Genomic DNA, 144,179 nt, shown 5'->3' with positions numbered 1-144,179 from the left:
ATTACATGGAGAGGCTATCTACATGACATGTGTAGGGTTTATTTGGGGCAAAAAGGTACAAAACCTAAGGGAGAGAAGAAAGAAGAGGGCCTCCATTTAGAGAAAAAAAAGTGGCTGAACGAAAGGAAGCTTGGGCTGCCATTTTTACACAGAAGAAAAGAAGATTAAAAGAAGAAGAAGAAGAAGGAGGAAAGAGGAGAAGCACAACAAGATTCAACATCCATCCTTTTGGAAAAATCCTCTATTATTGTTTGCCATTTCTTTCTTCTCTCTTTTAATTTCTTTCACTTAACATTCAAACTCCATGTCTAAGTTTTATCTTGTAATGGTGGTTCTTAAGTTAGCTATGAGCTAAACTTTTTAATGGTTTGAATTGTTGAAGAACCCTATGTTTAGTTGAGAAATTTTCTTATGCAAATATTTAGTAAAAATTCTCATGTTCATTCAAGTGTGTGTATTGCTAATTTCTTGATATTGTTTGGCCACCAATAGCTTGATTATTGAGTTATATTTAATTCTGGAAAGGTTAAATGTAATGGACTTAGCTTGAATGACACAAGTTCTTAATCTTTTTTAGGTTAGATTTGAAATAACATAGGAATATGTTATATCCTTGTGTAACAAATGAGAACTATGCTTGAAATGGTATTCTTGAGCTTGCTTGACATAGGAATATGTTTGAACAGGTCCAAGGATTGATTGCATAAAATTTGGAAGAGTTTTGTGCACTTTAATGGAGTTCTTGTTAACTTGGGATTTTTGCTAAAGATTTGCTAACTTTTTGCTGCAGCAAAAACGCACAGTTTTTGCTAAACATAGGGGGATTCAATAGTTCAAGCCTTTCACATTTCAAAAGCTTACAACTAAATTTTATTTTCATCTTGCATCTACTTTTGAGTTAATTTACTTATTTTCTTACTCCTTTAGTTGATTCATTAATCATTTAATTTTAGTTTTTAGGCTTGTTGCTTGGTAATTAATTTTTGCAATAGAAATTTTATTTTCACAGTCCTTGTGGAGACGATACTCATTACTTATCACTGTATTACTTGTTTGTGACTACGTGCACTTGCGTATCTAATTCTAACACAACATTATCATATAGATAGTTTAATTTTTTTTAATATATATTTATATATATGTGTGTAATTTTTTAATAGATCATTTGTTACAAGTTATTTTCTCCTTTTAATATTTATTTATTTTTTAAAAAAAAATTGTGGTTTAATCTAATTTTTCATATTATTCTAATAATAATAATAATAATAATTAATACGTGTTGATTAAAAAAAATTGTACTTATTATAAAGTGCAATATTCTATTTTTCTTTAAAAAATATATGTAATTGCTTTAATTAATCAATTAAGTCTAAATTTTAATGTTAATGTTAATATTTAAATTGTGAACTTATTCATAGAGGAAAGAAGTTCAAAAAGCATGCATTAATTAATCATGCGTATAACTGTAAATAATAAGAAACATATTAATGTATTAATATTGTAGATAAAAAAAGTTCAAAAGGACATTGATACCACAAGCTTCTTTTCTAAAATTTTATCCAATTTTTAGTGATTTATGTTATCTATATATTTATATATCATCTTATTAACATTTATAATATAAAAATAACATTAATTTTGAAGGTGAGGAGTCACTCAAAAGGTTGTGTATTTGTATAGTCACCAAATAGTTTAAAAAAATTTCTTATTTATTTGGTTGTCTGTTGCCTCTTACTTATTAAATTACATTTACCGCTAATCTTAATTTAAATAGTAGCATCAATACAATTTTGTGAAGAATATATATAAAAAAATATTTCCATATACTCTTTTAAGTTTTATATTAATTCCTAATTCTATTATAATATTTTTCATTAACATTTCATTATTTGTAGCTTTTCAAAAGTAATAAATCTCATCCGTAAAAAAAATTCAATTTGTGTGTATAAACCAACTTCTAAAATTATAATACATTTAATATTTCATAAGAAATTCTCTAATAATTAATTTATGTACTTTATATAGAATTGTACTTTATCATAAGATTTTTTTTTTTAATCTCATATCATATATATCAAATTTTCTCGAATAACAAAAAACAACAACAATAAAAAATTATGTATAGGTTTATCTTTTAAAAAAAATTAACAATCGCGCAAAGCGCGGCTTTGTTACCTAGTTTTAGTATAAATTAAAGTTTTGTTAGACTTTTTATTTAGACTTACATTAGATTTTATTGGTTTTATTAAAATTTAGGTTGATTGAATAATTCTTTGCTGTATTAGCCCATAATATTGGTGATCACTAGTTAATGGGCTTAGCATATCTGTGTGTAAAGTCTAGGTGAAACAGAAGTGTGAGCTTTTTTAGTTGACTGAAGCCTTTGATGAGCAGACCCAATCCAACTAGGATTATGTAACTAAGTCCCCTTCCTAACAGTGCCGGCCCAACCAATTTGGGGGCCTTGGGCGAAAAATTAAAATTGGTCCTTTTATTAAAAATAAAATCATTAATCAATACTTCATAAATTTAACTTAAAAAAACCAATACCTCATAAATTCGTTTACATTTATTTAGTAAATTTAAATATTCTAAATAAAAGTACAATAAAAATATTATTCAAATTTGTTGATCGATCTATCCCAAAAGTATGTCTTCCTTCTTCAAGTTTGTCATATCGAACAATCTCCAATCTATAAAACTTAATAATAACATTAGTTTATCAAAATTATTAGAAAAAAATAACACAGATTGATTCATCTAAAAATTTATCTTTCTTGCTTTTTGGGATGCAAATTTGTTAATCAAATCGTTGTATTCAAGTTTATCTAGCAAATTATTTTCAATTGACAACATAGCTAATCCACTCAATCTCTCTTGCAACATAGTCGTTCTTAAATAAGACTTGATTAATTTTAATTTTGAAAAACTTCTCTCTGCCGATGCAACTGTAACTGGAATTGTTAGTAATATTCTATAGGCAATGAATGCATTTGGAAATGAATCAATTTTTTTATGTAATCAAGTATCTCGATTGAACTACCACTTTTATTTGGAAAAATTTCTCTCAACACTTTTAATTCTGAAAATAAATCACAACCATCAATATCAGAAATTCCATTGTATTTTAAAATATGTTTAAGATTTAAAGATTGATATTTTAAATCATTTTCATCAAGTGATTTTAGGTTTTTCAAATTGAATAAAAATCCAAAAATATTTGCATACTCTTGAAACTGTTCAAATCTATTTTTAAGTGAACAAATAATTTGGTCAACCATGAAAATAAAATAATCAATCCGAAATGATTCTTCGGCAAACTTTACTATCTCACCATCACCAATATTTTCATCACATTGTTTTTTTCTACGAACCACACGCTTTTCACAAAATTTAGGCTCAATTCCCATCTCATTTGAAATTTCTTTAGTTGTAATCATAGCTGAAACAAATCCTTCTTTCCTATAATTTTCAAAATAAGAAACTAGACCATTTAGCTGATTTATAGCATTGTCAATTTCTATATTTTGACTTTGTAAATTTTTACTAATTGAATTGACAGCAAATAAAATATCAAACTAAATAGTCATGCCCAATAAAAATTCAAAATTCTCTAATTCAAAAGTTGCTAGACACTTAGCTTCACTCTTTACTTTAGGATCGTCACTTGATTCTGCTAGTTCAAGCAAAGCATCTCTTATTTTTGGAGCTTAAAATCTAATTGCCATAACACTTTCAATACGACTTTCCCAACGGGTTTGAGACAATGATTTCACAGTTAACGTAGATATATTATTTTTCAATATGGTCCATCTCTTAGGTGAAGAAGAGAATAATGAATATATACGTTGTAAAACACCAAAAAATGTTACAGCTTTAACACAAGAATTAGCAACATCACAAATCACTAAATTAAGACTATGACAACCACAAGGTGTATATAATGCTCTAGGATTTATCTCTAATAATCTTTTTTGTACACCTTGGTGTTTTCCTTTCATGTTGGACCCATTATCATATCCTTGCCCTCTTATGTCATTAATGTCAAGTTTCAAACTTTCAATTTCTCTTATAAGTTCGGTAAATAGACCTTTTCCTGAAGTATCATCTACTTTCAAAAATCCCAAAAAATATTCTTCCACTCTTATGGGACTAACTGAAGTATCTACAAATCTTAGTATAAGAGACATTTGTTCTTGATGACTTAAATCAGGAGTACAATCAAGTATAACTGAAAAATATTTTGCTTCTTTGATTTTTTTCAAAATTGTATTTTTCACTTCACTTGCTAACAATTGTATCAACTCATTTTGAATTCTATGTCCCAAATAATGATTACGAATATCACTATTTTGAATACGTCGAACATGTTCTTGCATTATTGGATCAAATTCAGCAATCATTTCAATTAAACTCAAAAAATTTCCATTGTTCTCTTGGTAAATTTTTTCATTACTTCCCCGAAAGGCCAAATTATTTTTTGCTAGATTTTTGACAATAGCAATTATTCTTACTAAAACATTCCTCCAATGTTCTTTCTCCTTGTTAAGTCTTTCTTGAGCATCTTTATCAATTGTTCTATTTTTTGATAATCTCAATTCTAAATCAAACCAAATACTCATGTTAACTATATGCTCATTATTTATTTCATGACTCTTCAACATAGCACTTAGATGCCTCCAATCCTTAGTTCCACTGTTGACTAATTGAAACGTATGATTCGCACTAGATTTTGTACCAAAAATTTTGCAACAAAAACAATAAACCTTATTAAATTTTTTTGAATACACTAACCATTTTCTATCATATTTTTCTCCATTTGACAACTTTCGTATATAATAAGAAGTAGAAAAATGTCTACCATTTTCATCTTTCGGGAATTCGATGTCACTTACTTTTATTGGACCATTTTCTACTAATAATTCTATTAATTTATTATCAAGATTTTCCCAATTTCCTGGATCATAAATATAATCTAAATCATTTTTAAGATTTCTAATTTCCATCTTTCTCCAATATTTTCTTGACATTCTCCATCATCCATCACATCATCACACATTTCATTATTAACCTCCAAATTTTCTCTATTTAATTATTCATTAATTTTTTCATTTGAATTACTTTCATCTTTTTTATTAGTCACAACAAATTTTTCTAAAGCTCCTTTATGAGAGTTAATTAAACTTTCTATTCTTCTTTTCTTTTTAAGTTTTTCATTACCTGATGGATATTTTCTACTAGACATACTTATTTTAGGTAGGAAAAATAAACTTAAAAAAATCCACAATAATTGCAATGGAAAAAATAAAATAAAAACCTAAACTATTGCATATAAATATATATAGAAATTAACAACAATTAATCAAAATAATAATTAAAAAAAAATATATATATATATATATGTGTGCCTGTTATATATACTAGGTGATTGTTACGTGCCAAGCCACGTAGTGTTAGTTTTATTTAATATTTTAGTTTTTTATTTGAATTAATAATTAAAATAGTATAATTATTTGAACGATTTGTTTTATAAAAATAAAATATGTGTCAGTATATTTAGTAAGTAAAATATAGTTGTGTTATAATAATGTATGTTATTAATAGTAAAATGTACATTAATCTTCTAATTGAAAAAAGTTCTATTATCTCATTTCATATCTAATAATAGCTACACAACTATATATTTATAGACTTTCACATTCTTTGCAAATTACTAATAAGCACCAATAATATTTTCATATTCTAATATTTTTCAACCTTCTCCTCTTGGTGGTAAAATTAAAAATAAAACTAAAAATAAGCACAAACATATAAGGTAAATACTAATTACAGCCCATTTTATCTTTTTTTTTATTATTTTTTTAAGCCCAAGCCCAAAAATCTCTAAGCCAACACAATCAATCTTCTTTTATATTATCTTTTCTAAATATTTTATCTATATTTTTCTTTTTTAAAAAATAAATAAAAAAATTATTAATATTCTCCCAAGATAGGCTTGTTAGAGAGATATGTGGCTAAGATGATTTTTTTAATTTAAAAAGAGATTATTAATATTTAAAAGATTGTTTATTTAAAAGATTGTTTAATTTTTTGGTTTAATTATTGGGTTTATTTTTTAACGGGAGATCAAACCTAATCGTTAAATTTAACAGAATATTCTTTTATTTTTAAGTATATTCTGTTAAACCAAGAAATGCCGTTAGATAGGCACTTTTAATATATAAAGATATTTCTTCTTGGCCTCTTCTAAGTTCTATGCAAATTGCAAACCAATTGATAATTTAAAGGAGAAAGAGTAATGAAATATGAGAGCAAATATATCATGAGCAAAAATAATAAAATATATAAAAAGTGTGTAAAATTAAAACAATCTCTACAACTATATATAATAGTTTCATATTTTCAATTCATAAAAAAAAAAAATAATAAATGATGTGTAGTGTAAGTAACGGTTGAAAATTTAAAAGTCCAACAAATTAAAATTTTCAAAAAAAAAAAAAAATCCCATAAAATTAGGCTAAAACTAACCATAAATAATTGTGTTAGTTTAGTTTTTAATTTAGCAAGCATTGGATAAGTGTGTGTAGTGTACTGTATAGTGTACTGTATTGACTTTTTTTTTTTTTTTTTCGTCCGTACGTTAGTGGTATGTGGTAACTTTTATTATATTTATTATATTTATATTATATATAGTATATATAAAGGGATATAAAAAAATGGGCTTTTTTAATTTTGGGGCCTTGTGCAGTGGCCCAAGCTGCCCAATGTTTGGGCCGGCTCTGCTTCCGAATTCTATAAATACATTTGTCTCATCACAATTGTATACTTTTGATAATCAAATTAATAAATTGCTTCTGATTTAGAGATCTAAAAAGAAAGACTTAGATAATAGTATTGCATTATCAAATTGGGGTAATTGCTATAGATGAATCAGGTATTGTTGCTCCAGAATTCGCCCAAAATACGTGGACCAGTCGAGAGGGGACACGTGGATCAGATAGCATGGGTCACCAGGAAGCGCTGTTAGCATGGGTCCCGGAGGAGACACCCGGAGTACAAGGTACTCCAGGAAGCTAGTATAGCATGAAGGCCCTCCGGGATATGTCAGGTCTCTCCCGAGCAATCAAGTCGCATTTAATGCTGCATGGGAGGAAGCGTGTTGGGACTGTAACACGCAATAAAGTCTGACGGCACAACCCCCAAACAGCAGCGCTACAGTAATGATCATTTAAGTCTAGCGACGGCTACTCTGCGAAGAGTCACGTCAATCACAAGACAAAAAGGACATTCTCCATAAAAACCCTACAGCACCTAGGGATTTGACCATGCATCACCCATGGTATATTCATCGGAAAATGCCCAACTTTATGGATACTTACAGACACATGTGTAAGAACAATTCTAGGGATTACCCCACCAAAACACTATAAATACCCCCTCAAAGCTCATTTAATGGGGTCGAGAATCTTGGTTTGCAAAAGAGCAAGAAGAGAAAATACTCACCAAGAACATTCTCTGTATTTATGAGAAAAGCATTCTCTCAAGTGTAGAATCTGTATTAAATACATCCATTAATAACAGTGGCTCGTGGACTAAGGCTCATTAACGCCCCAACCACGTAAAAGATCTCCATCTCACTTTCTCACAGCTCTTTATTATAATCATATTTTAATAGTTGCCGAAAACCTCGGTCAACATTTTGGTGCTTTCATTGAGAGCTGAGGAAAGCTGCTTCACAACAAACATTTAACTTCACGACAATGGTGGAGACAAGAGCTACACGTCATCCTCGCCCTCTAGAAGACGCTCAAGACCCCAATGAGGAAGATGTAGCCTCAAGGGCAGCAGAGGAGTCCGAGGAAGAAGAAGAAACAGTTCCCGATGAAAACTACGAGGAACACCTCGACGAGTATGCCTATGACGGAGGAAGCTACTCGGAGCTGGTACTCCTTAGACAAAAAGCTATCGATCATGAAGCTGAGATCGAAGCTCAGAAAGCGCAAAATCAAAAAATGCAGGAAGTGATGCTAGCCATGCAGAAAGCCATGGAGGCAGCTGGTATTCACGTGCATCCCAAGGCGATGGCCGCTGGGCTCGACGGGGAGCCAGCAACGTCTTCGCCTAATTCCCAGCAGCAAAGGCCTAGGGAACCTAGCCCTATAAGGCACCCTGCTGAGGAAAACCAAACAAAAAACCCTACCTCTGCCCCTGGTCAAAAGAAAAAGGTGCAGGATCCGCGAAGGGTCCGCTCGGATTTCCCTAAAGGGAAAGGTCCGCAGAGGGGCAAGCCCCAAAGAGGGAGTCTTGGCCCTCAGGATCGAGGGGACCGGAAAAGCGTTTCCGTGCACCAGGAACCAGGGGGTAGAGGAAGAAGAGGACAGAGATGTCCACCCATTGATCTGAGAAACCAAATCAATGGGAATCAAGGTGACCTCCGGGATCACCTTGACCAAAAAAGATACAGGCCCGTAGTCTCCTCGGGTACTGTAAACGAAGGGATCATGGTAGAACTTGCCATACTTCGAAAAGATATTGCTCGAGTCTCCCGGAGGCAAAAGGGAGACGACTCCGACTCGGACAGTGAGGATCGGGAGCCTTGCGCCAAACATATCCTGGAGGCGGAGCTCCCTAAAAACTTCAAGATGCCCGAAATGGCAGCATATACTGGGAACTCCGACCCCAGTGATCACTTGTCACGATTCAACCGAGTCATGACAGTCATGCGGGTCAGCAATGACGCCAAATGCTTATGCTTCCCCCTCACTCTGAGCGGATCGGCAGAGGAATGGTTCAAGAAATTGGAACCAGGATCGGTGGGCTGTTGGAACAAACTCCAAACCAACTTCCGGAGACAATTTGTCGCTGCCAGGAAGGTCAACTTGGAGGTCAGTGCCTTGACCAATATTAAGCAACTGCCCACCGAGACCTTGAAGAATTACATCAAGAGGTTCCGAGCGGAAGCCTCGAAGACCAAGAAGGTCGACGACGGACAACAGCTTGCGCTTCTCCAAGCAGGAATCCGCACTGGGACTCCCTTCTGGAACGAATTACAGCAAGAAGGCGCTGCTAGCCTTCAGGACTTCCAGAAGCGAGTCCAAAAATATATTAACCTCGAAGAAGCCCAGATCGTGGCTTACGGAGGTTATTATCCCACCGGGATAGCGGGATACATGCCAGGAGTGTCGCCCTCAGGTACTGTCCCGACCGCGACTCCTCCGGTAAGTGGCATACAGTTCTCTGCTACTCCCGGATACAGCTAGGGCCAGGCTTTGGCCCCGGCATCTTCCCATTACGGCAACCCGTCCGGGGTGAATGGACGGGCTCCTTCACAAGCTGCCCCGACTGCTAGCTTAATGTGCCCTACCTGTGGGTCGAGGAGCAAAAGGTCCTCCAAGGGCAGCACCCGAACGGGAGAGAAGCGCCAAAAGAAGGGGTACACACCCCAATACACCCAGTACACAGAGCTCACGGACTCTCAGGAACGTGTATATTTTGCCACAAGGCAGAATACGCACTACCGGAGACCGCAGCCATTGTACAAAGACAGCTCCCAGAGAGATCCGAGTAAAAGGTGCGAGTACCACAACGACATTGGTCATAGCACCAACGAGTGTAAAAATCTCAAAGACGAGATTGAGAATTTGATCCGTTTGGGCCACCTCTATGAGTGGATCAAAAATAGGTTGCCCCACCTTAATCCAGGGCAGGTGGCAGGGGGTATGCCTCCGGGAACACCAGGGGGTACAGCAGGAGTATTGCCTCCAGCTGCTCCCGCAGGTGACACCCAGCATATACCCGGACTACCGCCCCGGCCTAATGGACGGGTAGCCATGATCTCCGGAGGTCCCCATATCGGAGGAAACACTCGCAAGGAGCGAAAAAGATATGCCGAGGCCGCAAGACACAGTGAGGTGTGGGAGGTCACTCAACTCCCGGCTCAAAGGCCTCGGCTAATGGACCAACCCATAACGTTCACGGAAGAAGACGCCAAGACGGTGCGTTTTCCTCACCACGACCCACTGGTCATAGAGACCCCCATCGCAAATAAGGTGGTGGCTAGGGTCCTGATTGACAATGGGAGTTCCGTGAACCTGCTCTTCAAAGAAGCCTTCACTGCGATAGGGTTGACCGACCGGGACCTCTCGCCTAGTGGATCGCAGCTCACAGGGTTTAACGGGACGACGCTAATCCCGATGGGAAAAGTCAGACTCCCGGTTACCCTGTGCCCCGATACCCCCCAAAGCACCTTCAAGTATTGCACCTTCGTGGTGGTAGACTGTCCAACAGCCTACAACGCAATCTTAGGCCGACCGGCCCTCGTCGACTTTGGTGCAATTACTTCAATCCGACATCTATGCCTAAAATTCCCTACCCAGGAAGCCGGAGTCGGAACGGTGAGGGGAAATCAAGGAGAGGCCAGGCAATGTTACAATGTTGCCACCCACTTGCCAGTACTCATGGTCCGGGGACCCCCTAAGATAGAGAAGGCTGAAGAGGACGAGTTGGATCCTCGCATAGGGTCCGAAAGGGTCGTGGAACCAATGGAGGACGTCGAAGAAATACCAGTGTGCGACGACGACTCCACCAAAGTACTCCGGATAGGGAGGAGCCTGGATCCGGAGGAAAAAGATAAAATAATAAAAACACTGAAGGGCGCCATCGACATTTTCGCATGGCGCCAAGAAGACATGACCGGCATCAGCCCCCATGTCATCACCCATGTACTCAATGTCAACCCGGACATACCCCCTGTACAGCAAAAGAGACGCCCGCTCGACTCGGTAAAAGCCGAGGCCTTAGAGAAAGAGGTGGACAAACTTTTGTCCAATGGCATGATCCGCGACGTATACTATCCGGAGTGGCTGGCCAATCCGGTCCGGGTGCCCAAGCCGAACGAGACTTGGCGGGTTTGTATAGATTTCACAGATCTAAACAAAGCCTGCCCAAAGGACTGCTTTCCGCTGCCCAGGATCGACCAGATGGTAGACGCCACGTCCGGATTTAAGCTGTTATCTTTCATGGATGCCTATGCTGGGTACAACCAAATAAAAATGCATACAGCAGACCAGGAGTGCACTAGCTTCAGGACCGATAAAGGGGTATACTGTTACCTAGTCATGCCTTTCGGACTGAAGAACGTCGGAGCAACCTATCAAAGAATGGTTAACCGGATGTTTAAAAGCCTCCTGGGACGAAACATGGAGGTATATGTAGACGACATGCTCGTCAAATCCAAAGCATGCAACAGCCATGCAAGCGACTTAGAGGAATGTTTCGAAGTCGTCCGGAGATACGGCATGAAGCTCAATCCGAAGAAATGCACCTTCGGGGACAAGTCGGGAAAATTCCTGGGCTTCATAGTCAGCCAAAGGGGGATCGAGGCGAACCCGGAGAAAATCCAAGCTCTCCTGGATATGCCATCCCCCAAGAAACATAAGGACGTGCAGAGTTTGACCGGAAAGGTAGCCGCACTGAGTCGCTTTATCTCACGATCCACGGACAAGTGCATACCCTTCTTCAACATACTGAAGAAATGCCAAAAGTTCGAATGGACAAATGAATGCGAAGAGGCATTCAAAAGGTTAAAAGACCACATGGCCAAACCTCCTATCCTATCAAAACCCGTCCTTGGGGAAGACTTGTTCCTTTACTTGGCCGTCTCCGAACATGCGGTCAGTGCTGCACTGGTCCGGGAGGAAGAAAAAATTCAGCACCCCGTGTACTATGTGAGTAAGCGCATGGTCGGGGCCGAGACAAGGTACCCGGTTATTGAAAAATTAGTATTCTGCCTCCTGATGGCATCGAGGAAGTTGAGACCATACTTCCAAGCCCATCCGATCAGAATCTTGACCAATCATCCACTCCGGCAAGTTCTCCAGAAGCTTGAAGCGTCCGGAAGGCTCCTCAAGTGGGCGATGGAGCTGAGTCAATTCGACTTACATTACGTGCCCCGGATCTCCATAAAAGGCCAAGCCTTGGCGGACTTCATCACCGAATGTAATGAAGCCGAGGCAACAGCCAATACACCGGAACCACCAATCCCCACTTGGAGAGTATTTGTGGACGGAGCTTCTAATGAGAACGGTTCAGGAGCCGGAGTGGCTATGATATCACCTACCGGGTTGCGGCTCCAGGCAGCACTCTGATTCAACTTCGCAGCTTCGAATAATGAAGCCGAATATGAGGCCCTGATAGCAGGGCTAAAATTGGCTAAAGCTGTAGGAGCCAAAAGGGTGGAGGTCTACAGTGATTCTCAGCTGGTCGTAAACCAAGTTTCCGGAGAATACCAAACTCGCGGCGAAAGGATGGCCGCGTACGTAACAATAGTCCGAGAACTACTCCACGAATTCACGGACTATAAAATAGAAAGAATCCCTCGAGAAAAGAACGCTCACGCGGACTGTCTGGCTAAGTTAGCCTCGGACAGCGAAATCGAAGAGCTGGGGGTAGTACCAGTGGAACGCTTGGCAGAGCCAAGCATCAAAATAAAAGAGACCACACAAACGGTTGGGCAAGAACCCAGCTGGATGGTCCCCATCATAAAGTACATAACCACAGGTGAGTTGCCCCAAGAGAGGGCACTGTCTCGAAAGATTCAGTATCAGGCTCATCGTTATGTAATGATGGATCAAATTCTCTACCGGAGAGGACTCAGCATGCCTTATTTAAGGTGTGTATCGGACCCTGAAGCTAGACAAATCATGCTGGAGGTCCATGAGGGTTTCTGTGGAGATCATACGGGAGGACCCAGCCTCTCAAAGAAAATATTGAGGCAAGGGTACTTCTGGCCAACAATGAAAAAAGATTGTATAGACTATGTCCAAAAGTGTGACTCGTGCCAAAGGTACGCGAACATACCGAGAGCCCCTCCAAATGAGATCACTTTGATGACTAGCCCCTGGCCCTTCGCGGTCTGGGGAATAGATCTCATCGGGTCTTTGCCTACGGGAAAAGGAGGAGTAAAGTATGCAATAGTAGCGGTGGACTACTTCACCAAGTGGACAGAGGCTGAGCCTATGAAGACAATAACTGCTAAGAAGGCATTGGACTTTGTTATTAAAAACATAGTGTGTCGATACGGCTTGCCTCATAAAATAGTCTCAGACAATGGAAAGCAATTTGATTGCGAGGAATTTACTGACTTCTGCAACCAACACGGAGTGGTAAAAAGCTTCTCGCGGTAGCCGGCCTCAAACAAACGGCCGGGCGGAAGCGATCAATAAAATCCTAAAGGTCACCTTGAAAAAGAAGCCGCTGGCCGTAAAAATAATGGCCCGAAGAATTGCCAAGGGTATTGTGGGCCTACGGACGACCCCCGGAACCACAACCGGTCACTCGCCATTCTCAATGGCGTACGGTTGTGAAGCAATGGTCCCGGTGGAAACATTATTCCCATCCCACGGGAGGACGACTTATGATCCGCCACCAATCGTGCCCCGCTCCAAGAGGCTGCGGATCAAGTCGAAGAACTCCGGGATGAGTCTCAAATACGGATGGTCGCTTATCAAAAGAAGGTGACCAAGTATTTTAACTCCAAGGTTAAAAACAGAAAATTCGCTATTGGGGATATGGTCCTAAGAAGGGTTTTCCCAGCCACCCAAGAACCCGGAGTGGGGGTACTTGGACCAAATTGGGAAGGACCATATGAAATCGAGGACGAAATCGGTTCTGGCACTTACAAACTGAAAAGAATGGACGGAACTACTGTCCCAAGAGCCTGGAATGCCGATCACCTCAGAAAATATTACCAGTAGCGAATTAAACTTAGATTTTGTTTAAAGGGTTTGTACCGTCCAAATGTATGCCTCCTCTATATTAAATAAAACTGAGTGCCTTAAAAACAAAGTTTCTATGCCACTCAGGGGGGTACTAGGGTATACCGCACGGACAAACAAAAACAAACTAAGTAAAATATCCTGACCCAAAGGGCAGGTCAATCTAAGTAAAATATCCTGACCCAAAGGGCAGGTCAATCTAAGTAAAATATCCTGACCCAAAGGGCAGGTCAATCTAAGTAAAATATCCTGACCCAAAGGGCAGGTCAAAGAAAGTAAAATATCCTGACCCAAAGGGCAGGTCAATCTAAGTAAAATACCCTGACCCAAAGGGCAGGTCAAAAAATATGCACAAAAATAAAAAGCATAAGTATAAAAACCCTGAGCCAAAGGACAGGTTAAAATATCTAAATGTGACAAATAAAGATCGCATATATAAAAATATCCTAGCCCGAAGGGTAGGTCATATACATATGAATGGCCCGGGGACAGGCCTTAAAATATAACTGTCTCCCCTTCAAATAAAAGTTGCCGCCTATATGTAAATTGTTCTAAGGCAGCAGCAAATATGTACAAACAAAAAAAAAAAGTTATAAGAAGAACGGGTAGAATCTGGGTCAATAATACGGCAGCTCAGTCAGCCCGCGGAGGAAGACGAGGTCCGATCCGTGCCTCAAGCGCAGCATCAAGCTTCTTCTTCTTTTCCCGAAATCTGGCAATCATTTCCTCGGGTTTGGGATAAAAAGTAAGCTTGATACTCTGATCATTGGTGGCCCAAGCCATGTAGACACCATCATCAAAACGCTTCGGGCACCGGGCGCAGGAAACAGGAGAAAGGAGCTCGGCCCTCTTGGCCTTCTTGGTGGACTGTTCTTTGAAATCCCTAAGCTCCTTCAACTCCGCAGCTAGAGCGGCCTTGGATTCGATGTCCGACTGGTGAGTCTCCTCTAGAGACCTCACCTTGGCGACCATTTCATCCAAAGCCTCCCTGGCCTCCCGGAGATCTCTCCTGGCCTTCTCGGCAGCCTCGGTTTGAGCCCTTAGTTCCTCCTGATGATGGGCCTCCATCCTGTCTCTCCGCTGAGCCTCGTCCCGGATCATGGCCTCCGCCTGAGCCTCCCTCCGTTTGGCCTCCTCTTCCTTGGCCTTGGCCGCTGCCTCCTGGCGCTCGGCAGCCTCCTGGTAGATCTGCCTCTCCGCTGTAAGGTCTTGGAGGACCTTCCTGACGTCGTTCATGTCCCCAAAGTCGGACAGAGCGAAGCCATGGTTTATGATGTTCCTGGAGAGGCGGCCAGCCTCAGCAGCAAGCTGAACCATAACGAAGTATAAGGAAAAATTTCTCAAAGGAAGAAAACAAAATACAAACAACAGAAAGGAAACGCAAAAAATTGCAAAGTACTTACCACTGTGAGTGAATGGCTGAGGTCCTGGACCTGGAAGATGGAGTTCAGGGAAGCGCAAGTGGCAAACCGCTTGGGCGCACAACGGGTGAGCTGAGAAGCGAACTCGCCGGTCATCTCCGCGGCAAAGGGAGCCAAAGTAGGCCCTAGGAGGGGACGGAACCAGTCCGTTAAGGGGTCCAGATTGAGGTTCCACGGATCATGGTAGTCCGGGTGGTTGATGCTCGCCTCAACCTCCGCCCGCAGAATCCTCCTAAGGGCCTCCACTTCAGCATACCCCCGGGAGTACTCGTCCATAGCATAGTTGTGTTTGGCTATGCGAAGCTCCTGCCTCACCTCATCCCCCGGGATTGGGGTAAGATCGATGTGGGGGGGAGCAGGATTTTCCTCCATCGGGGAGACCCCGCCGTCTAAGCCATGAGCAGGAGTGTCGGCCCTCCGAGGCCTCTTCGGCTCGTCCTGGGCAATCATCTTGCCCTTACGCTTGCGAATCAGAGCCACTTCAGGCTCCTCCTCGTCCTCCTCTGCTACCTCCGGAGGGGCTTGAGGCTCTCCTGTACCCTCAACGGCTTCCTCCGAGAAGCCCCACCCTTTCCCTTGGCCTTCTCCCGGAAGCACCTCCTCGTCATCCACTAAGTCAATGGTTTCGGGGGGAGCGCCGGAAGGAACCTTCAAGGAAGGGGCCGGGGGAGAGGGGGTGAAAGCCGGAGGAGCCACGGGAGTATGAACCCCGGCAAGCTGTTCCAGGATGGCATCCATGGAGGTACCTGTTCCAAAAAATAAGCAAGTGTTAGAAGTTCGTGAGGAACCGCTTATAAAAGATACAGCAAATAAGCTACTCCTACCCGAACTTCCTAATTCGGCCCTAGCAAAGTCCTGAACTTTAATGCTGGCAGCATCATCTCCAAGATAACTGTCCGAGGACCGAAACCAGCTGGACGCTATGTAAGCTGATGGACCTAAGGGAATAGGTTCCGGAGGGCCGGAGCCCATCCGGGACCGACCTAGGTAATCTCCTAAGTTTGTAAAATAAAATTCCTTCAAATGATCCCCCCACCGGGTCGACGGCATCTTAAATCTACGGAGACGCTCGTCGAACCCTATGGGCCTATGGCTGGTATATTCATCAACGGAAGGAACATAGCGAATTATCAAGGGAGACTTACCGCCGGCACCGGAAGTGCTAGCACCGGGAGCACCCGAGTTTGGTTCGGGGGCTGAAGGCTGAGGCCGGGAAGTCTGATTCTCAGAAGAACCTTCAAGACGAAGGGGTCTCCCAGCGGAATGATCCCCAATCTCTTCTTGAAGAATCTTGTCAAAAAATTTTGCCTCGGACTTCCCGCCAATGGCTTGGCTCCTTCGCACCACCGGACTCCCCACACGAAGCCCTCTCCCAGAGGCAGCCTGGGCCTTAGAGTACGCCTTTTCCTGGGCCTTCCGGTAGAGATAATCTTGGTACTTCTTCTCTGCCGTAGCAATGAGCTCATCCCGGAAGGCCTTCTCCGCAACCGGCGCCCTCACATTGGGGCAGATGACCCGTGAGAGGTTGGAGTCATCCACGGATTGATGAGAAAGGATAAGTTTGGCCTTCCTACAGTTCTCCGTGGTGACTAGGCCCCCGACGTCAAGATCGGCGTGGTCGTAGGAGGCGAAGGCTTGGGCCCTTCGAAGAAAAGCCTGAGTGGGAAGCGTCCGCTGGTAAGGTGGGATCCGCACCCACTCCGTGAGAAGCTCCGGGTGGTCCACGGCCCTGAACCCGGACGAGAAGAAAAAGCGGTGGCGGTACTCCTTAACATGAGTCTGCCTATTATATGGAACCACCCCCTCGTTAGCAGGGTGGATCCGAACCCATAAAAACCATCCTTAAGTTTGTCCCCTTTCTTGGGGACGGATACAAGTTCATAAAAATATAAAATTTCCGCCGGGCTGGGAGACCCCCAGCCACGGGCGGTGTAAAAAATAAATAAGCCTGAGAGCAGGCGGTAAGCTTGAGGAATAAGTTGGTATGGCGCAAGGCCGACAAATACAAGAAAATTCACAAAGTAATCTTGGAGCGGGAGCATGGCACCGGCCATCAAATGGGTCTGACTCCAAGCCCCGAAGCCGTCATAGTTGTGATTAGGCGTCTCCGAGTCACGAGGAGGCCGGTGGAAGGTCCCTGAGGTAGAGGGTTTGATCCCAGCCACATTAATGATGTTCTCCAGCTGGTGAGGACAAGTCAGGGTTGACCGAAGCTCGGCCGCTTCCCAGCCAGTCGCACGGGACTTGTACCCCTCCTGGGCAACGGGTCCCAGAGAAACCTCCTCCAGCGTGGCCATACTTTTCCCTTTCTTCTTTGAAGATTTTGAGCCAGAAGCAGACATTTTGTGTTCTGAGAAAAACCAAAGGGACAAAGAAAAGCCCAAGAAGCTTAGGTCCCATACCAAACCCTAAATCAAGAAAAGGGAGTGGGGTCCCCTAACCGCCGGAAAGAGGCCCCTCCGACACGTGTCACCTGGTAAACTCTGGAGAGAATCCCTCAACAAGTGTCGGGTGCAGTGAAATCGCAGAAAGTGGTTTCGTACAAAAAAAAAAAAAAGGAAAAAGCCATTCTATGCCCTAAGCAACTGTTAAACGAAGAACACATGGCCCTCTCCAAACAGAACTGTATAACTACTACAGGGGCATGATAAATGGCGATTCTACAACTTATGCAGTAAGCATGAAACAGAACTCGAAGAACTTAAACACTCACACACCCAGAAGCCTCTAAGTACGAACCCAGAAAATGAACGAAGTAAATATAAGCATGTTATTATCTAAGGATGCTAGAAACTTACAGTCGATCGTTGAACTAGAGGTGTTGAAGATGGTTGAGTGAGAGTTGAGAAGCACTGGCAAAATCAAACACTGGAAAATTGAATGAAGTGTCTGGGTATTAAGACAGTTCGTGCTACTTCGAGAAATTTTCTCTCTAGGAAATTCGAGCAGAAATGGCAAGGAATGGAAAGTAACCAAAATGAAGGAAAGGTGGTGGCTTTTATAGGCAAAAGTGCATGAGGAACAGGCGTCATCACCTACCAATCGCACGGTGGGGGAGACGCACGATTCGAATTCCCAAAGATCAACGGACCAGATCAATCTACCATTAAGGCGGTGGAAACGTTTGAGTATCCGTCTGACACCATCAATGCGCCGCATCAATCATGGGGCGTGAAACGAATCGACCTCTGCAAAAGCGAATCATTGCATTTAATGCCATTATCATACGCACCTCCACGCGCCCCCAAGGTCGTATCAGAAGATCGAGGAGGCGGCTGGAGACATTCCTGCAAAAAGCGAATCGCGGCATTAAATGACATCATTTAATTTGCCCCCACGCGCTCGAGGCTCGAGCTAGGGAAACGAGGAGCCAACCGGAGACACTTGAACAAGCCTTGGTTTATTTTTACTAAGTAAACAAGGCTTGGGGGGTAAATGTTGCTCCAGAATTCGCCCAAAATACATGGACCAGTCGAGAGGGGACACGTGGATCAGATAGCATGGGTCACCAGGAAGCGCTGTTAGCATGGGTCCCGGAGGAGACACCCGGAGTACAAGGTACTCCAGGAAGCTAGTATAGCATGAAGGCCCTCCGGGATATGTCAGGTCTCTCCCGAGCAATCAAGTCGCATTTAATGCTGCATGGGAGGAAGCGTGTTGGGACTGTAACACGCAATAAAGTCTGACCAAGACAACCCCCAAACAAGAAATACTACAAGAATGATCATTTAAGTCTAGCGACGGCTACTCTGCGAAGAGTCACGTCAATCACAAGACAAAAAGGACATTCTCCATAAAAACCCTACAGCACCTAGGGATTTGACCATGCATCACCCATGGTATATTCATCGGAAATGCCCAACTTTATGGATACTTACAGACACATGTGTAAGAACAATTCTAGGGATTACCCCACCAAAACACTATAAATACCCCCTCAAAGCTCATTTAATGGGGTCGAGAATCTTGGTTTGCAAAAGAGCAAGAAGAGAAAATACTCACCAAGAACATTCTCTGTATTTATGAGAAAAGCATTCTCTCAAGTGTAGAATCTGTATTAAATACATCCATTAATAACAGTGGCTCGTGGACTAAGGCTTATTAACGCCCCAACCACGTAAAAGATCTTCATCTCACTTTCTCACAGCTCTTTATTATAATCATATTTTAATAGTTGCCGAAAACCTCGGTCAACAGGTATTATTATATATTATTGTGCTTAATGTTATATACAAAGTCACCTTAGGTTTATTATTAATTTTAAGATAGTATTATATGAAAATGTGATATATAATCCAATTTAATATAATAGAATTCAATACAACTTTATATAAAATCAATAATAATATTGACAAATAAAATATACACTATATATATATATATATTTTTTTTTTTTTTTGTTGAAAAGGTAAAATGGACACTATTGGTATCTCTGAAACATATTAGATGTAAAATTAATATAATGTATTTGGTATCTCAAAAAAAAAAAAACAATGTGTGGTGGTTTCATTTTCGAAAGGCGGGTGGGTCCGGGTGTCAGTCAGTATATCTCCCGTGAAAGCGGCACTCGAATTCACGTTCTCTCCTTACTTCTTCTTCTTCGAGGCTCTATGCTACAAAACAAAACAACACCAGTTTCTCATTTCACAAATAACAAATATCTGAGACTCCGAACCAAACCAAATCTCACCTCATCACTCCGACAAAAACGCATAACCTTTCCTTTATTGTTGTCACTTTTCCTACTGCAAATATCACCCACCATACACAACTTGAGTGATACTCCTTCCTTCCATTTTGGCTCTTCGAACCCAACAAACGCACGCCGCTTTCATATAATATATATTTTTAGTTTTATTTTTCTCCAAATTTATTCCTTTCTCCTTATGGCTTACTTCTGACTGGAGCAACATTGATTTTTTCATTTCAGAATCTCAGCTGTTTTTTCCTCGTTTCAGGTTATCTCTGGAAGGTATATGTATCTGGGTTTTCTTTATTTTCTTCTTTAACAGTGAAGTTGTCGATTTATTTTGTTAAATCCTCTCTGGTTTGTAATAATTTCTTTTCCCTGAAAATGGATTCAGGAGGAAAAATCAACACTTTTTGATATTGTTCTCTTGTTTACATCTTTTTCGCTTTTCCCGAAAGTATTGTATGTATTGTACCTGGTTTCTCTTTATCAAAGGATTTTTTCTTTTATTAATTGGAGTTCCCTTATTATTTTGTATCGAGTTTCGGAATGCATTTTTTTTTGACAGTTTACGTTTACCTTTAGGTAGAAATTGAGAAATTTCATCTGGGTCTGATCCGAATTGGGAGGTAATGGCTAGCCTGGGATTGTTTTCTGGGACCAAGTGTGTGAATGTGAGATTCAGGTTACCATATTATACACAATGGGGTCAAAGCCTGGTGGTTTGTGGTTCTGAACCAGTGCTTGGTGCGTGGAATGTGAAGAAGGGTCTGTTACTGAGTCCTGTTCATGAAGGCGATGAGCTTCTTTGGTGTGGGACTATTGCGATTCCTAAAGACTTTGAAAGTGAATACAATTATTATGTGGTGGATGATAATAGAAATGTGCTGAGGTCCGAGATGGGAAAGAAGCGTAAATTATTACTGCCTGAGGGAATTCAAGATGGTATCTTAGTGGAGTTGCATGATCTTTGGCTGGTACTATGCTATTTCCTCTCTTCCTTTGGATTATTTTTCATTGGATATTCCTTTTTCTTTTATTTGCTTGAGATCATAGCATATGAGAGCCGATACTGGGTTTCTCTCCTTCGCCTCTTTACTTAGTGGTATTAGTAGTTAAACTGTGGCAATCTTTTGAATTATTTAAGATTTCTGAATCTTGAAATGCTGCTCCACTTCTTAGATGTTTAATTACTTTAATAGCCAATGAAGTGGCTCAAAATGAAACCAAAAATAAATAAAATAAGAAGAAATCAGAAAAAGTTAGCTTATGAATCTTTCAGAAATCCACTTTTGGAGTTAACAAGTATTCTTTTTCTTATTCTACCTTTCTTTATTTCTTTACTTTTTTTTACTTTTTGTTTCGTTTGTATTTTTCCAGCACCATAGCATTCTCCTTTTGTTTTAGTTCAGTGTGTGGATGCTATTCAATTCTGCACTTTTCATGTGGTTGTAAAATTATATAGATGTAATCGTATTTGGTCATTTAATAAATTTAGAAGTAGTTTTTATATGTAATATTTTTCATTTAAGAGTAATTATGTCACATATATATATATGTGTATATATAAAAATTATTAATAGACAAGAAAGGAACAAGGAATTACAATAGTCTTTCAAAAAAAAAAAAAAACAAGGAATTACAATAGAATAGAGAGTAGTATGTGGTTATACGCATAGCCTAGTGACACTATATATCTCTTTACAAGAAAAAAAAAAAAAAAGAAAAGAGGCAAAGCGTTGGTAGATGGCATAATTAGATTTAAAGTAGCACCCATAAAATACCAGAAATAGTTGTGAAACTGTTAGGAAAAATGAGAAGAAAATTGACCAAATTAACTTTTTATTGTCAACGAGAAAAATTAGGGTTTTTCATTCTTAAATTTATAGCTATCGGGGATTGTCTTTTTTCTGCCTGCCGACCTTCCTTGGGCTTAGGTGCGGTTTGGTCGGGATTGTGTTTTGCTACTACAATTCGATTTTTGCTACTGCCATTAGTCTTGTCCCTGACATGGTTTTGAGTGTTTTAGTCTTGTTTCCGTGATTGGTTTTTTTTTTTTTGGTATTTAATGGGCTAGATGTGTGCTAAATTGCTGTTTGCCTTCTGTTTTTGAATGTTTTGAGATCAATTCTGATCTTTGTTGTTTCAAACTTGAATTATGAAATGTGTGAACCTTTAGATTTCTATCCCCACTCGAAAAAAAAGAAGAAGATTTGAAAATGTAGAAATAATTAGTATTTATTGTGTTAGTTAGTGGTTAATAGTTGAGTATATTTTTCTACATGGTGTTAGAGCTTTAGAAACTCAAAGATTGGGAAAAATCTCAATTTTTTCAGCTTTTCTCTTAAAAAGAATTAGGGTTTGATACTCTTGATGTTCTATCTTAGAAAATCACTTTGAAGTATGTTATTGATTTACTCAAGGAGACTGGTATGCTTGGATGTAAACTAGCAACAACACCTGTGGAACCTAAAGGGAAGTACAAGAAGAAAGACATAGACAAGCCAGTAGACAAAGGGATGTATCAATGACTAGTGGAAAGTTGATCTATTTATCTCACACAAGACCTGCCATTGCTTTGCTGTTAGTTTGGTTAGTCAGTATATGCACAGCCTTTTAGAACACTTGGAGGTAGTGTACAAGATATTACGATTCTAAAGAAGACACTAGGAAAAGGTTTGTTGTTTAGAAAAAATGATGAAAGAGGCATAGAAGCTTTCACAAATGCAAACTGGGTAGGTTCAATTGAAGACAGAAGATCAACATCTGGATATTGTACCGAGGTATGGGGAAACCTTGTTACTTGGAGAAGCAAGAAGCAACCTATTGTTGCTAGAAGCAGTGGTGAAGCTAAGCTTGCTCGGGAATATGTGAATTAATCTGGATCAAACGAGTTCTTGAAGAGCTACAACTTGAGACGACAAGTCCTTTGAAACTATACAGTGACAATAAATCAACTATTAATATAGCACACAATCCAATTCATCATGATAGAACCAAACACGTGGAGGTGGACCGTCATTTCATAAAAGAAAAATTGTAAAAAAGGAACTATATGTAATTTATGTGCCAAGAAAGCAACAAGCTGCTGATTTGTTGACAAAAGGATTATAAAAAAAAAAAAGGCTTTGATGAACAAGTATGCAAGCTGGGCATGTGGGACTTGTATGCACTAGCTTGAGGGAGAGTGTAGAAATAATATTTATTGTGTAAGTTAGTGGTTAATAGTTGATTTGTAATTAATGTCTATACCTAGAATATTTCTTTGTACTCACCCCATTTAAAGGCCTTTCCAATAGTGATAAAAAATAACATTCAAGAGTATATTTTTCTATAGAAAATACAAACTATAGAGTGTGATCTTTGAAGGAATGAAAACAGAGGTTTCTTTTTTTTTTTTTTTTTTAAGTTAAGCTGTTGTATGTCAATACAAAGACAATTCTTGATCTTGGATTGTAAGATAAAGTTGACCCTGTTAAAATGTTTAACTTCATTGGCTTTATTTATCTATTCTACTAAACTTTGTCCAGTCTTATTCAATTCAAACTACAATTGTTGCTTTGTTATGGCTCTATATAGTTATAACTTATAGTTGAGGACCAAGGGTCACTGCAGCCTTATGTTGCTCATAGTTTAATTGAGTAGGATCAGATTATCAATTACAGTTGACTTCTCATAAAAGTTGAGTTTGGTATCACTGTGATGTTGTCTTATTAAGATTATTATATGTGATGTGAATAGTTGATTTAATTATATTCCCATTTCATTATGTCTGAGAAATAAAGAAAGTTGGTTTGTCTGATTGACATCTTCATATAACTTTTATATCTCATGACTCATGAAATCCAGATTGGTGCTGATGCACTTTCTTTCACAAGTGCCTTCAAAGATGTCATATTCCGCACTAGGTCCACACTTAAGGTAGAAAGGCATCTAGGATTAATCAAGAATAGATTAGACAATGAAGGTACTTTTACTCAAGTTGATCTTTCTTAATTATTATCATTGATATAATTTGCTGTTTGGAAATTGTATAATTACTAATCTGTTACTCAATTCGTTAATGAACAGATTCTGTCATTGTTCATTTCAAAATATGCTGTCCAAATATAGAACAAGACACATCTGTAAGATTCATTTTTCTAGTGCAGCGCAACACTTTCTACTGATTGTTGTTTTTTTTTTCTTTTTTCTGCCCAGACTACATCCTACTGATTGATGTTTCATCTTATCAGATTTATGTTATTGGTAGCTCCTTCAAGCTGGGGCAATGGAAGATTGACAGTGGTCTTAAACTGAGCTATTCAGGGCAATCAATCTGGCATGTGGACTGTGTGTTGCCGAAATCTCATTTTCCATTAAAATATCCTTGTGGAGCTTTAATGTTTATTTAGCTAATTGTGCTTTGTCTATTTTAGGCTTTCTCTTTGTTTTCCTTAACAACTATTCCACATATAAGTACTGTAAATACAGAGATGCAGGAAACTTTTCTTTGGAAACTGGTGCTACTCGAGACCTCTCTCTTGAATCTTCAAATGCTAAACTAAGATATGTAGTCCGTTCAGATGGCATGATGAGAGTAAGCTACTGGCCATCCAATGAGAATGATAAATAATCTAATGAGTGTTGCATTGCATAAGAACTTGAGCATGTTCCTAAAAGTGTTACACTGTACTTGAACTTCCAGTGATGGCCAAAATATTTTGCTTGCTTTATAGGAAACGCCTTGGCGGGGTGCTGGTGTTGCAATCCCCATGTTTTCTATTAGATCGGAAACTGATCTTGGAGTTGGAGAGTTTCTTGACCTGAAGTTGCTAGTTGATTGGGCTGTCGAGTCGGGGTTCCATCTCATTCAACTTTTACCAATTAATGACACATCAGTTCATGGAATGTGGTGGGATTCATATCCCTACAGGTATATAAAAAACTTTTATATAGACATTCATTTAAATAAAGACAATGGTGGTATCCCATCTTATTTCGGAATCCCAATTCGCTACAAGATTCTGCTAAGTGATATGTTATTTTTTCTGTTCTATTTTCTTCATGGGCATGCTTTTCATAAATTCAGATGCTTTGTGATCAGGCAGTAATATTATCTTTATTGTTGTTGCTATACTTTACAATTCAGGTTTCATTACTTTTTAATAGAATCTTGTCTCATTTAAAGTTTTAATCCTAACTTATTTTGTCCTGCAGCTCACTGTCAGTGTGTGCGTTGCATCCTTTGTACTTGAGAGTCCATGCACTTTCCGAGAATATACCTCAGGATATTAAGGTAAGAATTGGAACAATTATTTGCTTATTTAAAAAGAAGCTCAAGTTAAATTTATGCTGTCCCAAAAAGTATGCATTGTCCATGCTGAAGAACACTTCATTATTTGGATATGCAAAATTGCAATATGGTGCCCACATTAAGTAGTTTTTCACTGTTGCAAATTTCAGTTATCTGTTTGATTGCATTGAAGGAGGATTTGGTGTTAGTACTATCTATGAGTTGATGTTACTGTAGAGTATAGGCACACTGATGGTAAAATCTACGTAAAATAAAAGCCTTACACTATTCATTTCTTAAGAATACATTATCTACTTCTAAGATTTGGAATTTGAGGTATTGATTTTAAATTTGTTTTAAAAAGAGGCAAGTTAGGTTAACTCGTAGCCATTAACTTGATCTTTTTCAGTTTTTACATATACATAATTATATATAAAGAAACAGAACATGTATTCATGAGGAAATTATTTGGTTTTTTTTAATTCTTAACTGATTAATTTTCCATTTCTTCCATCTATCTTTCTTACAGGTAGAGATTGAAAAGGCAAAAGAACAACTAGATGGCAAGGTAGGCCTTAGGCATTCTATGATTAATATATCCTTGTTATTGGTTGGAAATTCCTCCTATCTCAGTAGTTCTTGATTAAAAGATGAATCTGTTTGCTTTATTGAACAAAGAAATTCCAAGCTTTTGCGAGGTCTGGATCTCTCCAACTAGATCTATGATCTCCCAATTTAACAAAATATCCAACTGACTCTCAATCCTCACTAGGCCACCTGTAAGAATCTGACCAGGACACAATTTAATTAATTAATTGATAAGGGCTGACTAAAATACTATTAATTAATTAATAAGGACCAACTAGGATACAATTTGTTTAATACTCCTAGAATGTGCATTTAATATTGGCCTATCAGTTATCTCGTGAAAGAAGGCCTCAATTGTTTGAATGATGTTTTGTTGAAAGCACTTAGGAAAGTAATGGGAAATTCTAATAAGTCAGGTTAATGAGAGTATCATTCTTTGTTGCTCTCACTATGACCAATTGTTAAAACCAATTTTTTTGTTTCCTCATCTTTGGGGTTTGCTTCCTTTGGCATAATAATAGTGATAATGTAAGGATATTACTATAATTGCTTTTGAAAATTAATTTATTATATTGTGTTCTGCAGGTTGTCGATTATGAAGCCACCATGGCCACTAAACTTGCGATTGCTAAGAAAGTTTTTGCACAAGAGAAGGAGTTGATACTTAATTCCAGTTCCTTTCAGGAGTTTCTTTCTGAGAATGAGGTTTTAAATTTTCTGTTGCTTCTTGCACTAATATTGAAAATGATTTGTTTGCAGCAATTGATACCTTCACTCCTGTTATAATTTTGCGTAGGATTGGTTAAAACCATATGCAGCCTTCTGCTTTTTGCGAGACTTCTTTGAAACATCAGATCACAGCCAGTGGGGCCGCTTCTCTTATTTTTCAAAAGAAAAGGTAATCATCTAGTTGAATTAACAAGTTGGCTATAAAAAGTTGGTAATCTGCTTCTTTTTTTGTTCTTCTTTTTCTTGCATGTTTGCGCCTACTATTTAGTTTTATATCTTGAGTATATTGTCTGATCAGTTTGCGCACAAAAGTAAATAATTAGAGATTGAATTCAGTATGATGATTATGGAAAAGGAATATGTTTCAAATATATCAAAAACCAACAAAGCTTTTTGTCTATATTACAGCTTGAAAAACTCGTCTCTAAGGACAGCTTACACTATGATGTTATCAGCTTCCATTATTATATTCAATATCATCTGCACTTACAGGTAAGTAGTTCTACGTATCTATTTTGTACATCACTCGATGTCTACAAAAAGATAATATGGCAGAATTGTTTGGTTATGTTGTGAAATGCCAGTTGTCAGAAGCTGCAGATTATGCAAGAGAACAAGGCGTAATATTGAAAGGAGACCTACCTATTGGTGTGGACAGAAACAGTGTAGACACCTGGGTTTATCCAGACTTGTTCCGCATGAACACATCTACAGGAGCTCCTCCAGATTATTTTGACAAAAATGGACAGAATTGGGGATTTCCTACTTATAATTGGGAGGAAATGTCAAAAGATAACTATGCTTGGTGGCGAGCTCGTTTAACACAGGTTTATACGCGTAACGAATCTTAATTGTATCTTTGCTTTATTGAATTATTTTATGAGATGAAGACCAATGTTTCCTTGACAGATGGCAAAATACTTCACTGCTTATAGAATTGATCATATATTGGGCTTCTTTAGAATTTGGGAGCTCCCGGAGCATGCTGTGACTGGACTAGTAGGAAAATTCAGACCTTCCATCCCTCTTAGTCAGGAAGAATTAGAACGAGAGGGAGTATGGGATTTTGATCGCTTAAGCAAGCCATATATTCAGCAGCAATTCTTACAGGTTACAGAATTATTCTTATTTTAAATTTCAACAGATTCTTACAACTTAGAAAAATTTTTGGTTTTCATGTTTGTGTTATTAATCGTAATATCAGCCTTTCTCTTGTAGATTACAATTTTAGGTCTTGTCTAAAGTATTTATGTTTCATTGTTGTAAATTATCCATTTATCATTTTATTACTGATGCCTTTACGTTTTAAGTTTTTCCTTTTCAGGATAAGTTTGGAGTTTCTTGGCCTGTTATTGCTTCAACTTTTATGAACGAATACCAGAAGAACCAATATGAGGTGTGATAATCATAGTCAGATTTTTATTTTTCTGCATTTTCGTAATTGCAGTTAGAACTTAGAGTTAAATATTTGTAGGTATTTCAGATTTCAGTATGTTATGTTGTTCTTTGTTTTGATTATTTACTTCTAGGAAGCAGCAACAAACAATAGGTTAAACTTTAGGCATTTTTTCATGTTCTTTTGTTAGAGCTTCATGTCAGACAGCATTGCGGCTGTTTAGTAGTTTGATCTCAAGTCATGTCGAACAAACACTTTTTAGTAAGATGAGTATTATTTATTTATATATTTTTGGTAAGAATAGTAAAATGCAAAATAATCATGATTGCCAAAGTTGATATTTTCACACAAGCACACTTTTAGTATGATTTATGAAATAGCCAATTAGCTAGGATTTTAACATATGCAATATCAACGGTAGTGTTAAGGATATATTGGATAAAGCTTGCTAGATTTCTTATTGATATTGATGAAACGAAATACAAACTCCCAAGCATTTGAGAGGCTTGGTCCCTCTGAGATGACCTAGAAACAATTCTTTAGATGATTCTCATGAGCTAGGCTCATCTATTTATACAAAGAAATCCCATGTCGTTAATAACACACTTCCCTTTAACTCCATACCCATCTCAGCCACAGAAACAACTAAATTAGACCATCAAGGAATTAAAGAAACATCACTGCTCTCATCTTCAATACTCGTGTTTCTCATTCCTTCTACTACACAATCTCCCACCTCTTTAACGCATCACAAGTCTTTGATGTTGCATAGGATGTCTCCCTGTTCTTCTAACTCTTCATCACCTTCTACCACAGATGCATCACTATCTGAGGAGTAATCATTGATTTCCTCATCTCTTGGGTCTTCGTCTTCTTCCCTATTATCAAACTGTAGATTGCCAGTGTTTCCATGGCATTATCCTCTCGATTTGGCCAAACTGATTTCTTCTTCCTTGTATAAACTTTCCACTACTATTCATTGATGACAACCTCTTCTAAATCATTCTACTCTCTATTATTCAAAACCGATACTCCTTTATCTTTTTTCTGCTCTCCATAATCAGCACAGAAATTGATGACAGCTTCCAGAAAGTTCTCTATTTTTCAAAAAAAAAAAAAAAGAAAAAGAGAGGATCTCTTCTCTTTTTCAAAAAAAAAAAGAAAGTTCTCTATTTTTAGGTCGGATTCGACGACTTAAATGCCCTTCAAAGAACTCACGAATTATTTTAATTGGTTTCTTTGTAGGAGAAGGAAACCAGTATCTCCTTTATTCAATCACCCTTTATAGAAATCGTGAGTTGTTTCAGATGGTTTCTTTTTTCCAAATGAATCCATACTAACATGGATAAGGCCCAGTACTCATCTTCACGATGCCTCCCCAACTATTCCCTTTGGAGGCCCCACAACAATATCATTCCAAGACCCTCCGCTATCTTGGCCTAACGTGATACTATGTGGCCCATTATGCACATACATCATTTGGCCCAATAATGACTTTCCAGGGCCCATATCCACCTGATTCCTAGGGCAATTGTTACCATCCCCTCGTTCCTTCTGTAGGCCCATTGGGCTCAAAGCAAACGACTTCCCCTTGCCAACTACTTCGAAATTATCCATTAGGTTCAAGTAAAACCTAGAATTAGGATTTTTGTAAATAAAAAATCCTCTGCCCAAGAAAGCTTTACCAAAACCTTTTGAAAATTTGTTGAATACATGAGTATCCGATTCAATCCAACCTTTTTTTCTTCACTGGAATAGCCCTGGCAAATTCTGGTCTAGACATTGCTCTACATGATACTTATTATGTGGTTGCACATTTCCATTATGTACTTTCTATGGGAGCCGTTTTTGCTTTATTTGCAGGATTTTACTATTGGGTTGGTAAAATCTTTGGATCTAATCTAATCATTAATTGGATTTGGAAAATCATCATCCGATCAAATCCAATTAGACCTCAAAATCCAATCCAATCCAATCCAATCACTAATTGGATTGGATCTGTTTTTTGATTGGATATCCAATTACACACCTAAATTTCAATATTAACTTAAAAATATGAAGAAAAATACGTAAAACTAAGTATCACTTTTTATTTAAGGTGAAAATATTTTAAGTGGGAGATAATTTAGACAAATCAGTATTGAAGCTGATGTTGATGAGTCTCAACATCCTAGGTCTCGTATGTCGGATCCTCCTCTGCTGGCTTTTTCATCTGACTTGTCAAGTACCCCATTTTTCCACGACCACACGTGCACATCTGTACTACTTGTGACCATATGAGGAAGTTATCACCATTCAACCGAATGGTTGTGATTTGGACAGAGTGAGAATCAGAAGGATTAGTTTTGGCTGGAACAGTGGCTGGAAAGTGGTAGATGTGACTGGAACAGTGGTGGATTTGGCTGGAAGGTTTGTTGATTCATTTGAGGCGTCACACATGGTGAAGAAGGAGAAGAAAACTTAGGGTTAGGGTTAGGAGGTGGCTGGCTTTGATACCAAGTAGATTAGGGTAAAAGTATTTTCTTTGATATTTTAATCTATACACAAAACAGTGTATATAGCTTACATGAATCCCTATATAAAGGAACAAAATAAATATACAATGAGATTATGCCTATAACTTCTTTCCTAGAATAGTGATGTGGCAGCTATACAATAATATTTCCCTAGTAAATATAAAATTTTCCTACATTATAGTTTCCCACACCTCTTGCATCCCACTGAATCTAATCTTGCTGCTACAGAGACCTGGCTCTTGATACAGAGTAGTTAGAGGATTTCTGAATGAGTTCTTGAAACCTTTTACTGAATTTACAAACTTCAAAGAATTCGATAGGCTTTGGTTCTCTCCAAGAATGACCTAGACAATATAATTTGCTAGACAACCTTTCCCCTACTAAGTCTTTCTATTTATACAATTCCCTCCCCAACCGCTAGCCGCACTAGTCACAATAAGTAACTTCAATTTAATTTCTTTTATTTCTTCTGAATAAGTAATGTGTAACACCATACTGTATTTTTTTTTCTAAAATGTCAAATGCAAAGGGCCCGTTCCATAAAAAAAAATACCAAAGGGCCCTGGATCGTAGACGATTATGAAATGTTCTGCTTTAAGCATGCGTTTTTGCTTATTTTGACATCTTTCTGCCATAATACGTTGTGAAACAGGACATGGGTTTTTTCTCTTATGTAGTTTCTTTCATGGCTTTTTAGTTTAAGGACGACAGTAACACAGAGAAAAAGATTGCCTCCAAGCTGAGGTCACTTTCTGATAAGTCTCTATTAGAGAATGAGAATAAGACACGGATTGATCTCTTTGATCTTCTACGGGTACAGTAAATTTTTTTATGCATTTGTCATATTTTCCACTACCATCCTTGTTCTTAAGACTCGTATGTATTAAGTTTGTTTTTCGGTGTTGCTGTTTTTTTCAGAATGTTGTTCTTATTAGAGATCCAGAGGATCCAGGGAAATTTTATCCTCGCTTCAATCTGGAAGATACTTCAAGTTTTCAGGATTTGGATGAGCACAGGTGTTTTAATAGTTTTTCGATCTGAATGAATTACTCTTAATAGTTATTAAGACTTTATTTTTAAATTTCTTGAATGCATGTGAAAATAATCTGTTGTTTTACAGTATATAAATGATTCTTTTTTCTTGAGACCGTAATTTAGTATCAACATGGAAACTCTTTTTTGTCGTGAACAGCAAAAATGTTCTGAAAAAATTGTACTATGACTACTATTTCCATCGACAAGAAAATCTTTGGCGCCAGAATGCTCTGAAGACTTTGCCAGCTCTCCTGAACTCATCAGATATGCTTGCCTGCGGGGAAGATCTGGGTCTAATTCCTTCTTGTGTTCATCCTGTACGCTCATTCAACCTCTCATTTCAAATGAAAGTTTCAAGTCTCCATGCCTTATTATTTAATCTCCCTCCCTTTTCACTTCTGAGTTTTAGACCTATGTCAATGTTAGGCTTTAATTGATCAATCATGATTCAGGTTATGCAAGAACTAGGGTTAATAGGTTTACGCATCCAACGCATGCCCAATGAACCTGATTTGGAGTTTGGTATTCCTTCTCAATACGACTACATGACAGTAAATACCTTTTTTCTTCCTCTGTTTATTTTTTCAGCATATGGCAGAGATGCTTCTCCATCTTACTTTCTTGAGTGTCAACATTGTAGGTGTGTGCTCCATCTTGCCATGACTGCTCGACCATGCGGGCTTGGTGGGAGGAAGATGAAGAAAGACGACGAAGATATTTTAAAACTGTTGTTAGCTCTGACATGTTGCCACCAGATCGATGCGTTTCAGAAATTGCACATTTCATCATAAAGCAACATGTTGATGCTCCATCAATGTGGGCCATTTTTCCGCTTCAGGTATTTGGATTTTGGTTGATTGAACACATTGATATTTTTTCGTCATATATTGTTTAACATTTTGACATGTTAACTTTGCGCCTCTGTACATTCAGGATTTGTTGGCCTTGAAGGAGAAATACACAACACGTCCTGCAGCAGAGGAAACTATCAATGACCCTACAAATCCTAAGCATTATTGGAGATTCCGTATGTATAGTCTTTGGTTCAATTGTAGACAATTTTGGTTTTAACCAACATACTGATTTCAACGACACTTTTTCTTAACTCAGGCGTTCATGTGACCTTGGAATCTTTGATCAAGGATGATGAACTGATAACAACCATTAAAGATCTTGTACGTGGAAGTGGCAGGTCATATCCAGGGGGACATACCGAAATTCAAGCAAAGCAGGAATTATCATTTTCGTCCACACAGAAGCAGCCTGTTGCCAATGAGAAGGAAAAGATCTCTGTAATATCACAAGGAACTCCACAGAAAGATCTCCTGGCTGTCCGCTGATGATAACTTGGTGAATTCTATTTCCTTCCTGCATTGGTAAACCCCCATAAATACGCTCTGGTTGACCAACAATAGTTCATAGGAATAATTGTTCAGCCTAGATGGTGTCTTAGATTGATTTGTTTTCGACCAGCAGGTGAAAAAATATAAAATAAAAAGCCAGAGAGAGGGACTACAAATACTGCAAAATTAATAAGTGATCTATCTGTAATGCCATTCATTTTACATGAAATTGCCTGTATGTATCTGCATGCTTATGGTTTAGTTTCATATTTTCATTTTTGTTGAACTTTAGCTTTATGGATGTAAAGTGCGAGTGTTTTCAGTAGCATCTATCATCTTTGATGTTGGGCAATGTTTCTCACCTTAGGAAAAAGAGCCAATAGAATTATTGTACTGTTGATTAATAAAAATTATTACATTTTGTGAAATAGGAACCAATATACTCTAATACTATGCTTCAATTATTAACTTAGCTCTTTTATTACACAATAGGAGTGTATACATAGTTCAGTTTTTGTAGGAAAATTAGTAATAAATTTTTTCTATTTGTAAAGTTGTCACACTATTTTTTAGGAAAATAATAATAAAACTTAATTCGCTATCTTTGTTTTCTCATTTTTTTCTTAATAGGAATTTTTGCAAAGCTTGTATGTACATGGTTTGTGTATTGTAAATATATCAAAAAATATACTTTTTTATTTTTAACTTGGTATCAAAGCCAACCGTTTCGTAACCTTAACTTTAATTGTTTTATTTTCCTTCTTCACCATGTTTAATGCCTCAAAAGACTTAAAAAAAATATTCCAATCAAATCTACCAATGTTTCAGTCAAAATTATTCATTTGAACTCTCATTACGTCCAAGTCACCACCATTCGATACAAATGTACAACGTGGTTGTGGAAAAATGGGATACTTGACAGGTGAGAATAAGAAGCCAGCGAAGGAGGATTTGACATATGAGATGTCGATGCTGAGAATTCAATGGTAATGGCGTGGCTTGTGAATTCCATGAAGGAGGAGATCAATTCTAACTATATGTGCTACCTTACAATGAATGATCTTTGAGATAATGTTGTTTAGATGTATTTTGATTTGGAGAACTAATTTCAAATGTTTGAGTTGAATCTTAAATTTGGTGACATACAACAAAGGGAGGACTTTGTTACAAAATATTTTAATTCTCTAAAAATAAATTTGGCAGGATCTTGATCTCTTTGACACATGAATGGCAACCAATACAGGATGAAAAACACCACGAAAGAACTATTAAGAAGACTCAAATTTATATGTTCTTGGCTAGACTCAAAGTAGAGTTTGATGAGGTGAGGCGGAGAATAATTGGTCGACAACCTTTACCTCCAATTGGTGAGGTGTTCTCAGAGGTCAGAAGAGAGGAGTCTCGAAGGAGTGTAATGTTGGGAAAAAAAGTTATTGGAATTGTTGTGAAATGCTCGACTTTGGCTATTGTGAGAGGGGTTTATGGTAGAAACATCAATTATTCACCCAAATATGTTGAGAAGCTTTGGCTGTGGTGTAACTTCTGCAATAAATCTCGTCATACTCTTAAGACTTGTTGGAAAATTCATGGGAAATCTTGGAAAGGCAAAGCTGAGAGACCAGGAAGGGCCATGCCAATGACTAATGAAGTTGAAACTAGTCCATTCACTAAGGAGCAACTAGATCATCTTCATGCATTGCTGAAAACTTCCTCAACCTCACCTGGTATTCCTACTGTTTTCTGATCATATGACCTATTTTTCTAAATTGTTTTAACTTTTATATACCCTGTTTAGGTAGTAAAAAAGTTAAGCTAGCAGATGGTAATTTCTCATCTATTGCAGGAAAATGTTTAATTAAAATTTCTGAGGGGATAAATTTTAAATCTGTTCTCCATATTTCTCAACTTTCCTGTAATCATTTGTCGATTAGTAAACTATCTTGACATTTTAATTGTTGTGTAATTTTTCATAAATCTTATTGCCTTTTTCAGGACCAGAGTTCGGGGAAGACGATTGGTAGTGCTAAGGTGATTAATAATCTCTACTATTTTAAAGATAAGAATTCTAATAATGAAATTGCTCAAGGGTGTAGTAGTAGTAGCTCTCTTTCTGTTCATGATCAAATAATAGTTTGGCATTATAAACTTGGCCATCTTAGTTTTTTGTATTTAAAACATATGTTTATAGTATTATTTAAGAAATTGATTTCTTTATCTTTTCAATGTGAAACTTGTTTATTTGCTAAGAGCCAACAAAAATCTTATGCTAGAAATTCTTATCAATCTTCCAAACTTTTTTATTTGTTTCATAGTGATGTTTAGGGACCTTCAAAGGTTACTACAAGTTTGGAAAAAAATAATTTGTTACTTTTATAGACGACCATACTTGATAACTCTAAGATTTAGAGTTATTTTCATATCTTTAAGCTTGAATTTAATGTGAATTGTGGAGCAATTAATGTCTATACTATGTAATTGTGTTTAGTTTGTTGTGTCTTTGTAATAATTGGAAGTGTGTGTGTTAGTAAGTGTTAGATGGACTTATGTTGTTGTTTTTATGTGTTTCAAGCAGAAAAAATACAAGAATAGGTATTTAGAAATGTTTGGGACAAGGAGAAAAAGGAGCAGGAAAATGATTATTGCTGACTGGCATTGCTATAGCACTCATCGCGTAGCAATTTGTCAGCCCAGTAAGTTTATTTTGGCAGATAGTCCAGCTGGCTTTAATGAAAAGAAAAACGAGCTGAGGTGGCGGAATTTGGCTATTGACTCAACAAACATGTGGAAAATGAAGGACAAGTGGGTGATGATTGGGATTTCCAATTAGGGTAAACTTTGGTACCCTAAATGGGGAGCAAAAAGAAAAGAGGAGAGCAGAATAGAAAAGTGGTGGCTGCACTTGAATAGAGTACGAAAAATACAGCAGTAGAGGTTCCTAAGTACAAAGAAGAGGAGAGTACAAAGAAGAAGAAGATTGAGAAGAAGGAGAAGAAGGCAACAACCAAAGGAAGGATTTGAGCTCATCACTCATTCCTCTTGCTCTCTACTTCGTTTGTATCATTTTCTTCTCTTCAAGTTCTCTTTAACTCCATGAACAATATATTTTCTAGTTTTGAGTTTTTAATTTTAGCTATGAACTAAACTTTTTGAGATTTGGGTGGTTATGAACCCTTGTATGGACTAGTGTTTTGATTTTGCAATGATGAAGTAATCTTGGCTTAGTTCAATTAGTTGTGATGAAATGTTGAATGAATGTTAATTTTTGGCCATTTTTAACATTTAGCAAGCTAGATCTTACTTGGAAAAGTAAGACCTAGTTGAACCCTTCTAATTGATGCATGATTTTTACCTTTACTTTTAGGTATTAATTAGTAGTGAAATAGGAATATTTGGCTACCATGTATAACTAAGGATTTGATGCTCTATTGGACTATTTGTGATCTAAACTGGTGTAGGAATGCATTGTGAGATTGTGAATGGTTTATTGCAAGTTTTGGAAAAAGCTTGCTGGTTTTTTTGAAATCTGTTAACTTTCCCAGGATTCTTTGAGTCATTCTTTGTATCAACTGGGACATACAAGTGGAAATTAATCACTCAAGTCTATTTTCTAAATCTGAAATTACCACCATTTTAATCACTTTTAGTTTCTTATTTTTAGTTTATTTAGTTTAAAAAATTAGTTCTCAAGTTTAGATTCAAGGCTATAAAGTTTTCTTGTGAATTAATGTGTGACTTTATTTTATTTTTATTTGAAATTCTTGGAATTACTTTTAGTTGATTTAACGTTATTTAGTAAAAAGTCCCTGTGGAGACGAACTTTGATTTACTTATCATTGTATTACTTGTTTGTGATTGTGTACACTTGCGCAATTATAAAGCAATAAAATTTTCACAACAAGTTTTTGGCGCCGTTGCCGGGGACTTTAAGTCTAAATTTTGTTTTATCAACTAATTGACATTCTAAGAATTTTTGTGCTTTTAATCTTGTTGGTTTGTCTTTGAAATCTCAGGTATCTGTAGTGTATGAACCAACAAGAGGACTTTGAACTTGCTCCTATTGATCCCGAGATTGAACGCACATTCTGAAGAAGGAGAAGGGTCCAAAAGGCTAAGGGCCGAGACATCATGGCTGAGAATTTTGATGATGATGGGGTTGCTCCACAAATTGTTAATCCCATCATATTGGCAGATGATCGAGCGAGGGCTATAAGGGAGTATGCAGCCCCCATGTTTAATGAGCTCAATCCAGGCATTGTGAGGCCTGAAATACAAGCACCGCAGTTTGAGCTCAAGCCAGTGATGTTTCAAATGCTCCAAACCGTGGGGCAATTCAGCGGGATGCCAACTGAAGATCCTCACCTCCATCTCCGTTCATTCTTGGAGGTGAGTGATTCTTTCAAGATCCAAGGAGTGAGTGAAGAGGTGTTAAGGTTGAAGCTATTCCCATTCTCACTACGAGACCGAGCTAGATCATGGCTCAACACTTTGCCGCCTGATTCTGTGACCAATTGGAATGACCTTGCTGAGAAGTTTCTGAGGAAATACTTTCCTCCTACTAGAAATGCAAAATTCAGAAGTGAGATCATGTCTTTTCAGCAACTTGAAGATGAGTCCACAAGTGATGCGTGGGAGAGGTTTAAGGAACTTTTGCGAAAGTGTCCACATCATGGCATTCCACATTGTATTCAGATGGAGACTTTTTATAATGGCTTGAATGCAGCTTCTCGAATGGTGTTAGATGCATCGGCCAATGGTGCTATTTTGTCGAAGTCTTACAATGAAGCATTTGAGATTTTGGAGACCATTGCAAGTAACAACTATCAATGGTCCAACACTAGAGCTCCAACAAGTAGAAAAGTGGCGGGAGTCCTTGAGGTGGATGCAATAACAGCTTTTGTGACTCAAATGGCTTCCATGACGAATGTTTTGAAGAATTTGAGTATTGGGAACGCTAAAAATATTCAACCGAGTGCTGCCATTCAAAGTGATGAAGTCTCATGTGTGTTTTGTGGAGAAGGGCATGTGTTTGAGAAGTGTCCATCTAATCCGGAGTCCGTTTGTTACATGGGAAATCAGAATTTTAATAGAAACAATGGGGCATTCTCAAACTCTTACAATCAATCTTGGAAGAATCATCCTAATTTTTCTTGGGGGGGTCGAAGGAGCAAGCTCAAGTACCGCACCAGCCCAAGGAAGACAAGCATATCAACCGGGTTTTTCACAACAACCCCGACATTCACAACATGCTCAAAATGCCCAACCAAGTTCTTTGGAAAGTCTAATGCGGGATTATATGGCCAAAAATGATGCGGTGATACAAAGTCAAGCTGCCTCTCTTCGAAACTTAGAGTTGCAACTTGGACATTTGGCCAATGAATTGAAAGCTAGGCCGCAAGGTTCTTTGCCTAGTGACACGGAGAATCAGGAGGGGATGGGAAGGAACAATGCAACGCCATTCGGCTAAGGAGTGGCAAGAATCGAAAAATTCGAGGAGGAAATAAAGGGTAGTGGGGAGCCCACTTCAATCCAAAACGACGAAAAATTGAGTAAAAAAATCGCCCAGAAATTGCGATACCGGACCGGTTGATACAAAGCATCGGGTCAGCAATATGACAGTCAGCAATCCGCACCAGTATGTACTAAACCACCCCTTCCATTTCCTCAAAGATTTCGAAAACAGCAGCAAGATGGACAATTTAGGAAGTTTTTGGATGTGTTGAAACAACTCCATATCAATATTCCCTTGGTAGAAGCGCTAGAGCAAATGCCAAATTATGTCAAGTTCTTAAAAGATATTTTGACAAAGAAAAGGAGGCTTGGCGAGTTTGAAACGGTCGCTTTGACTGAGGGTTGTAGCGCTATGTTGAAGAATAAAATTCCACCTAAATTGAAAGATCCGGGCAGCTTTACAATTCCAATTTCTATTGGGGGACGGGATGTTGGAAGAGCTCTTTGTGATTTGGGAGCTAGTATTAATCTCATGCCCATGTCTATTTTCAAGAAGTTGGGAATTGGAGAAGCAAGGCCAACCACCGTCACTTTGCAACTAGCGGATCGTTCCATGACTCATCCGGATGGAAAAATTGAAGATGTTTTGGTACAAGTAGATAAGTTCATCTTTCGGCGGACTTCATTATTCTTGACTATGAGGAAGATAGGGAAGTTCCAATCATTTTAGGGAGGCCATTTCTTGCCACGGGAAGGACTTTGATAGATGTTGAAAAAGGAGAGCTCACCATGAGAGCTCAAGATGAGCAAGCCACATTCAAGGTTTTCCATCCCATACGTGCCCCGGATGCAATAGGAGAATGCTTAGCAATTGGAGATATGGATCCTAACATGGTTGAGGAGTCCAAATTCAAAGTTAGTAAGAAGGTGAGAAAGAAGATTCTCCTTAAAGAAATTGCTAAGGATCACGAGGCACAAGAAAGCAAAGACAAAGCATCATTTGACTCTAAAAAACCACCCAAAAAGAAGAGAAAGAAAAAGAAGCTTAGTAGAAAATTTCGGTCTCAAATGTTTGAAGTTGGGCAACAAGTAATTTTTTCCAACTCTTTAACGAAGGCTACTCATGGACGACTAGATTCAAGGTGTGATGGATCTTTCTTGGTGGTGAGAGTATACCCGATGGGGTGGTGGAACTTCGTGAAGCACTTTCAAGAAGAAAATTTTTAGTGAAAGGCCAAGGAGTGAAGTTTGGGAGTGGAGAGGTCAACCGAGAAAAGGCCTCTATTTCCTTGAAGGATGCTTGATGTTTGTAGTTTGGGGGTGCCAAAAGAAAAAAAAAAAAAGAGATTGAATTGAAAAAAAAAAAAAAAAAAAAAAAAAAGAATGAAAAGAGAAAAAAAAAAAAGAGAAGAAAAAATTCAATAAAGGCACCCCAAGAAAAAAAAAAAAGGAAAAGAAAAAAAAAAGATAAAAAAAAAATTATATATATAGATATATTATAATTAGTTTAAATAAATGTCATGGTGAAATTGAGATTGTGTTCTTTTCGTTGTGCAGAGAATCAAGTGAAAAAGGTTGTGGAAGTGAAGAAATTTTGATTTGGGCAAAAGCACTAAGTTTGGGGTGGCAAAGTTCTTGTTCGATTGCTATAGCAAAAGCTTAGCAAGAAGTGTTTTGGGTAATAGCCGATCAAAGGATTTGGGGTTTTGAAAAAAAAAAGAAGAAGAAAAAAGTACATGGTCTGAATCAAAAGGAACATGTGACAATTCTGTTAATGATGCAATCATTGGGCACAACTTTTTTTCCTTAGCCCAATCATTTGGATTTATGTACTTTAGTTGACCCTTCCATTCAAATATGCCAAAAAAGCATATAAAGATTAACTATGGGATTTTATTTTTTTTGGTTTTGGTCAACTGGGCCCCATGATGTTATTGACTAGCCCACTTCCTCAATCTCAGCCCAATCACTCTCAACCCTACCCCATTCACACTCATCATCATAATCAACCTCACCTCCACGACCTAACCCACACCACAATCGCGCCTCCACCACCAGAATTCACCCGTGATCACCATAGCCTCCGTTCACGCCAAGCTCGACCCACTCGCATCCAAGCTCCGCCGACACCATTTCACCTGAAACCGAACCTAAAATCTCACCTAAACCCGAACCTCCATTTCCTCCATTGAACCCGTCGCCACAGAAATCGCACCAGCTCCCACACTCGAACCAGTGCACCACTTCCATAGCCTCAATCCGAACCACCATTGTTAACTCAACCCATACCTCACAGCACTTATCTCAACAACATTCAATTCACAACCCGTAATCACCTCCGAAGCACCCCAGTCGCAGCTCCACCGTAACCAATATCCAGCAGTCATCCACGCCACCATCAAACTCGCCCTCACCAGATCGCACTTCAACCGGCTCCGTCCAATAACAAATTTCGCACCTATGAACTCACCTCTGTACAAAACCCAACACAACAACCCGAAGCGGCGACACGCCCAAAGAACTCAATCCCCTCTCGACTCAATCTGTACCATGGACCAAACATCTACCTCAGGTCCATCCATATTCGACAGCGAGCAATCAAGAGTGAGCTTTTAATTTTTCATTTTATATTCGAACAATATCTTGGCTGCCGCATAGTGAGTGAATGTTTGTGTGTGAAACAAATTTTTTTTGAATTTGGATTGGTTAAAGTGGTTCAAGAGGTAGTTGTAGTCTTTGATTTGAGTATTGTTGATATTGTGGAGTTGTTGGGAGGACATTGAAATGTTGGAGTAGTTTTGAAAAGTTTTTGAATGCTCTCTTGGTTTGATTGAAGGACATCTTGATTTATGGGTGTTGATAAGTTGTGTTACAGTTTTGAATTTGCATTGGTGATCAATTGGTGGGTTTGCCATGTGTACTAGTTGCTGATTGTTAGTGTGGTTGATGAACAAGGGGTTGTTTGTTGTGTGTGTTTGGTTGAAATGTTGACCTCTTGATTATATGGAAGTGTGAATCATATATACAGGGGGATTGTACCATGGCTAGTTGAGGTGTGAATTATTTTTGTGCATGAGTTGCTGTGAAAGTAGGTTGATGTGGTTGATCAGATTGGGATATTTTTGAACAAGATTGGGTTAGGGACAGAGAAGTACATTGTAAGAGATCTTATTGTGTTGAGGGGCAGCAAGTGAGTAAGACGAAAGAAGAATTTGTTGTGTTGGGGTAGTGTGCAATTGAAAAAAAAAGAAAGAAAAATGCCTAACAGTCAAGAAGGTCACGCCACGATTTGAGCCCAAGTTCCCGCCATTTCCTCAGCAAGCTCTCGACCCGTGGACTGGACCATCAGCTTCGAACACAGAGGAGCCCCACGAGGACTCCGAGTAGAGGGAGTTTTCTAATGCCTAAGCTATTTTATATTTTTCTATTTTGTGTCATTTTTTTTTAGTTTGTATTGTGCTCATTGTGTGTTGTCTTTTGTGTTTGAAACTTTTATTTTACGTCGTTTATGTGATTGTTAGTTTGACATTGAGAGATTTATGAGTTTTTCTGTGGCCTAGTGTTCTGCTCGATGATGCTACTTTCCGCTCATTCCATTATTGTTGCTGCCTAATTTTATTTGTTGCCTTGTCATGCTGAATTGTTGGATATTATAGATATTTCTCTTTAGTCTCTCCTCACTAGTTTATGCTTTTATTTTTCCACCATGCTTTGCATTTCTCATACGATTACTTCACATGTAATTTTAGCATCTAGAATTGGTTAGTGCATCTCCTTGAAGCGAAATCCTAGTTAGACTTGTCCCTTAGAAATGATTTAGGCCATCCTTGGACGTTTGAGCCTTTCTAACCTTCCCTATAAAATCAATTTTTCCCTAGTCACCCAAATTTGAGCCGTTTAGCCTATTCTTGTTGTGTAACCCAATCATACACATCACACCAATCCTAATTTGTATTTCCAAACATGCCCTAACTTAATTGCTCACTTGTCAAGAGCCAAGTGTCACATTAAGTTTGGGGTGAGTGCGGTGAGTGTAATTTGTGGCGAGCTAATTCAAGATTATACTTTTAGCCACATTGGGGACAATGTTGGGTTGTAAGTTTGGGGTGGGGGAATTAGCTCACAAGGTATATTAGTATGCATTTTGAATAACTTTCTCTTGCTATATATAAGTATAATATAGTACTAAATTCCTTTTTAGTTCAAAAAATAAAAAAAAGAGAATAAACATAGCAAGAGAAGTTAATTTTAATATCAAGTACTTGTGAGTATAATGAATTAGGGAAGTGAGTCAAAAGAAAAAAATTTATGGAAGAGGCTCGGTTTTTGACAAGTGAAGTAGTTAGGTGTTGAGCTAGCTAAAATACATCCTTGACCATACCCTAACCCAAGCCTAACATTACAAGCCTAATAAAGTCCTATTGATCAAGGGGATAAGTTTAGACTACATTAGTGGAGAGGAGTGCACTAATCCAACTTATGGAGCTGAAATGAATAATAAAAAAAAAAGTTTAAGGTAGTTGGAGAGAAGTGCAAAGTTTAGGTGGGATATACTTGTATAAATTGTTGATTAGGTGACTTTTGGGAAATATTAATGTTATCCAATGACAAAAGTTTTAAAGGGGCAGCATATAAAGTTACGGCAAGCAATTTCATATTCCATTTAATTCCATTTTTTCTGAGAGCGTCAATGTTCGCTAGGCCATCTTGAATTTCTATAGAATCTCTCATGTGTCTTCTTTGTGAGTCTTTGTGTAAAATTTGTTGTGTTTTATTTTGTTTACTTTTTTTTGTTGTCATTGCTCGAGGACGAGCAAGATTCTAAGTTTGGGGTGTTGATAACTCTAAGATTTAGAGTTATTTTCATATCTTTAAGCTTGAATTTAATGTGAATTGTGGAGCAATTAATGTCTATACTATGTAATTGTGTTTAGTTTGTTGTGTCTTTGTAATAATTGGAAGTGTGTGTGTTAGTAAGTGTTAGATGGACTTATGTTGTTGTTTTTATGTGTTTCAAGCAGAAAAAATACAAGAATAGGTATTTAGAAATGTTTGGGACAAGGAGAAAAAGGAGCAGGAAAATGATTATTGCTGACTGGCATTGCTATAGCACTCATCGCGTAGCAATTTGTCAGCCCAGTAAGTTTATTTTGGCAGATAGTCCAGCTGGCTTTAATGAAAAGAAAAACGAGCTGAGGTGGCGGAATTTGGCTATTGACTCAACAAACATGTGGAAAATGAAGGACAAGTGGGTGATGATTGGGATTTCCAATTAGGGTAAACTTTGGTACCCTAATTGGGGTGAAAAAGAAAAGAGGAGGATATTAGAAGAGTGGTGGCTGCACTTGAATAGGGTACGAAAAAATACAGCAGAAAAGGTTTCTAAGTACAAAGAAAGAAGAGAGTACAAAGAAGAAGAAGATTGAGAAGAAGGAGAAGAAGGCAACTACCAAAGGAAGGATTTGAGCTCATCACTCATTCCTCTTGCTCTCTACTTCGTTTGTATCATTTTCTTCTCTTCAAGTTCTCTTTAACTCCATGAACAATATATTTTCTAGTTTTGAGTTTTTAATTTTAGCTATGAACTAAACTTTTTGAGATTTGGGTGGTTATGAACCCTTGTATGGACTAGTGTTTTGATTTTGCAATGATGAAGTAATCTTGGCTTAGTTCAATTAGTTGTGATGAAATGTTGAATGAATGTTAATTTTTGGCCATTTTTAACATTTAGCAAGCTAGATCTTACTTGGAAAAGTAAGACCTAGTTGAACCCTTCTAATTGATGCATGATTTTTACCTTTACTTTTAGGTATTAATTAGTAGTGAAATAGGAATATTTGGCTACCATGTATAACTAAGGATTTGATGCTCTATTGGACTATTTGTGATCTAAACTGGTGTAGGAATGCATTGTGAGATTGTGAATGGTTTATTGCAAGTTTTGGAAAAAGCTTGCTGGTTTTTTTGAAATCTGTTAACTTTCCCAGGATTGCTGAGTCATTGCTGTATCAACTGGGACATACAAGTGGAAATTAATCACTCAAGTCTATTTTCTAAATTTGAAATTACCACCATTTTAATCACTTTTAGTTTCTTATTTTTAGTTTATTTAGTTTAAAAAATTAGTTCTCAAGTTTAGATTCAAGGCTATAAAGTTTTCTTGTGAATTAATGTGTGACTTTATTTTATTTTTATTTGAAATTCTTGGAATTACTTTTAGTTGATTTAACGTTATTTAGTAAAAAGTCCCTGTGGAGACGAACTTTGATTTACTTATCATTGTATTACTTGTTTGTGATTGTGTACACTTGCGCAATTATAAAGCAATAAAATTTTCACAACAATACTCATGTTTGTTGGGTTTATTTAATGTGTGAGAAATCTGAAGTTGAACAAATTTTCATAGATTTTTTAGAATAATTGAAAACCAATTTCAAACGAGAATCAATATTTTATGAACTGATTATGGGGCTGAGTATTTTAATAATATCTTGGGGACATTTGTAAAAGAAAATGATATTTTACATCAATCTCCTTGTCCAGATACTCTTGAACAAAATGGAGTGGCTGAATGAAAAAATAAACACTTATTAAAAGCTTCTCGTGCTATGATGTTTTATATGAATATACCAAAATATTTTATTGGGGGTGCCATTCTTACTGCATCATATTTAGTTAAGGGATAATTACATAAGGTACCATTTTTTTGTAAAAAAAATATATTTTTACGTTTAAAGAATTTTTTTTTACATTTTTACGGTTTTTCATAGAAATAACACGAAAACAACAAAAAAACTACATAGAAGTAACACGAAAATAACATCTAAATAACAACAAAATATAACATACAAATAATAAAAAATCAACAACAAATTAACAAGAGTAAAACATAAAAAAAAAAAACCGTATTTTTTGTAAATAAAATCAAAAAAATTGTAAAAATGTTTAAAATTCAGTGAAACCTTATTATTGTAATTTTTTTGTTGTTTTTGTGTATTTGTGAAATAATCCCTTTAATTAATGGAGTTTCCACTACGGTTTTAAATAACATCACTCCTTTGGCATATTTGAAATTTTTTTTCCTTCATCTAGAATTAATTCTGTCTTGCTTCTAAATTTTTTTGTTGTACAACTTATGTCCATCTTCCTAAGAGATCTAGTTCAAAATTAGATCCAAGACTTGAAAAGTGTATTTTGTGCTATTCTCCTAACAAAAAAAGGTAATAAATATTTTAATCCTATTACTAAACGGGTTTACACTACTATGGATGTTTATTTCTTAGAAAATACCTATATTTTTCCAAAAATTTAATTTTTGGAAGTTATGTAGCCATTACCAAAAATAATTACTGATGTTTCAGTAAGGAAAACTCAACCCCACCCTATAAATATCAAATCTGAGCTTGGTTTGTCAAAAAAAGAAATACTACGATTAATTAAAAATCGTAATAACCTTGAGCTTATGGTTTATTTAAGGAAAAATATCTTTGAAAAAAATAAAGATCATCAAATCATCCCGGCACACGATCAATTGAATGCCCTAAATGATGGTTCAACAAGTACTGAAAAAATTCTGTTCCCACTGCTCATTCATCTACCATTAATACTATTCTGACAGTTGTTTCTGAACCAATTCCAGTCACATCTGACTTAGATGATCTTTCCATTGCACTTAGAAAAGGAACTCGTAATTATACTATATATCCTACTACCAAACACATATCGTATGATCATTTATCTAAAACTTATAGAGCCTTTACCACTAACATTTTAGAGCTTGTTGTGCCTAGAAACATACATGAAGCATTAGGTGAACTGAGGTAGAACATGGATGTGTGAGGATATGAGTACTTTGAAAAAGAATGGGACTTGGGTAGCAGTTAAATTACCAAAGGGAAAGAAAATTGTAGGTTGTAAATGGGTGTTTACCATAAAGATTAATTCTGATGGTAGTATTGAGAGGTACAAAGCTAGACTCGTGGCAAAAGGTTACACTCAAACCTATGGAATAGACTATCAAGAGATGTTTGCTCCTGCTGCAAAAATCAATTTTATTCGGCTGTTGTTGTCATTAGTCAATTCTAATTGGCAATTACATCAGCTTGATGTGAAGAATACATTTCTCAATGGAGATCTTGAAGAAGAAGTATATATGAGTCCTCCATCGGGTTTACAAAAACACTTTGGCTTTGGCAATGTTTGTAAGTTAAAAAAATTATTGTATGATCTCAAGCAGTCTCCTAGAGCTTGGTTTGAATGATTTGGTAAGGTACTAAAGCTTCATGGGTGCATACATTTCTCAATAGAAGGAAAGGTAGCCATTCTTATATTATATGGTGATGATATTGTACTTACTGGTTATGATTCTCATGAGTTAGAGAGACTAAAAGAGAAGCTTAGTGAAGACTTTGAAATCAAAGATTTAGGTGTTCTAAAATACTTTCTTGGAATGAATTCGCTCGATCCAAGGCTAATATTTTTGTAATTCAGTGAATGTATGTTCTGGATTTATTAAGTGAGATAGGTATGCTAGGTTGCAAACCTGCTAAGACTCCTATTAAACCCAACATCAAATTATAGCCTACAGAATTAGTTAATGTGAAGGTTTTAAAAAAATTGTTGGAAGACTTATCTATTTATCCCACACTCGTCTTGATATAGTATTTTTTGTGAGTATGGTTAGTCAATTTATGCATTCATCAGGTTCAGAACACTTAGATGTTGTCTACAGAATTCTAAGATATCTCAAAGGGACACTAAGAAGAGGCCCCTTATTTAAGACATAGGGACATTTGAAAATTGAATCTTATATTGATGCTAATTAGGCTAGAAGCATAATAGATCGTAGGTCTACCACATGCTACTGCACATTTGTAGGTGGTAATATAGTCACATGGTGCAACAAGAAGCAAAATATTGTAGGAAGAATTAATGTTAAAGCTAATTTGGAAACAAATTTACTGAGAGTTGCAATCCTTCTAGTCAAATTTTGAACATCCTTGTGTTTTCTAGGTGATGCTAGAAGAGCTTTGATCTTCTCTAGCTTCGCCTCAATGCCTCGAGAGCTAACTATGAAACCCATGAATTTCCCTGAAGAAACTCCAAAAGTGCATTTCTTTGGATTTAGTTTCATTCCATATTGCTCGATAATGGAAAAAGCTTCTTCTAAATCTTCGTGATGGCTCATGGAAGTCTTTGATTTCACAAACATATCATCAACGTAGAGTTTCATGTTCTTCCCTAGTAAATTCTTGAACATTTTTTTAACCATTCATTGGTAGGTAGCTCCGACGTTCTTCAATCCAAAGGGCATGACCTTGTAGCAATAGATACCTTTGTCAGTTTGAAAGCTTGTATGCTCTTAGTCAACCACATACATTTTGATTTTATTGTAACCAGAGTATGCATCTATGAAGCTTAAGAGTTCATACCCCAAAGTTGCATTGACCATTTGATCAATTAACAAAAGTGGAAAGCAGTCCTTTGGACAAGCTTTGTTTAGATTTGTGAAATCTATACACATTCTCCATGTCCCATTAGGCTTTGGGACCAAAATTGGATTGGCTAGCAATATGGGATATAGGGCTTCCCTGAGGAAATCAATGTTGGTTAACTTATTTACTTTTGCCTTCACTACTACCAATCTCACTGGATCTAAGAGTATCTGCTTCTATTGAACTGGATCAGCCTTAGGATCTATGTTCAGGGCATGACAAATTACTCGAGGATTGATCTAGTCATGTCAGAATGACTCCAGGCCTGTACATCACCGTTTGCCTTAACTGTGGAGACAATATTTCTTTCGCTGTCGAAGGTAGGTTTTTTCCCACTCTGATGACTTTAGTGGGATCTTCATCATTAATTCATACTTCTTCTACCTCTTCCATAAGCTCCATTGCTCGTTCCACGCCTACCCTTAGATCTAGTTTGTCTTCTTCGTGGACCACCCCTAGTGCTGGCTGGGAAGATGTTCTAGCTTCTGCTACATTTCCGTTATGGACCATGAGAACAGTCTTGGTTGACACATTGTAGTAGCTTCTAGCACTCTTCTAGTTGCCTCTAATCATTCCAATGCTTCTGGTATCTCTAGGGAATTTTAGGTATAAGTAGTAGATGGATGTCACCGCTCCAAAATCAACCAAAAAATGGTCGTCCCATAAGAACATTGTAAGCTATTGGGCAATCAACTACTACATATGTGCTGTTCTTGAAAGAGGACACCACATTGCTTCTAGAGACTTCTTCATTTATTGACATTGGAAGTTGTATTTTTCCCATTGGGATCAGCTTGTCTCCATTGAAGCCTTGCAGTTGAATTGGACAAGGTGACAAGTTGGCTTCCACAAGACCGATGGCTTCAAAGGCATCTTTAAAAATGATATTGACAAAGCTTCCATTATCTACGAGAATTTTAGAAACTCTTTTATTCGCAATCTGAGCTTCTATCACCAAAGGGTCATTGTGGGGGAAAATGCACATGCTTGGCATCATCTTCTATGAAAGTCATTGGCTAATTCATTATCCGAGGATGCTGAGCATGTGATTGTCCTGAATGGCAAGTTTCATCTTGATCCAACTCATTCAAGTATCTTTTATGTGCATTTTGGGTGCTTTCGGTAATGTGTGGTCCACCAAAAATGGTTGTTACATGACCATCTAGCACAGGTTGGGCTGCTCCAGGAGGATATGGATTTACAAGACCAGAAGCTGCAACAAGCGTTGTTGCTGGAGCTTTTTGTACCCGCTCAAGGGCTTGTGAATTGGGAGCTTGAATTCTAGGAGCTTGTGGATGTCCTACTCCTTGAGGAGGATTAATAGCTCCATGTTATTTAGGAATAAAAAGCTATCTATGTGCAACCCCTTGTCCAGGATAAATGACTGGTATTCTTACCGAATTGGGCAAATGTTGTGGTCAATCCTAATGTCAAACCCACCATCTTCATATCATCAGTAACCTTGGTTTTAGCAGCAATATTTATCATACATTGGATGTATTTCTTCAAGCTTTCTCTTGGTTTTTGTTTGACATTGGTCAGGGAACTAGCTTCTAGGTCGAAGGCCTTCGCTGTTGCATATTGCTTTTTGAACATTACTTGTAGATCCCTCCAGTTGTGGATCGATCTTGGAGACAACCTCTTCCACCAGTCTTTCGCGGACTTGCTCAAAGTCAGTGAAACGCAAAGACATTTTGCTTCATGTGATTGTACTTGGACAGGTGGTCCTGGGGTTTGTCCTACCTTTGTACAATTCCATTTGTGGCATTTTGAAGTGGTCCGGTAGTTGTGCATCTATTATTCTTTTCACACATGGTTTTGAGTCTTCTTCTTCAGAGTCTGACACATTACCATTTTGCTTTTTGGAGACCTTCTCTGTGAGATTCATCAACTCTTTGACTTTGCATTCTATGCGTTGAGTCTTGTCACTTGAAGATTCCCTTCTGCGAACATTATTGATATGATTTCTCAAATTATTCTCACAGGGTCTAGATTTTTTCGTCCTTGCTTTCTCTTTCTTCTCATTTAATCTTCTTTGAAGATAATTTATGGAGAGACTTCCACTGTTGCTATATAAAACCGAATATACCTCATAGCAATCATCACTTTGACTACTGGAGTTGTTGTGATGATGCTTGTACTTTTGAGAAGTAGACTTCTTGCCTCCAGCATTAGTCTTATCTTTCTGTGCGACTCTGCCTCTGGAATTAGTCTAGTCACCCTACCCTGAAGCATGGTTTCTTTTCTTTTTCTATTGAGGTTGGTTGACAATTTTAGACTTCTTTTGTTGTTTAGTTGAAGGAGTCTTCTTCAAAGTTTCACCAACTATCTTTTTCCGTTATCCTTGCGAGGATTTGAGGTTCCAAGATCTTTTAGATTAACTCTTCCAGGAGCATCAATTGTTGGAGGTGTTTGCACATTAGGGTTCCCTTTGGTCAAGGCTTTCATCACCACCTCCATTCTTGTCATCTTCCTAAGCAATATCTCGTTGAACTGGTCTTGACGGGATAGCCTGGTTTCAGTTAATTGAAATTTTTTGGCCATGGCGACCATGAGATCTGACTCATCAGGAGAGTCCTTTTCTCCAGCACCACCTTCAATAATCTTATCCTGACGATCATCCTTCGGTGTGTCTTGAGGATCATCTTTTGGTCTCTCTTGAAGATCATCATTATCATCATTAGAACTGTTCTCTTTTGAGTCATCCTCTCCAAATATAGGAGCGTTGTCTTTGGCAACTTGATCTTTGTGACGACTAGTTGCCTCATTTTGATAATATATAACATACTTGTTAATAAATCTAGATCCTGGTAAAATAATTCCAACACTCGGTCCCCGAGCTCCTCACTCATTCTGATATCATTCAGCAAATTCCATCTAAAGAGAGTTGAGAGAGCGAGGAAGCCCGAACTCCAATACCGAAGCTATCGCAGGGATTGAAGCTCAAAGATCAATGGCTGGAGGTATATCGATCCTTCATTGTATATATATTATCGATATGTTTATAGTTTTTCCGCATTACATATCGTTTATATATATGCTATATGTATGTAAAAAACTAATATTTTTAGTATAATAAATTATTCAAAATTTCAAAAAGAAAAATTATAAATGTGCATAGTCAGTTGTACATTTTATATTTTCATAAAAATAATTTATTGATGTAAATTATGGTCAGAAATATAGTTACATTACAAATGTTTATTTAATTAATTAAAATTAATTCAAATTAACTTATGTATATAATTTTTTGTATGAACTTTCGAATTGTTATCAATTAGTTTTTGCATTAGAAAACTATTTAAAAAAGAGATTATTTCACAAACACACAAAAACAACAAAAAATTTACAAAAATACGGTTTCACGGAATTTTAAATATTTTTACGATTTTTTTGATTTTATTTACAGATAATACGGTCTTTTTTTGTTGTACAGTTAATTTGTTGTTGATTTTTGTTATAAGTATGTTATGTTTTGATGTTATTTAGATATTATTTTCATGTTACTTTTATGTAGTTTTTTGTTGTTTTCGTGTTGTTCTATGGAAAACCGTAAAAATATAAAAAAAATTCTGTAAACATAAAAATGTAATTATTCCTTTAAAAAATAGCAATATATAATTAAGAAAGTATGTTGGTAGTATTTACTATAATTTGGGTAGTTTTCCCAAAATAAAAAAACCACAAATTCATAAAATATATATATTATTTATCCTAATTTATAATAATTAATATTATTTATGCTGTTTTATAAATTTTCCATTACTGTGAAAATTTGAATAATTTAATATTTTGTTTATTTTCATAGTTAAAATAATATTGTTCAAAAATAATTAAAAATGATAATGTTAAAAATGTAGTTCTAATATATGTCATAATGTTCTCTTTATATTTTTGTAATTTACTAAAAAAAAAAAAGCCCAAAACAACATTGTCCCTTTTTATATAGTTATAGATTATGGTTTATATTGAGTTTGTTTTTTTTCTTTTTCAAGAAAACAAGCTCTGGTTTATAATATTTAGTTAAAAAAAATACACGTGTTGCCTATTGATTCCGTTAACTGCTAAGATGTCCCAAGTTCTTTTTATATTGGCCTTTGACAGAACGGTAACTTTTGAATCGCACAACGGTCACAGATCTAACGGTCACAAATTTAAAAAAATTCGACCGTTGGAACGATTCGTCTTCTGAACCTCCAGCTTCAAAAGGGATATCTCTTTCTTTACCGCATTCGTAGAACTCCTTGTGTGTGAGAGATACGTGTTCAGTAAGGGAGCGATCTAAGATAAAGAGAGAAACCTAGAAGAATATCATTCTTGTGTCTTTGCCAATCAAGATTTTCAACAGGGACTTTTGGAAGATCTTCTAGGTTTTAGAAGAAGAAATGGCTTCAAGAGTAGTTATTCCTCAACAAGCTAGAGGTAATACCCTTTTTATGTCTTCTTCTTGAAATTGTTTTGTTATTATGATAATCGGACAAAGTTTATCAATGGCCCCTTTCGAAGATCGGCCCCCGTCTTTTTTTTTTCTTTTCATATTTGGGGGTACTATGTATTTGTTTCTTGGAGCCATGATTCATGATCTGTTTTGGGTACAATCCTTCTTCTGATTTTTAAATCCCGTTACTGGAATAGGTGAGGCAGTCGAAAACAAGGTGCACAAGAAGAACCCAGTGGCCCACGATGGGAAAAATCGCAGAGCTCTTGGTGATATTGGGAATATGGTACCTGCTGCTAGAGGAGGAGTTGAAGGCAAACCTAATCGCCCCATGACAAGGTTTTTTCTCTCTTTCTCTCTGTACAACAATATGTGTTTGGTTTCTTAATGTGTTGTTTGTCTTTGCTAAGTTTTTATTTATATTTTCTTCAGGAGTTTTCATGCGCAATTAATCGCTAACGCTGAAGCCGCTAGAGCTGCTGAGAAGAACAAGGTTAGTGTTTTGATAAAACTTTAATTTTTATAACAACTTTCTAGAGTTCTGGTAATTGATTTTGTATGCTCTTTTCAAACTATGCTATGCAGAAACAGATGGTGGTTCCTGATGCTGGGAGAAGAATTGAGGCACTAAAGGCCAACAACAATAATAAGATTGTTAATGTTAAGCCTAAGCCCATAGAGGTGATTGATCTATCCTCAGACACAGAGGAAGTCAAGAAGAAGCCGGAGAAGCCTTTGAACAACATGAAAAAAGAAGTAGAAGTTGGGGGAGGGGCCTCCTTAAGAAAGAAAGCACCAACACTTACTTCAGTTCTTACTGCTAGAAGCAAGGTATATCTGGTTGTATACGTTGATTATATATAGTAGTTTTGGGAAAGCCAAATTATGAATTCTGCATGTGATCAATAGTTTGTTCTATGTTCTAATTTGACTTCTAAGTTCTAATTTGTTCTTATTTATAGGCGCAGATAGTTGACATAGATGCAGCAGATGTAGACAACGAGCTGGCTGCGGTTGAATATATTGAAGATATGTACAAGTTCTATAAGCTAGTCGAGGTAGTCATTTTTGTGTTAGTTTTGCTGTTCTTTCATGTCTTCAAGTGTAGTCATTGTTATTTCATCCCTTTGTCTTCAACATTTACTAATCTCACACTTTTTGTTCCATTAATGAACAGAATGAGAACCGGCCTCATGACTACATAGATTCACAGCCAGAGATCAATGAACAGATGAGAGCTATACTAGTGGATTGGTTGGTGGAAGTTCATACCAAGTTTGAACTCTCTCCTGAGACTTTTTACTTGACTATCAATATAATTGATCGGTTCCTGGCGGTAAAAACAATATCAAGGAGAGAATTGCAGTTGGTGGGCATAAGTGCCATGTTAACAGCCTCAAAATATGAAGAAATTTGGGCTCCCGAGGTAAGGATAAGAAAAGGTTCATTCATCATTCCTTTGAAGAATACTGCAAGAAAAGTTTATATGTCTGAAACATCATCCTTGCTTTATTTATGTACAGGTCAACGATTTCGTATGTCTCTCAGACAGAGCTTACACTCATGAGCAGATATTAAGAATGGAGAAGATCATTCTAGGCAAGTTAGAGTGGACCTTAACTGTTCCAACACCATATGTTTTCCTGGTTCGTTTCATCAAGGCATCTTTCCCTGGTGACAAGCAAGTTAGTAGTCAATCTCTCTATTCTCATTAATTTTTCTCTGAAATCTCATTGAACATTTTCTCATCTAACAAAGCTTTATGTTTTTTTCAGTTGGAGCACATGGTTTACTTTCTAGCTGAGCTAGGTATGATGCATTACGCAACAATAATGTATTGCCCTTCAATGATAGCTGCCTCGGCAGTGTATGCTGCTAGATGCACCCTCAACGTGGGTCCAGTTTGGAATGACACACTAAAGCTACACACTGGTTTTGCAGAGACACAGCTCATGTAAAATGCCCTCATTTTATTTTTATTTATGATTATTATTTTACCAAACTCTGGATTTTAATATATATATTTTTTTGGTCCTGCAGAGACTGTGCTAAACATTTAAGCAACTTGCATTCAATGGCTGAGAAAGCTAAGCTTCGGGGTATATACAGGAAGTATATGTCTTCAGAAAGAGGGTCAGTTGCTCTGCTGACACCGGCTAAGGCTCTCTTGCCATCTCTGTGAATTTGAGGATAACTTCATGATGCCACCGCAGCATCATCTATATGAATTTGTTTTGGAGGATAAGAATTTACTTTACTTATGTGAGACAACTTCATCAATATGAATTCACTGTCCTTTTTTTCTCTTCATTGTGTTACAAAAAACTATACTTTGTATTTTTTTTTTTAACTATTTTAAAAAAGTTCAATTTTACCATGAATACACTGTCCTTACAAAAAGATTACAAACAAAAACTCTATAACCATCAAATTCTTCACACACTAAGAATTGAACTTTCTAAAAAAACATTCTTTAAACCTTCAAACTCGTGCTAGGGGCGTATAAGATTTTAACAAAAACGTATTTCATGATCCCAAACAAATGGCAAAGTTCAAACAAATAAACAACCTATAATATTACGTGGGTGTAATTTTATTTAGACATACGAGAAAGAAATTTAAAATGTTGGAAACTATTACGAAGGCGTAGCAATCTGGAACTTCTAAGCCCCATTCAAGATGTTAATTCTATTTTCTTAGATTATAATTTCTTTAATTTTTTAAAGATTTTATTTCTCATTTATTTAGAATTAAGATGCGGCAGATTTAAATAATAATAAAAAGAAAAAAAATCATTAACAAATTAATTTAAAAATAATAATTTTTTTGACAAATTAAAAATTATCATTTTAATTTATAAAAATTTTCAAATTAAATTAAATTTGAAAATTTTAATAGATTATAATAATTTTTACTAATAAAAATTACTAATAAAATTAATTAGTTAATAAATTTTAATAGATTAATAATTTTTATGCAAATTTAATTTCACATCCCGATTAATTCTTAAACTAAAATTTTTTAAGAATATTATTGTCATCATATCTTACTTGTAGTCGTCATTATATTCGAAATCATTATCATCACCGTATCGAAATTTGACCAAATGTTATCAAAATCTATAGAATAAAAAAAAATTAATAAAACTTTCATTTATTGTTGCTACCACACTACATTATCACATATACAATGTTATTTTTTTTTTAACTAAATCACACCAAACATAGTATTTTCCAATTATCAAAATCCTGTCGATTAAGAGATTATCATGGGAAATATAAGGATGAAAATACTAAAAATAGAAAACTTTGTAAAGAAACTCGCAGAAAGAGAAATCTATAGAAAACTCACCATAGAATGCCGTATTTGAAATTCATATAAATAAAAGAAATAATTAATCACTATACAATGTTAGATCTACAAAAGAAAAAGAAATTTAATATAATGATTATTAAAAATTGAGAACTTTGTAATGAATTCACAAAAGGAGAGTTCTATAAAAAAAAAAACTTACCATAGAATGTCAAACTTGGAAAGAATTCACCAATTTTTTCTTCGATTAAGTTCTTCTAATTATTGTTGCATCAATATACTAAACCATGCATGTATCTAGTCAAACAATTATTAGTTTCTATGTGTTGAAATTTTTAGAACTACATATAATATAAATTAATAATAATTAATTAATCAGATATAACAATAAATAATTATGTATATTGTGTATGTGTTTTCTATGTGTTGAAATTTTTAGAACTACATATAATATAAATTAATAATAAGTAAATTAATCAGATATAACAATAAATAATTATGTATATTGTGTATGTGTTAGAAAAATAGAGACTATTTTGAATTGGTAGTTTACGCTTCAATGTCTAATGCTTTAACTAACAATTTAAATTGCTTTATGCTATAGAAAAAAATGAATAGAGAAAGGATGAGAAGGGAGAGCTTGTAAAAATTATTAGATTTATAGTTAATGTGGTTTAGAATATATATATATATATATATATATATACTAGTAAAAAACTACGTGCGAGGCACGTATACTAAATTTTATGCTAGTTATTTTTACTTTATTTAAAAGTAATACTAATTGAAGAATTTTTTTTTCATAATAAAGCGTTATAAAAAAATATTATTAGTTATTAGGTGAGATTATTATTATGTATATCTTACTAATGTAATTTATAATTTTGACAATTAAAAGAATATTAGATGCAATATTTTTGTATTTAAGAAAGCTTGATAATTTAACTGTAATATGTTCTTAAGATAATACAAAAATAAACTAAAAATTAATATTCAAATACTAAAGAAAACACAACTTAACTGTGTGTAAAATAAAAAAGAAAATTAAAAATCACTCCGTAAATTGTTGATAATTGAAGATAACACTTGTCTAAAAGTTGTAGATAAGAAAAATAAAAATACTCTTAATAGGAGCTTAATCTTCATTTGCTTCGATAGAGACAATAGTATAATGTTTGTATTTTGCACTTTTCATTCTAGCTGGATCTGCATATAATAGGATTGTCTATTTTTCCTCCAAGATTATTATCTTCCAAAAAAAACTCAAATAGTTTTCTCCTCCAAGATTGTTGCAACAATAGGATTATATGTAGTCCAAGCATAATGTTGTACTATATATACTCGTTCTATTCATTAAAGATTGGAGAAGTACACAACAAATAGTTTCAAGAAAGATATGTCAATTGTTCATCAAAATTCAAAATATAAACAAATTACATTCTTTTGTTTCATATATATTAATCAGTAGCCAAAAAATCCAAATTCAATTGCTTCATCATCGTCAATAATTTATCCCATCTACATAGATATGGACAATATTGATCACAAATCATAAACTTATATACAGTGAAACAAACTATCAGGTCATGAAATTATAAAAAGCAATATGAAATTACAAAATTTGCACCTTGAACGACTTAGTTCAACTGCTCTTGCCTATTCGATGCTCTTGTTCTTATGCTTCTCTTGATATTCGAACAACCGTCTCTTTCAATGCCACATCCTCTCGTCTATCTTCATTCTTGCAACAAAAAATAAAACCAACTTCTATTTCAACTCAGATTAGCTCAAATTTCAAAACCCACAAAATAAAAATTTAAAATTTCGAGAAAAGAAAAGAAAAGAAGATTAATTTTAACAAAAATTTCCCTTAATCATAATCGTAACAAATATTTAATTTCATATTCAAATGCGAAAAAAATACAATATTATTGAAAATTAGATTATATTTAAGAATCATGAAGATTCTACATCCAAACACAATATATTGTTTTAATCAGATTAGATTAAAGAAATAGAAAACAAAAACAATATCTCATGTAAATTAGATTTTACCTTGTTCTCTACCACAGAGATGTTTCTCTAGTTTCCAACCATCATAACCACTCTGGTACAATACAGGTAGAGATAACAGATCTAATAAGTACAAGACCCTGATATCTCATATGTATCAATCAAGCAACGCTTGAATGTCTTCGATCGTGGATCGTCTAGTCGAGGAGCATACACCATTTTCAATTCCATCGCCAACATTAGGCAATCAATTAATTAATCGCCCAATCCAATTTTGTATTTCAAATGAAAATATTTTACCTGGTTTATATATGCATCGCTGAGCGAGAGGCTGATTTTATAGCGAGTGTATTTCCGTGAAGAACAGCTCAAATAAAATTGATGGGTAAAGAGGAGTCCTCTTCCTTTGCCCCCTTCTCTATGCCTTCCATTCAATTACTCTAGAAAAACTTGATCAATTTTACATAAACTTATACATTTAATTTAATAAAAAAATAAAATTTAATAATTTTAGAGCAATATGAATCAAGATTAAATGCGTACAATAAAAGATGTGTCTTTTAGTGCGATCAAATTAATGTGAGATTTTTTTTTTCAATGATCAATTCTATCATAATAAGAAGAACAATAAGAAAAACCAATAGTTTAAAATTGGTGACAATGTTGCACAGCAAATAACAATTAGATCACTACAATGTTAAGAAACATACTACTTTCATTGTATTCAGAAGCCCACCAATGGCCCCTTTCAAAAAAAGAAAGAAAAAGAAAGAAAAAAAAAGCCTAGTTCCTATTTTTTAAAAAAGGAACATAATTATGCAACCTGATAAAAAATAAGTGTCGATTTTACTAATTCATGAAAAGGGAAGCAATATCCAAAAATTTGTTTTTCTCAATGAAGAAGAAACCAAATTTTAAGTAGTTATTTTATTCAATTTCAATATTAATAATCTCATTCCATCAATTTTCTCAGAACCACAAGCAATAACAAATCAAATATAATTATGTGTAAATTGTCAATCAATATTCAAATCACTCATGCCAATGGACTTTCCCTCGATCTCTATTTCGAAATAAACTTTGTGGGTCACTTTTTCTAAATCAAAACCTATACCTATTAAACACTCAAAAAATAAAATAATAAACCATTATTTGAATACCAAAACAAAGGGTCCAATTACAAAAACAAAGGCATAGAAATTACCTCATAAGGCTCCTTTTCGACAACAACTTGCACAAAAGCTTCGCTTAATCTGCTTTGATATCAGTTACCCAAACATCAAACTTAGAACAATTACCATGGATCATAATAAAAAAAGGGATCTTTCACAAACCCATTATCCTCTCAAATTAATATAGCTAAGAAATTACAATTCTGCATTTTCTTCTTCAAGGTAGCCTTCAATTATATTATGAGCAACTAATTTTGAATTATCTTTTTTCTATACCACATCATCATAGAGAATCACAATTGAATCGTATCAACAATAAATGTACAGAGATATAAAAAGGCTAGTTTACCCCATTATAGGTGCTAAAAACGCTTAACATTCGAATTGATAAGACAATAAAGCTCATCCAACTCTGTAGAAGATAAAATGGCCATATCAAACTGTACGATATCCTGAGGAAAGCCATCTAAGTATTGCAAATCAGGGTATGTTTCCACAAGACCATCAATGAACTCAGTCACCACATCTACACCTACCACCACAAGAACATCATAACATTATATAATTTAAACTTGCATCAGTCAACACTTTAAAGAACATTAATCAACAAAAAATTATCAATCTTTAAAATCAACAAATAATAGCAATAACATATATATAATATCAACAAAATTATTCTAGTTTTATTTTAGTTTTCCCAGAATTCAAAACAAAAACAATAATGATTGAAAATCAAAACAATAAAATTCTAATTACACAAGATGAGAAATTCGTGCATGTACATTAGAATCAAAAACAGTATTTATTTGAGTTTGCGGGCAATGCATTTAGAGAAGAATATTGAAAAGGATTTAGTTGAGGAAGGGAGAAAGAGCGTTGTAGTGGTAGCATTAGGATCATTCATGAGCTTCTTGCCCTGAAAAAGCCGACGAACGAAAGAATCAGAGTTAGAAAAAGAGAGAGGTTGGTGAAGCAATAAGTCAAAAAATATATATCTATTGGCTCAAATGTTGCTTACCTATCGAGAAGCGCATGATAAGAGCCGAGACACGGTATCCCTTTATCGAGAAATTAGTTTTTTCCCTCCTGATGGCTTTAAGAAAACTAAGACCCTACTTCCAGGCTCATCCCATTAAGGTACTTACAAATCACCCACTTTGGCAAGTCTTGCAAAAACCTGAAGCCTCAGGAAGACTCCTTAAATGGGCCATGGAATTGAGCTAGTTCGATATACACTATGTCCCGCACATCTCCATAAAAGGACATGCCTTAGCAGACTTCATAACGGAATGTAATGAAGTAGAGGCCTGCTCTAGTAGGCCAGCCCAGCAGATGCCGGTATGGAAACTGTTCGTCGATGGGGTGTCAAATGAAAATGGATTCGGTGCTGGGATAGCAATGATATCGCCAGACAGACTCCGACTCCAGGCCGCCGTACGCTTTGCATTTCCAGCTTCCAACAATGAGGCCGAATACGAAGCGCTAATTGTAGAACTAAGACTGGCCAAAGCCGTAGGGGCTGCAAGGGTAGAAGTCTTCAGTGATTCTTAGTTAGTGGTTAGCCAGGCATCAAGAGAATACCAAACACGTGGACAAAAAATTGCCGCTTACGTAGCAATTTTCAGAGACTTTCTCCACGAGTTTATAGAATACAAAGTGGAAAGAATCTCACGAGAAAAGAACGCTCACAGAGACTGTCTGGCTAAGCTAGCCTCAGACAGCGAAATAGAAAGACTGGGGGTAGTACCTGTCGAACACCTCGCGGAGCCAAGCATCAAAGCCAAAGAGATGGTAGCTACTAATGAGGAAGGACCGAGTTGGATGGACTCCATCATCAAATACATAACGCAAGGAGAGTTGCCTCATGAAAGGGCTGTATCTAGGAGGTTACAGTACCAGGCGCATCGATACATAATGATGGATAATGTCCTTTATCGGAGAGAGCTCAACATACCGTACTCAAGGTGTGTGTCGGACCCTGAAGCTAGACGGATCATGCAAGAAGTCCATGAAGGGTTTTTGTGGAGACCACACAGGAGGTCCGAGTCTCTCGAAGAAAATACTGAGACAAGGATGCTTTTGGCAAACAATGAAGAAGGATTGTGTAGACTATGTCCTAAAATGGGATTCGTGCCAATGATTTGCAAGCATACCGAGAGCCCCGCCCAACGAAATTACCTTGATGACTAGCCCCTGGCCCTTTGCGGTGTGGGGGATAGATGTCATTGGATCCTTACCAACGGGAAAGGGAGGGGTAAAGTATGCTATAGTGGTCGTAGACTATTTCACAAAATGAATAGAGGCCGAGCCTATGAAGATCATAACCGCTAAGAAAGCATTAGACTTTGTTATCAAAAACATCGTGTGTCGATACGGCTTGCCTCATAAAATAGTCTCAGACAATGGAAAGCAGTTTGACTGCGAAGAATTCACAAACTTCTGCAACCAACACGGAGTCGTCAAAAGCTTCTCTGCGGTTACAAGGCCGCAAACAAATGGACAGGCGGAGGCCGTCAACAAAATACTAAAAGTTACCTTAAAGAAAAAGCTGCTAGCCTGCAAAAACAACTGGCCTGAAGAACTGTCATGAGTATTATGGGCCTACCGGACCACTCCAAGAACATCAACCGGACACTCCCCATTCTCAATGTTGTACGGATGTGAAGCTATGGTACCGGTGGAAACCTTGTTCCCATCTCACAGAAGGGCAGCATATGATCCAGCAACAAACAAAGCTTTATTACAAGAAGCGCTGGATCAAATAGACAAGCTCCGGGATGAGTCTCAGGTACGGATGGCAGCTTATCAAAGAAAGGTGGCTAAATATTTCAACGACAAGGTCAAAAGATAGAAAATTCACCATTGGTGAACTAGTCCTACGAAGGGTCTTTCCAGCCACCTAAGAACCCGGAGTGGGGGTACTTGGGCCAAATTGGGAAGGGCCATACGAAATTGAGAATAAAATCGGCTCCGCGACCTATATGCTAAAAAGAATGGACGGATGCACAGTGCCTAGGGCCTGGAATGCTGAACACCTCCGAAAATATTATCAGTAGTTAAAAACGAAGTTTATATTCTATAAAATAACCTGTGCTGGACAAATATATGCAATCTCCTATGTAATTTTTAAAGCTAAGTGACCTAAAAAATTTCTTTTCATGTCACTTAGGGGGGTATTAAAGCACAACATACGGGCAAAAAATAGGATGAATATAAACAGGATGAACATAAGAAAGTAAAAGGTTAAACGAAACCAAATGACGTACAAATTGTTCAAAAGAAAAAAAAGTAAAGGCCTGGGGCCGGGCCATAAAATGTCTCCCTTTAAAAGAAAATAGAATTGTCTTATAAGTGAGGGGAAGGAAAAAATAAAAAATAAAAATCAACATTACTTAATCAGCCCGGGGAGGAAGACGAGGATGTTGGAAATATATTACCAGGATCTAGATTTACTACCAAGTATGTTTTATTAACATCCTAATATGAATTCTAAAACAATGAAATAAATACATAAGAGTTTAAGAAAACCTTTCATTGGGTTCAGCGGAATATAATGACTCCTTCCATTCAGATCTCTAGCCCTTGATTCCTTTCTGTAGCAGAGCATAATCAAGATCTGAATCTGGATCTCTTTCTCTCCTTCTTAGATGCTGATTTTCCATAGTCTTACATACTATGATTGAGGTACCACTTGATGTGTGTGGGCACGACTCTATCACTCAAGGGAATTTTGAAATTAGAAGAGAAGAAAAGAGAGAGAAGGGGCGGCTTGGCTTTTCTCTGAAGGAAACAATGTGCAAAGTTATGAGTTTCCTGAAGCCAACACTTTCTATTTATAGAATGCCCTCTAGGTTTAGGTTAGAATTGTGTGGCATTAATATAATGGAAAAAATAAAATGGTAAACCTCTTGCATAGTGGGCGGCCCGTATGAGGAAATTGGGTCTCACTTTGCTGTTGGGTTTTATGCCCTAAATAAAACTCATTTCAATATAATCAGATTTACTTATTAATATAGATCAGAAATAACATTTAATGTTGCATGGTTCACATGATTTATTTCATGATTATATGTACATAATGTATAGATTCATCTGAAACCCTTTTCACATACTTGATCCTGTTTATTGTGCCGTCAACACATTGGAAAGTAAACATGACTATGTGAATAAAGTTTCCTAGATTTATCAGACATAGGGTTTTACTGATATGATAATCTACAACAGAGTTTACTTGCATTTGGAGAAGTGCTATGTTCTTTCCAGAGCATTGGTTAAAGTAAAGCTCAGGTTGGATGCATGGAGTATGCATTGGAAGGGACCGATATTGAACTTTGACTTAGATTTAATTAAACTTACCGCAAAATCTATTCAAGTCAATATCTCCTAGTTGATCCTAGATCAAATGTTCTTAATCCTGTTATGATTATGCTCAATCTTGAAAGGCTATTCGTGTTCTTTGATTTGTTAGTTAAGCCTACTTTTAGGTCAGGGTGATACGTACATTTTGGGAACACGGTAGTGCAATTGAGTGGGAGCGCTAGCATAAACATGGAATCTATAGCTTCTATCTGGCGAATAGTAAGCAAAGGATGATCTCCTTCGAGCTTGACCAAACGAAAATAAATGGTGGAGATCTCATTTCACATAAGCCGAAATATCATTTATACTAGGTCAAGTGTTTTAAGGATAAAATACATAAGTAGGTGTTACGGTAATTTAATCCCTTTACTGTGTAGATCATTCATATAGAGGATCATTGATCACATTAGGATTATAACAATGGATAACTAATAATGTGTCTATATGGTGGAACATATAGAGCATTCTATATACTGAGAGTGCAATTCTAAGTTCTATGCGTGGATTCAACGAAGAATTAATAAGTTAGTGAATTTTAGTGTTAAATTCTTGATCTACTTATTGGAAGCTCGGTTATATAGACCCATGGTCCCCCCACTAGTTGAGATAATATTACTTGTAAGACTCATGTAATTGGTTTTGATTAATCAATTATAATTCTCAAATTAGACTATGTCTATTTGTGAATTTTTCACTAAGTAAGGGCGAAATTGTAAAGAAAGAGTTAATAGGGGCATATTTGTTAATTATGATACTTTGTATGGTTCAATTAATAAATATGATAAATGACAATATTATTTAATAATTATTTATAGTTATTAAATAGTTAGAATTGACATTTAAATGGTTGAATTAGAAAATTAGCGTTTTTGAAAAAATCAGATGCAGAAAAGATAAAACTGCAAAATTGCAAAAAGTGAGGCCCAAATCCACTTGTATAGGGCCAGCCACTTTTGTAGGAATTTAAACTGATTTTTTCATTATTTTAATGCCAAATAATTCAAACCTAACCCTAGTGGAATGCTATAAATAGATAGTGAAGGCTTCAGGAAAATTACACTTAAATTTTTCTATTTTTCCTTCAGAGAAAAAACTGAGCCTTCTCTCTCCCTATCTGGCTGACCACTCCCTCTCTTCTTCTTCAATATTTCGAAATCCTTAGTGATTAGAGTAGTGCCCACACACATCAAGTGATACCTCAATCATAGTGAGGAAGATCGTGAAGAAAGATCATCAACAAAGGAGTTTCAGCATCAAGGATTCAGAGAAAGAGATCCAGGTTCAGATATTGATAATGCTCTGCTACAGAAAGGAATCAAGGGCTAGATATCTGAACGGAAGGAGTCATATTATTCCGCTGCACCCAATGTAAGGTTTCCTAAACTTTATATGTGTTTATTTCGTCGTTTTAGAAAGTTCTTATTTAGGATGTTAATAAACATACTTGTGAGTAGATCTAGGATCCTGGTAAAATAATTTCCAACAACTGGTATCAGAGCCATGGTAATTGATTTACTTGCAAGAAATTTGGACTTTAAAACGATTGTTTGTATGTTCTTTGGATGATATCATGTTGTATTGAGTGTTATTTGATGATTGATTGATGTTTGTAAATTTTTCGTGAAAAATAATTGCGATTCAGTTTCTGGAATTAGTTTTATTGGATAGTATGGAAAAAATTAAGCAAGTTAGCCTTTTACAGAACTCAATTTGGATTTTATTTGAATTAGTTATGAATTTTTGAAGATTTGGAAAATCTACTGGCATGACAAATTTTCCTCATGATCGCAAAACTGTCCGTACAGTTCACAATTTTTTTTGTTTTTCTTCGATTTTTCATGCTTTTTCATGGAATTAACTTCCGATTTTTGGTATAGTTTTGTATTTATACTATTACTATTCCTAATTCAATTCTAATTATCTTTTTGAATTAATTTAATATTTTTTAAATTTAATTCAAGATATTAGTGTAATTTGAATTTGAATAGAATTAGTATCTATCTTCTTGCTTAAAAATCTATCTTATTTTAAAATTTGATTATATCTTATCTTATTTTAAATTTAAAAATAAGATATTTATAATCATGTAATTTTTAAATGATATAAGATATTTTGCTAATTTTTTAAATTTTGTTATTTTATTTATTTAAATCACATTTAAAATTTGAAAAAGATATTTATTTATCTTTTCTAATTTTTTATTTAATTTTTATTTATAAAATAACATTTAAAATTTAAAAGTAGTTAGCAAATTTTTGAAATGATATTTAGGTTGGTTGAAACCTAATTTTTCAAAAATTGTAGGTTTAATTTTAAATTTAAATTTTTTAAAAATTTCGAATTTTTCAAATTTTTTTTTATATTTTTCGAATTTTTTTTTTATTATTTAATTAATTATTTTCGAAATTAAAAATTTAATTTAAAATTAAATAAATCCTACATCCAACTATCCGGCTAACCTTGTTGCAGGAGTATGTGTTTTAGCTTATGTGTAAGTTTTCAAAAGCTATTATTACTTGATTGCAAATAGCCATGGTTCCTTTTTGCCAGATCTAATGATCTGATGGCTCCCTTGGTCAAGATAATAATTTGTAACAGGTATATTTAAAATCTTCTTTCATCTGTGTATGACCTAGCAACATGATAGACCCATCCAAAGTGTGCCTCGTGTGAGCCTATGTGTTTAATTTTATTATAGATGCATATAGGTTAATGTTGCTAAAATAAATTATCATAGCTTCGATAGAATTTATTTAGGCCCATTTAGTTTTTGGGCCTATTCAATTAATAACATTGTTCTTATTAAGGTTAAATTCCTCTCTTTGGGCCTCAGGTGAGAGTTGGGACCCATGTAAGTGGGTACGACATACCGAACCCAAGACTCCCTCACATGAACCACCCCAATTGTGAAGGCCCATTTGCTTGATTTGAACAACTGTACTAGGTTAATTACACTAGTTTAACCTAATAAAATTGATTAGCAACATAATTAATTTCATTTATTTTGAAATTAATTTAAGAAAATTATAGTTTAAAGAATTTTTATTCTAAGCTAAACTATATGTATTTTCTTGTATTTAATTAAATATAGAATTATAACCATCTAGATTCTTTCTGGAACTTAATTTAAATTTTTCATTAAATATTCTTATTTAAGTTATATTTAGTTATCTACAACTAACCAACTTAAATCTGAATATATTTTGAATTTCAAATTTCAAAATTAAGTTGAGGAATTTTAGGCATTGGTTATTAAGATTCTTTAGATATTTTTTAAGTTAATATCTTTTCGAATATTAACTTAAAATGGAATATTTTTGAATTAAGTGGTTACAACTTAATTTTTGATATTTAATTAAATTTAAATTTGAAAATATTTAAGTTCTAGATTTTTTTTCTAATACAACTTAAATTAGATATTTTTTTCAAATTTTGTGGAAAAGATACTTAGTTAAATAAGATATTTTGTAGATAGTTATTTCTAGACTACTTATTATTTCTAATATTAAATAGGAAAATATTATAAATTGTGAAATTAATTATTTAAATAATTAATTTTGGTACAATTTATTTTAAGTATATTTTTTCCTAGTATTAAACTAGAGATTAATAATTAAGCCTTCTCTACACTTAATTATTTATTTCTTGAATTTAATACATTTAATTAATTTGAAAAATTAAATAACTAAGTTGATTTTCATCATGATACTTAAATATTTTTTTTCATGACACTTAATTAAATAGAAAATTATTTTTAGTTGAAATTTATTTTTCAACTAAATTTAAATAATTTTCAAAAATATATTTTTTCTTTATTTTATTAATCAATTTTCGAAATTGCATTTCTTAAATGCTAGAATTTCGAATTTTATTTTGAAAAATAGATTAAGTTGTAAATTAATTATTTATTTTAATTAATTCTTGGATCAACTTAAATCAATGATTTTTTTCATTTATTGATTAATTTAAAATAAATTGAATTAAAGTATATTATTAGAAATTGAATTAATTAGTCAAAGGAAAATCTAGATAGATGATATTTTTGCTTGAAGTATTTTTCTAGTGTATTTAATTAAATAGAAAATTAATATTTAAGTTGATTTTCATCATCATACTTAAATATTTGAAATTTTTCTTATATATTTAATTAAATAGGAAAATTATATTTTTTGTTGTAAATTAATTTTATTAATTAATTTTGGGCCAACATTAAATTAGAATAATTTTTCCAGGATTTATTTTTTATTTTAATATGCATTTTTCGAAAATTGTATTCTTATATACTTTAATTTTTCGAAATGCAATATATATTTATAGAAAATTAAATTTGAGTTGTAAATTAATTTAAATTAATTTTGTAACAACTTAAATTGAATATTTTTCTAAATATTTATTGGAAATTATTACTAAGATGGAAATAATTCATGTTATTTTTATATCCATCTAAGTAAAATTTATAAATATTAAATTAAAATTTATATTTAGAATTGTTCATTCTAAATTGGAAATTTTAAATAAATATATATTTAAAATAAATAAATTAAATAAAGAGAATCAAAGAAAATACAACTCACTTTAAATAATGAGCTTGATTATTATTAAGATATTCGATCTCCATTGTGGGTTTTACACCGCGTTTGTTTTAGTGAGTAATCCTCCCTAATGGAGGAACGTTCATTAGCAATTTCGCACCGTTTAACCTCGCATGATAAGTAGTTTGTAAGTGTTTTGTATGGTATGGATCACCCTAATGGTGGCGACCATACTCGACTTGCAAATTATGAAACAATGGTGGAAGCTCATAAGATAGAATTGCCTCGACTCTCGCCTAAACGGACAACGCCGAATTCCAATCTTGATCGAATAAAAGGTTGCTAGAATGTTTAACATTTTAGACGAGCTAACAACTCTATTCAATGAATGGTAGCTTTGACTTCGCCTAAACTAGACACCGATATCGCTTGTTGAAAACCTTGGAAATTATTTAGGATTGTAAGTTTTAGTATTTTCACTTGTCATTCCTACTTGCTATATGTTTATAATTTCTGAATTGTGTATGAATTTATATTGAACCATGTTATTTTCTGTTATTAAGTTGTAGTTTAATTTCGAATCTTCATTGTTGGTCTAACATGTTTGTTTTTCTAATGAGATAAATCCCTAATGGATTTTCACCATTAGACATACATAATAGTGTAAGATCTCGAAAGATAAATATTGTATATGCAACATCTAGCTGTTCATCAATTGATGACACCTTAGACTAGTATTTTTACAATATGAAACAAGAAGATTACATAAATAAGATTACTTTGTCTTTCGCTAATCAAAGCATCGTTGGATTCTTATTTATAAACGAAATTATCCTAATTCCTCTTAGCTAATTCATTTCGAATTAGCTTTAGAAACATATCATTGGATGAATGGTCTATAAATCATTTCATGTCATTATATTTTCTCTTAAGAAATTAAATGACGCATATGATTATAATCCCGAAATTCTATTACCAATTGATATAAATCCTCAATCTTAAAAATTTCCTACTTGTATGGGCAAATCTGACTTAGAGTTTGTATTAATAGTGGTGGTCAAAGAAAGAATTACTCATTATGTTTGGTTGAATTTAAGTCTTTGACTTTAATTTTAGAATCCAAATAGAAATTTTCTTATATTTCTAATTCCAGAATACAATACAGTTACACTTTCTCAAGTGTTTAATATCTATCTTTTATTAATGGATTAAAACTGTATGGAATATGAGTTAGGTATTCTGTGACCAGGATCCACTTGCAGTATTCTAAGAACTCTTTGATGTAACTAAACCTATGTCATCAATAGACACTACCACATTTTTTTAATCTATGGCATTTGTATCTTGTTCATAGTGGATTTGACAAGATCCATCTCTGCAAAGAGTTAATATGCCTATATCCACTGAAAGTAGTTCATCTCATTCGCAGATGGATGTACATTCAGGGGTGGATATGAGTTTTTCGTTGTATTCTTAAAACGATAACTCTAGATTATACCTTTTAGCAAAGAAATTTGAAATGTTTGAAAAATTTCATTAATTTCTAAAGAATGGTTAAAACCATTAAGGTAAGTGGTTAAAGATCTTGCGAACTCGATAGGTGGAGAAATAGTTAGTAGATATGCAGTTCAAAGATCATTAAATTGATTTTTGAATTATATCCAAACTTACCTCCCCAGAAATTTCGAGTTGCATATTGATGATTAGTTACTAGTCGTTGCCTAAATCCTTCTATGGTAATACAATTTCAGAATGATGTAATGGTTGGGTACTTAATGTCAATCATTACTAGATTCATGGATGACCTAATCAAAATCTTAAGAAAAGCTAGAACTGTTAACCATGGTTTGTTAGCTATTCTAAGTGATTAGGGGTGGACCATCCCATTGTCAATAGATAAGAAAGTGTTTGTTCAAACAAACACTACTTTTCTAAGAAAATGACTAAGTCTGAAAAACAAGTAGCAAATAAAGGAGATATTTAATTCTTGATTCCAAAAGTGTTCTATCATCTTATATAACATATGATGATCCCACTGCCTCTGTTGTCTTGTCACAACCGAAGAGATCAATACCATTTAGTTTTCTTTAGACATAATTCACGTGCCTTGTCGTAAAGGGGGAGAGTTTCTAGGAACTCACCTTCTTATGACTTGGGAGACACTAGTGATTAAAATCCATTGTGAGTTTAAACAAGTAATGGATTGTCAAGATAAGAAACTAAGAAGAAAGCCAATAGAACTATGGTTTAATCCATTCACATGGAGTAACCTAAAGTTTTCTATTACAAGAACATAAAAGGAAATTTTAGTTAATAAGTCTATTCTATGGACTTAACAAACTTCCTGTTCCTAGTATTATAGGTTTGAGTTTATCTAAACCTATGGCTTGTGGTATACCTGGTAATTACATACTCTAATGCAAGCAACTTACTTTAGTAAGATGCTGAAGCATTTTCTTTCTAATGGCAATCTATAGAAGCTTCACAACTTCTTAGCATAGATTTTATTTATCTTAGGAAAAGTCTTAACTATTCCAAAAGATAAAGCCATGAAAGAATTTCTTATATCAACAAAGTGAGAGGTCTTAGATATGCTTTTGTATGCCTTAGACCGTACACTGCCGTTGAGTGGGAGTAATGAGTAGGTATCGATTAATCCAGAGAAGAACATTGGAAGACAATCAAGTAAATCCTAAGATTAAGAAGAGGGAACTATATGTTAGTCTATAAGAGTGTGTTTAAAACTCTTAGACTACACCACATCGATTTCGAAATTTGCCTATGTGCTAGTAAATATTTCTGATAAGATGGTGTTTACTCTGTGGGTGGAATAGTGATTTTGGAGAAGTGTAAAAACCTATCCGAAGTCTCTAGGTCTACCGCAGAGTGGACCGAATGTTAAAGTCAAGTAGAAAGGTACTTATTCAGCCTAAGGAAAGTTCTATACATCTTTGGCACCATTCCAAATTGCCTTAAACTACTAGTGTTAATTTCCGATTAACCAAAAGTAGTTGCCAAAGATATAGAATCCAAAAGATCCCAAGAGAGTAGACATATAGAGAGGAATTTCACATTATCAATGATTTTGTGATTAAGGAAGAGTAATTAAGGAGAAAAGGTTGTGGTTAATTCAACCTTCGCATCCTATTACGAGGAGTTTACTACTACTACACTTGATTTGTATATCGAGGTGTTGAGATTATTTGAAACGCACTTTTTTGTTTTATATTAGTGCAAGTGGGAGTTTGTTGGGTTTTATGCCCTAAATAAAACTCATTTCAATATAATCGTATTTACTTATGAATATAGATCGAAATAACATTTAATGTTGCATGGTTCACATGATTTATTTCATGATTATATGTACATAATGTATAGATTCATTCCGAAACCCTTTTCACATACTTGATCCCCGTTTTATTGTGCCGTCAACACATTGGAAAGTAAACATGACTATGTGAATAAAGTTTCCTAGATTTATCGACATAGGGTTTTACCGATATGATAATCTACACCGTAGTTTACTTGCATTTGGAGAAGTGCTATGTTCTTTCCAGAGCATTGGTTAAAGTAAAGTTTTGTGTTGGATGCATGGAGTATGCATTCGAAGGGACCGATATTGAACTTTGACTTAGATTTAATTAAACTTACCGTAAAATCTATTCAAGTCAATATCGCCTAGTTGATCCTAGATCAAATGTTCTTAATCCCGTTATGACAGCTCAATCTTGAAAGGCTATTCGTGTTCTTTGATTTGTTAGTTAAGCCTACTTTTAGGTCGTGGTGATACGTACCATTTTGGGAACACGGTAGTGCAATTGAGTGGGAGCGCTAGCATAAACATGGAATCTATAGCTTCTATCTGGCGAATAGTAAGCAAAGGATGATCTCCTTCGAGCTTGACCAAACGAAAATAAATGGTGGAGATCTCATTTCACATAAGCTGAAATATCATTTATACGGGGTCAAGTGTTTTAAGGATAAAATACATAGTAGGGTGTTACGTAATTTAATCCCTTTACAGTATAGATCATTCATAGAGAGGATCATCGATCACATTAGGATTATAACAATGGATAACTAATGATGTGTCTATATGGTGGAACATATAGAGCATTCTATATACTGAGAGTGCAATTCTAAGTTCTATGCGTGGATTCAACGAAGAATTAATAAGTTAGTGAATTTTAGTGTTAAATTCTTGATCTACTTATTGGAAGCTGCTATATGCACCCATGGTCCCCCCACTAGTTGAGATAATATTGCTTGTAAGACTCATGTAATTGGTTTTGATTAATCAATTATAATTCTCAAATTAGACTATGTCTATTTGTGAATTTTTCACTAAGTAAGGGCGAAATTGTAAAGAAAGAGTTAATAGGGGCATATTTGTTAATTATGATACTTTGTATGGTTCAATTAATAAATATGATAAATGAAAATATTATTTAATAATTATTTATAGTTATTAAATAGTTAGAATTGACATTTAAATGGTTGAATTAGAAAATTGGCGTTTTTGAGAAAATCGTATGCGTAAAAGATAAACCGCAAAATTGCAAAAAGTGAGGCCCAAATCCACTTGTATAGGGCCAGCCACTTTTGTAGGAATTTAAACTGATTTTTTCATTATTTTAATGCCAAATAATTCAAACCTAACCCTAGTGGAATGCTATAAATAGATAGTGAAGGCTTCAGGAAAATTACACTTAAATTTTTCTATTTTTCCTTCAGAGAAAAAACTGAGCCTTCTCTCTCCCTATCTGGCTGACCACTCTCTCTCTTCTTCTTCAATATTTCGAAATCCTTAGTGATTAGAGTAGTGCCCACACACATCAAGTGATACCTCAATCATAGTGAGGAAGATCGTGAAGAAAGATCATCAGCAAAGGAGTTTCAGCATCAAGGATTCAGAGAAAGAGATCCAAAGTTCGTATATTGATAATGCTCTGCTACAGAAAGGAATCAAGGGCTAGATATCTGAACGGAAGGAGTCATATTATTCCGCTGCACCCAATGTAAGGTTTCCTAAACTTTATATGTGTTTATTTCATCGTTTTAGAAAGTTCTCATTTAGGATGTTAATAAACATACTTGTGAGTAGATCTAAGATCCTGGTAAAATAATTTCCAACATTTGCAACTTTCCTATTTTGTTATTTTTCATTCCCATTTTCTCAAAAATGCCAATTTTCCTTTTAAATGCAAATTTTAATTATTTAATAACTTAAAAATAATTATTAAATAATATTGTCATTTAATATATTTATTAATTTAGACATATAAAGTATCTTAATTAATAAATAAACCTAGAATCTCTTTTCTTTACAATTTCGCCCTTGCTTAGTGAAAATTCAGAAAGTAGACATAGTCTAACTTTAGAATTATAATTGATTAATTAAAATCAATTAACTGAGTCTTACAAGCAGTATGGTCTCAACTAGTATGGGGACCATGGGTCTATATAACCGAGCTTCCAATAAGTCTAACCGAATTTACCAAGTAAATTCCCTAACTTATTAATTCCTTATTGAATCCACTCTTAGAACTTGGAATTGCACTCTCAGTCATATAGAACGCTCTATATGTTCCATGATATAGACACGTCATTAGTTATCCATTGTTATAATCCTAATGTGATCAATGATCCTCTATATAGATGATTTACACTGTAAAGGGATTCAATTACCGTAACACCCTACAATGTATTTTATCCTTAAAACACTTAACCCTGTATAAATGATATTTCAGCTAAGTGAAATGAGTACTCCACCATTTATTTTCGTTTGGTTAAGCTCGAAGAAAATCACCCTTTACTTTCTATTCGCCAGATAGAAGCTATAGATTCCATATTTATGCTAGCGCTTCCACTCAATTGCACTACCGTGTTCCCAAAATGTACGTATCACCCTGACCCAAAAGTACGCTTAACTAACAAATCAAAGAACACGAATAACACTCTTGAGATTGAACCTAATCATATCAGGATTAAGATCATTTGATCTAGGATCGACAGGTGATATTGAATTGAATAGATATTACGGTAAATTTGATATATCTAATCAAAGTTCAATATCGATCCCTTCCGATGTATACTCCATACATCTGATATTGGTAAACTTTGCCAATGTTCTGGAAAGGACATAACACTTTTCCAAGGTGTAAGAATACCTATCGCTGATCATACCATGTCAGTCTAAATCCAGTGTTCTGACAAATCAGGGAATAAACTTTCGAACATATTATTAAGATTATATTCCACTGTGCTGACAACACTATAATCATTAACGAATTCATATGTTCTGGACTTAAATAGAATTCATACATTATATATATAATCATGAAATAAATCATGTGAACCATGCAACATAAAATGTTATTTCTGATCTTTATTAATAAGTAAATCTGATTATATTGAAATTGGTTTTATTTAGGGCACAAAACCCAACAGAGGACCCCTGCACTCTTCCAATACAACATCAAGCCTCTTATTTTTCTCCTCAAAACGGGCTAGAACTTCCCCAGGCTTGGGGTAAAAAGGAAGACGAAGGTCAAAGTCGTTAGCTGTCCAGCACATAAAAACTCCATCATTGAAGCGCTTCAAGCAGTGTTGACAGGTGACAGGAGTCAGGATGGCATCCCTTTTTTCCTTGGCCGCCTCCTTGTGGGCCTATTCCTTGAACTCACAAAGCTCCTTCACTTCGACAGTTAAACTAGCTGTGGTATTTAAGTCATTTTGGTGCAGCTCCTCCAAAGATCGTAAGTTGGCAGTTAGTTCTTGGACTTCTTCTTTGGACTTTATAAGATCCCTCCTAGTCGCGGTAATGATCTCGTCCCTAGCCGCCAACACCTCCTGATGGTTTTGCTCTATAAGGACCTCCTTCCTTTGGGCTTTGTCCCGGATCGCTTGCTTCTGCTCCTCCGACTCTTGGAGACGCTTCATCCTGTGCCATCAAACTCAGACATGGTGTACCCGTGGTCGATTAGAGTCTTTAAAAGACGACCGGCCTTGGCAGCAATCTAGCAGTCAATAGGAAAAAATTAGAGCCTTGTATGAAAAAAAGGCATAAGAAATATGAGAAATAAGCAACAGGAGCAGCCGGTTGCCTTAATCGTCGCAACTCTTCTTCTTGACGAAGTATGACACTTCGCATTTCTTGAAACATCTACTACCAGTCAGCAGGAAGATTAGCATTACCAACCCCCGCATTATCACCCGGATTCTACGGAGGTGGAGGCAGTGTCGGTGGATCGGGTCGAGCAGCCCCGGGCTCTACTTGCTTGCCCTGTGGTCTAGATGATTGCGGAGGGTCCATTTCTAGTATCCCTATAATCAACAACCCCAGCGAGTTAAGCACCAATACCACACTTACGCACTTACTGCCTTAAACCCTAACTCATCTATTTACCTCATATAATATTCACATAAACAAATAGCATTTAAAGCATGGCATCACATAATACATACATACTCTAGATGCTTGCATACTGCCTAAAATGGAAAGCGGTAAATAGACGATCACACAAACAGTAAAGTATTTACTCTCAATACTTACTGCACCATGAGTCGAGCTTGTCTCTGACGATGAATGTACATGTTCAGCCGGTCTACAGGAAGTTTAAAAACCTTGGCGCTCTGAAATCAAACTGTAACGCCCTAAATAATTAGGCACTCTACCCAAGTTACTTACGAAACCCTAATCCCCTAAACGGGATTACTAATCAAAAAGGCGCAGAATTTAAACTTTTGTAATTAACAGAATAAAAATAAAACTTGTAATAATTTAAACTTTACAACAGTTGGGATCCCAAAAATATTTACAAACTTTATTACAAGTCTTTTTCTTTCAGCCGGCCTAAGCGGCAAAATAGAGTTTCAAAATACATCACTGGTAGACCCTTAACCCGCTTGGTTTGATGTGGCTCGGACATGTACATTCTTCGCCCAGCTCTTGAATCTCATGGCTGATCAGCTAAAGCCTTACCCTTTCCTGCATAGTAGAGCACCCGTGAGCCAAGCCGAGAAAGACAATATAAAATAATGATAAACATATTTATCACACTATATAATCAGTAATGCCATTCACATATGCCTGTATGACACATACCTGCATGTTACGCTCACATGCTTATTTATGTCTACGTAGCGTAGACCTACGTGTTGCGCTCACACGTCTAATTACAATAAGGCCTTAGAATGGTTGCTCTCGGTTCTAGTTACCGAGTTCAACCTGGTTATGCCTTGAACACATAACCCTAACTTTTAACATACTCATATACTCATATATATCATGGCATGGCATTCATATAACATATATCACTAGGGTAATAACCCTGATCCCGGTTACTAATTACTCACATATACCATTTCCAATATAAGTGCCATCGCGCATAACTCTACGTGCTAACTACTGTCTTACGTGATGTCTCACAATAGTAGAGATTCTGAATCCCCGGGTGCTCCTGACCAGGTGTCGGTAATCCTAGTCATAATATCGGGATTTTACACAACAAGGGTTAACCCCTAATTCCACATTCATAAAATATATTCATGGCATTTAAAATTCAAATAATCACATAGAGCTCGGAACGTGATTTCCAACGGTATAAAGAACGTCCCAAACGGAGTCCCGAGTCAAAAGTTATGGCAAAAACAAAAACTCAAAAAAATTAATAATCTGCCATTATCATGGTCGCGATCAGACATATGATAGTCACGACCACTGGGTTTAAAAACCTAGAAAACCCAGTTATCTGCTTCGAAAATAAGTACCAAAACTCACCCCAAATATACATATCTCTCAGAATCACGAAATAGAGTTGCTAGCATATATTAGAGGGTCAAAAACACATATTTCATGCATCAATTCCAACAATAAACCTCAAAAATCAGATTCCTCAAAATTAACAAAACTCAAGCTCTTAAACTAAAGCTTCAAACCAACCTAACTCCAATATTTCCCAGCAACAAAATAGCCAATAAAACATGTACTCTAATCTAGAAAATACTCTAGAAACTCAATCAAAACTTAACAATATAATTCACAACATAAATATGCAAATCATACTTAAATCTATCAAGATTGAACACCCAAACACTTAACATGCAACTCCAAGAACAATTTAATCTTTTCATGCTCTTTGACCTAAAAAATTCAGCAAGAACTCAAATCAAAATCAGTAGAAACACTACAACAAAGATTCAAGCATAAACATACTCAAATTCAACCAAATTAACTCCAACTCTTTCATACATGCATAAACAAGGTTATTTCACTTAATTCATGCTTTTCCACAATATTACAGCAAAGAATCAAAAGTTATCAACTATAAAAACTACCTCACTTCCTTGCACAATCAAGCCTCAAGCTTCCAACACACTTTCTTAATACTCAAGCTTCAATCCAAGCTTCAAATCAAGCAATTTTCACCATTCAAAGAATTGAAACAAAGAGAGAGTTTGAGAGAGAGAGAGAGAGGGAAAATGACCAGAATTTTCTTTCATTTACTCTCAAAATTCCATTTTGTCAAACATAGTTTTAAAGGTCAAAAGACCAAAATGCCCCTAGGGCCATATAACATGCATAAACACTTTCAAGGGCATAATTGTCATTTCATACACATTTAATTTCAAATAAATTTCAGATTATAAAATATCAAATAAAATGCCAACATTTAATCCCAAATTGCATTTCGGGCCTAAATCCCGTTCAGCCCGAAATACCCGGTTGTGACTATACTGCGCCAACCTGTCAGAACACACCTGAAAAGACAACACATGCATACTATATAATAATATAGTTCTATTAAGCACGTAATGAAATTAATTTCATCATTTTACCCTTCTCGGGTCATAATTACTAAAATGCCCCTAGATCACCAACAGGGTCTTACCATGTTATAAATCATATTAATTCACATATACTGAACTATATAATAATATAATTCCTCGATTATTCATAATTATCTAATTAGGGTTTTGTTAATCCATTACATAATTCCAGGGTATTACATACTTGTACAACCCACCGTCGACACCCACGACTGTAACAACCCCAACAATGGCAGAAGACGAGTAATGTACACCACAGTGAAGAACGAAGTATGAAAATTGAAGAAAATGTAAAATATGAGTTTTACCTAAGCTGAAACGAAAATGGAAAATAGAAAATGGAAGAAGAAAATGGAAAATGAAAATGAGTGTTTTGCCCTAGTAGAAACGAAAATGGAAAATCGATAGAGAAAATGAAAAATGAAAAACAAAAGGATAGTGAAGAATGAAATTGAAGAGTAGAGGACGGTTGATGTGATTGATGGATGTCAGTTTCAACTTTTTCAAATTTAAAAAATTTAAAATTCAAAAACATAACCGGTTGCCATTTTTTTAACCCTAATTACCCTAGATCAACTCAGCCCTTACATCAAATAACTACCCCATCCAATGGTTGCTGTACATCACGGATTACAATCCGTGAAAGTACAATAACGGGACAAAATTGTGTCCCTACACATATATACATTTACACACATATATATACACACACATATATACTTTTACATACAATCACATATACACACATATATATACATACATATATACTTTTACATACATATACATATACACACATATATATACATTTACATATACACATATATACATTTACACATATATATACACACATATATACTTTTACATACAGTTGCATATACACATATATACCTTTACGGGCACCGATTCAGTCAAGCTCGGTACGGAGGGGGAATTTCTTCCACGCAATTTGATCTTGATGGTTCATTTTAGAGTATTTAATATAGTAAGTCATCTAATGGTGTGGGATGTTATATAAGTTTTGGATTTTGTGCATTTATTGTCCTACTTGATTTGATGATGGGTGTAGGCTGGGTAGGGGTAGAAAATGCAACATATTATACTTTCTTAAAAATTTAAAAATATAGTAAAATAGTACTACTTATTTATAGAAAATAAGGTGAATAATACTATCTATTCAAACTTATTTTGCAACCATGGCTAATAAATTAAAATTGATACAATTTTCTTAAATAATAATTGATACGAAAAAATTTTACTATTAGAAATAATTTCTTTTGAACTACATAAAATGAGCTTAAATATATCTTATGAAAATTAATAAAACATTATAAAATGCTACAAATTTAAAGATATTTAAAAATATGAAAATGTAAAAAATGTATTAATAAATATTAAAAAAAATTTATTGAACATTACTAATATTTTAGGAGCCAGTACTAACTATAATCTCTTAGTCATTTTTATACTCGAAATCAAATGTCGGAATATTTTTTTCAATTTTTTTTTCATAACGGTATCCGTTATAGTTACAGTATCATCCATGTAAATTTTTGTAAAAATCTGAATAGTTTACAATGCTGAAAATGAGTTCCTGATATTCTAGTTTACCACTCGTGTTCAAAAAACTTTAAATGTATTTTTCGGCACTCTAAACTATTTAGAAATTTTTGAAAAGTTACAGGAATAATGTTGAAAGCATAACGAACAACGCCATGAAAAAAAATTAAAAAAAAAAATTCTGACATGTGTTTTCGAAAACAGAGGTTGACTAAGATGTTATAATAGGAGGTTGACGGTAACACTTCTCATATTTTAAAAAAAGTGTGTAGTCTGGGACAACAAAGCTTCTTCTCCTTCTCAGATTCTCACTTTAGCTTGGACTACTCTTGACCACTGGCGTAAAGCTCAAGACACTTGTTTGTTATCATCTTCTCTTTTGAGTGATGGTAACAACCTTGAGCAGTGGATGAAACCCGTTACAAATACGATCAAGATCAACGTTGATGGTGCCACCTTTGAGAAAGATAATGCCTACAGGTTTGGTGTTGTTGCTTGTGACTCGGATGGCAAGGTTATTGATTTTGTTGCCAAGTACTACCACGGGTCTTACCATGCTGAGGTTGTTAAGGCCTTAGGGGTTAAGGAGGCACTTAGTTGGTTAAAATGTAAGAGTTGGAACATGGTAGAGGTGGAAACCGATAGTTTGCTCACTGTTCAGGCAATCTTTAGTAAGCAGCAAATGTCTTCTGTCTTTGGTTTGGTTATTAATGATTGTAAAATTCTTTTATCCTCTCTACCTAATACTAGTCTACATTTTATTAGACGATCAACAAATCAAGTCGCCCACTTTGTGGCTAGGCGCTCTCGGTCTTACTTTGATTCTGGCATTCCGTATGTTGATGTTATAGCTGATTTTCAGGCCAATTTGTAATTAGAATGCTAAATTTCAATGAAGTTGATATTTCATGTTAAAAAAAAAATTATAAATAAATAAATGATGGAACTATTTTAGTTATTGTGGTTTATGAATGATGACATTATAAGTTGTTAAATTTAATAATTAAATTACATGTCTTTTTTTGAAATTATGTAATAATTATGTATCTGTCAAATAAAAAAAATTATTAAAAAAGTAAATAATAAGCTAGCATAAATTATATTAGTTTAAAACATTTAAATAAAAAGTTTATTTAAAAAAAAGAAATAAATATTAATTAATTAACATAATTTAATTGCTCTTTTTTCTTATCATATATATGCATTTATTAAAAAAAAGTACCTTAACTGTACTCCAATTTATTTTTTCAAAAAAAAAGTAATTTTATAAAAACCAACAAAATAATGTGAATTTTTTAAGAAATATTGTGTGTTTTAAGGTAGTTATTGTGTATTGCATGACACCATAATATTAGAAAGGGACAAAACTACATTACACAATAAAAACTAACATTTATAATATAAAATTACTAAATTGTTCCAATATAATGACAAAAAATAAAAATAAAAAAGTAAATAAACCGGCTAAAGTCGGTATAGGTTGTATTAATGAGTTAAAATGGGTCAGAATATATAAAAGTGAAAAGGAAAAGTATTATGTTTATTATGTGTGACAGTGCGTCACTTCTTCCGCAGGTAGTACAAGCGGGTCCGAATCCTTTGCCTACTTTTACATATATATACATATACTCACATATATATATATATTACACACATATATATACATTTACATATATATATATACATATACACATATATAAACTATTATACATGTATACACATATTTATAAAAATACACGAAAAACTATATAAATTTACACACATATATAAACTCAAAAAATAAAACACAATTTTATACACAAATAAACTACAACTGCTATATATACACAAATAAAAAATAAAATAAATAAAATATAGATTACCTTGACTTAAATGACGAAATGCGAAGAACAATCGGCGGCTCGGGCACCGGTTGCCGAAAGTGCGGCGGCACGTCCTCGTCAGAGTCCCGGTACAGATTTTTTTTAGAATAAAAATGAAAAAAAAAGAAAAATAGAGAATCAATGATTTGGCAGAGAAAATAAGGCTTCGGGATGGTAAAAATAGTGGTTGGTGGGGAAGAGAGGTGGCTGCTGATGGTGGGGAATGGAGATTTGTAGAGAAAGAAAGAGAAGAAAGAGGAAAATGGGGGATGGGGGTTCGTCCCAGGCTTTTATTCAGCCTGGACTTTTGCGAGCGTACTAAGGCTCGCCGACGAAAGTTGACGCTGACAAAACGCAGCGTTTAAATTATGTAAGAACTTTTGCCAGCGCATTACATGCGCTAGCAAAAGTCCCCACCAAAAAATTTCCCCCCACTTTTTCATTTGGGCGGGAAGTTGACCGCCAAAAAAATCAGAGCTTTTGCCGGTAAGCAAATTGCACCGGCAAAAGGCAACCCTGATGCAACGTGTCCATTGGTTCAATGGTGAATACTTTTGCCGACGCGATTAAATTCGTCGGCAAATGATTCACCTACTTTTACGCACACATTTTTTCACTGTGAGAAAAATTGACCGCCTTTTTTTAACACTTTTTTCGGTGCTTAAATGCGTCGGCAAAAGTAAATAACATTAATTAACTTTTGCCGGAGCAATTAGTTTCGCCGAAAACAGTTAATCCCAACCGCTAAAAATTTCCACCTTTTGGCGGTTCGATTGCCAACATTTGCCGGCAAAGTTAAGGTTCTTCGCCGGCACAACTATCTATTACCGGCGAGAATAGGTGCCGGCAAAATTGTAGTGGATCCAGTTTGTTGACCTCTTTTGCCGGCGCACTTATTGACCTGTGCCGGCAATGGTTCACTTTTGCCAAGGCAACTAATAAATTGCGTCGGAAAAAGTGCACATTCTTGTAGTGTAACTTAAATTAAGTTATTTTCATAATATTTATTGAAAAAATAATAATAAGAATTGAAACCTAAGTCACTAGGCCTAATTCTAGCCTCCAAACCACTTTTAGTCTCAAACCCTAATCTCTTCTCTCTCTCTCTCTCTCTCTCTCTCTCTCTCTCTCTCTCTCTCTCTCTCTCTCTCTCTCTCTCTCTCTCTCTCTCTCTCTCTCTCTCTCTCTCTCTCTCTCTCTCTCTCTCGTACACGCCCAAGGGGCTCTTCTCTCATCCTCTCTCTCACACGCCTCTAAGGCTATACCTCTCTCTCATCAGTGATTTGCGTACTTGATGCATGTTTTGTAACCTTATAGAGAGCTATATTAGATCCCACCTATAGTGATCTGAATAGTATTATCTCTAGGTATCAATACAACCAAAAGAGGAGTAGGTCATTACCCGCTAACTAAGAGAGTCAAACTTTTATAAAAATCTTTATCTTATTTACTTTATTGTTCTTGTTGTGTATCAAGTAGCAAACATCAGATCTATACGACAATATTGCTATCAGTTAATCAATTTTTGAGGTCAACAAATGTAACTGTTGTTGGCATCATTCATTGTGCGTCGAAAAAACTGATATTTTCAACTAAACTACATCGATCGACAATCTTTTGGTAAGCGCAGTTTTGCATTGGTAAAGGTGTACTAGTGAAATCAGTTAACTTTTATCGATGCAAAATTGCATAATTTCTTATAGTGAGAAGACCCATCAATTATGCTATAGAGCTAGAAATATTCCCTTTTTGTCATTATCTTTTATTTTTAGATCTCATGTCATTAACAAGTTACAATTTTTTTTCAATTTCAATAAGAAGTTGTATAGGGCTAATGACAAAATGGATATATTGATTTATTATACATATATGTGTGTCTATATCATTGTGTGTCTATATATATCACTCACTCACCACTACTATAATAGTAGTACTACTTATTTCTGAGGAGCAATGATCATCACCCACCAAGTGATTCAAGTACTCAGCCCTTTATTAAGCACCGAATTCATCTCCACATCTACCACATTTGTAGCTTTGTTCTCCAATTCTATGACAGCCCCTTTGTAACGATAACGACTAGCACAATAGAGGAAATAAAGAACATTAAAGACACCCAAACCAGCTAAAAGATAGTAAAAATAGTCCAGCCTCCCCTTGTTAATATCATTAGTCAACCAATCGGGTCGGTCATTGGTAGCGGTAACTCGATGGAGGACAGTAACCAATATACTGCTAGTGTAACTAGCACCAGCGAAAGAGCAAGAGAAGAGCGCATTTCCAATGCTCCTCATGTGATCCGGAAACTGGCGGTTGAAAAACTCAATTAGTCCTATCATGTTAAAGGCTTCACAAAATCCCATTAACACCAATTGTGGGGCCAACCAGAACACCGACATGGACGCCATCCCTGAGTTGGCCCATCTTCTTCTCTCCTTTTCGACTAATCCGGCTACTACCATTGACAGAATTGAGAAAATGTTTCCGATTCCAATTCTCTGGAGGAGTGTGATTCCGTTCTCGTGGTTGGTGATTCGGCGGAGAGCTGGGACGAGTAGGCGGTCGTAGAAAGGAAGCCAAATGCCGATGGTGATGAGTGAGATGACGCCTATTGAACCTGCTGGGACCTCAAAATTGGAACCTATGTGACGATCCATTTTGAGAGCTTGAGAGACTGTGAAAGTCCCTTGTTGGACTATGGAGATCAAGCTTATGATTCCTGATGCCCATATCGGTGTGATTCTTGCTAAGCACTTCACTTCCTCTACCTGTTGGATACTGCACAATCTCCACTTGTTCAAAGGATCGCCGTTTGGGTTTATCTCATTTTCCAATATTACAGCTGCTTTGTCAAAATACCTATCGAAACAAAAAGTACACCAACAAATCTTAAAATTAAATGGAAAAAGTGAGTAACCATATATTTAAAATAATAAATAAATAATTCCATTAATTTCTCTTATTCAAATCGGCGAGAACTAGATAACTATAGAAACATATATTTAATATTTTGCTAGAGATTCAATGCTAATAAAATATTTAATTTACATAAATTGATATATTATGATCAATAATTGTTTAATTTTTTTTCTTTGTTATATATATATATAAAACAGAAAAATCAAATATAAACTATGTACAACAAAGCTTAATATTAAACTATACAGATTTATCAATTTCTTCCCTTTCAAAAAAAAAAAAAAACTTCTGCTTCTTAATATGTACGTACTGGTAGATCAAACTTAATATATATCTTATATACAATAATTATTAATTGTAATATAATTACTTACTTCTTAATTTTTTTTGCTAAGCAAGTAAAAAATTTCTAAGCTCACAAAACCAACTACAAACACACATAAGTTCTTAAAATTTTTTATGTACTTAAATATTAATAGTACATAAGATGAGTTTCACTACTATAAGAAACAGTATACCCCCTTCTATTTCTCATTTTCATGTCTAGCAAAAATAATGTTAGATATAGAAAAGAGAAAAGTTTTGAGGAGATTTCATATTTAGCTTTGATGGACATGAAAAAATGTAATGTCTAGCAAAAATAGTGTTAGATATGAAAAAGTTTTAAGGAGATTTCATATTTAGCATTGATGGACATGAAAAAATGTAATCATGTCCAGAACATGAAAGGTAGGTACTTTCTCTCTCTCTCTCTCTCTCTCTCTCTCTCTCTCTCTCTCTCTCTCTCTCTCTCTCTCTCTCTCTCTCTCTCTCTCTCTCTCTAAGTATTATCATTTTGAACCCTAAAACCTAAAACTCGTTTAGATTGAAAACCCCTCTCAATATAATCAAAAACCTAACTCACCCTCTTTCTTCAGTATGACTGTGAACCTAACCCTAAAAATATCACTCTCACATGCGCTTCTCTCTCTGACCAAATACAATGTCCGACACCTCTCTCTCATCGTCTTTATCTACAGTATCTCAATCTAGTTGAACCACTATCTCATCGCTAACGGTGGCTATGGTATGCGATAACATCCTTCTCGCGCGAGTTCTATGTGCGACTCTAGTGTCCCTCATATCTTTTCCATGATCTCGTTTTGAGAATGCCATGGACCATGCGGGTGAGGGTCGATGGCCGTAAACACTGAGAATGACATGGATAATGGAACTTGCGTGGAGGGTTGATGGCTAAGAACTCTATGAACCCCGTCTTTGGTATGTAACAACTCTTTTCTTGTATTTTTTTTCTTTTCAATCTGGCATTTATCTTCTTAGATTTAGATCTATATGTTTCAAGATATAATTTATTTAGAAACTTATATTTGTGTGGACCCAAAGGGATTTATTAGTAGAAGATTCTGAGTAGGCATGTTGTGGAGAATGGAGATGGAGCTCGAGCTGGTGGTGGGGAGTTATTACAGGCTGTAAATAGTGGTTGTTGACCTCACTTTTAGTCAATGACAATGAGTCAATTAATAAGCAATTAAGAATGTAATTAAAATAGAGTAAAAACCATAAAGTAATAAAGAGCATCATAATTTAAAAAAGGTTCGACCGTGTGAGTGTGGTAATTGCCTACTCCTCTTGAATTGGATTAACCTTAGAGAACGAACGAAGTATTTTTATCTCTAAAAGCTCTTACAATGAATCTCTGAGTAATTCTCTTAGATCTCTCTCTGAAGCAATTCTTTCGATCCCTCTCACAGTGAGGCTAAGTCACTATTTATAGGGCCTTAATGCATGAGGGAAGGTTTTCCTTTTGCTTACAATGTATAAAATAGGAAATTACATTTATTACATAATTATGATACACGAAGTAGGAAACTAAAACAGGTTGCCATATTTCTCTAATTCAATCCCACGATTGTAGGGATTGCCTTCGTGTCTTGGCATCGCAGGATTACTTTGAAGTAATTAACTCTTTGGAAGTAGTTCGGCAAGCCATACTTATACTTGCCTTAATGATCTATCTTTCATCCTGCTCGGGTAATCAAAGGTTATACATGCTGACGTACAATATAGAGTCTGTTCAAGACATTCACCTCCGCCCAGGTACAAGAAATGCAGGACACAAGTCACCTGATTCTTTTCCCACGTCAATGTGTAAAAAATTGGATTACATTTGCCCCCCAAGTCTGTGCGGGACCTTCGTGGTCGCACGTGGACTTCACCTGGGTGACGCGTGTCTGTGGTGTTGATTGATGATCTTATGTGACTCTGATCAAGAGTCTCTTCAATTTCAGCTTATTAATGCTGATTGATAGTTTTATCTCGAACCATGCCTCAAAATTTTCACGTGACGATGGTTATTCTGCAAGTAATCGAGTACATAATGTACACTTTTGGGGGGAATTTGAGACATTTAAAATTTGAAATGATTACTCATCTTCTTTGATCTGCTTATACATAGGACTAAAAACCCTAATCAACCACTTTTAGTCATTTTTATTCTTGAAAAATCAGAGCAAAAATCCTTTTTTCTCTTAATTTCTTCAAAGAAATTCTTAGAAACATCTGGCCAGTGTCGTCCGAGCAGATCAAAAGTTTCAAATCAGTGAGCAAGTTCTTCATTTTCTCCTTTTTTATACATTCACATGCTTAATTTTCTGGATTTCTCCCTGTGAAACTTGATTATTCTTGAACATGTTGTAGGAGAATCATAGAAATTCTAGGTTTAAGACTTAGAGATCTTAATTATGCCTAATCACGTGCTTGATCATAACTACATTTTAATTTTAACCACATGACACTCATTTTCACTTACCCATTTGGGGTTTAGTGAGAATCAGACCTTAATTCAAAATTTTGAACTTCTGGGTTGTAAACTTCATTATTATTCTATTTTTGATCCTCCAATCAGACCTGGTCAGTATAATCAACCTATTTTCATTCGTTACCCTGACCAAACTCTCATCTTGTTTCCTCCCTTTTATAGATGAAGTTTGGTGAGTTTTGGGGAGGCAAACATCATATCGACCAGGATCTACTTCAACTTTTATACAAGGATCATCCTTGCCTCTATGCTAGTCCGTCTTCATCCAGTAACATCCTTTCCAATTCTAGCTTTGAAGATTGGGAAATAAGTAGTGAGCACAGACCTTCCCCAGAACCTGAGGTACCACACCACTTTTATCCCAGCCAGATCGAAGGCCAAGGGTACAGACACTTCATCTAAGATCTTAGAAAGGGGTGGAGATGCTATCTTCCATCCAACTGGACATATATTGTTCGTCTAGATATCGTTGATACCTTGCGCGTAGGCTGTCCAAGTCCTGCTGCTGTAGGTAAACTCCTTGCCACATTTATCATGACTATTTCTAGGCACACAAATAAAGTTCCGTCCAGGCCTAAGATGATGGTCCAAACCAAGAAAACTATGCGGAAGTCTTCTTTGTCTGACCCGCAAATTGCCCGTCTCACTACATTGCCAAATGTTGAGCACGCCCAGCCTGCTACTGAAGAGGAAAATACTATTGGGGACATTGAAGTCCAAGAGATGGAGGACTAGGGCAAGGTTCGTCCTGATACTTCTTCTAAGGCTGAAGATGAGGAAGGTGCAGCTCGAAGGCTGCCATTTGGTGGCTTTAATGAAGAAGGACAACCTGTATCTGAGGCCGGGGAAGTCTTGGAGGCCGATGAAGATTATGTCACTGAGGAATACACCGAGGCTGTTCCTCTAAGGAGGCAAGGCACACTATGAGATCAGTGGGTTTCTCTTCCACCTGTGGTAACCAGGGCAAAGATGAAGAATCTGCTCAAGCTTGGTTAATTAGGGAATGTCGAATGCTTCCTTCCCTCCCCCAACCAGTTGGCGACTAGTCCAAGGGAAGGTTACTGCACTTGGTTGGGCGTCCATACCAAGCAGGGTGCTATCTTACCCTTCCTTCCGTACTTTAGGAAGATCGAAAACTACTACCACCTTTGCACGACCCAATTTACTCCTAAGGGCATCAAATACGTATCTATCATGTTCATTCTTTATGCCTTGCAAGGATGGGATGAGCCGTCCCCACATTACACCAACTGGCTCTTTCATCTGAAGTCAAGTCCCAAGCAGAACAGATTGGGATACTTCTATTTTTCTCTGATCGAGGAGAAGTGGTTGATAGGCACCACAGATACCGAGGTGAGTAAAATACAGAACTTTGTAGATGAGTATAACTTTGTCCAGGGAATGGACACTGTCAACACCAGCTTCCAACAGGTGCCATCTTATTGCCGCCCTCCATTTACGTTGGGGCTCAGGAGGAGGGCACAAAAAATTCTTCAACTGCCACACGCTGCACGGAACATCACTCTCCTGGCCACTAAGGCCAATTTTGTTAAGTACAAACTCTTCCAAACCAATTTTGTGCCAAGGGCTGTGAAGAAGGTGAAAAGGCAAAGCCCAACCAAGAGAAGGTACCCGAACAGGAGAATCTAAGAAAAAAGAAGAGGAATGCCCATCTGAGTAGCCATGCACCAGTTGAACGTTCTATCAGAATTAGGGAGAAGCCTGATAGACCTGCTTGACCATCCGCCACAGTGGAGAGAAAGGGAAAAGTCGTTCTGACGGAGCAAGAACAAGAAGACTCTTTAGACGATAAACCTCCATCCCTGCTTGCTTGGGAAATTGCTCCTGCCTGTGCGCAGTGTATTTTTACTCACCTAACTATCATCCGACTTGGCCTATATCACACTTGTTTCTAACCTTCATGTTTTGTTCATGTGCAGCTATGTCTCAAAAGTTGTTCCAAGCTATGAAAAATAGGTCAGGTGATAGCTCTGGATAGACCCCTTCGCCCAAACGACCAAGGGGTGATGAGGTACCGCCTATGGAGATGTCGCCCAAAGATAAGAGTTCGGTCGAGAAAATTATCGATCTTTCTGAAGAGGTAGCACCCGAGGTGGAGCCACCAACCAAGAAGGCCTCCAAATCTAAAGGTACCAAGGGAGATAGTTTGGATGGATCTGGTCCGATCAAATCCTCCAACACTGCCGTAGTGCTAAGCTCTGAAGCCAAGAAAGGCAAGGAGATGCTTTAGTACCACCACGATCGGTTACTTCTCGAGGTGAGTGATCAGCTGGCCGGGGTTGATAATGAGATGTCTGTGGAGCTTTTGATGGGTGGGCTCCTCAAGGAGGCAACTCGTGTAAGTATTTTCTTCTTGGTTTTTATCCTGTCTATTTACCAGTGTAGGTTTTGACAATTTCCTGTGCAGCTCAATCTGAAGTTGGCCTACACTTACTCCCGAGCCAAATTTGCTGCCCTGAAGAATATCACCACCACCACCAATCTACAGAAGGAGATGGATACGGCTAAGAAGGAGGTCGATACTGTAAGGGTTGAGCTGGGTGAAGTGAACAAGAAGATTTTAGGCGCCAACAAATAGATTGAGAAGTTGACCAAGGAAATTCAAGAGATGCCATCTACCACCCAACTCGAGGCAGACAACGAGGCCTTATCCAAGCAGGTCAATGAGCTTAAGGACGAGAGGGAAGGTCTCCACACTCTTCTTTCAAAGTTAACCAAGGATAAGACAGACTTGGAGGAGGACATCAAATCTAGGCAAACAAGGGAAGAACAACTCTTGAAGGAGGTCAAAATCTTGGAAACTACCACCTTGGAAGTTTTCTATGAATTCTGGAAGGCAAACCCAGAAGGAAATTTTGATTACCTCGGAGATACCAAAGAGGCATATCTTAGTTACCGTGTGGGTCAGGCAACCAAAGAAATCCTTAAGGCAGCCAATTCCACAGCCCTGACCGACTAGAACACTTAGACCTTGGCCCCTACCGACCAGAATACTAAGACCTCAGCCCCTACTAACCAAGTTGATCCATAGAAGGAGCCTAGGACTCCTGCAGTGTGAATCTCCCTTTTTTCATCTGTTTGGCCCATGGGCCTTTATTAAAGATAATATGACCGGCCAAGCTGTTTTTAAACTTGGTAATACTTCATTTCATTTTGAGACAACTAGGTTACCGGGCAGCCTTTAATCCCTGGTTTATACCGTGCTTTTGTCATCTTTTAAATGAATATTTTCCCTTGTTTAAGTAATTGTGCAAACCGTTATATTATTTTTTTGAGCTTGTTATTTACCTTGTTATTTACCAATGCTTTGTACGGGTATAGATGCCTCCCAAGTGACCGAGAAGACTTATGACTCTTGGTCACTTGCATTTCACAAATTCAATTTTTGTTTGTTCGACCTTTGGGGTCGATCAGACCTTTTGTACGCATTAATGGTAAATTCATAACTTGCTAACATAATTGACACAATTAGAATGATAATTAATATCTTTATTCATTTATTGGTCAGAACAATTTTGTTGCCGTGGTAACTTACATTTATGAAAGCTATTAAATGATCTAACTGATCTTTAGCTAATTTAAACATAAACAATTGCACTTTTTATACTTTAAAGATGGTCATCCGACCTGAGTACTAGTCATTTTATCTAAACCATTGAGTGTGATCCGCCCAGAAGTTCATCTACTTAAAAGTAAATGTTATAGCATTGTGTACTTAAAGTCGTCGTCCGACCTTGTACACTTACTGTTAGTATTTCCTCAATTGTTCCCCATTCCATTACCTTGGTAGTAGAATGAGCTCTATATTTTCGTCATACCGCCCAAGCTTATACGCCCTCGAGTCTGTAACTTTGACTACCTGATATGGTCCTTCCCAATTAGGTTCGAGCACGCCAGCCAAGCTATCTTTTGTGTTTAGGAATACTCTTCTGATGACCATATCTCCCACAAAGAATTTCCTCGCCCTCACTTGCTTGTTGAAGTATCGAGCCACCTTTTGTTGGTGCACAGCTAACTTTAGGTTTGTTGAGGCTTGTTTTCTTTAATTTCGTCAAGTGATTCTGCTACGAGATCATGATTAGCTTCTTGATCATAGGTCAATCTTCTGTGGGACGGAGGTTTTAATTCTGCAGACAACATAGCTTCATAACCATGTGCCATAACAAACTGTGTTTGTCCAGTTGCTATTTTTTTTTGTTAGGTATGACCACAATACTTCTGGTAGTTCCTTCGGCCAGTTCCCTTTAGCTTCTTCAAGTCATTTTTTCATGGTGTCTTTGAGTGTCTTATTGACTGCTTCAACCTGACCATTTGATTAAGGGTGTGCCACTACGGAGAAACTCTTTATGATTCCATGTATCTTACAGAAATCTGTAAACATCTGGCTGTCAAACTGTTTGCCATTATCTAAAATGATTTTGTGCGGGAGTCTGAACTGACATATTATATTCTTCACCACAAAGTCCAATAATTTTTAGATGTGATTATTGCCAAAGGCTCGGCTTCGATCCATTTTGTGAAATAATCAACTGCGACCACTCATACTGTACCCCGCCCTTCCCTTTTAGAAACTGTCCGATCAGGTCTATTCCCCAGATAGCAAAGGCCAAGAATTTTGCATCTGAATTAGCTCGTTGGGAGGTGCACGGGGGATCTTCAAAAACCTCTGGCATTTGTCACATTTCTTTACATATGCCTTTGAATCTTCCATCATGGTTGGCTAGAAATATCCCCGCCTTAGTATTTTCTTTGATAGGCTTTTCCTTACTGTGTGGTTGCCACCGAATCCATCATGTACCTAAGACAAGAGACGCACAGCTTCTTCTTTTGTTACACACCTAAGTAATGGCATGGAGAAACCTCTTCTATTCATTACACCTTCTATTATGATGTATCGTGCAACTTTTCTCATCATTTTCTGAGCTTCGTTTCTGTCATTTGGAAGTTCTCCAATAATGAGGTAGGCTGCTATAGCTGTCATCCAGTTCAGTGTTGTGTCTATCATCTCAATTTCTTCAGTACAATTGATGCTGGGCTCTTCTAAAAATTGAATAAGGACTAGATTGGCCTTATCTCTTACTGTGTTTCTTGTAAGCCGGGCTAAAGTGCCAACAGTTGTATTTTCTTCTCTTAGAATTTTCTTGAGGGTGTAACCCTTGAATTGTGGGAGCAGGTCTTGTATCTTGCTTAGATAAGCCATCATTTTCTCTCTCCGAGCCTCGTACTCTCCTTAAACATGATTCACTACCAATTGTGAATCACTACAGACCTCAATGTATTCAGCATGCAAATCTTGAGCAAGTTTTAAGCCAACAATGAGGGCTTCATACTCTGCTTCGTTATTGGAGGCCTTAAACCCAAATTTGACTGCTCTGTGCAGATGTTGCCCCTAGGTGTGACAAGGGAAATCCTTACACCAAAAAGTGGATTTGTAGCGGACCTATATACGTTCAATTTCCAAGTAGCTCTATCTTCGTTATTGTCTGGGAGGGGTTCTTGTACTGGCTTCGGGTTGTCCCTTATGCTGCTTTCTTCTTTGCCCGTGCACTCAACCATAAAGTCTGCTAAGGCATGTCCTTTAACTGCTGTTCGGGGTTGGAAGATTATTTCGTACTGACCCAACTCTATTGACCATTTAAGTAACTGTCTAGAGACGTCAGGTTCTTACAATATTTTGCGCAATGGTTGGTCGGTGTCTACCCGAACAGGGTGAGCTTGGAAATAAGGCCTTAACTTCCTTGTTGCTAAGATTAGGCAGTAAGTGAGCTTCTCTATCAAAGGATATCGTCCCTCAGCTTCAACGATCATTTTGCTGATATAGTAAACTGGATGTTGGACGTTGTTCTCTTCTCTTATCAACACGGCACTTATAGCATACTCTGTAACGACTAAGTATATTCCTAACTCTTCTATGTCAGGGGGTTTTGAGAGTATGGGAGGCTTTGCAAGTTGTCTTTTTAATTCTTAGAAAATTTTCTCGCATTCCTCCGTCCATTCAAATTTTTTATTACCTCGAAGGATGTTGAAGAAAGGAACGCACTTGTCTGTTGACTTCGAAACGAATCTACTGAGTGCGACTATCCGACCAGTTAAGCTTTGGCCTTCCTTAGTTTTTGTTGGTAATTTCATATCCAGGAGGGCTTGTACTTTCTCTTGATTGGCTTCTATACCCTGAGCATTAACAATAAAACCAAGAAACTTACCCGAGCTAACTCCAAAGGAGCACTTTAAGGGAGTGGGTTCCATGTTGCATTTTTTGAGGATTTTGAAGCATTAATCCAGATCCTCTATATGCCCCCAACTTTCTTGGATTTGACAAGAATATCATCCACATATACCTCCATATTTTGACCAATCTGGTCTTTATACATTTTATTTACTAGACTTTGGTAGGTAGCTCCAGTATTCTTCAAATTGAATGCCATAAACTTGTAATCATACAGACCCATATCTGTTCGAAAACTTGTATGTTCTTCATCTAATGGATGCATTCTGATTTGATTATACCCTGAATAGGCGTCCATGAAGCTCATGATTTCGCGCCCAGTTGTAGCATCAATGAGCTGATCAATTCCTGGAAGTGGGAAACAATCCTTAGGGCACACCTTGTTGAGGTCAGTGAAATCAATATGTACTCGCCATTTTTTATCAGGTTTGGGTACCAGTATGTGGTTAGCTAACCGAGCTAAGAAGAAAGCTTCGATGATGAAATCATTTTCGCACAGTCTTTCTATCTTCTCTTTCAATGCTTGCGCCCGTTCTTTGTCCAGTAGTCTTCTTTTTTGTTGAACAGGGCAAAAGTTAGGGTCAATGTTTAGGGTGTGAGACATTATAGAAGGGTCAATACGGACCATATCCTCATGTGACTAGGTAAAAACATCCAGGTTTTCTCTTAGAAATTTTATTAAGGCTAATTTTACTTCGAGCAACAAACCCTTACCAATTTTGAGTTTCTTGGTTGGGATATTTGGGTCGATTTCCACCTCTTCTAATTCCTCAACCGACCCTACATTTGTGTTTGATTCCCCAAGTCGGGGATCCATGTCCTCATCCTTACCTTGGGTGACTTCCTATTGGGCAATACTTTTTCCTTTGCCTGAACTCTGGCCGGAGGTACTTTCCTTTTTGACCTTAGTTAGGGCAAGATTATAGCATTCTCGTGCTATTCTTTGGTTCCCTCTGAGGCACCCTACCCCATTCTTTGTTGGGAACTTGACACACAGATGGAAAACTGACGTGACAGCTTTTAAGTCATAGAGGGCTGATCAGCCTAACATGACATTGAAAGCTGATGGGACATCAATTATTGAAAATTGTGTCGTCACAGTTATGCTCCTCAGAGCTTGTCCAACAGTGAGGGGTAGATAGATTTGTCCTAGAAGGGCAATGCTCTAGCTGGAGAAACCATATACGAGCTGGGTGTAGGGGATTAGATCTTTAATTTGAAGCCCCATCTTCTCATAGGTTGTTTTAAACAAAATGTTTGAAGAGGCTCCATTGTCTATCATGGTTCGTGCCACTGTCGTATTCGTAATCTATACTTCAACAACCAAGGGATCGTTGTGTGGGAAGTGGACATGATTAGTGTATGCTTCAGTGAAAGTTATTGTGGGTTCCCCTACCCGTGGTATTTTTGTCTTTCTCTCCTCTATGGCAAAAATTGCTCCCTTTTGTTCATACTACAAGGCTCAAGCATACTTTTCTCGAGCTTTGCCCGAGTCTCCAGCAGGATGTGGACCCCCAATAATAACTTGTAAATGCTCGTCCACTGGCGGAGGCATCGATTTGGTCTAGTTATTGTCTGCTTGGCCAACCCTCTGATTCTGGTCAGCCTTGACATACTCTTGCAAGTACAGGTTATTCTTCCTGTTCGAAAATTCAATTTCCCACTTCAAGTTATTGCATTCATTTGTGTCATGGCTAGTCCGCGTTAAAATGGTAGAACTTGGACATGTCTCTTTTATTCACGTCCTTCTTCATGGGAGAGGGTTTCTTGTATGGGACCGTAGACTGAGTTATTGGATATATTGTCCCTAGGTCATTTGTTAGGATAAAAAAAGAAGTAAACTTTGAGGCATTGTCCCTAGTGTGCTGTTCGACATTTCCAATGAACTTGCCTTTCTTTCTGTTGCCCTGCCTGCTATCGTTATTAGACCTCTTCCCATTCGAGTTTAAACTGCCAGGATACTGTGGACTCTGAGCGGACTCTCCTTCTGAGGTGGTACATGGCTGGCTCTTCTTTTATCCAACGGTGTCTACACACCGAATAGCTTCTTTAAGCTTAATAAATCCATCTACTCGGTCCAAAAATTCAGCCATTAAACCCATGGTCAGCCTTTTAATATCCTTCCATAGTTCTCTAAGTGGCTCAATTCCCCTCAGTATCGCGGCCAGCCTTCCTTCTTCGGTCAACCCCTTAACCTTGGTAGCCTCTGTCATAAATCTGTTTATATAAGCTCTGAGAGGTTCCCCTGGCATCCGTTTTACCTTGACCAGATCTTCTAGATCCGAGGGAAGTTAACAGGAGGAGGAAAACTAAGCGTGGAATTTTGCAGAGAAAGCATTCCATGAATTGAACCTCCATGGAGGCAGCTTGAAGTACAATTGGTGAGAAGCTTCTACAAGGGTTACTGGGAATACTCTCCATCAGACATCACCTCGTACCCCTTTTAGATCCATCTGTATTTTGAAATATTTTAGATGTTATAAGGGATCCTCTTTCCCTATATACATCTTCCAGGTTGGCATCTTGAACTTTGGGGGTAGTTCAAGGACTTCAATCTCAGGGGAAAGGGTGATCTACACGCCCTGTCAAGTTCGAGATCGGTGAGTTTTGGTCCCATCAGGCCTTGTATCATGTTTTTAAGTTGGTCCAATTATGCTTGCATCAATGGATGAACTAGTTTAGCTTGTTGACCGACCTGTGTCACGTTAGGTTCTCTTTGAACTGGATTCTGGATGCAAATATCTGGCTGGATAGCTGGTGGGACGTACTATTCATCCAAACCCCTTCTTCTATTTAAGTCAGTCTTGAGGTCATGTGTGGCACCCAACCTATTAAATACCAATGACTAGGTGGTCTTGGCGTCTGACTTATTTGGCCGGTAGGTTGGCCAGAGATGTTAGTCGGGGTGAAGTTGTTAAGTATAAGTCCACCCAAAGGGCGCTTAGGAAGGATATGGCCATCTACCGTATGGCCCACAGGTTGGACCTGTGGCCGTGGATTAGACGGCTGACCATTAGGCGGTATGCCCAGTAGCATACTCTTTTGTATCGCCCATAGGGATACTAGATGCGGTAGTTGGCTATTGATTGGTGACTTGGTAGGCCCTCCTTATCAGTACGGTGGCCTGCCTTGTACGATCATCAATAGCTGCTTGTTGAGCCCTTAAGGTTTCCATCTCCCTATCCTTCCATTCCATAAGTTGACATCTTTGCTCGTCAAATGCAAGATTTATAGCAATGCAGAGATCTTCCTGATCATGGTGCAAAGCGTTATTCTGACCCTACATGAGTCCAAGGGCTGCTCGGAGGTTTTGGATTTTAGTATCGTCTCTTACTGTCCTTAAACATTAGTGGTGGACGGGACTTCAGTGTTGGGAGTGGATTGATTGAATGCTGAACTGGTGTGCCCAGTCTCTTGCACGCCTGGTGTGATCCCAGCGAGAGAAGAAGTCACACCATGACCCACAGTAGGTGGTTGTGTATTGGCATGTTCGGGGTTTGTCCCTGGTGGTCCTCTTGTGTTCCCAGGGGTCTACACATTAGGATATGTCACTATCAGGTCGCCCTTATCAGCTAGGCCTCTACGAGTTTATAGCACACTCATGTACGTCTGTTAAAACTTAAGATAAAAAGAAAACTTGGGTTTTTACTCTCAATGAAAACACAAAAATGTGGACCTCACTTTTAGTCAACAAAAATGAGTCAATTAATAAGCGATCAAGAATGTAATTAAAATAGAGAAAAAACCATAATGTAATAAAGAACACCAGATTTTAAAGAAGTTTGGCCCCGTGAGTGTGGAATAGCCTACTCCTCTTGAATTGTATTAACTTGAGAGAAAGAATAAAGTGTTTTTCTCTCTGAAAGCTCTAACAATGAATCTCTGAGTAATTCTCTTAAATCTCTCTCTAAAGAAATTCTTTCGATCCCTTTCACTGTGAGGCTAAGTCACTATTTATAGGGCCTTAATGCATGAGGGAAGGTTTCCCTTTTGCTTACAATCTATAAAATAGGAAATTATATTTATTACATAATTATGATACATGAAGTAGGAAACTAGAACAGGTTGCCATATTTCTCTAATTCAATCCCAATATTGTAGGGATTGCCTTCGTGTCTTGGCATCGCAGGATTACTCTGAAGTGATTAACTCTTTGGAGGTAGTTTGACAAGCCAGACTTATACTTGCCCGGAGGATCTATCTTTCATCCTACTCGGGTAATCAAAGGTTATACATGTTGATGTACAATATAGAGTCTGTTCAAAATATTCACCTCCGCCAAGGTAAAAAAAATGCAAGACACGCGTCACCTGATTCTTCTGCCACGTCAATGTGCAAAAAAATAGATAACAATGGTGAATATGAAATGAAGAGAATGAGAAAAGTTAGGGTATGGGTGAAGGCTGAGAAGAAATTGAGCTTTTGAGATTTATTTTGTTTGAACTAACATTTTCTTTCCTTTCTATTTAATTGATTTATCTTTTAATTGAATTTTTATTGAAACTTTAATAAAGATATTGATTTGAATTTTGTTTGTATTTTTTGCAGGTGGATTTTTTTTATTTGCATGTTGCATTAAGGGTAAAGATGTTGATTATAATTGTATTTGATATTTTATTTTATCTTTTAATTTATTTTTTTTATATTATATATTGTACATGGTATATAAATATAAAAAAAAGTTAGATACAGTATATTGAATGTGTATTTTTTTTAAATGAATATTTAATATTGCTTTTGAGTTCATTATATTGTATTTGAATGTATATAGAATATTGTAATAGTTTATTTTATTAGGAATATAGATTTTGAGTGAAACTAAAATACCATCTAAGTATAATAAATTAATATCTATAATATTCAAATTATTTTTTTTTATTTATTTTTTTGAAAAAAATAGATATTCATGTGTGATAAGTATGAGAATTCATCTTTTGGCACAAGTAGTACTGATGGTACACAGTAAGCTCAAGGGATGATAGCTGCACTGATCCCCAATCAATTTTATTATGATTATTAGGGATATTAATATTTGTAAAATATTGTTATAAGAAAATTCTTCACTTATTTCCATATAGATATTTTCGTGATAGTTGTAATAGAGCCTAACGACTTCATTATTCTTGTAATGGTATGGTACCTATAAATAAAATTATACCATTTCATTTTATTTTTGAGCTGAGAATTACAATTAAAATACTATCAATATTCTCTGAATTTTATCTTAGTATCAGAGCATATTAGCCCCATGGAAACTCTTGGTAATTGCAACCAAACTCCTCCAGCAGACCATACATCAAGCTCTCTTGAAATAGCTCTGTTGTTATAGGAATTGTTGCTAGAAGAGTTGAGGCTTCTACTTTCTAGCTCCCCAATCCATATCCATAACACTTATGTACCCTCAATCAACAATTTTTCCTCAAACTTGTTAGTAATAACTACACCTGATAGAAAAAAAAATGATTTTCACCATTATTTGATGTCATCTCTTAGATGATTTTTTGATTGGAATAAATCCTTGTCCTAATGAATTTCTTCCTGTAGGTATTACAATAAGAGAAGATGGATCTAAAGTTTCTGTGATTCAAGTTAGTCCAGAGTTTGAGCATTAAATTATTAACAACCAATTACTCTTAGGTTGGTTATACAGCTCCATGACGGAATCAATTGCTACAGAAGTCATGAGAGCAACTATGGATAGCTCTTGAGAGTCTCTATGGTGCATACTTAAGAGCTCAAATGAATGAGTTTTGAACCCTGATTCAAACAATAAGAAAATAGTCTGCTATAATGGCAGAGTGCTTATGAAAAAAGAAGATCTGGTCTTACATCCTGGCTGTAGTAGGAGACCAATATCTTGAATCCCATCTAGTGGCAAATGTCCTTTTAGGACTTGATGCAGAGCATATTTCTATTGTGGTTCAGATTGAAGCTAGAATCAAAACAACCTAGTTAGAATTACAAGACATTTTGTTAAGCTTCGACAGTAAGATCGAATGACTTCAAACACTAGCCAACAATAGCAAGATAATCAATTCATCTATTGCAAATCCTCAGGCAAACATGGCTTTAAAACCTCACAATCTAAGAAGAGGAAGAGGCTCCTTTAATAATTCCAACTCTAACCAAAAGGTGGCAAATTCAATGAAAATAGAGGATGATATGGTGGTAGACCTCATGGTCGTGATTGTACAAATGGAGCTTAACCAACTCGCCAAGTGTGTGGCAAGTTTAGACACTCAACTTTAATTTGTTACTATAAATATGATGAGAGCTATTCTGGATGTGACCAAGTTGGTGGTCAATCTCAGTTCAAAGCTAATCCTAATGCCTTTATTGCAACATCAGATGTTGTGGACAGTGATGCTTAGTTTGCCAATAGTGGTGCCAGTAACCACATCACTTCAGATGCTACAAACTTATGCCAGAAATAGGAAGATGGTTGTAAGGATACTGTTAAAGTATGTAATGGTGATGAATCAACTATTTCATATATTGGTGTTGGCTATTTATAGAATGATTATGGTAGATTATTATAATTAAATGAAATGCTCCATGTGCCTAATAGAGTTAAGAATCTCATAAGTGTTTCTAAGCTTGTTGCTGACAATAATTTGCTTATAAAATTTTATCATGATTGTTGTGTTCTAAGGACAATGTAGCAACGAAAGCTCTATTCATAGGGGTGGTTAAAGATGGACCATATAAACTTTCATATCTCCACAAAGCATGTGACCACCACAGTGTCATCTTAGTTTAGCCACTCATCATTTTCCTTTTCAATAAACAAAATATTTTTACTAGTTTAGCAGTCACTGGTAACAGTCATGTAGAACAACCTAGAGTTAATAGTCTTTTAAATTCTAAAATAGATGTTTGGCACAAACATCTTGGCCATCCTTCATCTAAAATTTTAAGCCATATTTTAAAATCCAACAGTAAAATGTTCAATCAATGAAAATAATTTCTTCTATGATGCCTGTCAATATGGGAAATCCCATGATTTTTTCCTTTAGATTGTCTCAAAATAGAGTTAAAAATGTCCTTGATATTGTTCACACTGACCTGTGGGGTCCTGTCCCAATTGCATCCAATATCAACAATAGATATTATATCTATTTTGTTGATGACTTCAATAGGTTTACATGAATTTATCCATTGAAATTCAAATATGAAGTACTTAATGCCTTTCTTAAATTTAAAGCACTTGCTGAAACCAAATTTGAAAGGAAAATAAAATGTCTCATGTCAAATTGGGGTGGAGAATTCAAGGCTTTCATTGATCTTGTCAACACTCATTGAATAGAATTCCATCGCTCATGTCCACATACATCAGCTAAAATGGTCGAGCTAGACGTAAGCACAGACACATAGTTGAGATGGGACTCATTTTGCTTGCCCAAGCAAGTATGCCTCTTAAATTTTGGCGTGATGCTTTTCCCTCAGTAGTGTACCTAATCAGTATGTTACCTACTGTTTTTCTCTCATATAAATCTCCCTATGAAATTCTTTTCTCACAAAAACCAGATTATGATTTCCTAAAGACTTTTGGCTTAGCTTGTTTTCCTTGTCTTAGGCCCAATCACTCTCACACATTTAAATTTTACTCCATCAAGTGTGTGAATTGAGGGTTTAGTGAATCCTACTACAAAGGATACAAATATCTCACTCCCGCGGGCAAAATCTACATTTATCGAAATGTTGTTTTTAATGACCTTGAATTTCCCGTGAATGATAGTTTTCTTAACATTTATCGATCTACCTCATTAGTCATTATTCATAGCTCTACATGGTCATCTCTGCCTGTTGCTACCTTTTCTTCTCAGTCAACAACTGGTACCACTGAAAGCACCCTTGGAACTATAGATGCCTCACTGTACCTCAAATAACACAAGTTCATACTTCCCCTATCACACCTGATCTGTTTCATGTTTTGAGAGGGGCAGTCTTGTAGCTGATACCACATATATGTTCCCTTTTAGAACACCTAAATATGATTACAATGCTCCTGATTATGAATTTCCAGCTATTGTAGAACTCAAATCATCACCTCTTCCACAACCTGCTCTTTTGCAGGTTGTGCATCCTATGATAACCAGGGCTAAGACAGGTATATTTAAACCTCAAACCTTCTTAAGTCACATCCAGTTTAAGTTTGCTACTGGTGATGCAAATGGTGTGGAAGAAATCCTGGAACACAAAGGCTGGAATGCAACAATGGGCTCTAAAATTTATGCTCTTAATCAAACAACGCCTTAATTCAAGTACCACTATTACCTCACTATAATCTCATAGAAACAAATGAGTTTCTAGGGAAAAGCTCAATCTCGATGGCTTATTTCAAAGATTTAAAGCCAGACTTATTGCTAAAGGTTTCAACCAAAGACCTGGAGTAGACTTTGATAAAACCTTTAGCCCTATAATCAAGCCTTATTCTACGGTAAAAAAAAATACTCAAATTGCTGTCTCTAGAGGATTGGAAATCAAGCTACTTGATTTAAATAATGTCTTCCTAAATGGAGTATTGGAAGAAGACGTTTACATGTCACAACTCCAAGGATTTAGAGAAAAAGAAAAAGAAAACTTTTTTAAACATTGAACAAGTCCCTATATGGCCTAAAGTAAGCACCTCCTGCCTGGTTTGATCAACTCAAAACTACCTTGCTAAAATGGGAATTTCAACACTCTAGAGATGAAACTTCATTGTTCTACTATAAAATTGACAAAGACATCATTCTTATGTTAATTTATGTCGACGACTACATTGTAACAAGGAATAGAAACAAAGTTGACGGTTTATTACTCAATAGAAGAAGGAATTCACTCAAAAAGACCTTGGTTCTTGACACTTCTTCCTTGGTATGAAGTTCATAGAGATGACACAAGGCTATACTTAACGCAAACAAGGTACATAAAAGCTCTATTGAAGCAGGCTAAGATGACGAATGTCAGCCTATGTCCTACTCCTACCACTACAAGAAAACTAATGTCTCTTCATGAGGAAGAGCCAATGCACCATCCCACTATCTCCAGAAGCATCAGATGAGCTCTACAACATAGCCTATGCTGTGAATAAGATTAGTGAATTTCTCGAAGTCCCCTACAACAGTTCATTGCAGTGGAGCAATAAGAGTCCTAAGTATCTTAAAGGCACATTGAATATTGGCCTGCATATTAGCTAATGTGATAAACTAAACATAATAGGCTTCTCAATGTAGATTGGGCCTATTTCCCAAATAACAAAAGGTCTGTAGCAGGTTACTATGTGTACTTGGAAGAAACTTAAGTGTCTTGGTCCTCAAAGAAACAAGCTATGGTGTCCAAAGTAAGCACTAAATCATAATATAGAGTATTGACTCATGTAGGAGCAGAAATTTCCTCAATTGAATCCTTGCTGAGAGAATTGAAATTTCCCTTGACATCACCCTTTGTTACATGGTGTAATAATCTCAGTGCAAGTGCATTAGCCACAAATCTTGTGCCATGCTAGAACAAAACATATTGAAATAGACATTCACTTTGTGAGGGACAAGGTATTACAAAAGTTGCTTGAGGTAAGATACATTCTATCTCATGATGAAATTGTCAGTTGTTCAACCAAAGGACTACCCACTACTAAAAAACCCAAAATTCCCAATAGTTTTACACTGTTAGGTAAAAAATTCTCGACGGTCTATAAAACTGTTGCCTATATGAGCATCGTAAATACTTGGTAGAATGGGTGAGAGTGGAAAAATATCGGTATAAAAGAATTCCTGGCGGTTTAAAACTGTCGGCTATAGTCGATACTGTAGGCTACAATTTAAAACTGTCGGTTATACTATAGTGGACAGTTTTAAACCGTGGTCGTCGATATAGTGGATTGCTACAAAAAAATTATCGTGTTCCTCCTCCTCAAAACTACTTCTCGTATATGTCCCAGCCGCTCCAAGACCTTTACAAGCTTCACCCTCATCCACCGTAATTGTGCTCGTTTTTATCCTCAAAATTTTCTTTCACAAGTTTCAGATTACTTTTAACTTGATGATCCTTGAAACTTTCTTTAATTTACAAGCTTCGAATTTATTTTGAACACACACAAATCAAGATTAACAAACTAAATAATGGCTAATAGAAATTTAAACAACAAATAAGAGAATATTGTGCTTACCTTGTGCTGCCAAGAGAGAGCAGAGGAGAGGGACATAGCTAGAGAGAGAGAGAGTGGAGGAGAGGGACAATGTGGGTCGTGGTCACGAAGGAGAGAGAGTCAAGAAATGAAATAAAATTTACAAATGCCTTTGGAAAAATGAGATATGATTTTTTTTTGGAGGAGATTTATATCTTAAGAGGAGGGAAATGAAATTTAAGATGGCTTGGGAAAATAAAAATTTGAAATTTAAGATGCGGGAAATGAAATTTCAGATCTAAAACGCATGAAATAGAAGCATGGGAATCGTCGTTGGTTTAAAACCGTCGGCTATACTACAAGCTACGGTTTAAAACCGTTGCCTATAGTATAGTCGACGATTTTCAACCGCCAGCAATTCCCTTTTACAAATGCACGGGAATTTTTAGGCACGTTTAAAAATCGTTGTCTATACCTCCCGACAATTTAAAACCATTAGAAATATCCTATTTTTTTTTTAATGGTTTTAAACACTCGATTTTTTTCAGCGACGGTTCTCCAAAAAAAAATATTTTTTTAGAACCGTTGTGAATACCCCTTTTTGTAGTAGTGGCGGCATTCCAAATTTGAGTTTCTCATCACCAAACTCGAGCTAAGACCATCACTCCTTTACTTGATAGGGGATGTTAAGAATGAGAATTCATCCTCTGCCTCAGATAGTGATGGTACGTATAAGCTCAAAGGATGACAACTGCAATAGTCCCTTAGCAATTCTATTATGATGATTAGGCATAGTAATAATTGCAAAATATATAGTAGTAGTGCTTGGAGATTTGTTAGATAGGTTAAGGATAAGGAATAAGTGACCAGACTTGCTCCGCATTATTGAAACCATGATTTATTGGTTGTAGAAAGTGAGAAATAGGGCTTACAAGTATTTATATATATATATATATACATATTTATATATATAAATATATAAATTTTATATACTTACTTAAATATCACACAAAGTTGTAGGAAAATGGGAAATTTGCAATATCATATTAGCCTACAGATTATTCCTCTTAGACACGCATTAAATAAAAAAACTCAGGCGACACCACTATCGATTGAATAGGAGATAGCATTATGAAGTAATCATTCCAAGTTTGACCAAATCTATTATATGTAAAATATCTAATATTATGTTAATCTTATTCCAAGTTTGACCAAATCTTATTCCAAGTAAACATTGTCAAGTAATCATTTGAAGTTTGATCATATATTTTAATAGTTTTTAAATTAAATTTTGTTACACAAATAATGATATTATACTTACTACTTTTAGCATTGGTCAATATTATAATAAGAAATACAAAAAGACATGGTGCAATTTATAAATATGGGTTTCACTGCACTGCACAATATAATTTAATAATTATTATAAAATATAAATAATTATTTCTAAAGAGCTATAAAAATCTAATACCAAATTTTATAATATAATATTCAACTGTATCACGCCAAACAATAACTATAATGCCCGGTAACTTGGGGTCTTGCCTTTCAAACCAAGAAAGCTATGCCCATTAATTTGTCCTCATTCCATACCCATACTTACATATACTGATTAGGATGAGTTGAAAAAATGTTGCTTTTATAACTGAACTTATTATTCAAACTTATTTGATATAATATCGTAAAATTGTGGTTAGGCTATAAGCTATATAATTTTTATTAATTTTTATATATATATATATATGTACTTACCTAAACTGATTGGTACGAGGGAGTTTTGACAAAACATTTCCATTGAGTGGAGGATCATAAAATAAGAGGGAGCCATCTCCGTCAACATTATCAGTGGGTGCCGGAATCATTAGGCGACGCTTCTTGAAAGCAGCAACGAAAACCTGAGCAATACCGGAAAATATGCTGCCTTCTGGTTTCACGTGATTGTAAAGAGGAGCCCCAACGAAGAAAAATACTATGGAGCCGGCCATGAAAACTGTCGGAATCCCAAAACCTATTACCCAACTAAGGTTGTCTTGGATGTAAACGACCACAGTCTGAGTGATCAGTAAAACCACCGTGAACGTCGTATAGTACCTGTCAGTGTCGTTAGCCACCATCAAATTTTATTTATATATATATATTAATAAACACGTACATGTGACTCTTTAATTATAAATAGTCAACACATTGGTCATATATTAATGTAACATATAAAATAATAACATATGCATGTATAACATGTGAACTATCTTATATATATATTTTTAGTATGGTATCACGTCAATTCAACATATAAATTTTACTCTAATTATAATGAATATGAATATATGATATATATATAAGACCAGTCTTTTATAAGACACCTTAATTGAGGAATGACGTATAATTTACTGTATTTTAAATCATAATTAAAATAATTTATTACCTGCAAAAATATATATTATATATATATAATCTCTGATTGGTGGCAACGTACTTTGTCGGAGATAAGACGAATAGTTTAGATAATTAATAATTAGGAGACCGGTAAGGTACGTATTTTGGTGTGACTAGAAAGAAACTCTCCCTAAGACAATATATTAATATATATATATATATAGAAATACCAGTTGAAAAAGCTGTTGATTCCACTTCGTCCTTGGTTGGTGGTGGGATCGAACTGGTCGACGCCGAAAGGAATACTGCATGGCCTGATACCTCCGGTGCCTACGGATAAGAAGCCGAGGCCTAGCAACAAGCAACCTAGTTGTAATTGAGTTGGGCCTTGGCACTGCCCCAACTCTAATTGTTCCTTTGTGCATGCCCCAGGATGTAGCTGCCGTAACCACGCTGTCATAGTCACCGTCACCATTCCCTGTGTTTTTTTTTTTTTGAGTAAAAAAAAAGTACTATTATAAATTTACTAATTATGTATAAGCATGTGTACGTATGTATTATCATATACTATCAGCATGGACCCATTATATATTAATTATGGCGCATTATCTTTAGTATTTTATTACTTAGTACAAAATATGTTCAAGTTTTCAATAATATAATAATATTGTTTTCCACTCTCATAATTATGGCAATAAATCAAGATGTTACAGATACTGCTTATTTTGTCCCACTCTATTAATTTTTCGAAAGACCAAAGTATAATATTAATTATGGGTTTTGAATATTAAAACGTATATTTCCCTCTCAAATATAAATTTAAAATAAAATAAAATAAATAGCGGTATAAAAATTCAAAGTTTTAAAATTTTAAATTGTATAAACTGCTGAATGATTTTTTAGTGGTATAAATACAAATGTTTATAAACTGTAATTTTTCTCTAATTTTATCAATATATATTCAAATTTTAAATTATTAGGTGTAGAAAGAAACATGTAGTGTCAGTTATTTTTAAATATTCTTTTAATAAATTTAAAATAAAATCTGTATTAACAAAATTAAAAAAAAAAAAACAAATTACACTTTTATAATTACTTATTCTGCTAAATGAATTTATACCACTTACAAATTTAAAATTTATGTCAACTATAGACTTAAAAATTAAATAATAAAACGTATAGCTTTTAACACTTCATGATTCATGTGGTCCATCCACCAATGACCAAAAGAATAAGTCACGCCTTCCTTCCTTAATTACCTATTCTCTTAATATATGTGGGTATTATATTAATTAATTTATTAATATGTTAGATTTCCCTAAAATATTTAATGTATAATATTACTAATAATTAGAGTTTGCTTTGATATGAGTTTTATTGCACTACTTCATATAAGCATGACCTGTATGCACTTTGATGCGATTTAATCAACCTGGAAAAAAAATCACCTGTTCTCATATTCTTGTTCCATCTCTGTCCCAACCAATTATATTTTGCCAACTCATTTAAGATGCCAACTGTACATTTAAGAGCCTAAGTCTCCCTTAGTCGGTTTGTTTTCCTCTAATTTATATAAATATATATATATATATATTAAACAAATCAACCCCTCCAAAATATAATTTATCCCTTTGCATGTGGATTGACCATTGATATTCTATATTTAACTAAAATTGAAATCTCATTAATCAATATTAATTATTTCTGCTATGAATTATCATATTTTTATTCTTCAATCTTGGTATTTTTTATCAGATTTAGAAGCTTAAAGATAAAAATCAAAACTCTTATTTTTCTAACAAAGATTATTCAACCTGGTAAGAAAAAGAAAATTCTAAGCATACTCTACATACTTCATCAAACCACTTATAGCAAATTAGAAAATATACACTGTAGACTAATAACTAGAATAAAGAGGGAGATGATTACTTTTGTTATTTTAAATAAGAAAGAAAATAAGTAGGAGAAAAATAAACAGAGTTAATAATATTTGATTAGTTAAATGTACAATTGGCATTTTAAATTAGTTGGCAAAATATAATTTGTTGGGACATAGATGAGACAGAAATATGGAACAGGTGATTTTTTTCCAGCCAAACCTTATGTTGGAGAAATTAAAAATGGTTACTTGCTCGCTCTTAATGTTGTGGGACCAACGATTACGAACACGAAGGCAACTTGAACCACTAGCCGGAGAGTACTGTGCATACTTTTATATATGTCACTATATGGATGTCAAAGTATATTCATACCTTGCGTCACTTCTAGAATAGAAAAATGTGAGTAAATTTGAAGTTTTATTATTTCGGGAAAAAAAAAATAGTCGAGACTCGAGTGACTGAAACTAACCTTTATTAACTTGTGGAAATTTTATGAGTTTTTATTTCCTTGGAAGAAATGAAAAGAGAAAGTTAGAGGGTATCAGTCGTGCCTAGCACCATCATATGTGTTAATATCGCTATTGGTTTAATTAAGTATCGGGTCCCACATAGTTTAATATAATAATTTTTAAAAAATATCGCTAGTAAATCACAGCGTGACATATCAAGAAAGTGGTTAGCATTATTAATAGCAATGCTGAAATGAAAAAGAACACCCAGAGCACAGAAGCTAATATTAATGCAAATTAATTGATAGAAAAAGGTTCGTTTGACCAAAATTTGTCCATTGTAGCAAGCCATGAGCAATCACGACAGACTAACCATCAAATAATTAGCCTTCAGAAAGGGCATAACAAAATTTAATATTATTATATATGGATTATTTTAAAAATAAACACAATAAAAACAAAATAAAAGAAATACTGAATTGTTTTTAAAATTTTATTTATAGGATATAGGATTTTTTTTAATAAATTTTATATTCTATCTTATTATTTTACTGTTAGTTTTTTTTTTTCTTTATATGTTATTTTTATTTTATTTTAACATTAATTTTTTGTAACTTTTGTGTATTTTGTTTTGTTGTTTTCAGATAATTTTTATAAAAAATTAAAAAAATATATATTTAAATGTAAAAATGTAAAAAAAATAACAAAAAAAATATTTTATGTAAATTTTCCTTTTATATAAGTCATACTTTTCAATTGTTGCATTAATTATAGTTTGATACTGAAATAAATGTACACATTTACGAAGTTACATATAATATATACTTTTCTAAAAAAGAATTATATATGTATAGTAGTAGAATTACATATATATATATACATATAGAGTACTAGAATTATATATATATATATATATACATATATATATACATATTACTGTCTTTAAATTTTATGTGAGCAATCTTGAAATAAAAGGTGAAAAAAAAAAATAATTAATTAAAGGGATATCTGTGGCTAAATTACTTGAATTTTAAATTTTTTTAACGCTTAACTACGAAAATCGATTTTTTGGGACAAAACTACCTATAAACTCCTATTCTGTTTTGCTTTGTACTTACTCATCCGTCTAAAAATCACAGTTAAGTGCCACAGTAGACTACTCACATGGTGTACACATGACAAATTTTTAGTAGTCCACGTAATATTAATTTTAAAAATAGTTATAAATTTTCAAGAAATTAAAAAATCAAGTGGGGTCACCGAAGGGGGGTCAAATTGAACAAGAAAATAACAGAGGGGGGTTGGAGAAAGATCGAAGGAGAGAGAGAAGAGGGCAGATTGGGGTTGGGATTTTTTGGGTCGTGGGGTTCAATTCTATGGCCCGTCTGACATGGGGTGGTCGAAGAAGGCCGATGTTGTGCACCGTGAGAGAGAGTGTGTGAGAGGGGAGTCGGGGAAGGTTGGGTCGTGGGGTAGGCGACTGGGTGTTAAGGTTTTTTCAGTTAAGAAGAAGAAGAAAAGAAAAAGAAAAAGTATTAAAAACGGAATGAGAATTTAGGTAGTTTTGCCTCCAAAAATTTAATTTTTTTAATTAAGTGTTAAAAAATTTAACGTGCGGGTGGTTTAGCCGCCAATATCCTAAAAATAAAATATTTATAATTTTTTTTTGTTTTTTTTGATCTTTAACTTCTTAAATATTTATAATTATTTTTTAAAATTAATATTACGTGGACCATTAAAAATTTGCCACGTATACAGTCTACTGTGGCACTTAAATGTGATTTTTGAATAAAGGGGTATAGAGTAAAACGGAATGGGAATTTAGCTATTTTTGCCAAAAAAAAAAAAATCAATTTTATGGAGAAGCGTTCGTAACTAAAGTATACAAATATTTATATAAAATATATGTATACGTATGAAGTATTTATATAATTTTCATATTTTTTTTTTGTCTTTTTTTTAGTGTATATATTATTAATAGATGTTAAAAGAACATACCAAAAGCGAAGCAAAAGATGCAACGGCAATGGTCCAGAAGCGACCAGCATAGGCATCAGAGATGAAAGCCCCAATTAAAGGTGCGAAATTGGTGATGCCACCCCAAATGTTCATAACGTTAGAAGCTGATACTTGATCCATGTGAAGCTTTGTTGTTAGGTAAACCATAAAGTTTGCCAATAATCCGAACGTTGCCAATCTCTCAAAAGTTTCATTTCCTATACTCATAAATGAAAAAAAAAAAATCCAAAATATCAATTGTACATTTATCCAGATAAGCCTGGCCTAAAAATAATATATATTCAGTACATGTAGTACCTAAAATAAAAGATACGGCCTTCCATCCACCGGAACTTCTTTTGACTGAATCATCGTAAACAATTTTTCCATTCTTTTTATCCGCCTTCACTTCATCGTCTTGATGGTAGTCATCAGCTGTTTTAGAAGGATTGCTTTTACAACTCTGGTTACACAACAGAAAGGACCAACTTGGCCTCTTCTTCATCATCTTATCTTATATATAAGATAAATATATATATATAGAATATGTAAATAATTTCTATCACTTTAGTTTATATGAGCAGGGGATAAGTAGTGAGGTAGATCTAAATCATGCTCTCACACCCTTCTCAAAACATACATATAGTTTTCTTTCAAGAGAGACTATGGCAGAGTAGCCTCCTTTTTATAATATTAATATCATGATAACAATGATATCTAACTTTACACATATATAATAAAATATAATATAATATATAATGACTATATATATTATTATATATTTAATTACATGATTGATGACGACATATGAGGGTAGGACAAATATTTAAGAGCAGAAAGAAACGCCTAACGCTGCCCACTCTGTTACATATCTTTCTGAATCTCATATGGTAATTTAGTAAGTAAGAAATTAACTTTACTCCATTCCATATAGGAGAAACAGGAGTTACAAAATAATAGTTTGTATATTAGTGCATTATATATATATATATATATGTATGGGCCCATCATTTATCATCTTGTGGACCGTACGTGCTGCATGATTCAGAGGGAGGGACCGTTGATTCTTGTCAGCACCACCAAATAAAGTTCACTCTGATGGAGCGATAGAGAGGTTATCCCCACGCGACAATACCTCAACTTGGATTCTAACATTGAAAGTCATCATATGTATAGATAAAGTGCAGCAGCATTTCATCCACCTAGACTCGGTTTTTTTTCTCTTAGAGGTATATATTAAGAAAAAAAATATATAAATATTGTATAATTCACCACGACTTTGCCAAGAGAAAGAAAGAAAAAACTACGTCCCTCCTATGTTGCACTGACTCGTTTTATCAAATCTACTCAATTATTTCAACCTTCTTATCAAAAAAAAAAAAAAATCTTCTCAAGTATTCCTCTTATTGTTCCCTACTGTCTACAGAACAGGTAGACCAAAACTTACTACATTTTGAAAGTTGAATTGATAAGTCCTTAACCTAATTAATAGCACAATAAAAATATAGAATAATAATTGGATTTTTTTTCAAATTTAATGAATTTTTGACCAAATGAGAGTGTCCTAATATGTGTAAAATAGAATGAGTACTATATCTTGAACATTTTGAGTGGGTTCAACCCGCAATTTAAATATATTATATATATTTTTATTTTTTATTATATTTTATATATATATATTAAATCATTAATTAAAATATAAAAAAATCTTAAATTTTTTTAAAAATTTAAACTCTCAGATTTTTTTTTATTTTTTATAAATTTATTTTCTGTTAAATAATATAAATTAAATATATTGTTTATATTATTCGGGTCCTTCTAGTTGTTCGGCAATTGATTTGTCTCTTAAATTTTATGAATTAAGTAATTAGATTTCTTTTGTTTTTATTGTATATATGCTTTGTTTCGTTTAATTTATGTAGACAGCAAGAACATAAAATTATTAGTTTACTTTTATTTATGTATATGTGATCTGTTGTTTGTTCAGACGTTTGCTTAGTTTTTATGAACTTTGTTTGCACTTGTTGCCATCATATATGGTTTAATTTTCCAACTTTTTTTAAATGTGATAGATATTGTATTTGTTTTCATTCTACCACGAGCAATTAAATCATTCTTGTTTGGCCTAATTAACAAGCATGATGAATCCCTTCCTTTTCATTTCATGCTATAATAATTTCATCATGACTAAAGCAGATGAATTTCCCCAGATTTATTTTAGCCAGGATTCTTTCATCCCTTATCTAGCTGGTGAAAATTGTATATAACTGCTTATGTGAAAACACTTTTGTTGCACAGAGTTGTCTCTCTCTTTTTTAAAATTTAAAGTCTTAGATTCTTTTTTTTTATTATTTTAATTTATTGTTATTTTTATTAATTTTAAATAAAAAATTAAATTTTTTAAGAGTTGACCGGGTCAACCAGCCAACCCGGTCAACCCGGCCAACTGAAACCCGCCAACCCGTGACCCACCAACCCGCCAACCCGTGCCCTATACGGGTCCGGGTTCGGTTTCACTTTTTTGAACCCGAAACCCGCGAACCCGAAACCCGGTAAACCCGCCCGATGTTCAGCCCTACTATATGGGATATGAGCCCTTATTTATAAGAGTATATAAAGTGCAACTTCGGCACTTGAGATAGGACCTCAAGGGGTATCCAGTTTTGTGCGAATGGGTAAGGACACATGCACTTGACCCACCACACACGTGCGTCGTCCATCCAATCCGAACTCAGCTAGTTAGTGTGGTATGACACTTTATATTCTACAGAAATTTTATTTAATAAAATAATTCTTTTTATTTTTATTATTAAATTTATTCGAGAAACATGTTTACTTGATATTGATTCAGAAGACGTTTTACTTTCTATTGTAATTTTTCATTCCATTGGCAACAAACTCAGCTTTATTATATAAAAATTTCATCTGAAATATCTATTTTGAGGGTATATTCCACTGTACGCTACATTGTAGTGGCATTCTGATATAGTGTACCACAATTGTGCTGTTTTATCCTAGGGATGATCGGTAATTTCTAACAGCTTGCACAATCCTGGGCAGTGCTCCAAGAAGTACCCAATTTTGTACGAATGGGTAAGGACACACGCACTGGACCCACCCCACACGCGCATCATCCGTCCAATCCAAGCTGAGTTGGTATTTGAAGCAAATTTGCAAGGTAAAAGATAGCTTTACATCTGTAATATTAATCTCAAAAGTTTTGCCTCTTCTTTTTATAAAATAGCATATGGATATGCCATGTTGTGTAATCTGTTATCCAAGGTAGATTGGAGGAAGGAGGTTTGGGAAAGACTTAGCCTTTCAAAGCATAAATTCATCATTTGGTTGGTTGTGCTTGATAGATTACAAACAAAAGACAGGTTATTCAAAATTAATATTGCTTTGGATAGCTTATGTGTGATTTGTGACAGCCATGAAGAGACCATTAAGCATCTCTTTTTTTGGTTGTACAAACTGTTTACCAAGATTTTTAGAAACAGAATTGTTAACGCAAATTTTTGTTTACTAAATTTAAGCCTATTTCGTGATAAATTTGCACAGAAATAATAATAATAATAATAATAATAATAATAATAATAATAATAATAATAATAATAATAATAATAATAATAATAAGAGAAAAAGAATCAACACAAAAGTTTTTTTACGTGGATTTACAGTTAAAATTCTGCATAGTCCACGAGTCTATCTTATTAGATTTTTTTGTACACAACTAGTATCTTTTTTCTAAAGGATTTTTTTCCCTTTTTCAGTGTATCCTACCCCTATTTATAGTTACATAGAAGGGCAATTAATTACAATCAAATTGATATCCTACAATGATAATCCCCTGAAATTTTGGGATTTGATTACGTCCCACGTAAAATTAGTGCGATTATTAGTTGAAAATCACACAGTTGTGATTTATCCACTTTTACCGGGTCAATGCTGACGTGGATTAAATACGATGCAGTGTATCATGTTGGGGCATATCGTCGGGAACATAGCAACAATAACCCTGGCAGCGAGCTAGAGCTTTTCGCATGTCTTTCCGAGGTTAATAATATAAATCTCGTAGTATCTGCGAGTGAATACATAACGCTCTGTTTGACAATCGCAGTTCTTGGTGACAAAGTGAACTTCAACAGTCAACATCATTTGAATGTCAGCTTCTATTTGAGATAGCTGGCTCGACGAAGCAGCGGGTATCATTGAAAGATGTTTGAAGCTGATTAGTAAATTGTACCATGAGTATGCCTTGCTATAGCGAGACAGATGCCTCACTATTTGTTGTTCAGATTCTTTCAACTTTTATACTTTATTTGTATATTATACGCTAAGGGTTCTAACAGTCAACATGTTTCATCTACATCTCTTCATACGTAGTGAAGTTGATGCTTCACTTTGTACTTCTGACATAGAATGGTTTCTCGTCAACGCGCGAGACAATAGTTTGTATATCCTTATCTCGCTTAAGACTTTACAGTCAGCAAGTTGTAAATATACTCTATCAGCTCCGCATTTAATGAGTTATTCCATTTCAATATCATTTAATATAATTGTCATCATATTTGTTAATTCGTATTCTCCCAGCTTGGAACGTGTCCTCCTCTGAAGTGCCAGCCAAATTTTGGGTATAACAATTGCCCCTTAAAAAGTGTTTTTTAATAAGAAGTACTTTTTAAATGATTGCATAGGGTATATTTGTCATAATTCTTTTTGAAAAAATGCATGTCCTCTGATTTTAGCCATTTTGTGGTTTCGAGGTACATAAGCATTTAATGACCATCTTTTCCACTTCTTTTTCAAATTCTACCTGTTGGATCAATTGTCTCTTTGTTCTAACGGAAGTTAACCCAAGGGTATAAAATGAAAAAAGAAACCACCTTTACACTACTTTTGCCATTTTGGAAACTCTAGAAATTTTTTAAGCTTTTCTGCAGAAAAACCATTCCCAGATTTGCCAGAAACCTTGCATGCCATCTCTGTGATTAACATTTTTCTTGCGAGTTTCATCTGATTTGATTTTTGACTTCAAGCATTCGGAGGGATCTTCACGACGTACGTTGTTTCGTAGATTGCAAAGCCGCTCGTTGTCTCGAAAACTAACTTCAAACAGTAAGTGACTTTTCTCCTTATTTTCTTACATGTTTTTAACGTTGTGTTTCTGGGTTTGATTTCTAATTTCTTAGTCATCACCTTTGTTACTTCATCTAGTTTTAGAAACTTTAGGGTTGAATTTTATCTGGGTAAATGTTAGGGTTCAGGCAGAACATAGGTTTTCGAGATTCTCCAATTTACCAACTTTTGGCTTGATAAATTTCTTTCAGGTATTGGGATTGCTTTCTCCTTGCAGCAATGTCCCAATCTGGTTCAGAAGTTTATCGTTAAGAAGAATTAGAAATAGAGTGTCCTTCTGAACTTGACATCCCATATAAACCCAGAACTTTAGAACCTAAATCCAAATTAGAGATAAATGATGCAAGAATTAGAGAAAACTTAGTGAAAATTCACCAAGAAGATACCGCTAGTCGCCACAGACGCTTCTTGCAAGAAATTTCGAAAGGCAGGCGCCGTTTCTTGCGAGATGCTGCTTGGTTTGAGTCCCCCAGATTGTCTTCTATTCCTTTGGCTAAACCTATGTTTTTACCTAAGGTCGCAATTGTTTTTGAAGCAGGTGACTTGGATTTTGAAATTATGTCTTCCAAGCCACATAAATCAAAGACTCCTCGGGACCCTCACGTCACCTTCGAGGTAGAGTTAATAGAGTCGAAGGTGCGAGCCATTGCATGGTATGTAAGAGATACTTTGAGGACCTTTGGGGTCGAATACAAGCAAGACTACTGGGTTAGATCGGTAATTGCTGGCGAATTTAGTTGCTATCCGCCAGTGCGACTTACACGCGACACCTCGGAGGGAGCCAGTGGCGAGGCTAGTACAAGTGGCTCGACTACGATTGGCGCCTGGAGCCTTGAACACATCAGGGCTGGAGCAATAATTCCCCTGCAAGATTATTTCAAGGACTTTCCTGAACCATCTCGGGCTTGCCCCATTCCAGCTGAATCCCATTTCATACAGAATCCTCGCAAGTTTGAGGGTTCTATACAAAATTTTAAAATGGGAGTCCCCCACCCCTTTGGAAATAGAGTATCTCTATTCTGTCAAGGCTGATCCAGCGAGGAAGAATGCCGCATGGGGTTTTTACTATCTTGGGACTCATACATGTGATCGCAAGATCATTGTGGATTTGCCAAATAAAACTCCCTTCAAGGATGAGTTCTTTTAGACGAACGGTCTCTCCCGCATCAACACAGCCACTTTTCGCATTATACGTAAATGATTATTTGCACAAGACTTGGTTAAATTAGCCCATGTCTTTTATTCAGGTTTAGCTGATTGTAAATTTGCTTTGTTTTTGACAGCTGACTAGAAAAGACCAGCCCTTACTCCTGAGATGGCTGAGCGGCGCAGGCTCCTGTTGACTCTCCCATATGGTCTTCGTGTTGGAATTTATTTTACCAGGATCTTAGATCTACTCACAAGTATGTTGTTTAACACCCTAAATATGAACTTTCTAAAACGATAAATAAACACATATAAAGTTAAGAAAACCTTACATTGATGGGAGCGAAATAATGTCTCCTTCCACTCAGATCTCTAACCCTTGTATCCTTTCTGTCGCAGAGTATTATCAAGATCTGAGCCTGAATGTCTTTCTCTTTGGGTGTGATCCTTCACAGTCTTCCAATCTATGATTGAGGTACCAATTGCTGTGTGTGGGCACTTACTCTATCACTAAGGTTCGAAATTTATGAAGAGGAAAAGAGAGAGAATAGGTTCGGCTATAGAAGAGAAAGGGAAGGCTCAGTTTTCTGAAGAAAGAATTTTCTCACAGAAAGCTTGTTAAAACTTATGTAAACTTGTTATTTGACTGAGCCATCACTTTCTATTTATAGGCAACTACTAGGTTTAGGTTAGGAATTATTTGGCATTAAAATAATGAAAATATCAATTTAAAAAACCTATCCAAGTGGCCGGCCATGGTGTGTAATGGGCCTCACTTGGATTTTGCAGTTTTCACAAATTTTATTTCTATTTTCTCAAAAACGCCAATTTTCCAATTCTAACCTTCTAAATGCCAAAACTAATTATATAATAACTAAAATAGATTATTAAATAATATTGTCATTTAATGTAATTATTAATTAGACATATAAAGTCTATTAATAAATAAATAAACCTAGAATCTCTTTTCTTTACAATTTCGCCCCTGCTTATTGAAAATTCACAAATCAGACATAGTGTAACTTTAGAATAATAATTGATTAATCACAAATCAATTATTGAGTCTTACAAGCAGTATAGTCTCAACTAGAATGGGAACCATGGATCTATATGCAGAGCTTCCAATAAGTGAACCGAATTTACTAAGTAAATTCCTACTTATTAATTCTTCGTTGAATCCACTCTTAGAACTTAGAATTGCACTCTCAGACTTATATAGAGCATATTATATGTTCCACAATATAGATATGCTATCTCATTTAACCATTGTTATAATCTTATTGTGATCAAAGATCCTCTATATAGATGATTTACATCGAGATGGGATAATTTTACCGTTCTCACCCCTCAATGTATTTTGCCCCTTAAAACACTTAGCTACCTGTAAATGATGTTTAGTGATCTAAGAATTAGTCACTTAAACAAGAGCTCATCCATTTACTTCTATTTAGCTAAGCTCAAAGGGAATCATCACTTAACTTCTATACACCAATAGAAGCTATAGATTCCATATTTATGTTCAGCACTCCCACTCAATCATACTATCATGTTCCCAAAATATACGTATCACCCTAACCCAAAAGTAGGCTTAACTAATAAATCAAAAAACATGAATAGCACTCCTGAGTTGAGCCTAAACATATCAGGATTTAGATTCTTTTAATCTTAAGATCAACTACTGATATTGACTTGGAAAGATATAACGGTAAGTTTATAATATCTTAACTAAGTTGCAATATCGGTCCAGTCCAATGTATACTCCATACATTCGAAACTTGTATACTTTACTAATGTCCTGGAAAGAACATAACACTTACTCCAAGTGTAAGTACACGTCATCGCTGATTATCACATTAGTGTAAATCCAAAACACTGATGAAACAAGGACTTAGTCTTTTGATTCATATGATCACAATCACATTCCACTGTGTTGACGATACTGTAATTGTGAATAAACATATGATCTGGACTTAACTGATTTTGTGTATAAATGTAATAAACATATTAAACCATTAGCATGTAAAATTCATGCAAACATAAATCACTTCAAATTTCTTATATTGATAACTAATCAAATTGTAAAGGGTTTTATTTAGGGCACAAAAACCAACACTTCGGTCATGCGACTTCCTCTTGAATGAGATCAACTTAAGGTCTCTGGGTTCCTGACTGACAAGGAGTTTACTTGTGATTATAAATATCCCAAGTACTCTTCTTGGCAGCAAGTTCCCGTTCCAGACGAGGAGAACGCTCAAGATCGCGTGGCTCTGGCACAATATCTCTAGAATACTGCCCCTTGGGAAGCTGATGAAGGAGCATCCCGGGGTAATTAATGTGGTTGGTCACTCACACTGCTTAGGGCTGAGCGTAACACTCTAGTTTCATTTTGAGATAACCGTTGTTAAATAGTCAAAAATGCATATTTACTAGTGCAAAAATATAAAATAAAATTAATTTTAGATAATATTTTCATGAAATTAATGTAATATATTTTTATTTGAATATATTATAGTGTTGAGTTAATTTTGCAAGAAAAAATAATATTTTATGACACAAATAGAGAAAAAGAAGTAAAAAGTTAAGAAAATGTATTATTTTTATACAAATTAATTAGATTTTTTAATAAATATTTTCAATGATTTAAAGTGATATATTTTATGTTGGAAATATTTTGTTTGGATTTAATTTTGTTTGTGTTTGAAGAAGAAAATAACATTTATGGAAAGGAAAAGGAAAAAAATAAAAATGGTAAAAATATGGCGTAAAGAAGGAAAAAATGGCATTTTTGGAAACCCAACATTTGAGCCAAAAAGCCCAAAGAAAGGCCCTCTTCTTCTCTCCCAGCCGACAGCCACGACACGTGGCATCATCCTGTTCGTCTGCAGAAGGCGCGTCAGCGCCTTGTCTCCTTCAAAGCCCCACGCACGCGTGAAGCACACGGACCCTCCTGGTCCGTGTGTTTCGTCCACCGCCCAGCCCCGAGAGTGGGGCTTCTCTCTCCCCGCACTCCATCAGCCAAAAATGGCTTCAGCCACTTTCCACGTGGCGTTCTCTCATCTCGCCACGTGTCCACATGCAACCAATGAGAGGGTGACACGTGGCAGCTTCAAATTAAGTTATTTTAATTGCAAAAATACCCACATGCAATTTGTAATAAGTTTAATTGCGCATTATTCATTTTACCATTCTATAAATAGAAGCTTAGGTTTTTAGAATTCAGTACAGTTTCAGTTTTAGACAGAATAATCTAGAGAAAACGCTCAGAGCGCACAATGTTAGTTTACCGCTTTCATAGTTAATTTTCTTATGGGTTTCTAAGTTCCCTTATTATTAAGGCGGACGATAAAACCTAGTGTATTTAATTAAGTATTTATTTTTATTTTGATTCTCAATACAATATATGCTTATGATTTTCGCTTCTTAAAATAATTTCTTTTATCTTTAATATCATGTATTTTTTATAGTTAGAAATTATTTATGCTTGGTTCCACATTTTATAAAAAATAATATTCTTTGATTTTTTGTATTTACATTAAATTGTTTCACATTTAATGCTTAAAATTTATAATTTTAAAGCGGAGGAAAATCTATTTTTTGTTAGAAAATAATTGGTTTGATTACTGATTAAATTATGAGAATCATTATAAACATAAATATTTTTATATACACTTAAGTGGATTCTGAACCCTTAATAATATCTCCAAATATCACTAAAAATATCTGATACTGTCATTTTTACCGTTTCAAACACTTTATTTAATTTTATTACCAAAAATCTCACCACTTTTGGAACTAGGTTAGAGTTTTGTTAGCCTAGATTAAATAAGTATTTTCTTCGATCTCACGCAATTCCCATAGGTTCGACCTCGTTCTTCACAATCTCTATACGACAATAAAGATTCGTGCACTTGCGAGTTGATAAATGTAAAACATACACTTTCGGTACACAACAACCGCTATAACTTTTATACTTGGAATCTCCTCCTCGTAGATCGTATTACACATAGGTTTGATAGTTGGTATCCCAGATTCTATGTCCAAATTAAATGTACTGAGTCGTACTACAGGATAGTCGAGCAGTACGGAACTATGATGCATAGGGCGAGTCACTTAGACGCGAGCTGGAATTTAGAGCCAATTAAACCCTATGATATATTCAAGATCACGGGTTGTAGGGATGTTAGTGGATATTATAGTCCTTCTTCCTCGTCTTCTAGTGATTATGGTAAATTCTTTAGGCGGGGAATTATGTCCCAATCTCTCCTTTTTTACTTGTCTTTCAATAAATGATAATTTATCTTGTCTCGCTGAAATGAACTTCGAGGGTCTCGTCCACAGAAAGGGAAATAAGAGGTCGATCAACTCGGAGGTCCCATCAGACGCAGAGGTGGAGCCCCCAAAGAGGTCCAAGAAGACTACAACCAACAAGAAGTGAGTGTTGGAATATGTTTTACCCAGATCTAGATTTACTAACAAGTATGTTTTTAACATCCTAAACATGAACTTCTAAAACGATATAAAATAATCACATAAAAGGTATGAGAAACCTTACATTGGTTGCAGCGGAAGGAATGAAATGACTCCTTCCGCTCAGATCTCTAACCCTTGTATCCTTTCTGTAGCAGAGTATCACCAAGATCTGAGCCCGAAACTCCTTCTATTGTTTGGATTCTTCACAGTCTTACACACTATGATTGAGGACTCACTTGTTATGTGTGGGGATGCACTCAATCACTAAGGCTTGAATTTGGTTTGTGAAGAAGGCTATAGGTTTCGAAATTAGAAGAAGAAGGAAGAAGATGAAGTCTCATAATCTAGAAAGAAAATAAGGTTTATAGCTTTAGAAGCATTAGTTGGATAATGCGACCATAGCTTTCCTTTTATACTAATTTCACCTAGGGTTAGGGTTGATTTATTTGGAATAAAAAATTGATAGAAATAGAGCAAAATTAGCACCTAGTGGCCGACCACTTAGTGGGCCCTACACTAGTTAGATTTTTGCCATTTTTCTCAACTATTTTATCTATTTTTCACAAATACCACATTTTTCACTTTCAACCCTATAAATGCCAAAACTATTTATTTAATAATTAAATAATTATCAAATAAAATTGTCATTTATAATATTTATTAATTAGACTTCATAAAGTCTCTTAATTAACAAATAAACCCTAAAATCTTATTTCTTCACAATCAAGCCATATCTTAGTGAAAATCCACAAACTAGATATAGTCTAATTTTAGAATTAAAATTGATTAACTAAAATCAATTAATTGAGTCTTACAAGCGGTTTGTCTCAACTAGTATGGGGACCATGGGCCTATATAACCGAGCTCCCAATAAGCAGATCTAGAATTTACCAAGTAACTCCTCTAACTTATTAATTCCTCATTGAACCACTATAGAACTTGGAATTGCACTCTCAGTTATATAGAACGTTCTATATGTTCCACGATATAGATACACTATTAGTTATCCATTGTTATAATCTCAATAATCAATGATCCTCTATAGATGATTTACATTGCATAGGGATTAATTTACCGTTACACCCTTCAATGTATTTTATCCTTAAAACACTTAGCTACCTATAAATGATTATTTAGTGAACTACTATAATCACTGAAATGAGTACTCAACCATTTATCTCTGTTAAGCCAAGCTCGAAGGAAATCATCGTTTCACTTTTATGTCCAGATAAAAGCTATAGATTCCGTATCTATGCTTAGCGCTCCCACTCAATTGAACTACTATGTTCTTAACCTATACGTCACGGGAAGAACCATTTGGTCGACTTTAACTAATAGATTAAAGAACACAAATAATGCAACTGAACTAGAACCTAACCATCTCAGGATTGAGATCATTTGATCTAGGATCAACTAGGTGATATTGAATTGAATAGATATTACAATAAGTTTATCATATCTAATCCAAGTTCAATATCGGTCCCTTCCGATGCATACTCCATGCATCCAACCCAAGCTTACTTTAACCAATGCCCTGGAAAGGACATAGCACTTATCCAAGGTGCAAGTTAACTGCATTGTAGATTATCATATCAGTTAAACCCTGTGTACTGATAAATCTAGGAATACATTTAATCACATAATCTTGATTACTTTCCACTGTGCTGACGACACAATAAACAAGAATATCAATGTTATAAGGATTTAATCACATGTAACCCGACTTGGGTTTTTTTTTCTTTATCTTAAATCCCTTGTACTATTTTCATTCAAACTTAATACAATTGCGTTTTCTTGCGCTTTTATTCACAATGTAAACAACTATATTTCGATCAAATGTACAGTACTTTTAGGTTTTTCTATTGCTCAAAATCTTCCTATTTAAGTAGTTGGTTATCTACCAAACTTTTTTTTTTATTTTCAAGCAGTTTGTCAATTCCGCCTCGCTATAACAGATATAATCTCCCTTAAGAAAACTTAAATATACTTTACTGATTTTGTCACTTTATAATTTTTAATTTGCTCGTTTGAATAGTTAGATTATCTATCCATTTTCTAGGTTCAAATACTTTTTTCAAGGTGTTGTGATGCCTCGTTTTGCACTTTCCTAGCTCGCGAAAACTGTTAGAATTAAGTTTTATACGCGAGTTATAACTTTTAATTTTCCTTTCCCGTCAGATAGGTTTTTAATCAAAAATTATAGTTGTTTGATCCTTTCTTCGTCAAAAAGGTTTGATTAAAATGTTATAACAATTCGACTCCTCTCTCGTCAAAGAGGTTTGGTCAGGGAGTTATAACAGTTCGACTCCTCTTTCATCAAAGAGGTTTAGTTGAAAACCTTTAAATTTCAAAAAAAAAATTGAAATGGCGGGTTTGCATTATATTATGTATTTCCAGATAAATTCCGGTTAATCATACATAAATGCCCCTTAAGTAATTTTTAAAGAATAAAACTTTGTAATTACTTAACATAAAGTATTCTCTTTATTCATAACTGAAGTTTAAATTTTACATCAGTAATGCGAGTTACATCATTTATTTATTTGTAGTAGGGTCACAAATGTTTCACGTTCCAGTAGTTCTTTATTAGCGAGCCGTTGAGTCGAGCAATTCTATAAACTGCAACTCCTACTACTGCTTCGATGGCATATGGAGCCTCGCAATTCGGGTTGAACACTCTTGCAGATGCATCTCTCGTATTTGCAAATACTCGTCTTAGCACCAAGTCTCCAACATTGAATAGTCTTTTCTTGACTTTTTTGTTGAAGTATCTTGTAACTTGGTGTTGGTATGCTGCGTTGGTGATTTGCGACTCAGCTCGTTTTTCCTCAAGTAGATCCAAGTATAATTTTAAAACTTCTTGGTTTTCTTCTTGATTATAAAACTCTCTTCTGTGAGTCGATATGTGCACTTCAACAAGCAGTATTACTTTCGAGCCAAATGCTAGCGAGAAAGGAGTGTGTCCCATCGCTGTCTTCTCGGTAGTTCTGTGGGCTCAGAGTACCTAAGGTAGCTCGTCAACCCATCTGCCTTTGGTGGCATCCAGCTTCTTCTTGATAGTATCATTCTAGGTTTTATTAACAGCTTCCACTTGTCCATTTGCCTGAGGCCTGGATATTGATGAGAAGCTTTTGATAATTTTGTTCCTCTCTCAAAATTCAGTGAACAAGTCGCCATCAAATTGGGTTCCATTATAGGATACTATCTTCATGGGTATTCCAAACCTACAGATAATGTTATTGACAGCAAAGTCAAGGACTTTCTTCAAGGTTACGGAAATAAGGGGCTCGGCCTCCGTCCATTTAGTGAAGAAGTCGACTGCTACTATCGCATACTAGCTCCTCCTCGCCTAGTGGGTAATGCCCCAATTAAGTCAATTCGCCATATAGCAAATGGGTAGGGCGAGGTTATCATTCTTAGTTCTGTTGGCGGCACGCGAGGTATATGTGAAAACCTTTGACACTTATCACATTTCTTGACAAACTCGTGGGTGTCCTTATTGATCTTTGGCCAATAATATCCTTGAATAATGATCATTTTAGACAGACTTTGCCGACCCGCATGATCCCCATAAAAACCTTCATGAATCTCTCTGATGATTTCATTCGCTTCTGCAGGGAGAACACACTGAAGTAGGAGCATCGAGTACCCTCTTCTATAGAGTTTGCCTTCAATTATTGTGTAGCGAGGCACTGAATACAATAGGTTTTGCACCTCGTTTTTGTCATTTGGAAGTTGTCGGTCGAGTAAGTAATTGATAATAGGAGTCACTTATGTAGGAGAGCCGTCTATTATCACAGCGTCTTCCGTTTCACATATACTTGGCTCACTCAGCATGTAATGACCGTTGTAGTAATTTGGATTAGTAAAGGCAATTAGCACTAATTTCTGTTAATTTTATAATTATTTATGAATTTATTTATTTGTTGACCCCAATATTAGAAATGAGTATTAGAGTTATAATTTCTCAATTCCAGAGATTTTATTAAACTCTAGGGGTATTATTTGACTTATATGTTAATTATGCAATTTTTGTAATTTTAGCTCGGCGACAACGGAAAATGCGATGGATGGCTAGTTTGATCACATGGGTAAGTTTAGAACCTTATTTCTTAGTGGGAAATATTTTAGAGAAAATAAATTATCGGGGTTGAGCGAGGTTATGGAATTTGACCATTTTACCCCTAGCTTTAGAAATATTTAAGTCTTAACCTAAAGGGCATTTTAGTCATTTAAAGGGGTAGTGTGGTGGCTGCCTAGGGAGGTGACATGTGGCCTCCTTTAGTCAGCAAAGAATTATTTAGAGAAACTCTTTTCTCATTTGAAGGAAAAATCAAAAATTAGAAAAAAAAAATACATATCTCTTAAAACTCTTTCTCTCTCTCTTTTGGCTGGGACAAAACCAGAGGGAATCACCCTCAAATCTTGGTGTTTGGCTGGTTTGAAGCTAAGAAATCAAGCACCCTTGAAGCTAAGGTAACCCTCGACATTTTCAACTAAGTTTTCTCAAGGTTTAATTGGTTTTATGTTGTGATTTCATGGGTTACTGGCAGTTAGGGCTTGCGATGTTTAGGTTTCAAATTTTAGGGTTCATTTGGATTGGTTTTTAACTTCTAATGGCTGATTTAGCGGTGCTGTGTTGAATTTATGCAAGTTTGAGCTTTGAACTCAAAGCTTTGATCATTCATGGCAAGTTGAGTTTCATTGGATTTTTCTGTGAATACTGGCTGTAATATATTGTGTATACCCTAATTAGGAACTCTGAAAGTTTTGGTTGCATTTGGTGGAGGAGTGAGCAAGAAATGAAATTTCTTGGGTCAACTGTTGCAAACCGGGTAACCGGTTTAACACGTACAGGCTAGCCGGTTTTGGCAAGGTTCCCCGGGCCTTTCATTTTCTCAATTTTCGTCCATTCCGTATCGTGGTTGGGTGTTTTCCTATTTCCAGAGTTAGATTAACCACTAGAAAGTATATGGTTTTGGGTTTCCCGAGATTAGGGTTTTGATCATGTAACTTACCCGGTTTCATAATGTGATTAGGGCATCCATCTAGCACGAGACTTTCCGTTCAGGTCGACCAGCACACTTGAATTTGGAAAGAAGGTAAGAACTGAATATAATGTGTGATATCAATATTTGAGTGTATGCATATGTCATGTGTATATGCATGCTTAAATTGTTAGTGGCACTACCAACACTTGTACAGTTAAGGTATAGAGTGCATTGGTATAGTGGATGTTAATTGAGAGTACATTACACTGATACCAACACAGGTACGGGAAGGTACTGAGTGTGTGTGGTATATCACTCAATGGTACTTAGGGTGTGAAACAATCCCTACCAACACTTGTACAGTGAGGTACGTAGTGTATGTGGTATAGTGGCTATACCCTGGTACGGAACATTCTTAGTCATCTGTTAAGCCTTGTAAATAGGTGTATGGGCACCTAAATACAAGTCGGAAATTATATGATATGGTATATGCTTTTCTTACTGAGTCTGTTGACTCACAGTTTTGCTTCCATGTGTAGGTAAAAGAAAGGCGAAAGCTGAACAGGAGTGAACCTGAGCTCGGATGAAGTTGTACATGTCAAAGCAGCGCGACCTGGAGTGTTCGGTCTCGAGACATCTGGGAATTGTATTTTGTAGTCGTTGTGCGACCTGAATAATATGTATTTTGGTATATTATGTTTTAGAAGTTTGAAAACGGGATCCCGACACTTGTAAATATTTTGATGTAATATAAAGTTTAATATTTAATATAAAGTTTTAATTTGACACGTTTTTTAAGAAAATTCTTTGATTAGCAAAGACAGCACTGTAGCGTGCCTTAGCATTAGGGCGTTATAATTTTGGTATCAGAGCCGCCAGGTTTGTCTACCGAAGCTTTCCAAGACATGTACAATCTTCATTAGAGAAAGCTCGGTTCACGATTCAGTAAGCCCGAACTTGTTTAGTATTCTAAATGATTATGAAAGCATGTTAGGGAGCATATTAGATTATAATTATTTGTTTTAAGTGTGTTTCCTTTAAGTTCATAAGAGCTGTATTAAGTTGTTGATCGCTGTCTAACCTGCCTGGCTTATGGGTTCGCATGCTAAGTCCTATAAAATGGACGCCCCGTGAAATACAAGAATTCAGGGTCACATGGTTGAGACTGGAGACGGTTAGGGAAATCAAAATCCCTAGAATCCCCGTGGTCGCGGCCGTGGCCGTGGCAGAGCACAGGGTGGTCGTCCAGTAAATCCACCATAAGCTCCTACAGATTGGGAGCAGAGGTTTGTAGAAATGCAAGACCGAATCCGCCAGTAGGATGAAGAAATTCAGAGATCGAGGCAGCAGGGTCCTCCTGCCGTGCCTCCTCAGAAAGTTGCTCAGGTCGTTGTAGTTCCAGCAGTGCTAGCAGAACAACTTGTTGCTGGAAACCGTATGGAGCCGTTGTACGAGAGGTTCCGTAAACAAGCACCTCCAGTGTTTTTGGGAGGTCCTGATGTGATGAAGGCTGAGTAGTGGCTCACATTGATTGAATGTATTCTCAACTTTATGGGAGTGGTTGGTAATGATCGGGGGACCTGTGCCACTTTTCAGTTCCAGGAGGATGCCCTCGTGTGGTGGGAGTTGATAACCCTCACTCAGGACGTCACAGTTATGACCTGGGAAGAATTTTGGGAGTTGTTTAACTCCAAATATTACAATGAAACCGTCTGTAGTGCTAAGCGGAAAGAGTTCACTAAGTTGGCGCAAACCGAGGGGATGTCGGTTACTGAGTATACTACCAAGTTTGACCGTCTGGCCAAGCTCGCTGTTGGAATTGTGCCAACTGACTTTAGCAAGAAAGAAAAGTATTTGGCCGGTTTAAATGCCAAGATTAGGCATGATCTGGTGATCCCTACCACTGAAGCAACCACATATGATGAAATGGTTGAAAAAGCTTTGAGAGCCGAGGGTGCTGTGAAATTTCTTCAGGAGCCCCGAGTGACTCCAAGTATTGGTGGAACCCCCACTTTTCCTACTCCTGTCTATGGTAGGGATGGTGGTGACTCCACCACTGATCAGAAAAGGAAAGTTACCCCAGCATCTGGTGGTTTGGGGCAAAGCAAACGATTTCGTGGGAACCAAGGTAGAGGTGGACGCCAGGGTTACTCCTACCCTGAGTGCCCTCGTTGCAAGAAACATCATCCGGGAGAGTGCAACCGGAAGACATGTTTTCTGTGTGGCATGGTGGGGCATTTCAAGAAAGATTGCCCTCAGGCAAAGGAAGAAGAGCCGAAAGCTGAGGTAAAACTGGTACCGGCTCGAGTATTCGCTATCACTCAAGCTAATGCTGCAGCCAGTCCTTCTGTTGTGACAGGTCAACTTCCCGTCAACAACTCCTTGTATACTGTATTATTTGATTCGGGAGCTACACACTCATACGTGGATATTAGAATAATTGATCTTTTGGGTAGGCCTTGTTATATTTTCGAAAGAGGTTTTGGAACCCTAATGCCTAGCGGGGAATTAGTTATCTCTAATAGGCACATTAGGTCTATGCCAGTTAGGATCGAGGAAAGGGAGTTGAGTGCTGACCTTATAGAACTAGAATTAACTGAGCTTGATATCATACTTGGGATGGATTTTCTATCCAAGTATTCGGCCAGTATAGATTGTAAGCAGAAAATGGTTACTTTTCATCCAGAAGGTGAAGATCCATTTGTCTATGTTGGATCGGTTCAAGGGTCTCGGATCCCGATTATCTCTGTATTGAGGGCTAGGGATTTACTACACAGTGGGCATGTAGGATTTGTAGCAGTGGTGATTGACTCCAGCAGACCCGAAACATTTGGGCCTGAGGTAGTCAGGGTGGTAAAAGACTTTCTCGACGTGTGTCCCGAGGAATTTTCGTGATTGCTGCCGCAATGAGAAATTGATTTCTTAATTGATCTGGCACCTGGAGTCGAACCTGTTTCTAAAGCCCCATATAGAATGGATCCAGCAGAACTCAAGGAGCTTAAGTTACAACTTCAGGGGATGCTTGATATTGGGTTTACCCGACCTAGTGTATCGCCCTGGGGAGCTCCGGTTCTGTTTGTGAAAAAAAAAAAGATGGTTCCCTCAGAATGTGTATTGATTATCGGAAGCTAAACAAAATGACAAATAAGAACAAGTACCTGTTACCATTTATTCGATCAGCTTCAGCGAAAGACAGTGTTTTCGAAGATCGATTTACGATCTAGTTATCATCAACTCAGAATCCTAGAAGAGGACATACCAAAGACTGCTTTTCGAACTAGATATGGGCACTATGAGTTTCTGGTGATGTCATTCGGATTGACTAATGCTCCTGTGGCCTTTATGGATCTCATGAATAGGGTATTCAAGGATTTCCTTGATAAATGCGTTATAGTGTTTATCGATGACATCCTTGTATACTCTCAGTCAGAAGATGAGCACGAGCATCATCTTCGAATGGTATTGCAGGGACTTAGGCATCACAAGTTGTATGCAAAGTTCAAAAAGTGCAAATTCTGGTTGTCAAAGGTATCTTTTCTGGGACATATTGTCGGAAAGAATGGAATTATGGTTGATCCAAGTAAAATTGAGTCAGTGAAGAATTGGCCGAGGCCAAAATCAGTGACTGAAGTACGAAGTTTTCTCGGATTAGCAGGGTATTAACGACGTTTTGTCGAGGGATTTTCTAAAATCTCTTTGCCCCTAACCGAGTTGACAAAGAAAAATCAAAGATTTGTGTGGTCAGACAAGTGTGAAACAAGTTTTCAGGAGTTGAAGCAACGTTTGATAACAGCTCCGGTGTTAGCTTTGCCATCAGATGAAGAGAAATTCGTTGTTTATTGTGATGCATCCAGACAGGGTCTGGGATGTGTTCTGATGCAAGCTGAAAGAGTCATAGCCTATGCCTCTTGTCAACTGAAAGATTATGAGCAGCGGTACCCAACTCATGACCTAGAGCTTGCTACTGTGGTTTTTGCCCTAAAGATATGGCGGCATTATCTTTACGGTGAAAAATGTTAGATTTTTACTGATCATAAGAGTCTCAAATACTTTTTCACCCAGAAGGATTTGAACATGAGGCAGAGGAGGTGGGTGGAATTGGTTAAAGACTACGACTGTGAGATTCTGTATCACCCTGAGAAGGCTAATGTTGTGGCTGATGCTTTGAGTAGAAGAGGTCCCGGGCAGGTTTGTACCACGGTTTTAATAGCCCCTCAACTAGCCTCTAACATGGTTAGTGCAGGGATTGAGTTTGTAATTGGAAGGTTACACAACTTGACACTTCAATCTGATCTGTTAGAGAGAATCAGAAAGGCACAACTAGAAGATTCTGAGCTAGTCAAGGTGCGAGATGAGGTAATGGCTGGTCGACCAAAAGACTTTTTAGTCTCAAATAATGGAATGTTGTTCTATAAAGCTTGGGTTTGTGTTCCTGGTATTGACGAGCTTAAGAAAGAGATATTAGATGATGCTCATACCACACCTTATTCACTGTATCTGGGAACCACCAAAATGTATCAGGATTTAAAACCCTACTTCTGGTGGTATAGGATGAAAAGAGATGTGGTGGAGTATGTGTCCAAATGCTTAACCTGCCAGCAAATCAAAGATGAACATCAAAGGCCGGTAGGGTTATTGCAACCTTTAGTCCTTCCTGAGTGGAAGTGGGAGGACATTGGTATGGACTTTGTAACTGGATTGCCTAAAACTACAGGAATGTACGATTCGGTATGGATCATAGTGGACAGATTCACAAAATTAGCTCATTTTTTGCCTGTGAAAGTTACATATTCAGTGGATCAATACGCTGAACTGTATGTAAAGGAGATAGTTCGTCTCCATGGAGCCTCTAATCTATTGTTTCATATAGGGATCCAAAGTTTACATCAAAATTTTGGGTGAGTCTTCAGAAGGCTATGGGTACCAAGTTGAAGTTTAGCACAGCCTTTCACCCTCAGACTGATTGTCAGTCAGAAAGAACAATTCAGATACTGGAAGACTTATTGCGAGCCTGTGTTATGGACTTTGAGGGTTCATGGAGTAAGTAATTGCCTCTAATTGAATTCTCCTATAATAATACCTACCATGATACAATAGGGATGGCTCCCTATGAGATGTTATATGGTAGGAAATGTCACTCCCCTATTCATTAGGACAAAACTGGAGAAAAGAAGTACTTGGGTCCATAATTGGTTCAGAGGACTAGTGAGGCTATTGATAAGATCAAGGCTCGAATGCTTGCTTCTCAAAGCAGGCAGAAAAGTTATGCTGATCCGAAGCGCAGAGATGTCACATTTCAGGCAGGGGAACATGTTTTCCTGCGGGTTTCACCAATGAAGGGTCTTAGGCGCTTCGAGAAGAAGGGTAAATTTAGCCTAGGTTCATTGGGCCATTTCAGATACTTGAGAAGGTCGGGCAGGTAGCGTATCGGCTAGCCTTACCACCAGCGTTGTCAGCTGTTCATGACATATTTCATATATCTATGTTGAGGAAATACTTGTCAGACCCGACTCATATCTTGAGTTATGAAACCCTTGAACTACAATCAGACTTATCTTATGAAGAGCAACCTGTACAGATTCTTGATAGAAAAGAAAAGGTTCTTCGGAACAAGACTATTGCTCTAGTTAAGGTGCTCTGGAGGAACAGTAAGGTGGAAGAAGCCACCTGGGAGTTGGAGTCTGATTTGAGGACTCAACATCCAGAGCTATTCAGGTTAGATTTCGAGGACGAAACCCTTTTAATGGGGGGATAATTGTAATGACCGCTTTAGTAATTTGGATTAGTAAAGGCAATTAGCACTAATTTCTGTTAATTTTATAATTATTTATGAATTTATTTATTTATGGACCCCAATATTAGAAATGAGTATTAGAGTTATAATTTCTCAATACTGGAGATTTTATTAAACTCTAGGGGTATTATTTGACTTATATGTGAATTATGCAATTTTTGTAATTTTAGCTCCGCGACAACGGAAAATGCGATGGATGGATAGTTTGATCACATGGGTAAGTTTAGAACCTTATTTCTTAGTGGAAAATATTTTAGAGAAAATAAATTATCAGGGTTGAGCGGGGTTATGGAATTTGACTATTTTACCCCTAGCTTTAGAAATATATAAGTCTTAACCTAAAAGGCATTTTAGTCATTTAAAGGGGTAGTGTGGTGGCTGCCTAGGGAGGTGACATGTGGCCTCCTTTCTTCAGCAAAGAATTAATTAGATAAACCCTTTCCTCATTTGAAGGAAAAATCAAAAATTAGAAAAAAAAAAATACATATCTCTTGAAACTCTCTCTCTCTCTCTCTTTCGGCTGGGACAAACCCAGAGGGAATCACCCTCAAATCTTGTTGTTTGGCTGGTTTGAAGCTAAGAAATCAAGCACCCTTGAAGCTAAGGTAATCCTAGACATTTTTAACTAAGTTTTCTCAAGGTTTTAATTGGTTTTATGTTGTGATTTCATGGGTTAGTGGCTGTTAGGGCTTGGGATGTTTAGGTTTCGAATTTTAGGGTTCATTTGGATTGATTTTAACTTCTAATAGCTGATTTAGTGGTTTTGTGTTGAATTTATGCAAGTTTGAGCTTTGAACTCAAAGCTTTGATTAATGGCAAATTGAGTTTCATTGGATTTTTCTGTGAAATACTGGCTGGAATATATTGTGTATACCCTAATTAGGTACTCTGGAAGGTTTGGTTGCATTTGGTGGAGGATTGAGCAAGAAATGAAGTTTCTTTGGTGAACTGGTGCAAACTGGGTAACCGGTTTTACACGTACGTGTAAAACTGGCTAGCCGGTTTTGGCAGGGTTCCCCGGGCCTTTCATTTTCGCAATTTTCGTCCATTCCGTGCCATGGTTGGGTGTTTTCCTATTTTCAGAGTTAGATTAACCCCTAGAAAGTATATCAGAACCTCGGGTTATGGTTTCGGGTTTCCCAGGATTAGGGTTTTGATCATGTAACTTACCCGGTTTCATAATGTGATTAGGGCATCCATCTAGCACGAGACTTTCCGTTCAGGTCAGCCAGCATACTTGAATTCAGAAAGAAGGTAAGAACTGAATATAATGTGTGATATCAATATCTGAGTGTATGTATATGTTATGTGTATATGCATGCTTAAGTTGTTAGTGGGACTACCAACACTTGTATAGTTAAGGTATAGAGTGCATTGGTATAGTGGATGTTAATTGAGAGCACATTACAGTGATACCAACACAGGTACGGGAAGGTACTGAGTGTGTGTGGTATATCACTCAGTGGTACTCAGGGTGTGAAACAAACCCTACTAATACTTGTACAGTGAGGTATGTAGTGTATGTGGTATAGTGGCTATACCCTGGTATGGAACGTTCTTACTCATCTGTTAAGCCTTATAAATAGGTGTATGGGCACCTAAATACAAGTCAAAAATTATATGATATGTTATATGCTTTTCTTACTGAGTCTGTCGACTCACAGTTCTGCTTCCATGTGTAGGTAAATGAAAGGCGAGAGCTGAACAAGAGTGAACCTGAGCTCGGATGAAGTTGTACATGTTAAAGCAGCGCGGCCTGGAGTGTTTGGTCTGGGGACATCTGGGAATTGTATTTTGTAGTCGTTGTGCGACCTAGATAATATGTATTTTGGTATATTATGTTTTAGAAGTTTGAAAACAGTATCCCGGCACTTGTAAATATTTTGATGTAATATAAAGTTGAATATTTAATATAAAAGTTTTAATTTGACACGTTTTTCAAAAAAAAATCTTTGATTAGTAAAGACAGCACTGTAGCGTGCCTTAGCATTAGGGCGTCACACAACATCTCCACCGGAACTAAGTACAATTCATCCAAGTCATTCTGCGAGGCCAGTTTTGCTAAGGCATCGGCGTTGGTGTTTTGTTCTCTCGGAATTTGTTCAATTTTAAAGTAATCGAGTCTTTCCAAATTATTCTGAACTTTCTCTAAATACTTTGCCATTTTTAAGCCTTTGGCATGGTATTCCCCAAAAAACCTTGTTCACAATCAGCTGCGAATCACTAAGGTAGATGAGGTTTTTGACTTTCAACGCCTCAGCTATCTTTAAGCTGGCGATCTAGGCTTCATACTCAGCCTCGTTATTTGATGGGTCAAATTGGAACCTCAGAGCATAGTGAAACTTAAAGCCTTCTGGCGATATTAATATTACCCCTGCACCCGAACCATGTTCGTTGGATGCACCATCCACGTATAACTTCTAGGTTTCCGCGCCTCGCTGAACATGTGGAATTTCTTCTGCAGTTATACCTTCTATCAAGAAGTCGGCTAAAGCTTGGCCCTTGATGGATGTTCGAGGATGGTAGTTCAATCGACCATTTTATTAATCTTCCAGAATCATTGTTGTGAAAATTATATACGCAAGTATACGCAGTCACACAAGTAATAAAGTGATAAGTAAGATCGTCTCCACAGGGATTGCAAACAAAGTTTGATGTAAAATCAACTAATTACAACTTAAAATAAAAAGAAATAATATGCAAATGGTTGAGTAATGATTCAAAATTAGAAATGACATGAATTTATCTTGTTAGAATTAATTACTGCTACTAAGAAAACAAATTGGCTGCAAGATAAAAAATGTAATATGGTAAAAATGGCTTGAATAACTAATTCCTTCTAGTCAGGTTTTTTTCAGTCAGTACAGCATCGGTTCAGCATTGCTCTAGCATTCTGCACAGAGATAACAACAAATTCCTCTAGGCTTGTGAGAATTTTCCAACACTCAACTTTAATTCTACCATTTAGCTTAATATCAAACCAGCAAGCAGAACACTATTCAAGCATTAATTTGGTAAGTTATGCAAGGTAAATGAAATATTCCTATCCCACTTACAAAGAAAAGCCTAAATTTAGGTTTTCACTTGCTTCATTCAAGTTGAACTACTAGATCTAGCCCTTCCAGTACAAGATCTAGCTTAGCAAATTGTTCTTCATGGCCAAGAAACAACAATCAATTAAAATGAAACTCACTTGAATGAACAAAGGCAAACAAATGCTAAAGTAAGCTTAAAATTCAATCATACCCAACTTAGAAGTTCATAGTCATTCAAGCCTCAAAAGTTCAGCTCATATTCAAGTAAGAAGATAAAATCCAAGCTAAAAACAATTCATCCATGGTTGCTGCCCAAATTTACAATCTCAAGAAGTTTTTAATACTAAGTACAAACAACAATAAAAGAGAGTAAAGAAAGAAAACTAAAGAGAAGGGGTAAAAGAAAAGTCAAACACTAAGGCTTGGTCCCCTCTTCTTTCTTCTTTTTAGTACTCCCTGCTGTGAATTAAAATTTCTCCAGAAAAAAATGGCAGCTGCTCCAAGTACGAAAATTGATGAAGATGACTCCCATGTACTTCCTCTTTCTTTTGTTCTTTTTAGTTGTTGGGTTTTTAGGGTACCAACCTCCTACCCCAAAATAGAAGCCCAAATTTTTCCACTTTGGCCCACTAGGGTAAGACCCCTTTCTTCCACGTCAGCTGGCTGATGCAATTTGAGTGACTGGACTGAAGTTGCTGAGGTGGATAAGTGAAATTCGTGTTTCCACGTCACTGCCAGGATGCTGAATTCACTTCAACATTGCTTTAGCATTGCTTCAGCAATCAACCCAGTTTCAGCTTGTGCTCCTTTTCTTCATTGCTTCTTTCTCTTTTACCTATCAATTTAATTCCTCCTTTTTCAACAAAATAAGCACAGTTAATTGGAAAAACACACCCAACAATATCAATATTTACAAAACTCAAAGGTTAGATTACTAAATAGAGAATAACACTAAAACTAATTAAAATTAAGCAAAATAAACACATTTTCACTACTCTCCTCACAATACTTTAGTTTAAAAGTATAAAAATTAACTCTATAACATAGAGTTATCAATCATCTGGTTTTGATAAAACTTGTCTCAAGGGCTGATCAGTTAACACTTTTATGGGGTGCGCCTGGAAGTATGGCCATAGTTTATGAGATGCATGGACTAGGCACAACGCGAGTTTTTCTAGAGAGGGATATCTGGACTCTGTCCCTAGTAACCTTTTACTTACATAGTAAATAGGTTGATGGTGCTTTCCCTCTTCTCGCACTGTAACTCTGCACTAATCGCATCTTCCGAGATGCCTAAATAGAGAAGCAACGTTTCTCCAGTTATTGGTTTCGCCAAAACTAGAGGTGTCGCTAGATGTCTTTTTATGATCTGAAAGGCCTCCTCGCACTCTTTTGTCCACCCAAACTTGTTATTGCCTCGCAATATATTGAAGAATGGCACACACTCATCAGTTGACTTCGAAATGAATCTGTTAAGTGCAACCATTCTTCCTGTTGGGGGTTGTACTTCTTTAGGCTTTGTCGGTGATGGCATGTCTATTAATGCCTTGTTTTTTTTTTTGGGATTTGCTTCAATACCCCTCGCGTTAACTATGAATCCCAAAAATTTTCCTCAGGAAACTCCAAAGGAACATTTATTCGAGTTTAGCTTCATGTTATACTTCTTTAATATCTTAAAGCATTCTGCGAGGTCTGTGGTATGATCCCTACTTTTTATTGATTTTACCAACATATCATCAACGTAAACTTCCATATTCTGCCCTATTTGGTTTGCGAACATTTTGTTTACCGATCGCTGATACGTTGCCCAAGCGTTCTTCAGTCCAAACGCCATGACTTTTATAACAATAGAGTCCCATGTTGGTTACGAAGCTTGTATGTTCTTGATCTGGGACATACATTTTTATCTGGTTATATCCAGAATATGCGTCCATAAATGCCATAAGCTCGTGCCCAGCAGTTACATCCACTAACCGGTCGATCCTGGGAAGTGGAAAACAATCTTTTGGGCACGCCTTATTCAGATCAGAGAAATCAATACAAGTTCTCCAAGTTTCGTTAGGCTTCAGGATGAGAACAGGATTGGCTATCCACGAGGGATAGAACAGCTCACGTATAAAGTGTTGGGTTTTATGCCCTAAATAAAACTCATTTCAATATAATCAGATTTACTTATTAATAAAGATAAGAAATAACATTTAATGTTGCATGATTCACATGATTTATTTCATGATTATATATATAATGTATGAATTCTATTTAAGTACAGAACATATGAATTTGTTAATGATTATAGTGTTGTCAGCACAGTGGAATATAATCTTAATTATATGTTCGAAAGTTTATTCCCTGATTTGTCAGTTCTCTGGATTTAGACTGACATGATAATTAGCGACAGGTATTCTTACACGATGGATAAGTGTTATGTCCTTTCCAGGGCATTGGCAAAGTTTACCAGTATCGGATGTATGGAGTATACATCGGAAGGGACCGATATTGAACTTTGATTAGATATATTAAAATTTACCGTAATATCTATTCAATTCAATATCACTCGTTGATCCTAGATCAAACGATCTTAATCCTGATATGGTTAGGTTCGATCTCAAGAGTATTATACATGTTCTTTGATTTGTTAGTTAAGCCTACTTTTGGGTCAGAGTGATACGTACATTTTGGAAACATGATAGTATAATTGAGTGGGAGCGCTAACATAAATATGGAGTCTATAACTTCTATAGGAATTTAGAAGTGAAACGATGATATCCTTCGTGCTTGGCTAAACAGAGATAAATGGTAGAGATCTCATTTCACTTCGCTGAAATACTATTTATACGGAGCTAAGTGTTTTAAGGATAAAATACATTGAAGGTGTAACGGTAATTTAGTTCCTATTCAATGTAGATCATCTATTAGAGGGTCATTGATCAAATTAGGATTATAACAATGGATAATTAATAGTGCATCTATATCGTGGAACATATAGAGCGTTCTATATAAATGAGAGTGCAATTCCAAGTTCTAAGTATGGATTCAATAAGGAATTAATAAGTTAGAGAATTTACTTGGTAAATTCGGTTCGACTTATTGGAAGCTCGGAAATATAGGCCCATGTGTTGGAAATTATTTTACCAAGATCTTAGATCTACTCACAAGTATGTTTATTAACATCCTAAATAAGAACTTTCTAAAACGATAAATTAAACACATATAAAGTTTAGGAAACCTTACATTGGGTGCAGCGGAACATAATGACTCCTTCCGTTCAGATATCTAGCCCTTGGTTCCTTTCTGTAGCAGAGCATTATCAATATCTGAACCTGGATCTCTTTCTCTGAATCTTTGATGCTGAAACTCCTTTGCTGATGATCTTTCTTCACGATCTTCCTCACTATGATTGAGGTATCACTTGCTGTGTGTGGGCACTACTCATACACTAAGGATTTCGAAATTCAAGAGGGAAGAGAAAGAAGAAGTGGCAGCTAAAGATAGGGAGAGAGAAAGGCTCAAATTTTCTGAATCAGAAGTGTAGAAAATTTAGTGTAATTTTCCTGAAGCCTTCACCATCTATTTATAGCATTCCACTAGGGTTAGGTTTGAATTATTTGGCATTAAAATAATGAAAATATCAGTTTAAATTTCCTACAAAAGTGGCAGGCCCTATACTAGTGGATTTGGGCCTCACTTTTTGCAATTTTGCAGTTTTACCTTTTCTGCATCTGATTTTCTCAAAAACGCCAATTTTCAAATTCAACCATTTAAATGCCAATTCTAACTATTTAATAACTATAAATAATTATTAAATAATATTGTCATTTATCATATTTATTAATTGAACCATACAAAGTATCATAATTAACAAATATGCCCCTATAAACTCTTTCTTTACAATTTCGCCCTTACTTAGTGAAAAATTCACAAATAGACATAGTCTAATTTGAGAATTATAATTGATTAATCAAAACCAATTACATGAGTCTTACAAGCAATATTATCTCAACTAGTGAGGGGACCATGGGTCTATATAACCGAGCTTCCAATAAGTAGATCAAGAATTTAGCACTAAAATTCACTAACTTATTAATTCTTCGTTGAATCCACGCATAGAACTTAGAATTGCACTCTCAGTATATAGAATGCTCTATATGTTCCACCATATAGACACATCATTAGTTATCCATTGTTATAATCCTAATGTGATCAATTATCCTCTATATGAATGATCTACACAGTAAAGGGATTAAATTACCGTAACACCCTACTATGTATTTTATCCTTAAAACACTTGACCCCGTATAAATGATATTTCAGCTTATGTGAAATGAGATCTCCACCATTTATTTTCGTTTGGTCAAGCTCGAAGGAGATCATCCTTTGCTTACTATTCGCCAGATAGAAGCTATAGATTCCATGTTTATGCTAGCGCTCCCACTCAATTGCACTACCGTGTTCCCAAAAAGTATGTATCACCCTGACCTAAAAGTAGGCTTAACTAACAATTCAAGGAACACGAATAGCCTTTCAAGATTGAGCCTAATCATAACAGGATTAAGATCATTTGATCTAGGATCAACTAGGCGATATTGACTTGAATAGATTTTACGGTAAGTTTAATTAAATCTAAGTCAAAGTTCAATATCGGTCCCTTCCGATGCATACTCCATGCATCCAACCTGAGCTTTACTTTAACCAATGCTCTGGAAAGAACATAGCACTTCTCCAAATGCAAGTAAACTCTGTTGTAGATTATCATATCAGTAAAACCCTATGTCTGATAAATCTAGGAAACTTTATTCACATAGTCATGTTTACTTTCCAATGTGTTGACGGCACAATAAACAGGATCAAGTATATGAAAAGGGTTTCAGATGAATCTATACATTATGTACATATAATCATGAAATAAATCATGTGAACCATGCAACATTAAATGTTATTTCTGATCTATATTAATAAGTAAATCTGATTATATTGAAATGAGTTTTATTTAGGGCATAAAACCCAACAAACTCCCACTTGCACTAATATAAAACAAAAAAGTGCGTTTCAAATAATCTCAACACCTTGATATACAAATCAAGTGTAGTAGTAGTAAACTCGTAATAGGATCTGAAAGGTTGAATTAACCACAACCTTTTCTCCACTATTACTCTTCCTTTAATCACAAAATCATTGATAATGTGAAATTCCTCTCTATATGTCTACTCTCTTGGGATACTGGATTCTATATCTTTGGCAACTACATTTGGTTAATCAGGAAATTAACACTAGTAGTTTAAGGCAATTTGTAATGATGCCAAAAATGTATAGAACTTTCCTTAGACTGAATAAGTACCTTTCCTGCAACCTTAACATTCAGTCCCTCTCTGGTAGACCTAGAGACTTCAGATAGGTTTTTACACTTCTCCAAAATCACTATTCAACCCCCAGAGTAACCACCATCTTATCAGAAATATTTACTAGCACATAGGCAAATTTTGAAATCTGATATGGTGTAGCCTAAGAGTTTTAAACACACTCTTATAGACTAACATATAGTTCCTCTTCTTTATCTTAAGATTTACTTGATTGTCTTCCAATGTTCTTCTCCTGGATTAATCTGATACCTACTCATTACTCCCACTCAACAGCAGGTGTCTGGTCTAAGGCATACAAAAGCATATCTAAGACCTCTCACTGTTAATTTAAGAAATTCTTTCATGGCTTTATCTTTTCTGGAATAGTTGAGACTTTTCCTTAGATAAATAAAATCTATACCTAAGAAGTTGTGAAGCTTCTATAGATTGCCATTAGAAAGAAAATGCTTCAGCATCTTACTAAAGTAAGTTTCTTGCATTAGAGTAAGTAATTACCAGGTATACCACATTTTCTGGATTTTCAGCCATGAACGAGAGTTTTTTTTTAGAAGGAAGGAGGTTTTTTTTTCCTGAGCTTTTTGACAGAGGCTCTCAATGAAAGCACCAAACTGTTAACGCAGATTTTCGTTAACCAAATTTGAGCCTAACCATGATAATCTCACACAAAAAAAATAAAAGTTATAAAAGTAAAAATATGAAAACAGGGTTTTTTATGTGGTTTTACAGTTAAAATTCTGCATAGTCCACGAGTCAATCTTATTCAGGTTTCTGATTGTTTTTCAGGGCCTCTTTTGTATGAGTTTTTTTGTACCCCCTTTTTTGATCTTGTTTGCCACTATTTATAATTACATAGTGTGCAGTTGATTACAAAGTTGACTACAATCTGTTTACAATGATCATCCTCTAAAATCCGAGGTTTGATTACATATCACGTAGTTTAAATGCGATTATGATTTGAAAATCATATAGCTGTGATTTTCCCGCTTTTATTGGGTCAAAATGATCGTGTATTAAACACGTCTTTAATTGTAGTATCTGGGGATATCTCGACAGAAGCTTGGTTCCAGTGATCTCAATAGCGAGCTAAGGCCATTTTTCCTTCCGAGGTCGACGATGCATGTCTTGTGACGATCACGGTTCTTATTTACAAAGAGCTCTTCGAAGCTCGTTTGAATGCTAGCTTCTGACTCGTTAGGGTTGTAAGCCTCACTGACGTTAACTGGATGAAGTTACAGGAAGCCTTCCCATAACGAGACGGGCACCTCGCTTACTGGGTCTCGAGCCGATCCGACTATTACACTTAGTTTGTACATTATATATTAAGGGCTTTCGCAGTTGATATGTGTCACTTTCGTCTTCCTATGTGTACTGTCCTTGATGCCTCGCTATACGCTTTCAATGACATATGGTTTCTCGCTAATATACTAAGCACCAGTTTGTATATTAATTCCTCGCCTAAGACCTTACAGTCAGCAGGTTACAAATATACCCTGATACTTACGTAATTAATGAGTTATTCCATAAAAAGCGATTGCACTGATCCATATTCCCTTTCTCTTGACACGTGTCCTCCACTGAGATGGCAACCGAATTTCGGGTATAACATCAATGAAAACTATTGTTAAACTCAATAAATATAATTCTATAATTACTAAGAGTACAATTCCATATTTATAGTGGAGTAATCATAGAATTAATAAATAAGAGATTATTTGGTTGATGAGACTCAATAAATAATCTAATTTATTGGAGCTTATATTATAGGTCCATGGTCCACGAATCGCCACCTTAAAATACTGTCAAGGGTAGGGATAAAGAGTTTTATAAAGATGTTTAGAAAAATCTATTTTGAATTGGCAAAATAGTAATTATTTATTTTTGTAATAAATAAATAATTTTTTCAAATTAATTAAATAGAAAAAAGATAAAAATTGGTAAGACAAAATTTTTCAAGATAAGATTTGTGAATACAAAAGTTGTCAAGACAAAAGATACCATCTTTGTCCTAAAATAGACAAGGTAGGCGCCTAAGGTAATGTCCAAGAGTTTGTCTTTTTGGATTAATTAATTATTTAATTAATTTAATTAGGTAAAGATCTAATTTGAAAAGTGGCTATAGATAATTCAAGGTTGTTGAGATATTCTAGTTGAGAGATTCCCTCATATATATCAGTAATCAAACCAATTCTCAACTTGTTATGATTAAAATTTATCAAAAAAAATCTCAACTTGTTACTAAACTCGCCCTTATGAATGTCACTATCTCATTTACTGTAGGATCCAACACCACCAAGAAAGGTGGCGTCGGGACTTTAGCACTCAATGTTGGGAGGTCAGTATCTGAGCTTCCACCACCACTCTTGCATTCCTCGGTGGGCTTGGCCACCCCGACCTTTCACTCTCCCTCTCTATTGAGAAACTCGACACCTTCGTAATCAACTATGACATTCCCAAGAATATTGAGTTTCATTATCTGAAATTTCCCCTTTTATTTATTTTTTTATTTTATTTAAAATTATAGAATGAAAAGTTTGACAATGTTGTATTGCTATTTCAATTTTAATCTTAGGATGTTCGGTTTCAATTCATGAACAGAGTGAATGTGTTGAGCAAGCAGTTGAATTTGACCTACAATCATACGAGGGCTGCGAACCAGACAGCTTTGGATGCGACCCTTTTGATCGATTTGACTAACAAGCTATTGGGAAGTTATGGGTTTGGCTCTGGTGATTGCAAGCTCAAGTACAACTATGTCTATGGAGGATTGAGGACGTTCGAGCCTTGCTATGAGTTTACGAAGAACTTTTGGGACAAAACCGTGTCTCAAAGGATTCTTGATGGAGGGTTGAAGTTGCTATGCAAGGGCTAAACATAGATGGAAGATTTAAGGTACTTAATTATGCATAGTAAGTGTATGAGAAATTGCAACAAGAAAATCACAAAAAAGAATCACAGTATTGTTCACTGTTGTCTGTTAGTGCCACTATTTTTATACATTGAAGTTGGTCTTTCCTTTTTAGTCTATGTATGAAAATTTGCAAAATTTTGAATGATATACATTGAAGTTGGTTTTGAATCTCTATGATAACTTATCTAAAATTTAAATGTATATTATCCAGTCACAAAATTATTATATTTCTTTTTTCTACAGAAGACAGGGTCAATAAACTTGTAGGAGTGTTCATAAAATAGTTGATCCAATCTAATCTATAAAGTATGAATATTCGCACTTGTGCGGATTTGATTGGAAAATTCAAAATCCGCATTTGTGCGGATTGGATGTTGATTGACATGTAAAAGTAACCGATCAAATCCGATCCACACATTTATAAAAATATTAAAAGAAATTATATATACTAATAATATTTTAATGTAAAGAAAATAGTAATTTAAAAGTCTAATGTATCTAATATAATTATATTTCAAAACTTAATAGATTAAATATATATTCTATTTTATATATAATTTTTTTTTTACATAAAATTTAAAACAAAAATAAACATTTCTTTATACATATAATTTTTTTTCTTTTGATTTTTTATTTGTTATTTTATTTATTTTAATTTGTTGATGAAGACATAAAACAATAATTTATTTTAATTTGTTGCTAGTTATGTGAAAAAAAAAATCATAAATATTAAATAACTTAATATTAAAAAGTAACCAATCCAAAATAATTTATTCAATCCGCACTTTCACGGATTGGATTAAATTTGAACTATTGTGCAAATTAAATCGGATACACTATGAGCAAAATAATGCGAATTGAATTAAATGAACACCCCTATGAACTTGGCAGAGGGTTTGAAGGTGCTGAAACTACGTGGAAGTATGAACTTTGATTTCCCTTTGTTAAATTAGGAGTAGGAGTTGCAGTAGATTAGTTTTACATACACACCACACCACCATTAGTGGCCTGAAATTCAACTATTTTCCTTCCTCCGCTGGTGTGTTAAAAGAGGAATGGAGCTTAATATTCTTTTACTGATATTTTCCCTTGTCCATTTACAAGAAACAAACAAATAGCATTAATACAATCTGGTTTTAGTTAAAACTTGACAAAAATCTTTGACCGTGATCCAATTGTTTCCCCAGTGATACTGATTACTGAATTATAGAATTACAGGACTTAGGACTTCAATTCGTCATATAGATTACTTGAACAAAAAGAGGCCAACATTGTGTCTGAGCAAACAATACAAGCTTTTATAGCAACCCACCTCTAAGTAAGAAAGGGAAACAAAACAAAACACGCCTTTGTGTTGATCTCAAGACATGAAAGAATCATTAGAATCATAATCTGCAACCTACTCTTCTTTACAAAAAGAACGAAACAGAAAGAATAAAAGATCTAGTTGTATTGTTAGTCTGGCCTTTCCTTAGGTGATAACAAGTAAATTGTTCTTATAACCATTGTTATGAACAATGGGGCGCAGAGGATCAATCATCCACTCACCATCAACAATGAATTTGATCTGCAACATTTGTAAGAAATAAAACTTCTCAGACTCCTTAATATTAAAGTGGTGAACTGGTGTGAAATGATGATAATGAATATCATAGTTGACCCACCTCATATTTGCCTGGATATAATTGAAGCCACAGGGAGAAGATTCCTGTACCTGACTTGGTCATCTTTCTCTGAGACAAAGAATTGTAATTTACGAAT

At 35.8% G+C, this 144,179-nt stretch overlaps 6 protein-coding genes and 1 non-coding gene across 10 annotated transcripts in view; 4 read left to right on the top strand and 3 right to left on the bottom strand.

The window, feature by feature from the left end:
* The first annotated feature begins 19,758 nt into the window (after window positions 1–19,758).
* On the top strand, window positions 19,759–33,054 carry LOC115700644 (4-alpha-glucanotransferase DPE2). Of its 2 annotated transcripts, XM_061102370.1 has the most exons (23): window positions 19,759–20,016; window positions 20,127–20,168; window positions 20,472–20,863; window positions 23,736–23,853; window positions 23,958–24,013; window positions 24,122–24,253; window positions 24,343–24,465; window positions 24,605–24,801; window positions 25,086–25,164; window positions 25,691–25,729; window positions 26,335–26,454; window positions 26,546–26,647; window positions 26,887–26,970; window positions 27,063–27,305; window positions 27,388–27,588; window positions 27,803–27,874; window positions 31,088–31,204; window positions 31,309–31,406; window positions 31,583–31,742; window positions 31,878–31,976; window positions 32,066–32,263; window positions 32,359–32,452; window positions 32,536–33,054. In XM_061102370.1, the coding sequence occupies exons 3-23, from the start codon at window positions 20,519–20,521 to the stop codon at window positions 32,763–32,765; spliced, it is 2,907 nt and encodes a 968-aa protein (XP_060958353.1). In that variant the 5' UTR covers window positions 19,759–20,016; window positions 20,127–20,168; window positions 20,472–20,518; the 3' UTR covers window positions 32,766–33,054. The 2 variants fall into 2 exon arrangements, with proteins under 2 accessions (XP_060958353.1, XP_060958354.1); XM_061102371.1 differs by having other exon boundaries at window positions 19,759–20,168; window positions 20,476–20,863.
* A 4,280-nt stretch (window positions 33,055–37,334) lies between these two features.
* LOC133030712 (small nucleolar RNA R71) lies at window positions 37,335–37,441 on the bottom strand. Its single transcript, XR_009684260.1, has one exon. It is a non-coding gene; the product is annotated as a small nucleolar RNA R71 (small nucleolar RNA).
* A 14,391-nt stretch (window positions 37,442–51,832) lies between these two features.
* Window positions 51,833–54,525, top strand: LOC115701151 (G2/mitotic-specific cyclin S13-7). Of its 2 annotated transcripts, none has more exons than XM_061102372.1 (9): window positions 51,833–52,132; window positions 52,346–52,487; window positions 52,581–52,641; window positions 52,734–52,979; window positions 53,117–53,206; window positions 53,326–53,574; window positions 53,672–53,833; window positions 53,924–54,102; window positions 54,189–54,525. In XM_061102372.1, the coding sequence occupies exons 1-9, from the start codon at window positions 52,096–52,098 to the stop codon at window positions 54,328–54,330; spliced, it is 1,308 nt and encodes a 435-aa protein (XP_060958355.1). In that variant the 5' UTR covers window positions 51,833–52,095; the 3' UTR covers window positions 54,331–54,525. The 2 variants fall into 2 exon arrangements, with proteins under 2 accessions (XP_060958355.1, XP_030484718.2); XM_030628858.2 differs by having other exon boundaries at window positions 53,111–53,206.
* Window positions 54,526–74,610: 20,085 nt separating this feature from the next.
* Window positions 74,611–79,798, top strand: LOC133030387 (uncharacterized). The gene is made up of 2 exons (XM_061103124.1): window positions 74,611–74,673; window positions 79,229–79,798. The coding sequence occupies exons 1-2, from the start codon at window positions 74,611–74,613 to the stop codon at window positions 79,796–79,798; spliced, it is 633 nt and encodes a 210-aa protein (XP_060959107.1).
* A 2,710-nt stretch (window positions 79,799–82,508) lies between these two features.
* Window positions 82,509–110,311, bottom strand: LOC115699121 (protein NRT1/ PTR FAMILY 2.13). Its single transcript, XM_030626365.2, has 5 exons — window positions 109,897–110,311; window positions 109,579–109,796; window positions 105,482–105,729; window positions 104,631–104,969; window positions 82,509–83,645 (listed from the first exon to the last, which is right to left on the bottom strand). Exons 1-5 carry the CDS (start codon window positions 110,084–110,086, stop codon window positions 82,763–82,765), a joined length of 1,878 nt encoding a protein of 625 aa, XP_030482225.2. The 5' UTR covers window positions 110,087–110,311; the 3' UTR covers window positions 82,509–82,762.
* A 31,325-nt stretch (window positions 110,312–141,636) lies between these two features.
* On the top strand, window positions 141,637–142,592 carry LOC115700990 (outer envelope pore protein 24B, chloroplastic-like). The gene is made up of 2 exons (XM_061102369.1): window positions 141,637–141,842; window positions 142,106–142,592. Exons 1-2 carry the CDS (start codon window positions 141,709–141,711, stop codon window positions 142,377–142,379), a joined length of 408 nt encoding a protein of 135 aa, XP_060958352.1. The 5' UTR covers window positions 141,637–141,708; the 3' UTR covers window positions 142,380–142,592.
* A 960-nt stretch (window positions 142,593–143,552) lies between these two features.
* Window positions 143,553–144,179, bottom strand: part of LOC115700575 (protein PTST homolog 2, chloroplastic) — a 4,764-nt gene continuing 4,137 nt past the window's right edge. The window contains exons 7-8 of one of the 2 annotated variants that reach the window (XM_030628157.2): window positions 144,083–144,151; window positions 143,553–143,985 (exon numbers count right to left, since the gene is read on the bottom strand). In XM_030628157.2, coding sequence (XP_030484017.2) covers window positions 143,890–143,985; window positions 144,083–144,151 — 165 coding nt within the window. In that variant the 3' untranslated portion in view covers window positions 143,553–143,889. The other variant, XM_030628158.2, reaches the window with a different exon arrangement.

This window comes from Cannabis sativa, chromosome 8 (genome assembly GCF_029168945.1).
Source record: "Cannabis sativa cultivar Pink pepper isolate KNU-18-1 chromosome 8, ASM2916894v1, whole genome shotgun sequence".
Classification (NCBI taxonomy): domain Eukaryota; kingdom Viridiplantae; phylum Streptophyta; class Magnoliopsida; order Rosales; family Cannabaceae; genus Cannabis; species Cannabis sativa.
Note: the sequence above shows the minus strand (reverse complement) of the source record. Positions and strands in the feature narration are given on the sequence as shown.

Excerpts from the sequence above, each read along its gene's own strand:
- LOC115700990 (XM_061102369.1), top strand. The coding sequence starts at position 141,709 with ATGATTAAAATTTATCAAAAAAAATCTCAACTTGTTACTAAACTCGCC. Across the intron at positions 141,843-142,105 it reads TTAGCACTCAATGTTGGGAG|AGTGAATGTGTTGAGCAAGC; the intron begins GTCAGTATCTGA and ends ATTCATGAACAG.
- LOC133030387 (XM_061103124.1), top strand. The coding sequence starts at position 74,611 with ATGAGAAATAAGCAACAGGAGCAGCCGGTTGCCTTAATCGTCGCAACT. Across the intron at positions 74,674-79,228 it reads CAACTCTTCTTCTTGACGAA|ATTCTCACTTTAGCTTGGAC; the intron begins GTATGACACTTC and ends TCTCCTTCTCAG.
- LOC115699121 (XM_030626365.2), bottom strand. The coding sequence starts at position 110,086 with ATGATGAAGAAGAGGCCAAGTTGGTCCTTTCTGTTGTGTAACCAGAGT. Across the intron at positions 104,970-105,481 it reads ATCAACAGCTTTTTCAACTG|GTACTATACGACGTTCACGG; the intron begins GTATTTCTATAT and ends CGACACTGACAG. Across the intron at positions 83,646-104,630 it reads CCTCGTACCAATCAGTTTAG|GTATTTTGACAAAGCAGCTG; the intron begins GTAAGTACATAT and ends TTGTTTCGATAG.
- LOC115701151 (XM_030628858.2), top strand. The coding sequence starts at position 52,096 with ATGGCTTCAAGAGTAGTTATTCCTCAACAAGCTAGAG. Across the intron at positions 52,133-52,345 it reads TATTCCTCAACAAGCTAGAG|GTGAGGCAGTCGAAAACAAG; the intron begins GTAATACCCTTT and ends TTACTGGAATAG. Across the intron at positions 54,103-54,188 it reads TTTGCAGAGACACAGCTCAT|AGACTGTGCTAAACATTTAA; the intron begins GTAAAATGCCCT and ends TTGGTCCTGCAG.
- LOC115700644 (XM_061102370.1), top strand. The coding sequence starts at position 20,519 with ATGGCTAGCCTGGGATTGTTTTCTGGGACCAAGTGTGTGAATGTGAGA. Across the intron at positions 20,864-23,735 it reads AGTTGCATGATCTTTGGCTG|ATTGGTGCTGATGCACTTTC; the intron begins GTACTATGCTAT and ends CATGAAATCCAG. Across the intron at positions 23,854-23,957 it reads GAATAGATTAGACAATGAAG|ATTCTGTCATTGTTCATTTC; the intron begins GTACTTTTACTC and ends GTTAATGAACAG.